Source organism: Cornus florida, unplaced genomic scaffold (assembly GCF_030987335.1).
Source record: "Cornus florida cultivar Cherokee Brave unplaced genomic scaffold, ASM3098733v1 CherokeeBrave_3.0.0_Hap2_Chr05, whole genome shotgun sequence".
NCBI classification, from domain to species: Eukaryota; Viridiplantae; Streptophyta; class Magnoliopsida; order Cornales; family Cornaceae; genus Cornus; species Cornus florida.
Genome location: NW_026775575.1, coordinates 108,818,180 through 108,962,358, shown reverse-complemented (window position 1 = coordinate 108,962,358; position 144,179 = coordinate 108,818,180). Strand labels below are relative to the sequence as shown.

General features: G+C 35.1%; 12 protein-coding genes, 1 long non-coding RNA gene and 1 pseudogene across 15 annotated transcripts; 7 read left to right on the top strand and 7 right to left on the bottom strand.

Moving 5' to 3' along the window:
* The first annotated feature begins 11,949 nt into the window (after nt 1–11,949).
* On the top strand, nt 11,950–13,765 carry LOC132308454 (polyubiquitin 11-like; annotated as a pseudogene).
* A 38,874-nt stretch (nt 13,766–52,639) lies between these two features.
* On the top strand, nt 52,640–53,464 carry LOC132309944 (putative CCR4-associated factor 1 homolog 8). The gene has a single exon (XM_059808195.1). The coding sequence runs from the start codon at nt 52,640–52,642 to the stop codon at nt 53,462–53,464; it is 825 nt and encodes a 274-aa protein (XP_059664178.1).
* Nucleotides 53,465–53,994: 530 nt separating this feature from the next.
* LOC132308453 (uncharacterized) lies at nt 53,995–58,261 on the bottom strand. The gene is made up of 3 exons (XR_009482435.1): nt 57,821–58,261; nt 55,810–55,931; nt 53,995–54,241 (listed from the first exon to the last, which is right to left on the bottom strand). It is a non-coding gene; the product is annotated as an uncharacterized LOC132308453 (long non-coding RNA).
* A 1,341-nt stretch (nt 58,262–59,602) lies between these two features.
* Nucleotides 59,603–60,040, bottom strand: LOC132309943 (2S seed storage albumin protein-like). The gene has a single exon (XM_059808194.1). The coding sequence runs from the start codon at nt 60,038–60,040 to the stop codon at nt 59,603–59,605; it is 438 nt and encodes a 145-aa protein (XP_059664177.1).
* Nucleotides 60,041–64,627: 4,587 nt separating this feature from the next.
* LOC132309942 (2S sulfur-rich seed storage protein 2-like) lies at nt 64,628–65,065 on the bottom strand. The gene has a single exon (XM_059808193.1). The coding sequence runs from the start codon at nt 65,063–65,065 to the stop codon at nt 64,628–64,630; it is 438 nt and encodes a 145-aa protein (XP_059664176.1).
* A 5,088-nt stretch (nt 65,066–70,153) lies between these two features.
* On the bottom strand, nt 70,154–70,609 carry LOC132309941 (2S seed storage albumin protein-like). The gene has a single exon (XM_059808191.1). It carries the CDS (start codon nt 70,607–70,609, stop codon nt 70,154–70,156), a length of 456 nt encoding a protein of 151 aa, XP_059664174.1.
* A 2,527-nt stretch (nt 70,610–73,136) lies between these two features.
* Nucleotides 73,137–73,592, bottom strand: LOC132309940 (2S sulfur-rich seed storage protein 2-like). The gene has a single exon (XM_059808190.1). It carries the CDS (start codon nt 73,590–73,592, stop codon nt 73,137–73,139), a length of 456 nt encoding a protein of 151 aa, XP_059664173.1.
* Nucleotides 73,593–74,557: 965 nt separating this feature from the next.
* On the top strand, nt 74,558–77,736 carry LOC132308452 (protein translation factor SUI1 homolog). Its single transcript, XM_059806539.1, has 5 exons — nt 74,558–74,725; nt 76,128–76,237; nt 76,579–76,784; nt 76,874–76,927; nt 77,525–77,736. Exons 2-5 carry the CDS (start codon nt 76,201–76,203, stop codon nt 77,567–77,569), a joined length of 342 nt encoding a protein of 113 aa, XP_059662522.1. The 5' UTR covers nt 74,558–74,725; nt 76,128–76,200; the 3' UTR covers nt 77,570–77,736.
* A 5,878-nt stretch (nt 77,737–83,614) lies between these two features.
* On the top strand, nt 83,615–86,404 carry LOC132308450 (thiamine thiazole synthase 1, chloroplastic). The gene is made up of 3 exons (XM_059806537.1): nt 83,615–84,047; nt 85,062–85,622; nt 85,989–86,404. The coding sequence occupies exons 1-3, from the start codon at nt 83,694–83,696 to the stop codon at nt 86,148–86,150; spliced, it is 1,077 nt and encodes a 358-aa protein (XP_059662520.1). The 5' UTR covers nt 83,615–83,693; the 3' UTR covers nt 86,151–86,404.
* A 5,008-nt stretch (nt 86,405–91,412) lies between these two features.
* Nucleotides 91,413–94,087, top strand: LOC132308451 (COBRA-like protein 10). Its single transcript, XM_059806538.1, has 2 exons — nt 91,413–92,164; nt 92,404–94,087. Exons 1-2 carry the CDS (start codon nt 91,579–91,581, stop codon nt 93,822–93,824), a joined length of 2,007 nt encoding a protein of 668 aa, XP_059662521.1. The 5' UTR covers nt 91,413–91,578; the 3' UTR covers nt 93,825–94,087.
* A 2,201-nt stretch (nt 94,088–96,288) lies between these two features.
* LOC132308449 (rab GTPase-activating protein 22-like) lies at nt 96,289–113,114 on the bottom strand. The gene is made up of 12 exons (XM_059806536.1): nt 112,661–113,114; nt 111,276–111,371; nt 109,502–109,605; nt 107,452–107,624; nt 107,293–107,379; nt 103,919–104,041; nt 103,095–103,183; nt 101,945–102,050; nt 100,771–100,868; nt 98,121–98,378; nt 97,470–97,553; nt 96,289–96,632 (listed from the first exon to the last, which is right to left on the bottom strand). Exons 1-12 carry the CDS (start codon nt 112,748–112,750, stop codon nt 96,621–96,623), a joined length of 1,320 nt encoding a protein of 439 aa, XP_059662519.1. The 5' UTR covers nt 112,751–113,114; the 3' UTR covers nt 96,289–96,620.
* Nucleotides 113,115–119,732: 6,618 nt separating this feature from the next.
* Nucleotides 119,733–120,980, top strand: LOC132308448 (early nodulin-like protein 9). Its single transcript, XM_059806535.1, has 2 exons — nt 119,733–120,048; nt 120,376–120,980. The coding sequence occupies exons 1-2, from the start codon at nt 119,838–119,840 to the stop codon at nt 120,762–120,764; spliced, it is 600 nt and encodes a 199-aa protein (XP_059662518.1). The 5' UTR covers nt 119,733–119,837; the 3' UTR covers nt 120,765–120,980.
* Nucleotides 120,981–124,180: 3,200 nt separating this feature from the next.
* LOC132308447 (electron transfer flavoprotein subunit alpha, mitochondrial) lies at nt 124,181–131,905 on the top strand. 2 transcript variants are annotated; one of them, XM_059806534.1, is made up of 8 exons: nt 124,181–124,309; nt 125,821–126,003; nt 126,590–126,801; nt 129,066–129,229; nt 129,471–129,629; nt 129,964–130,016; nt 130,564–130,704; nt 131,603–131,905. In XM_059806534.1, exons 1-8 carry the CDS (start codon nt 124,235–124,237, stop codon nt 131,678–131,680), a joined length of 1,065 nt encoding a protein of 354 aa, XP_059662517.1. In that variant the 5' UTR covers nt 124,181–124,234; the 3' UTR covers nt 131,681–131,905. The 2 variants fall into 2 exon arrangements, with proteins under 2 accessions (XP_059662517.1, XP_059662515.1); XM_059806532.1 differs by having other exon boundaries at nt 129,468–129,629.
* Nucleotides 131,906–134,583: 2,678 nt separating this feature from the next.
* LOC132310470 (vascular-related unknown protein 1-like) lies at nt 134,584–135,878 on the bottom strand. Of its 2 annotated transcripts, XM_059808642.1 has the most exons (3): nt 135,500–135,878; nt 135,033–135,095; nt 134,584–134,855 (listed from the first exon to the last, which is right to left on the bottom strand). In XM_059808642.1, the coding sequence occupies exons 1-3, from the start codon at nt 135,857–135,859 to the stop codon at nt 134,712–134,714; spliced, it is 567 nt and encodes a 188-aa protein (XP_059664625.1). In that variant the 5' UTR covers nt 135,860–135,878; the 3' UTR covers nt 134,584–134,711. The 2 variants fall into 2 exon arrangements, with proteins under 2 accessions (XP_059664625.1, XP_059664624.1); XM_059808641.1 differs by lacking the exon at nt 135,033–135,095.
* Between the last annotated feature and the right edge of the window lie 8,301 nt (nt 135,879–144,179).

The window sequence follows — 144,179 nt, the reverse complement described above, 5'->3', positions numbered from 1 at the left end:
TCTGTTACATCCAAATTCTCCATTTCTAATACAACTCGGGAATCTATCTGGTGGACCCCTAATAAAATCATCACTGAGAAATGAACCACCGAAAAAGAATCCAATGCTAAATCATACAGGAACCGCCTACGTCGTCGGAAGAATGAGAAGACGTCTCTGCTCAGCACGAACAAGCTCTAAGACCTGGAACCGTCCGTTACCTAAAAAATAATAGTGGGTCAGGCCCATGAACAAGTTCTATCCTAACTACAATCCGAACAGAGACCCGATACGCAGATACATCCTAGATGTCTCAACTATATCTATATAGTCCGTAAATAGATAAATATATATCCACACTACAGGACTCTCACTAACTATGCTGAGGGTCTCAACCTGAATAGAAGGTAACATGCAATACGCACCTGAGTGGGCATGACTACGTAAGCCTAACAGGGTATACCTCAACCAACATAGCTAGCTACGCATCCTACTGCATATACGCACCCTAACCGTCGACTATGAGACTCAAGCTCAAATCGCGGTACCATAATTTATATATATAAATTCCCATCCAAACCAATGTAGTGCCGCTCAACTGATTCGTTGCCATGACATGACATAAAATTAGGATTTAAGTGTTTTAATTAAATCCCTACTCCAATTATATATATAAGTTCCTTCCAAATACAATGTTGAGCCGGTCAACTATTCGTTGCCAAAACACAACATATAATTAGGATTTAAATATTTTAATTAAACCCCTATCCTTCCTATTAACAGAAAATATAAACAACCATCCAATATGTCGTTCAACTATTTTAGTTGACAGGACATGAAACCATGTAGGATTTAACTGTTTTAGTTAATCCATTCCGTATGTATGAATGGGTTGGAATTAGTGTTTTGATCTAATCCGTCCCTCCGTATGTCACCGTCCCATACCGGTACATACCATGCATATGATCCGTAAATGATGCAACATTTTATGCAGTACATCAAACACATCCATATAATCCAAATAGATAATAAACAGAATTTAAATAGTTCATCATCTATAATCCAGAATCCATCCATGTAACTAACAAAACAAGATTTAATAGTTCATCAAGTTAATTATCCAGCATCCATCCAAGTAATTGAAAAAAATATACATAATTAATTCTTCAATTAATTCCAGGCCAACCTCCAGTTAGGTTAACGAAACCTAAGTACTAATTCAGCAATTTAAGTCCAAACCCTAATCCCAATAATTGTTGTGTAGTGCTTAATATTACAGCAGTTACAACCCCAAGCTTAATTCCATGTATCGTAGTACAGAATTAATATTTCCAACAATTAACATCCAAGGTACGCATAGATCAAACATGATATATAAATGACCCCGCATGCAACCAAAATAAGATTTGTGATAATCCGTTAAATTGCTAAAATTAAATTAGGCCATTAAATCCCTTCCATCCGTTAACAGCCGGCACCGCTGTATACTTTCCTACGGTTAAATCCAAGAGTACCAAACCATTAATTTATTTAATGTGGCTCTAGTATAGCCTAATATCATGTTTAGAGTCCATGCTACAATTCGTTAATTTTTTTTTTAAAACAAGATTTAGCAATTTAGTCTTTCCTATCCGTTAGCAGCGTACTAATTTGCTTATTTTTACACGGTTTATTCCATTTGCCCTATGGACCAAATTATACAATTAGAAGGATTAAAATCCATTAAAAGTACTTTTAGAATCTTCATTCCAGTCCCTGAAACCATGTAAAATTCCAAACAACGCCCAAACAGTGTCCATACAGTGCCCCAAACACGTCCAAACACCACACAACCAAAGGAGCCTGCTCTAAAATCTTGGAGCAGGCTCAAAACACTTTAGAGCTGGCTCCTTTATCCCTTGGAGCTGCCTCTATGAAGGGGGGAGCCAACTCCAACCTCCTGGAGCCGGCTCTCTCCTCCTTTGAGCTTACTGCTCCGCTTCCTGCTTCGTTTTGAATCATCTGCTTCATCTCCGGCCTCCTCCTACCCTTCTGTTCTTCCTTAAGACTAATTTTAACAGTCTAATATTTATACAATGACGTCCCAGTACTTAGTTTACAACAGTAAGTACCACAACAATGATTAAAATAAAAACAGTTTCATGCTTTAAAACTAACAACGGAAAACAGAGGTGCGAGGAAAACTTCAGATATATTGTAAACATATACAGATGATTAATTTGGCATATAATAGGCATGCAAAAGCTCAATTAATATTTAATTAACATCCTAGAGACCATCTAAGAGTGCACAGAACACAGGCCAAGGGGAAAGAGACAGAATAGAACTTGCCTTAACTGTCTCTAAATTTTCCGATGAAATCTCCGACGACCGTTCCACCTCTGTTGCTCTTGGTTTTACCCACAAGCCAACCTCTGCTCCTCCTCCTCCTTGGTTCAGCCCTAGCCTAAGGCAAAACCCTAGACTTTTCTCCCTTTATCTCTCTCTGTAATTCTCCCGGTAACTCTCTGTTACTCTCTCTGTTTTTCTCTCTATCAACACTGTACGTATATAGGGTTCTCAACCATTTTTGAAGACATACTACAGTATATATATATAGGCACTAATCAAAACCCTAAGCCTAATCTTAATACACCATAGAAAACCTAATTGAGGCCCAGTTTAGTCGGCGTGAGATAGTAAGAGACTAAACCCTATTTTTCATTACAACTAGGAATATTCCATTAATCCAATTAATTCCATTCAAAAACCAATAAAACATTTACACAATTAAAAAACTATTTAATTTAATTAAAGAAAACAAAAATACAAAGAAATAATCAGACAAGTCAACTAAATAACAATTTATCAATTAAATCAATTAAAAATACAAGTAAAGAAAACAATCTATTTAAATCCACAAATCAATTCAAACAACCCATCATTCAAATTCTACACATAGCCACATAAGCACTTAAAAATAATAAAATAAATACTGAAAATAATAAAATAAATAATAAAATTCCGATTATATTCCTTTCAAAACTAGGGGTATTACAGTCAGATATGTTAAAGTATAGAAATTCTACGTTAGATTTATAGGTTTTCAAGTTCCAATTGCGAAATCATTTTTTTAATTGCTGATTTGCTTTTCATTTCTCTTATCGTTTCAGAAAATTTTGCAATTAATATAGTATGTGTTTTTGTAGATTGGTATATGATATAGTCCTAATATTTGAATATATTCTGATTATGGTTATTGTTCAAAATAGATATGACATATATCTTTCACTTTTTGTTTAGTTTGTTTCATTTTGGTCATGCGTATGAAGTGGTGTCACCTTATTTTTCTGGGTGAGATGTGATTTTAAGCAGCGGTGGTCCAAAATGTTCGATGAGTGGGTTGGTTTTTATACTAAAATTACTTTAGTTAGATTATGAAGCTATTCGAATATATAAAATTAAATATAGAAAAAAGTGCAAAAAAACTCCCTAGATTATTGACAAATTTGCAACTAACCCCTTAAACTATCAAATTTGCATAAAACCCCCTAAACTATACAAATTTACTGCAGATCACTCCATCCGGCTATCAGCCATCCAGAAATGAGCGCGTGATTCTCACGCAACAAACAAACTAAATTTTTTGGACAATAATGCCCTTTAATGTATGAAAATACCAAATTGTCCACTGCCGAACACCCTAATTAGACCACTATCAGCTTGGGCCAAACACGCCCTTATAAGAAATTTTAGCTCCAAACACGCACTTACACATACGCCACTCTCAATATCATTACTCCATCTTAGCAGTGACCACCTCTATTGTCCGTTCATAGCCATTATCGCCGTCACCACAGATTCTTCTTCACAAAACAAAAAAAAATGTTTTGGTTGCAAAGATCTAGAATTGGAGGGGGAATTGATTGAAGAATTAACACAACGGCTGTGAGCTTGGCTTTGGATGATGGCGGCCGGTGGAGAGGACGACGACGCCGATGATGGAGATTCCGTAACCCAAAAGACTTCTGATACGGAGAGTTCTGACTCAGATTGCGACTCCAAGCAATTGGCCGGTTTGGCGGCGAGTTTCAGAATCTTCTCCTAGTCTATGTTGAGAATGGAACTCAAATGATTAAAGGCCAGATAGGCTTTGCATTATGAAACAGAGAATCGGCGAGTCGAATCGGAAGCCGAAATAACTCGGATGTTGTTGCAGACTCAGTTGCAGATTGCGACATTTCATTTGGGGGTGATTGTTGACGGTGGTGGTGACTGATGGGTTAAAATTGGTTGTGGGGGTGGTTGTGGGTGTGATGGGGTGGGCAGTATTGGTGGTGACGGCGGCAGTGGAGGTGGCGGTGATACGGCCGGGTTCAATGGCAGAGATCCGAATTGGACTCGGTGGTGGCAAAGGTCCGAGTTGGACTCGGTGGTGTCCGGACTTCGAACCAGCCGTCTCCACTGGCCGAGCACATCGCCGTCCGTGTTCCGAGCACCGCGGCAAGCTCACCATTAAGCTTCGCCTTATGGAAGTGTCTTTCTTTAGTCTTAACATGGCTTTATCTGCTCAAAACGAACACCACCTCCCTAACCAGTACGGCACCATCACAGCTCCGCCAACGCCGTCGATCCAACCCAACCCTCTCTCCTCATCGGACGCCGCTGCTCTCCCGACTCCTTCATCATCTCCCATCCAATCTCTCCCTCCCTACTCGCCACTCACCACCACCACCCACCACCTCTCATCCCCTCATCTCTTTCTCCAACCCAAACCCAACTCTTTTAACCTATCTTCTCTCTGCTTATTCTCAACTCGGTTTCTTCCAACTCACCCACCACTCAATACCCTTCCAAGTCACAGCTGTTTGTCCCTAAAAATTGGCCCCTCGGCTATGACGGGGAAGATGGGTGATGGTGGAACGGGTGACTCGTTCTGTTTCGACTCTTCTTGTTCTACCGGTTCACTATTAGTTCCCCCAAATCAAGCCTCATTGGTGGTGTCTGCAATTTTAGTTTTGAGTGGGGAAAGAGAGAGAGAACAATGACGGTCAATTTTTGGTCAAAATTACTTTAAGGGTAAATTAGAATTTTTATTTTTTCGGTTAAAGTCAGTCACTGGAATGGACTGAAATGCAACAAATTCATAGTTCAGGGGGATTTTATGTAGTTCAGGGGGGTTAGTTGCAATTTGCCAATAATACAAGGGAGTTTTTTGCACTTTTCTCTTAAATATATATTATTGTATATATTTATGATATTACTTATTTATTTATTCATTACATAAAATATTTATCATGTCAATTTTTTTTTTAAAGAGAAAGAAGTTGAAGACTTTGATGTCTAATCATATAGTTGTTTATAATATTATTGTGGTTTCTATAAGACAAAGACTGGGCAATGTTTTGATAAAGTGTTTGAAATGTGTGTACCAAGCAACCTGTGTCAACCAACCAAGTGTATAAAGTTTCCGTAATAATTTATAACAATTATTTTTAATTGTGCGGACATATGCATAGATGAGTCGAGTCCATAAAGCGTCCGAGTTCAAAACAGTATTCGATAAGGACTAAGCACCTACAAAGAAGTTCCGGTGTAAGAGTGATTTCGATTGTATCTTATTTCTTAATCAATCCATCTATATTTTCTAGGTCTTCATTTTGCATAGATGGTGTTTTCAAGCCTATCGCTGTGAATGGGATATTGTATTAATTTGCATACAATTGTGAGATTGGTCCTTAGAGATCAATGAACATGGACAATCTATGTGAGCTTATAATATGGAGAGTGTTTATCCTCCTCAGGTGACTTTTGTACAATCAATGGAAATTCCTACCGAGGAAAAAAAAAAAAAAAAGTTTGCCATGTCGACTAAAAAAAGATTCTGATAAATTGCAACTTGTTTGAGATGAAGTGATAACTTTACTTGTGAAACCCGGCCGGCCATAGATATGAAATTAGAGTTATGGATGTTGGAGGATTTGGGTAATGAAAGTTGGGTTAAGAAACATAAAATACGTCTTCTTTCCATTGTAAGTCTAATAGTCTGTCAAGTTTCTTAGTGGGTGATTCATTTAATCCAACTCAAATGTCAACTGCATCTGCACTAAATGTGGTCTCTTAGAACACACATCTGCTTAATTTCTTCCATTATTGATTTATTATTTGTGGAATAACAACAATAACTTAGATACAGTGAAGCAAAATGGTAGACTACCCAATAATAATTCAATTCAATTAATACAAGTGCCGATGTATGGGAAGCCACTACTCAAAGCAGGAAAGAATGTCATCCATATGAAGAAGAAGTATCTATGTTATATATATTGATGCTTAAGAGAAAGACTAAGAATATTATGACAAAAGGAAAAGCCCAATCCTAGTTTATCAAAACTTCCATGGAAGAGATTCCCTGTGTTTACACCCTATTTTCCACTTTTCAGTGGAAGATTGCTCTGGTCAATTCCAATGGAAAAGTACTACGATGTTCCAGTGGAAAGTCTTGGGATACATGGCAGCCAATGAAGCAAGCAGTTACAATTGATTACATGCAAAGTCATAGGACACATGACAGCATAGGTGGTGAGCAGTTACATGCAAAGTCAAGGGACACATGGTAGCCTAGGAAGTGAGCAGTTATATGCAAAGTCAAGAGACACATGGCAGCCTAGAAAGTGAGCGGTTACATGCAAAGTCACGGGACACATGGCAGCCTAGAAAGCTAGTCGATCCGGTGGAAAGTCTTGGGACACATAGCAGCCAAGGAAGTAAGCGGTTACAAACGGTTACTTGCAAAGTTATGGGACACATGTTAGCCTAGGAAGCGAACGGTTACATGCAAAGTTATGGGACACATGGCAGTCTAGGAAGTGAGCGGTTACAAACAGTTACATACAAAGTCATGGGATACATAGCAGCCTAGGAAGCGAGTCGATTCCAATAGAAAGGTACTACGACATTCCAGTGAAAGTCTTGGGGACATATGACAGTCAAGGAAGTAAGCGGTTACATGCAAAGTTATTAGACACATGGTAGCCTAGGAAGCAAGAGGTTACATGCAAGCTACCATTACTAAATTCTATAAATAAATCATTATGTTGTAACTTTATAGCCTGCTCAACGCCAAAACAAACACGCATTTCAATACAATCTTTATTTTCATTGCAATGCATTTTTAATATGATTAGTCTTAGTCCTGCACTTTACTTTTCAATAGATAATCTTACTTTCCAGTCAATTAATTTCTCAAGTAATTCATTCCTTCCTAGCCAGTTAACTATCCCAAAGTCCTTTGTCAAAAGAAAAAAGAACCCTGAGGTGTTCATTCCAGACCTCATCACAATCGCCTAGTCTTGCAATCTTTCTTCTGGAATATTGTTTGGATCTCTTTTCGGAACTACTGTAGTTCCTGGTACGCCCATCCAGTTCCATCGAAACTAACCACTTTTATAGGCCAAATATAGTCGCATGCTCGGTGGGACATTATGAACGGAGTGTCCATAACGGGAGGAAAAAGACACGGTAAATCTCTTTAAGATCTTGCAGAAATTTTAAGGGAACAGGTTATTGAACTTTTTAATTAAAGTTCACGTGCCGTTCTAGAAATTCAACTAGTGCGTAATGCACTTTAGCAAGCATGGATGAATGGGATGACTTCTGTGAACAGTTGTGCCCTGAAAGAGAGTTACGAGAGCAATTATGGAAGCCTTACTTGGTAGAAGGAAGTGGCTCCAAATATCAAGTATAAACCCTTCCACAAGCTCAGAAACAACCACCTCCTATGTTGTCGATTCCACCAGCAATGAGGTCGATTCCACCTGCAGTGAAGTCGATTCCACCAGTAATGAAGTCGATTTCACTATCACTTCCATCGTAGATGCAGGTTCCACCTAAAGTGCAAAACCCTACAGTAACGGTGAAGTCGATTCCACCAGCAGTAGCTCAACCACTTCCATCACAGGTGTAGGTTCCAACTGAGGTGCAGAACTTTCCACCAGCAGTAGCACTACCACTTCCATCGTAGATGCAGGTTCCACCTAAGGTGCAAAACCCTTCAGCAACAGTGAAGTCGATTCCACCAGCAGTAACTCAACCATTTCCATCGTAGGTGCATATTCCACTTGAGGTGCAGAACCCTCAACCAGCAGCAGTCCAGAAAGTTCAATTTCAGGTCCAACAGAATGTTTTACTTTCGAACATTCAGCAGCTTACAAACACACCACCAAAGCTACTATTGGCCTTTCCAATGGCATTCGAAATTGAACGCCCTCCAAAGAAACCTCCTTATCAAGGAGTAAATCCAATCCGCCGGAGGAGTATTCCTTTGGTAGACCCAAACCCAATTCCAATGGTGTTTGGGGGGCATCCAATGGCCAGCCTACCCAACGGTTGGCCCGAAAATACAAGCCAACTCGTTAACTTTTCCCAGCAAGACTGTGGCTGGCCATAAGGAAGGTCGACAAACCTTTCCATAGGAAGCCGTTATCACTTCTTTTATTGGAAGAAGATTTTTCACAGCCAGATTTTCCTTCGGAAACGGCACAAGTTTCTCAATTGTTGTATATTCTTCCACATGAAGAATATAACGGTCAAAGTATTTTTCTTCCAATTTTGAAAAAAATGCTACTATTTTATTTGTCCCAAATTCACATCTTGTGATTTTTTGGGGGCAAAACTTGGCTAATCAACTATGTATTTGACCTAAAGATGTACAAATTCGTCCTCAGGGGCAACGAAATTGGACGTGAGGCTTCAAATCTTAGTCTTCGTTAAACAAGTAAGTTGTTTAAAAGTTTTTGGCCCAATGGTACATTCCGGCTGAAAAACTTAGTTGTTCAATTCCTTAAATAATAGGATCAGATGGCAAATTCTCACTCACATCTAAAATTTGATATGCCTTACAAAGAATATCGGGCACATCAAATTTGGGGGGTAATGTTTACACCCTATTTTTCCACTTTCCAGAAGATTGTTCCGGTCAATTCTAATAGAAAGGTACTACGAAAATCTTGGGACACATGGTAGCCAAGGAAGCAAGCGGTTATAAATGATTACATGCAAAGTCATGGGACACATGACATCTTAGGAAGTGAGCGGTTACAAGCGGTTACATGTAAAGTCATGAAACACATGGCAGCCTAAGAAGCGAACGGGTACATGCAAAGTCATGGAACACATGGCAGCCTAAGAAGCTGGTCGATTCCAATGGAAAGGTACTATGACGTTCTAGTGGAAAGTCTTGGGACACGTGGCAGCCAAAGAAGTACGTGGTTACAAGCGGTTACATGGAAAGTTATGGGACACATGGTAACCTAAGAAGCGAGCGGTTACAAGCAGTTACATACAAAGTCATGGGACACATAACAGCCTAGGAAGCGAGTCGATTCCAATGGAAAGGTACTACGACGTTCCAGTGGAAAGTCTTGGGACATATGGCAGCCAAGGAAGTAAGCGGTTACACATACAAAGTTATGGGACATATGGTAGCCTAGGAAGCAAGCGGTTACATGCAAGCTACCATTACTAAATTCTATAAATACATCATTATGTTGTAACGTAATAGGTCTGCTCAATGCCAAATTAAACACGCATTTCAATATAATCTTTATTTTCATTGCAATGCACTTTCAATATGATTAGTCTTAATCTTGCTGCTTACTTTTTAGTAGATAATCTTACTTTCCAGTCAGTTACTTTCTCAAGTAGTTCGTTCTTTCCTAACCAGTTAACTATCCCGAAGTCTTTTATCAAAGGCAAAAATAACCCTGAGCTGTTCATTCCAGACCTCATCACAATCGCCTGGTCCCGTAATCTTCCTTCTAGAATATTGTTTGGATCTCTCTACGGATCTATTGCAGTTCCTGGCACGCCCATCCGGTTCCATCGGAACCGACCACTTTTACAGGCCGAACACCCTATCTATCTATTACATTTATAATATGCAAGCCCACCCAAATTCACTTGGCAAAAAATTGGGAACTAAGGCTTGCTTGGTTTGTAACTCTGAAAACAGATCTCAAGAATAGTTTTCAGAGAATAATAAAAGACAGTTCTCTGAAAATTCAGTTATAAAAATGTCTGTTTTTAGAAAACTGAACCAAGCAGAGTTTTTTTGTATAATTTTCTATTTTCAATTTTATGAGAACATAAAACTGTTCTCAGAGTTACAAACCAAGTAAGACCCTAGTTATTGGCACATAATTAATCTCACCTCCTTTATCCAATTTTATCATGAAACTGCAATTTTTCTTTGGGGATGGATTTAGTAAATTACAATGAATTGGCCAAGAAGAACTAATAAAAAAGGTTTAAACCACACCAGCTTTTTGATTTGTTATATGTGTTTTTGGGGATCTTTTGAGATAAAATGTAGATAGGGGTGGCAAATTATGGCACAACCCGTCACGACTTGAACATAACACGAAATAAGTGAATTTGGATTGACCTTAAATGGGTTCGGGTCATAAACGGGTTGTCACGATTAATCCGTTTACTTAACCATGTCGGGTGAGGGTTGAGGAGTTTAACCCATATAACCCGTTTATATCCGTTTAACTCAACATGTCATAATCGTGAATATAAACTATGTAATATATTATCTGTTTAAACCGAATTACTTTGGTTAATTAAGTCATTTCAATATAAACCATGACTACACTGAATTTTCTTCTTCTTTTGAATATTTTGGTTAATTTTGACACATTTTTTCTAATGTTTATTATTTGATTGAATATTAAATGTCTCGTTTTGATAAACAGGTCATTAAACGGTTTAATACGTTAATTCGTTTAATAAACAAATCGGGCTAGTGTTGAGGGTTTTCGATACGATTATTAAATGGGTCGAGTTTGAATTTACCTATTTAGTAAAATACTCTTACATTGACACGATATGATTATTACTGACGAATACAAATTGTCACCCCTATATGTGGATGGATGTGAAATTAGCATGTCATGATGTTAGATATTAATTCTAGTCCGTGTATCTTGCAATTTAAATCTCACCACTTAAATCAAAAACAATTTGTCATTATACAAAACTTGGGTTACACGAAAAATGCAGTTTCTTGGCTTGGCTGCTAACTTAATCAATTAGCACCTGTAAAATTGCAAATCCAAGCAAACAAGGAATAGTGACAATTCCAACATTACTAAAGATTATTAATTAGTGGAACAATAATCCTTTGACTGGTTAAAGTATTTGACAAGTTGTTCAAAGTATCTAAAATGTATATGATACGTATTAAAATTTACGAGTATTTGAAGAATATAAATAGCCGATACCAACATGATATAATACGAATATATCTAGAGGTGCTCACCCTACAAACTTTTTTCATATCCTTACTGTTTATTATCTTAAAATGATACACCACAAACATACAAATAAAATCATATTCGTATTTTAATTCATTTTTCAATTTCAATTACAATTCTAAACCAAATTGATTCCAAAGTGTAAGGTGATATTTGATAAAATTAAAAATTAAATAATAAAAATTTAAAAGTTAAATTTTAAGAACTGAAATTTTTAAATGGTAATTAAAAAATAATTTAAATTTTTTTTTTTACTTAATTGTGATATTTTTATTATTTAAAATTTTATTTTATTTTAAATGAGACTTACCGTTTTTAATAATATTCGAAGTACCTTATTAAACAAGCATGATTAAATATCCGCCGAATACATTTAGAATATTAGATGTTATTGTAGTGCTTACAGGGGTTAGAATTCTTATTTATTTTTTTTTGGTTTTCCCTGCGTTAGATTAATCTCCACGGGAAAAGACAAAGTAGCTTTGCTTTGCGTGTAGGTTGGTGCGTTACACGTGGTTTGAACTGATTGGTCTTTTCCGTAACTCGTTTTCGCTCAGGAAAAAGACAAAGTAGCTTTGCTTTGCGTGTACGTTGGTGCGAAACACGTGGCTTGACCTGATTGGTCTTCTCATAAATTCGCTTCCGCTCCCAATTGGGTCATCTTGCCTATAAGTAGAGGCGTTTTTGAGGCAAATTCTTCATTGCGATTTCTGATTTTGTTTCATTGCGATATTTTTTAAGACCTTTAAATCTCTCTCGCTCTCGACCTCTACCTCTTCTCTCTCTCAAGGTATTAGGGTTTCTTCTTTTCTCTTTAGTTAATTGTTTTTTTTTTTTTTGGGTGTGAAAGTTCTTTTAATTAATCAGGCGTGTTTAGAATTGTTTTGATTTGTTTTCATCGGCTGGAATTCGTTAGAATTGACGAACAGTTATGATTTTAATAAGCGATTTGTTTTTATCGGATTTCTGGTTAGATCTGTTTGAAGTTTATTAAGGGTTCTTTGAATAGATTGAATTTGATCAAATCTGAGTAAATAAGAAGATTTGCGACATGTTTCTAGATTGATCTTGTATCTTTAAACTTCCATTCCAGAAGAGTTTAGGTTAAGATTTGCGATATGTTTCTAAATTTCCATTCCAAAATATTTTATCTTAAGATTTGATATATTTTTAATTTCTATTCCCAAGGATTTTTTGTTTTCAAGGTCCGTTTCCAAAATTAATTTTATCTCCGATCTGATTTTCTTGTTTTAGAACAAGTTTTTCTGGGGAAGAAATTTTTTTTTTTTTTTAAATTCATTAATCAATTAAATTTCTCCGTGTTTTCTTGATCGGTATATGCTATAGTCCCAATATTTGAATATCTTCTGATTTAATTATGTATTATGGTTGAATACAGATGCAGATCTTTGTCAAAACCCTCACGGGCAAGACGATCACCCTCGAGGTTGAAAGCTCAGACACCATAGACAATGTCAAAGCGAAAATCCAGGACAAAGAGGGCATCCCACCAGACCAGCAAAGGCTCATCTTTGCCGGAAAGCAACTCGAAGACGGCCGAACCCTAGCGGATTATAACATCCAGAAGGAGTCGACCCTTCACTTGGTCCTCCGCCTCAGAGGGGGTATGCAAATTTTCGTCAAGACCCTCACCGGAAAAACCATCACTTTGGAAGTGGAGAGCTCTGACACCATAGACAATGTCAAAGCCAAAATCCAAGACAAGGAGGGCATCCCACCCGACCAGCAAAGGCTTATATTTGCCGGAAAGCAACTCGAAGACGGCCGAACCCTGGCGGACTATAACATCCAAAAGGAGTCGACCCTTCACTTGGTGCTCCGCCTCAGAGGTGGTATGCAAATCTTCGTCAAGACCCTCACGGGCAAGACAATAACGCTGGAGGTTGAAAGCTCTGACACAATTGACAATGTCAAAGCTAAGATTCAAGACAAGGAGGGCATTCCTCCGGATCAGCAGAGGTTGATTTTTGCTGGGAAGCAATTGGAAGATGGGAGGACCTTGGCTGACTATAATATTCAGAAGGAGTCGACCCTTCACCTGGTGCTTCGTCTCCGGGGTGGGATGCAAATTTTTGTGAAGACATTGACCGGAAAAACCATCACTCTTGAGGTAGAGAGTTCGGATACTATAGATAATGTGAAGGCAAAAATTCAGGATAAGGAGGGTATTCCTCCTGACCAGCAAAGGTTGATTTTTGCTGGGAAACAGCTAGAGGATGGGAGGACACTGGCGGATTATAACATCCAGAAAGAATCCACTCTGCATCTGGTCCTCCGCCTCCGTGGTGGTGGTTTCTGAAAATGATGGTGGTCTTATTCATGGTTTTGGGTCATTTGTGGTTTATATGTGTTTTGATGTTTTCAAGTAGTTTAGTGTCTGGTTAAGCAGCTGCAAGTTTGTGTTTGTGTCACTATATAATATAATAATCCAGTTCTAATGCAATAGTTGTTTTTTGGTTCGGTTCTAACTTGTGGTGTTGGTTAATTTTAGTGAAATGTAAAAATGAAATATTAATGAGTAATATTTTCTGAAGAATTTTTTTGAGTAATGATAGGAACTGAAAAGGAATTTTCGAATTAACATTGAATTTGACATGATTGGCTATACTTTTAACTGAATTTGATATAGTTGACTATACTTTTAAAGTCAGATTCGAGACTTATTCGAAGAAATAATTAGGGAACTATCCTTTTCCTTCCACTAACTATCCAAAACATTCAACCAACTCTTTGGGCAGCAGGGGTAATATTCTCTAATTGGAAAGTTAAAATAATTAGGTAACCCTATCATTTTCCTTTCTTTTTATACTGACTTTCCAACACATTCACCCAACTCTTTGGGCATTATTGTGAAACTAAAATTTTTGATTGGAAGAGTAATATTCTCTATTTGGAAAGTTTTTTAGTATTATATTTTTAAATATGTATAATTTATATATATATATATATATATATATATACCGAAATTAATGGTTTCTCTTTGAACATTTAGGGCACGAATTTGGTTTCTCTTTGAACATTTAGGGCACGAATTTATTTTCTTAATTCGAACTTTATCACATAAAATAAATTCAAGTGCCCTAAATGTTCAAAGAGAAACCATTAATTTCAGGCTTTTACCCAGAGAGACAAGAGTTTCATCTCCCTTCATTTGTCTCTTCTCACCCTTTATCCACAATTCACTTGGAGAAGACTTCTCTCTCCTTGACAAAGTAAATTGTGAGATCGGAGCACAAAGCATAAGAGATAATTGTTTTTTTTAATTTAAATTAAGATTAAATGTTTTTCTAATTAGTATAATAATGGTGTGAGAGTAAATGTGAAAGTGTGTGTTATAATGTTCCTTGAATAAAATTTTCAATATTGGACCTATGTGTAGGTGCAAAATTTCGCTCAACCAATAATGATTGAGAAAAATAAAACAACTCACTCAACAAATAATGAAAATAAACAAGAACAGTATATCGAGAAGCGTAGAATTGCTTGATCCCTTTATTGGAGGTCTTACCCTCTATTTATATACAAAAGATTGCAAAATTATGGTAGGACTCGCGTTGCTTACCCTCCAATTCTTTCTATATAACATTCTTTTCTAATAGCTATTTATATACAAAAGATTGCAAAATTATGGTAGGACTCGCGTTACTTGCCCTCCAATTCTTTCTATATAACATTCTTTTCTAATAGAGTTCTTTCCATTGTCTAATTTTCCATACATAGAACTTGCCTTGTACAGAACTTCCTATCTCAGAGTTTTCCTTCTACAGTAAATCTTTCAACTGGTAGGACTTGTGCATTCTTGAATAACTGGGCTGAATATATTTTGATCCGGCTGGGCTTGAATAACAGGCCGGATGTTAAATATTCATAAGCTGGGCTGATGACTTCTTGATTCGGCCTTGATGGAAGTTGGAGGACAAATAACAATGGTCTTGGGCTGTAAATACCCTCAATTTGGGCTTGAGCATGATGGGCCTTATATGTCCTTGGAATGTAGATATGGGTAGTGGTGACGTGTGCGCTTTTTATTAGAGGGAGTTTTTTTCCCTCCACACTTTGCCCCAAATTTCGTTTTTAATTGAGCGACGGCTCCTATTAAAGAGGGAATTGAAACCGATTTTTTACTTTGCTTCAGAAACGGTTCGAGGTCTTTCATTATTACTCCGTCATACAAGATTTTGCAAGAGTTACATTTGCCCTTGCTGCACTTCTGCGTTCTTCATTCCATCGCTTTGTCAGGTTAGTCTCGCATCTTTCTCTTCAATCTTTCATTATGAGTACTTCATCTACTCCCGAACATATAGACCTTGGGGATTCTGAATCCACACCTTCATCTTCCCCCGTTCGCATTAGGGCTCCCCCTCCTAGGGTTTCTACAGATCGCCCTTTGTCGAATCCATTAGGTACTTCCCCTCTTCCAACCGAGACATCTACCTCAGGCTCTGATTATGTTCTTACTCATGAAGAGAAGAAAGCAATCATCTCTATTCGCCGCATCAAGTTCTCTATTGCTTCGGTAATGGAAGAATTTGATATTCCTGAGGGAGTAGAAATTGCAGAATATCCCGAGGGTGCCGATTTTACCTCCGGCGAGGGAATTGAGGAGGATGAGTTGCTTCTTTCGGTGGGGCATCTTAACGCCCTCCGATTCCCTCTTCATCCCTTCTATCATTTAGTGTTTAATAAGCTGGGTCTTGCCCCCCTTCAGGTAAACCCTAATTTCTTTCGCATCCTTTCGGCACTGTTGGTGCGCCGGAAATTAGAGGCTCTGGATTTGACCCTTGTCGACCTTCTGCTTACTTACAATATATCTAAGCATGGGACCGAGCCTGGTCGCTTCTTTTTTACCTCTCCCATTCATCAAAGGATATGCACGAACCTTCCTTCATCCGAAAAGAAGTGGAAAGAAAGGATGGTTATAGTTAAAGGAAAATGGTTCGTGTCCCAATCAATTACGCTCCCCATCCCGCGCAAGTTCAGAAAATTAGGTATAGAATACTTAACCTCCCTTCATACCAAGTGTTCTGGCTGTTTTCCTTGCCAAGTCTTAATGTTTCGTCGTACTTATGAGTTTCTTGGTGTTTTTTCAGCTACATTCCCATCCTCCGCGGCAAGGAACAGACATTCTTTTCTTGAGGAACGAGTCTGGAGTGACCCCTCGCCTATTGAGGACCTGCTAACTTCTTCAAACCTCAAGGATATTGCCTCCAGTGCTATTGCTGCAGACCTCATGGATCTGTCTCTACCATCCTTTGACAGTTTCCCCATGACTGAGGAAGAGATACGGAGGGCTGAGGCTTTAAAAAAGAAAGCCGAAGACGCCCAACCCTTGGTTGTTATTAGATCAACGGAGGATGAGGTAGAGGTTGAGGAACCACCAATGAAGAAATCTCGCCTTAACCCCTCATCTTCTGGCAAGGGCAAGGTCACTTCTAAGGGCAGAGGGGAAAAGGCTGGAGAAGCCGAACCTGAAGATGAAGTTCGGGCCTTTATTCTGGCTGAGACTGGGGCTCCTTAGACTCCTTCCTTCACCAGGGCTGACAGGTCAGTCCTGCACTTAGGGGACTCTGTGATTACAGACCCTTCAGCTGCACTGGCGGTGGCTCGAGGAATGTGGCTCCCAAAGGACGAGGAAGCCATCAGCCAAATGGGGTTGGAACAACTACTCCCCTCTGCCCCGGTCCGGGCCATAGAGGTTCGCATTGTTCCTTTCAGAATTATGTTACTCTTGCTCGCTTATGCTTTTACTTATGCTTATATTTGCTCCCCTGTTAAACAGAGTCTATACCACACCATGGCCCTCTGCGCCACTGCTGAAGCTCAATCCCTCTCCATCAAGAAGCTGGAAAAGGATCTTGACAATGCAGAGAAGAGAGCCACTACTGCCTCTACCAATCTGAAGATAGCTTCTGAAGCCAATGATGCGTATAAGAGGCAGTTGTCAGCCTCTGAGGCTAAGGTGGATTCTCTTCAGGCCGAAGTTCAACGTCTGACCGAGGCTCTTACTACTTGCTTCAAGGCGGGGAAGCAAATGCAGGGGCGCTACTCCTGTCTGGCACACCTGGCTAGTGCTAAAGCGTTCCGGTCTGGCTATAATCAGGGCTCAGGCCCTAAGACGATGGATCCGGACGCTTTTGACAAGCAGGTGGGGGTGCACTTCCCATACGATGAAGGGCCAGAGGCTTTGGAAGCTGAAATCCGCTTTGCCGAGATGGTGAAGGCACACCTGAAGGGTACTCCTAGCTCCCCTGCTCCTGCGGCTTCAACTCTTCCTATCTCAAGTCCTAATGTAGTGGATGCTTTCGAATCTACTCCCTTCGATCCGAAGAGGAAGTAGAACCATGTATTTTGTTTTTATGAACAGCCTGTTTTGGGATAATGAATATAACTTTTTGTTTTAGGCTTACCTGACTTGTTTTTGCTGTATGCTCTTGATACTGTTTATATTTCTCTGACTGGTAATATGTTTAAACAATAAACATTGTCTTTATGCTTCGGATTTATGCTATCCGCGAAAATGCAAGGATGGTGGGAAGAAGGAGATCCTTTTAACATTTTTAGTTGATATCACAGGATGATTCATATGGACAATGATTTAACTGTTAAATGAACCCTCCTTGCCTTTTACTTGCCTGCAGTGGACGTATACATACTCTTTCCTTCTCGTGTGTTCCTGATGTGGGGTGGATCATGATGAACTTATGATATATCCACATCCACAGGGTATTAAACACTTGGAGTCCGGAGGAAAGAGTTCTAATCCGGGTACCAAAGGTCTAAAGCGAATTATTCCTCGGCACTGAGTGTTGAGGAATATTGCTGAATAGGACACTTAGGGTCCAAATCTGTCTCGGACACTTAGGATCCGAGGCGAATTCTACATTCCCTGGCGTGGAGCCGGAGAGGAGGTTTTGCCGAATCGGACACTTAGGGTCCGAGGCGAGATTTTCGCCGAGCCGAACACCTAGGGTCCGAGGCGAGATTTTTGTCGAGCCAGACACCTAGGGTCCGAGGCGAATGAACTACTCCCCGGCGCTGAGCCTGAGGGGAGGTTTAAATGAATCACTCCCCGGCGCTGAGCCAGAGGGGAGGTTGTGCCGAGCCGGACACTCAAGGTCCGAGGCGAATGAACTACTCCCCGGCACTGAGCCTGAGGGGAGGTTAAATGAATTACTCCCCGGCGCTGAGCCAGAGGGGAGGTTTAAATGAATCACTCCCCGGCGCTGAGCCAGAGGGGAGGTTGTGCCTAGCCGGACACTCAAGGTCCGAGGCGAATGAACTACTCCCCGGCGCTGAGCCTGAGGGGAGGTTAAATGAATTACTCCCCGGCGCTGAGCCAGAGGGGAGGTTGTGCCGAGCCGGATACTCAAGGTCCAAGGCGAATGAACTACTCCCCGGCGCTGAGCCTGAGGAGAGGTTGAATGAATTACCCCCCGGCCCTGAGCCTGAGGGGAGGTTGTGCCGAGCCGGACACTCAAGGTCCGAGGCGAATGAACTACTCCCCGGCGCTGTTCTATATTTTTCCTCAAACCACTTATCATGAGGCCGAGGACTCAAAAATGATAAGAGGCCAAGAAAGCGAGTAACAGTGGCTGTGAAGTTTTCCATTTGTTGACTTTAGAGACCTGCCTCCTCCACTGATACTCCCTTCTTGGCAACCAAATGTTGTGATCCACGCATATATGAACCGCATTCTTTTTTATTTCTATCCGATGTGGGACATAGACTAAATTTTGTCAAAAAGGTCGGTGTAAGGAATGCCTCTGGTATTGAGCTTGACAGCCTTAAATACCAGTGGGCCCTCCTTACACCGTGATTAACTATTTGAATATTTCCATATATAACAAAATGTGGCACATACTTTTTTGTCGATATGGGATAGAATGGTTTTAAGCACAGGCCATAACTCATGTTTTGTTGCTTTTTTCCCTTTGTTTTTTTTTTTTTTTTGTTGTTGTGAAAAAATCATCAGACGAATGCCATGCATAGTACGGCCCCCCATTTTTATAAAAAGAAACAAAAATAGAGGAAAGTGGTACTGAATATAGAAGCAAAATAAAGAAAAGCTTGGCCGACTGTGGACATACGCAGCGTTATTTGTGAAGAAGTTGTAGCAAAATGGACAAATTTAACTAATGGAAATACCTTTTCAGGTGTATTGCGTTCCAAGGACGCGCAATGGGACGTCCGCCAGCTTCTGCCAAACGATATGCTCCCTTCCCCACTACTTCGGTAACCCTGTAGGGTCCGGTCCAATTAGGTTCCAGTTTCTTTACATGAGCTGTCTCCTGCTTCAAAACCCAATCGCCTACCACAAAGCTCCTGAATCTGACGCGTTTGTTATAACTGTTACACACCTGCTGTTGGTATGCCGCGAGACGAATTGCTGCTGCATCTCTCCTTTCGTCCACCAGATCAAGGCTATGTTCGAGTTGTTGCTCATTGTTCCCCTCCAGTACCAAGGATGTCCGAAGGGTTGGGATTATGGACTCGGTAGGAATGACAGCTTCGGATCCATATGCCATAGCAAATGGGCTTTCTCCCGTGGGTCGTCTTGGAGTGGTTCGATAGGCCTAGAGCACTTGAGGGAGATTCTCGTACCACTTTGTCTTCAATTTCTCCAATTTTTTCTTCAAGCACCCGAATATCTTGCGATTAGTTATTTCAGCTTACCCATTGCCCTGTGGATGACCAACTGCAGCCAATTTTTACAGGATTCCATGTTCGCTAAAGAACTTCCTTGTACTTCTGTTATCGAGGTTCTTACCATTGTCCATTACGATGACTTTTGGTACCCCAAACCGGCAAATAATGTTGCTCCAAATGAAATGCTTTACTTCTTCGTGGGTGACGCTAGAGAAGGCTTCAGCTTCCACCCACTTGGTGAAGTAATCCGTAGCCAGAAGCACATGCTCCTTTTTTTCCATGGTTTTGGGTAATGGTCCTACTATATCAATCCCCCATTGGGCGAACAGCCATGGATTAGCCATGGCGTGCAAACCTTCGGCAGGTTGGTGCTTTATTGGACCATGGCGCTGGCACTTGTCACATCTTCTTGAGTATTCCTCGGCATTCCGAGCCAAGTATAGCCAGAAATAACCTTGGGTTAGAATTTTGTGTGCAAAGGATCTTCCTCCGGAGTGGTTTCCACAATCTCCTTCATGAACTTGTTTTAGAATTGTGAGAGCCTCAGTAGGGGTTAAACACTTGAGATAGGGACCGGAGAATGACCTTCAGTACAACTGGTTATTGATAATTGCGTACTTAGCTGCGGTAAGCCTAAGCTTCCTTGCCTCAGCTTTCTGATTCGGGAGAACTCCTTCCTTGAGGTAGGCCTCGATTGGATCAATCCAGCAGGGCTCGCGTAGTACTTCCGGGATCACCATCACCTCTTGCCGGGGCTGGGTTCTTCGAGAATATCGATTGGAACAAGCCGAATCAACTCTTCATCTGAAGATGATGCGGCTGCGGCCAATCGATCTGCTTCGGCATTTTCATCTCGTGGTACCTGATGGAACTCGATTTGATCAAACTCCCAGATAGCACTCTCTACAGCATCTTTGTACGACTTTATACGTTCCTCCTTGGGAGAATAGTGCCCTGTCACTTGATTGATCACAAGCTGTGAGTCACTAAAAACTTTTAAACACCGTACCTGTAGTTGTTTAGCTAGCCGAAGTCCGGCGAGCAACGCCTCATACTCGGCCTCGTTATTAGTAGATAGGAAATCTAGCAAAATTGACTGCTGCAGCTTGGTACCCTTGGGTGTTGTGATGTCAATCCCGGCCCCTGCCCTTTTCCGATTGGAAGAGCCATCAACCCGTAACTCCCAGTATGGCTCTTGAAGTGTCGGTTCCTCAGGTTGATCATCGTACTCTAGTAGGAAATCCGCTACTGATTGCCCCTTGTGAGATACCTTCGGTGCATAGGTGATGTCAAAAGAGCTAAGTTCAATAGCCCATTTTGTAATTCGACCAGATAGGTCTGGTTTAGCTAGGATAGCTCGTATAGGGTGATTTGTGAGTACCACTATGCTGTGAGACTCGAAGTAATGTCGAAGTTTCCTCTTGGCATAAATTAACGCCAGGATTACCTTTTCCGTCTTGCTGTACTGTGTCTCGGCATCCGTCATCGTTTTGCTTGTGTAAAAGATTGGGTGCTGAAACTTGCCTTCTTCTTTGATCAACACTGCGCTCGTTGCTACAGCTGACACTGCTAAGTACAGGATGAGAGTGTCTCCGGGCGTTGGAGCAGAAAGGATCGGAGGTTTCGTCATGTAGCTTTTCAATTGATTGAGAGCTTCCTGCTACTGAGGTCCCCACATATCTTTGTTTTTGGATCGAATAGCATCAAAGAAAGGTTTATACTTATCAGATAATCGGGATATGAACCGGCTGAGAGCCGCAATTCGGCCGGTTAGAACTTGCACTTCCGTGCGGGTTTTCGGCTCCTGGTTCTGTATGAGTGCCTTTGCCTGAGCTGGGCTTACTTTTATTCCTCTTTTATTTACGACGTGCCCAAGGAACTGTCCTGATGAGACGGCGAAGGAGCACTTGGTGGGGTTTAGCTTCATACTGTACCTTTTGAGAGTATCAAAGACCTCCTGGAGGTGCTTCGGGTGGTCCTCTTTCTGTATACTCTTGACCACCATATCATCGATATAGGCTTCAACTGTGTTCCCCAGCAGATTATTGAAAATTTTATTGACAAGTCGCTGGTAAGTGGCTCCGGCATTCTTTAGGCCGAAGGGCATCACTCTGTAGCAGTAAGTGCCCGTCTCTGTAATGAAAGCGGTTTTCTCCTCATCTTCAGGATTCATGGGAATCTGATTGTAGCCGGAGTATGCATCGAGGAATGTGAGCCTCTCATAACCTGTCGTAGCATCCACCATTTGATCAATTTTGGGCAGAGGGAAGCTATCTTTTGGGCAAGCTTTGTTAAGGTTGGTATAATCTACGCATACCCTCCATTTCCCGTTCTTCTTTTAGACGACTACTACATTTGAGAGCCACTGTGGGTACTGCGCCTCTCGAATGAATCCTGCTTGTAATAGCTTATTTACTTCCTCGGCTATTATGCGATTCCGTTCAGGTACGAACCGTCGGTGCCTCTGCTTGACCGGCCTGAATTCTGGGTTAACCCTCAAACTATGGCATGAGACCATAGGATCGATCCCCACCATGTCCGAGTGATCCCAGGCGAAAACATCTGAATTGCCCCGAATAACCCTGATCACTGCTTCCTTCTCTTCGGCTGTGCAAGATGAGCCAATGTAGGTGACCTTCTGAGGGTCTCCGAGGACTACCTCTATAGCTTCGAGGGACTCCTTGGTAGGTGCTTCAGCCTCGGCTTCTTCCTCTGCCTTGAGATACTTGGGCAGAGGATATTGTAATTGCTATTTGATTGCGCCTTTGGGATTCGCCTCTAACTGAGGTGATTTCGACGCCTTTTTTACTTCATGTAGCGTTAGCATGTAACATTCTTTTGCAGCCACCTGGTCTCCCCAGAGGTCGATGACTTCCCTGCCATCTGGGGATAAACACCTCATTACTTGATGAAGGGTAGAGGGGACTCCGTTCATACGATGGATCCAACCTCTCCCCATAATGAGGTTATAAGATGGATGAATCTCCGTCACGACAAAGTTCTCCTTCAGAGTCCTCTTTGCTGCAGTAACGGATAGATCGATCACCCCAAGCGGATTCACCTTAGTACCATCAAATCCCATTAGGGGGCTGGAAGTTGGCCTGATGGACGATGGTGAAACCCCCAACTGATCAAAAGCTGTTTTTGTAATGATGTTGGCGCTACTTCCCGGATCTATCAGCACTCTCCTGATCATATAATTCGCTACCAGGAGGCTGATGACCAAGGGGTCCTCATGCGGGCGCTGGACTCTAGAAAGATCATTGTTACCGAATCCAATGTTGATGCTGCCTGGTGCAACCGTGTTTACAGAAGATAATCTTCGTAACTTATGAGCCTCTCTCAGCCTGGATCTGTATAACTCTTCAGACTCTTCATCATCCTCTGACCTTCCGTGTATAGCATGAATAACCTTTACCTGACCGCCCTCTACCCGTCGAGGGTTAACCTCCCGAGGTCTTACGTGCTCCTTCGTGGCGAGATACTCCACCAACTCTCCTCTCGCTATCATGCTTTCTACCTGTCGCTGTAGGGACCTGCAGTCATTGGTGGTATGCCCATAATCTCTATGGTAGGCACAATGTTTGCTTTTGTCCCTCTGCTCCAAGGGTTGTTTCATTGGCTGAGGAGTTACGAACCTCGTCTTATTCTCTTGGAATAGGCGCGCCAAGGTAGTACGGAGTGGGGTAAGCCTGTCCTCTGTCCTTCGCCTTTTCTCAGACGCTTGGGTGACTTGTGTGGCGGTATGAGGAACCTTCTGCATCCTTGTGCTCGCAGCTTTCTCTCGAGACTTGTTTTCCACTGTGACGAGGGTAGCGTGCTATGCACGGTGGGCTACGTTTTCCTCCAACCGAATGTAGATTTGTGCCCTAGCGTTCAAAGTCTGCATATCCGGGGGGGAATATTTGACCAAGGATGTGTGAAATTTGGTTCCCTGGATCATTGCCAACTTAAATGTTTCGATTGTCGTGGCAGAGCGGCAATCTGCTATCTCCGAGGCCTCCATGTTAAACCTGGATAAAAAATCTTGCAAAGTTTCTCCCTTCCTTTGCCTTACGGTGAAAAGGCTGGCGATACTTTTCTTCTGCTTCTTATTTCCGCAATACTGGGCTAAGAACATAGTGCACAAGGTCTCATAGTCAGGGATAGACTTGTGTGGCCTATTCCTGAACCATTCTAACGCTGCTCCGGTTAAACTGGTAGGAAAAATCTTACACATCCGCGGATCGTTATGATCATCCAGTGCCATCTTTTGCGCATAATGATCGAGATGCCGAGAGGGGTCTCCTGCCCCATCGAACTGGGTGAAGGATGGCATAGTGAACTTCTTCGGCCTCTCCACAAGGTACACCTCGTCAGTAAAGGGGGTCTTGACCAAGGAGTTCTTGTGCTCTCTAGCCATCTCGGCTGGTGTCTGAACTCTCAAAAGCTTCTTTTCGTCGAAGGCATCTTGTACGCGTGCGCCATCTGGAACGCTATTGGACCATACCGTAAGCCTATGGCTGGACTCGGCCTGTTCGTCCTGTGTGCGATGAGGGAGATTATCCGAAGCAATCGCCTCGGACCTCGTCCCTTGCTTTTGCTGAACCTCATTAGGTCGAGCCCCGTTGGGTGGTGTCTCGTTGGCTGGAGGCTCGTGAACTGGAAGTAAATTCCGGGTGGGGGGTGGTGCCGCAGCATCGCCTGGTAGTGGTTGTGGCGTTAGCCTGGCCATGGCCGTGTGCAGCGTATGAGTCTGCTGCTGAAGCGTAGCTATCTGGGCGACACTCGTATCGTTTGCTTGCCGGAGTGTCTCAAATTGGTGCAAGAACTCTTCTCGCATCTTTTGCATCAATTATATCTGTTGATTCATTACTGACTCTCCGTTTGACATTCCAGACACGACTAAAGGATTTAATTTGAAGAACAAGTAGGAATATATTTTTACACGTTTCCCACAGACGGCGCCAAAGTGTAGGTGCAAAATTTCGCTCAACCAATAATGATTGAGAAAAATAAAACAAGTCACTCAACAAATAATGAAAATAAACAAGAACAGTATATCGAGAAGCGTAGAATTGCTTGATCCCTTTATTGGAGGTCTTAGTCTCTATTTATATACAAAAGATTGCAAAATTTGGTAGGACTCGCGTTGCTTGCCCTCCAATTCTTTCTATATAACATTCTTTTCTAATAGAGTTCTTTCCATTGTCGAATTTTCCATACATAAAACTTGCCTTGTACAGAATTTCCTATCTCAGAGTTTTCCTTCTACGGTAAATCCTTCAACTGGTAGGATTTGTGCATTCTTGAATAACTGGGCTGAATATATTTTGATCCGGCTGGGCTTGAGTAACAGGCCGGATGTTAAATATTCATAAGCTGGGCTGATGACTTCTTGATTCGGCCTTGATGGAAGTTGGAGGACAAATAACAATGGTCTTGGGTTGTAAATACCCTCAATTTGGGCTTGAGCATGATGGGCCTTATATGTCCTTGGAATGTAGATATGGGTAGTGGTGACGTGTGCGCTTTTTATTGGAGGGAGTTTTTTTTCCCTCCACACTATGTTATATATAATCATCATTCGTCACTATTATTATTATTAATCCTAAGCGGTCAGTGGATCACTATCATTATTACTCGATCTCCGCTTATTTTGATTAGGTTGCATCAATTAACCATACCAATCTTTCTATTGTTTAGTTGTCCTTTAATTAATTCTTATGATTAAGCATTTTGACTCAGAAGGAGTGGATTTTGATCTTCTAATACTTTTTTAGAAAGAAAAAAAAAATATCAACTATAAATATAAGTGCTATAGTCCTCCTACTTGCAGCGGCAGCACTACCTCCTAAAAAACTACTTTGAGATTTCATTCTCAATTGCCTGGTTTCTGAATTATCTCTCGGTTCGTTGCCCCTTACTTAGCTTGCTGGTTTATATGATGAACATGCTATTATTAAAGTCTGGAAAAAGTTGTAGTTAGTTTTTATGACAAATGTCATACTTGTAGTTAATTTGTAGAAAATGCCATACTTATATCCATTGTATTGAGAATGTCATATTTATGTCATTATTGTTATATAGATGAATTTGAAGTTGAGTTGATGAAAATGAAGCATTTGCATGACGTGACGGGAAAGGGGAAGGAGAAAGAGTTTTTAATGAATTTTTTTAAAAAAATAACTGAATTTCGCGAGTTGGGTGCTAACTTTAACCTAGAGGGAGCGCGTGCTAGTTTAGGAAAATTTAAAGTTGATTACTAGGCCCCAAATGGTTGTCGGTTAGCGATTTTTGGTGTGAGTTGTGTTTAGTAGAGACCAAGTTTGGGAGTATTGTGAATTGTATTGCATTCTATGTATATTTGTACCGAAATGTATTAGAGCAACTCCAACGGGCTGCTATTTGGGCTGCTATTTTCAAAATATAGCATGTAGGTTTAAAATGGGCTATCCAAATACATGCCAAATGGGTGGCCAAAATATAACTTTGCCAAATGTTGTGCGGCCAAAATATAACTTTGCCAAATGTTGTGCCAAATATAGCACAACATATAGCTATTGTCAAATCTGCTATTACAATTTGGTGTTTGGCTGCCAATTTGGTGGTGTGCTTGTGTATATATATATATGTCAGTTGTACTTGTGTATATATATATGTGTGTGTATATATGTTTGTTGCGCTTGTATATATATATGTCAGTGTTTTTATTTATTTATCTTTAATAAGACAAATAAGCTAAATGAAATACAAACATTCACAAAAAAAAAAAAAAAAAAAAAATGGTTGTTGAACATTGTAGTTAGGAATGGTAGTTGAAAAATAATAGTTGTTGTGTCAAAAAATAACATTTTGGATGAAATGCACCATTGGAGTAGAATTGCTAAAATATAGCATTTTGACATTGTAATTTGTGATACCCCCGGATTTTCGGATGCGGGTTGGCCAGGCCCACGCCCGATTACCCGAGGATATCAAAACAATTAGCAATAATCGAACACAGAATAATTATATCAAAAGAGATAAATAAAATTTGCTGAAATGAAAACTAAAAGAGTAATCCAATATTTGAAAACCTCAGAAATAAAATTTCATTAATAAATAACCTTTATGCTACAATTGATCCTCTATATACAACTCGGGAATCCATCTAGTGGACCCCTATTCAAATCCCAACTATATTCAAAAGAACTGGAAATAAAACTCAAGTCTTAACATGAAATAGAATCCTATGCCATCGGTGCAGTGAATAACTGTATCTGCTCAGCACGATCAAGCTCTACAGCTTGGACTGACGAACACCTGAAAAAAATAATAGAAGAGTGGGTCAGGCCCACGAGCAAGTTCTAATCTAGCTGCAATCCATACAGTGACCCGATACGCAGATACACCGTAGATACCTCACAATATCTATCTAGTCCATACATATATATATCCACACTATGGGACATTCACTGAACTACAATAGGGGTCTCAACCTGAATAGAAGGCAACATGCGAAAACGCACCCAAAGGTGGGCATGAGTACCTAGACCTAACATGGTACACCTCAACCTACTATAGCTAGCTACGCATCCACTGCATATACGTGTCCTAACCAACGAGTCTGAGACTCAAGCCCATCTCGTGGTACCATAACCATATATTTAAAGTCCATTCAAATCCATCCATAGGAACTCCAATAAATCGTTCACCTTATTCAGCTGCACAGACTTATAAGAGATCCAGTAAGTCGTTCAGTTTATTCAACTGCACAGACTTAAATATAAGGAAAATTATGTTTTTATAATTCGTACCCTTCTTTCCAAAATAGGTAGGACTGAGTATTTTGAATCAGTTCGTCCCTAGTATGCCACCGTCCCATACCGGTGCATACAATCCACAAAATCCATATAATGATAGAACAGGTAAAACTGTTCACCAATTAAAATCCATAAGGTAGGAATTAGCATTTTGAGCTAAACCATACCTAGTATGCCACCATCCCATACTGGTGCATACAATCCTCCATATCCATGTAAATTACAACATTCAAATGATAAGCAAGTAATTTACAATCCAAAGCCAAACCCAGATAATTGACAGAATTTTAATGTGAGAATTCAGCAATTAAAATCCAATACATAATTCCAAATAATTGACCAAATTTAATATAAGAATTCAGCAATTATAATCCAATATATGATTCCAAGTAAATTACAAGGCATAAATAATAAGCACGTAATTTATAGTCCAAAACCAACCATCCACATCGTTGCAGAATAGTATTTAGTATTTCAACAACTTAAAACCAAAACCATGTAAATTACAGACTATGAATGATAGTACAGCAATTTAAAATCCAAAACCAATATCCAATTAATTACAGAAGATTTTTAAATGTTTTAGCAATTTAAATCCAAACAATTAACCATATAGTTGCAAGAGATGATTTAATAAATCAACAACTAACATCCAGAGCCTGCATAGATCACATCTAACACATCAATGACCCTATAATATATTTAAAACCATTTTATAAATATATTAAATCCCACTGGAATGCCTAAAAATAAGCTTAAGTATTTAAAACTTCATCTATCCACTAACCGTATACAATGTACATAAGTGTTATACAATTTGATCCGTTAATTTAGAATTAACCTTAAATCAATTTAGGGTCTTAATAACACCCAAAAATTAACTATTTAATCCCTCCGTGAAGTCTCATTAAATTTCTAAAATTTAATCAAGCCATTTAGTTCCTTTATTTTGTTAGTAGCATACACTGTTGTATATTTTTACACTGCTTCATCCTTTGTCTTAGAGACTTAAACCATACAACAATAAGTTTAATAACACTTAAAATTAACTACTTAGATCCTCTGTTAAGTCCCTACAGTTCATTAGCATCACTCAGAAGCTCAAACAGTGCTCAAAACACCAAACAGAGCCCTAGAAAACACTTTCTGGACGTAAAACAAATTGGAGCCGGCTCTTGGAATGGAAGAGCAGGCTCTTCCCCTATTGGAGCAGGCTCCAATTCCCTAGGAGCCAGCTCTTGCTGAAGGGGAGCCGGCTCTTGACTTCCTAGAGCCGGCTCTCTCCCTCTTGAGAGCCTCCAGTTCATCCCTGCTCCGTTTCCGTCAATCTGCTCCTTCTCCGATCAATTCCTACCCCTCTGCTTGTTTCTTAAACTGATCTAAAGGATCTAACACCCTCCTGATAGCATCCCCAAGGTTTGATTATAGCAATTTAAATCAATGAACAGAAGTAAACTTGTGCAAAAACTGAAACCTCATGCATGGATTACAACGAAGCAAAATGCAACAGAGATCTAAAACAGAAATAACAACCTTCCTATGAGATTTACATAACTCCCGTAGTCTTTCCATACTTAGTTTACAGTAGTTGCAATAAAAAAAACAGAGACAAAAACTACGACAAGAACCCTCATGCTTAAAGGACATAAAACTGAACCAACTTGCATGCACTGTAACAGATATTGCAGAAATCATCACAGAAATAATTCAAAGCATACATATGATTAATTTGATGTATAACATACATGAATGATTTAGTTGTTAATTTCCTTAAAACCCTAGAGCATAGCTAGGTGCACAGAACACGGCTCAAAGGGAAAGAGGAAGATAGAACTTGCCTGAATAGGTTTGCAAACAAACCCTTGTTGCCGTTGGTCTCAGTTTTTCCGACATCCACTAAAACTTGTCTAACCTCCTAGAACCTCTGCTCCTTCCTTCTCCTTGGTTAAACCTTGGAACCCCAGTCGAAATTCTCACAAATTGCTCTGTTCTCACCAAAACTCCCTCTGTAACTCTCTCTATTTGGCAGACTTTTCCGTGTAAAAGCTACGACAATATGTAACCCTAGGTTTAACATATACTGAGGTATTTATAATTGCAAAATTAAAACCCTAATCCACAGAGCCCTAACTTCGTCGGCCCACAAAGTAACCCAGTTTAGTTACATATCAGATGCTTATGAGACGGCTCCAAAAACCCTAACTAAAACGTATCTAAAACCCTAGTTAATGGGAATTACATAATTATCCTGTTCAAAAATTAAATACTTAATCATTTATTAGGGGGGAAGAATGTAATACCCCTAATTTCAAAAGGGATAAAAATAGAATTTAAATTTTATTTTTGTGCATATTAAATTGATTTTGTATCTATATGCTTATGTGTCCAATTGTTTGTTTATTTTAATTCATTGTGTTATTTTTTTTTTAATTGTTTGTTTATTTTAATTAAGGGTGTAATTCTTTATTTGTTGGTTTATTTTAATTAATTTTTTTATTTATTTTATGTGTTTTAAGTGATTCGTTGCTTGCTTATTTTATTTAATTAATGGGTTTTATTAAATTAATTATTTATTAAGTATTTAATTTTTGAACAGGGTAATTATGTAATTCCCATTAACTAGGGTTTTAGATACGTTCTAGTTAGGGTTTTTGGAGCCGTCTCGTAAGCATCTGATATGTATCTAAACTGGATTACTTTGTAGGCCGACGAAGTTAGGGCTCTGTGGATTAGGGTTTTAATTTTGCAATTATAAATACCTCAGTATATGTTAAACCTAGGGTTACATATTGTCGTAACTTTTACACGGAAAAGTCTACCAAATAGAAAGAGTTACAGAGGGAGTTTTGGTGAGAACAGAGTAGTTTGTGAGAATTTCGACTGGGGTTCCAAGGTTTAACCAAGGAGAAGGAAGGAGCAGAGGTTCTAGGAGGTTAGACAAGTTTCAGTGGATGTCGGAAAAACTGAGACCAACGGCAACAAGGGTTTGTTTGCAAACCTATTCAGGCAAGTTCTATCTTCCTCTTTCCCTTTGAGCCGTGTTCTGTGCACCTAGATATGCTCTAGGGTTTTAAGGAAATTGAAAACTAAATCATTCATGTATGTTATACATCAAATTAATCATATGTATGCTTTGAATTATTTCTGTGATGATTTCTGTAATATCTGTTACAGTGCATGCAAGTTGGTTCAGTTTTATGTCCTTTAAGCATGAGGGTTCTTGTCGTAGTTTTTGTCTCTGTTTTTATTGCAACTACTGTAAACTAAGTATGGAAAGACTACGGGAGTTATGTAAATCTCGTAGGATGGGTGCTATTTCTGTTTTAGATCTCTGTTGCATTTTGCTTCGTTGTAATCCATGCATGAGGTTTCAGTTTTTGCACAAGTTTACTTCTATTAATTGATTTAAATTGCTATAATCAAACCTTGGGGATGCTATCAGGAAGGTGTTAGATCCTTTAGATCAGTTTAAGAAACAAGCAGAGGGGTAGGAATTGATCGGAGAAGGAGCAGATTGACGGAAACGGAGCAGAGACAGAACTGGAAGCTCTCAAGAGGGAGAGAGCCAGCTCTAGAAAGTCAAGAGCCGGCTCCCCTTCAGCAAGAGCCGGCTCCTAGGGAATTGGAGCTGGCTCCAATAGGAGAAGAGCCGGCTCCTCCATTCCAAGAGCCGGCTCCAATTTGTTTTTACGTCCAGAAAGTGGTTTTAGGGCTCTGTTTGGTGTTTTGAGCACTGTCTGAGCTTTTGAGTGATTCTAATGAACTGTAGGGACTTAACAGAGGATCTAAGTAGTTAATTTTAAGTGTTATTAAACTTATTGTTGCATGGTTTAAGTCTCTAAGACAAAGGATGAAGCAGTGTAAAAATATACAACGGTGTATGTTACTAACAGAGAAAGGAACTAAATGGCTTGTTTAAATTTTAGAAATTTAATGAGACTTCACGGAGGGATTAAATAGTTAATTTTTGGGTGTTATTAAGACCCTAAATTGATTTAAGGTTAATTATAAATTAACGGATCAAACTGTATAACACTTATGTACATTGTATACGGTTAGTGGATAGAAGAAGTTTTAAATACTTAAGCTTATTTTTAGGCATTCCAGTGGGATTTAATATATTTATAAAATGGTTTTAAATATATTATAGGGTCATTGATGTGTTAGATGTGATCTATGCAGGCTCTGGATGTTAGTTGTTGATTTATTAAATCATCTCCTGCAACTATATGGTTAATTGTTTGGATTTAAATTGCTGAAACACTTAAAAATCTTCTGTAATTATTTGGATATTGGTTTTGGATTTTAAATTATTGTACTATTATTTATAGCCTGTAATTTACATGGTTTTGGATTTAAGTTATTGGAATACTAAATACTATTCTGCAATGATATGGATGGTTGGTTTTGGACTATAAGTTACGTGCTTATTATTTATGCCTTGTAATTTACCTGGAATTATGTATTGGAACATAATTGCTGAATTCTTATACTTAATTCGGTCAATTATTTGGAATCATATATTGGATTATAATTGCTGAATTCTTATATTAAATTTGACCAATTATTTGGAATTATGTATTGGATTTTAATTGCTGAATTCTCACATTAAAATTCTGTCAATTATCTGGGTTTGATTTTGCATTGTAAATTACTTGCTTATCATTTGAATGTTGTAATTTACATGGATATGGAGGATGGTATGCACCGGTATGGGACGGTGGCATACTAGGTATGGTTTAGCTCAAAATGCTAATTCCTACCTTATGGATTTTAATTGGTGAACAGTATGACTGGTTCTATCAATTATATGGACTTTGTGGATTGTATGCACCGGTATGGGACGGTGGCATACTAGGGACAGACTGATTTAAAATACTCAGTCCTACCTATTTTGGAATAATGGAACGGGTTGTTAAATAAATCCTCCTTATATATATATAAGTCGGTACGGTTGAATACGCCGAATGACTTATTAGATTTCTTGTGAATGGTTAGGAACGGAGTTTAGATATATATGTTTATGGTACCACGAGTTGAGCTTGAGTCTCAAACTTGTTGGTTAGGGTGCGTATATGTAGTGGATGTGTAGCTGGTTATAGTAGGTTGGGTGTACCCTGTTAGGTCTAGGTACTCATGCCCACCTTTGGGTGCGTATTCGCATGTTGCCTTCTATTCAGGTTGAGATCCCTACTGTAGTTCAGTGAATGTCCCATAGTGTGGATATATATATGTATGGACTAGATAGATATTGTGAGGTATCTATGGTGTATCTGCGTATCGGGTCACTGTATGGATTGCAGTTAGACTAGAACTTGCTCGTGGGCCTGACCCACTCTTCTATTATTCTTTACAGGTGTTCGTTAGTTCCAGGCTGCAGAGCTTGATCGTGCTGAGCAGATACAGTTATTCACTCTACCGATGGCGTAGGATTTTATTTCATGTTAAGACTTGGGTTGTTCCAGTCTTTTGAGTACCATTGGATATTTTAGGGGTCCACTAGATGGATTCCCGAGTTGTATAAATTGGAGAACGATTTCCATTCGTGGTGGATCAGTTGTATCAAAATAGTTTTAATTATCAATGGAATTATTTATTCTGAGGTTTTCAATTATTGGATTATCATTCTAGGTTCTTTTCAGCAAAATTTTATTCATTCTTGTTTTCTATATTGTATTCTGTGTTCGTTAAATTGCTAATTGTTTTGATATCCTCGGGTAATCGGGCGTGGGCCTGGCCAACCCGCATCCGGTGTGACACCCCAGGATTTCCGGATGTGGTTTGGCCAGGCCCACGCCCGATTACCCGAGGATATCAAAACAATTAGCAATTTAACGAACACAGAATACAATATAGAAAACAAGAATGAATAAAATTTTGCTGAAAAGAACCTAGAATGATAATCCAATAATTGAAAACCTCAGAATAAATAATTCCATTGATAATTAAAACTATTTTGATACAACTGATCCACCACGAATGGAAATCGTTCTCCAATTTATACAACTCGGGAATCCATCTAGTGGACCCCTAAAATATCCAATAGTACTCAAAAGACTGGAACAACCCAAGTCTTAACATGAAATAAAATCCTATGCCATCAGTAGAGTGAATAACTGTATCTGCTCAGCACGATCAAGCTCTACAGCCTGGAACTAACGAACACCTATAAAGAATAATAGAAGAGTGGGTCAGGCCCACGAGCAAGTTCTAGTCTAACTGCAATCCATACAGTGACCCGATACGCAGATACACCATAGATACCTCACAATATCTATATAGTCCATACATATATATATCCACACTATGGGACATTCACTGAACTACAGTAGGGATCTCAACCTGAATAGAAGGCAACATGCGAATACGCACCCAAAGGTGGGCATGAGTACCTAGACCTAACAGTGTACACCCAACTTACTATAACCAGCTACACATCCACTGCATATACGCACCCTAACCAACAAGTTTGAGACACAAGCTCAACTCGTGGTACCATAAACATATATATCTAAACTCCGTTCCTAACCATTCACAAGAAATCCAATAAGTCATTCGGCGTATTCAACCGTACCGACTTATATATATATAAGGAGGATTTATTTAACAACCCGTTCCCTTATTCCAAAATAGGTAGGACTGAGTATTTTAAATCAGTCTGTCCCTAGTATGCCACCGTCCCATACCGGTGCATACAATCCACAAAGTCCATATAATTGATAGAACCAGTCATACTGTTCACCAATTAAAATCCATAAGGTAGGAATTAGCATTTTGAGCTAAACCATACCTAGTATGCCACCGTCCCATACCGGTGCATACCATCCTCCATATCCATGTAAATTACAACATTCAAATGATAAGCAAGTAATTTACAATGCAAAACCAAACCCAGATAATTGACAGAATTTTAATGTGAGAATTCAGCAATTAAAATCCAATACATAATTCCAAATAATTGGTTAAATTTAATATAAGAATTCAGCAATTATAATCCAATATATGATTCCAAATAATTGACTGAATTAAGTATAAGAATTCAGCAATTATGTTCCAATACATAATTCCAGGTAAATTATAAGGCATAAATAATAAGCACGTAACTTATAGTCCAAAACCAACCATCCATATCATTGCAGAATAGTATTTAGTATTCCAATAACTTAAATCCAAAACCATGTAAATAACAGGCTATAAATAATAGTACAATAATTTAAAATCCAAAACCAATATCCAAATAATTACAGAAGATTTTTAAGTGTTTCAGCAATTTAAATCCAAACAATTAACCATATAGTTGCAAGAGATGATTTAATAAATCAACAACTAACATCCAGAGCCTGCATAGATCATATCTAACACATCAATGACCCTATAATATATTTAAAACCATTTTATAAATATATTAAATCCCACTGGAATGCCTAAAAATAAGCTTAAGTATTTAAAACTTCTTCTATCCACTAACCGTATACAATGTACATAAGTGTTATACAGTTTGATCCGTTAATTTATAATTAACCTTAAATCAATTTAGGGTCTTAATAACACCCAAAAATTAACTATTTAATCCCTCCGTGAAGTCTCATTAAATTTCTAAAATTTAATCAAGCCATTTAGTTCCTTTCTCTGTTAGTAGCATACACCGTTGTATATTTTTACACTGCTTCATCCTTTGTCTTAGAGACTTAAACCATGCAACAATAAGTTTAATAACACTTAAAATTAACTACTTAGATCCTCTGTTAAGTCCCTACAGTTCATTAGAATCACTCAAAAGCTCAGACAGTGCTCAAAACACCAAACAGAGCCCTAAAACCACTTTCTGGACGTAAAAACAAATTGGAGCCGGCTCTTGGAATGGAGGAGCTGGCTCTTCTCCTATTGGAGCCAGCTCCAATTCCCTAGGAGCCGGCTCTTGCTGAAGGGGAGCCGGCTCTTGACTTTCTAGAGCCGGCTCTCTCCCTCTTGAGAGCCTCCAGTTCTGTCTCTGCTCCGTTTCCGTCAATCTGCTCCTTCTCCGATCAATTCCTACCCCTCTGCTTGTTTCTTAAACTGATCTAAAGGATCTAACACCTTCCTGATAGCATCCCCAAGGTTTGATTATAGCAATTTAAATCAATTAATAGAAGTAAACTTGTGCAAAAACTGAAACCTCATGCATGGATTACAACGAAGCAAAATGCAACAGAGATCTAAAACAGAAATAGCACCCATCCTATGAGATTTACATAACTCCCGTAGTCTTTCCATACTTAGTTTACAGTAGTTGCAATAAAAACAGAGACAAAAACTACGACAAGAACCCTCATGCTTAAAGGACATAAAACTGAACCAACTTGCATGCACTGTAACAGATATTACAGAAATCATCACAGAAATAATTCAAAGCATACATATGATTAATTTGATGTATAACATACATGAATGATTTAGTTTTCAATTTCCTTAAAACCCTAGAGCATATCTAGGTGCATAGAACACGGCTCAAAGGGAAAGAGGAAGATAGAACTTGCCTGAATAGGTTTGCAAACAAACCCTTGTTGCCGTTGGTCTCAGTTTTTCCGATATCCACTGAAACTTGTCTAACCTCCTAGAACCTCTGCTCCTTCCTTCTCCTTGGTTAAACCTTGGAACCCCAGTCGAAATTCTCACAAACTGCTCTGTTCTCGCCAAAACTCCCTCTGTAACTCTCTCTATTTGGTAGACTTTTCCGTGTAAAAGTTACGACAATATGTAACCCTAGGTTTAACATATACTGAGGTATTTATAATTGCAAAATTAAAACCCTAATCCACAGAGCCCTAACTTCGTCGGCCCACAAAGTAACCCAGTTTAGATACATATCAGATGCTTACGAGACGGCTCCAAAAACCCTAACTAGAACGTATCTAAAACCCTAGTTAATGGGAATTACATAATTACCCTGTTCAAAAATTAAATACTTAATATATAATTAATTTAATAAAACCCATTAATTAAATGAAATAAGCAAGCAACGAATCACTTAAAACACATAAAATAAATAAAACAATTAATTAAAATAAACCAACAAATAAAGAATTACACCCTTAATTAAAATAAACAAACAATTAAAAAAAAAATAACACAATGAATTAAAATAAACAAACAATTGGACACATAAGCATATAGATACAAAATCAATTTAATATGCACAAAAATAAAATTTAAATTCCATTTTTATCCCTTTTGAAATTAGGGGTATTACATTCTTCCTCCCTAATAACTGGAATTCCGTCCTCGGGCACTCCAGGTTCTAGTGTCCTTAGGAGTGTTTTCATTATAGGACTTCCGCGTTGCATCTCTTAAAATTTAGAGCCATATTAGGATTGGTTGTACTCTACTTACGGTTCGTTAGGAGGAACGGATGTCAATTTTATTCCATAGTTATGGAATGGTTGACACTAGGAGGAGGATGGGGTCCACGACGAAAACGATACGGACCTAACGGAGTAAAGGAGTATGTTGTCGAGTTCTTTGCATGAAATAGAACTTAGAATTGAAGGTTTAGTTCCAAGATTAGCATTGCTTAGAAAGTATACGCCAAGGAAGGATTAAGGTGTAGGTGGTAGGTCACCGTTTATCGGGACCAACACAATTTCAGTTGTGTTCAAAGAGGAGAGAAGCGAAGAGTAGGATTCTGAAGAGGATCCTAAGGAAGGAGATTTCGGCGTATCCAAGAAAAGGGATACTGAAATTTGAGGATGACGAATCGCACAAGTGTGTTTTCATTCACCAGTAGTATAGTAAGTGATACTCTGGTAGAGTTGGTGTGAACCAACCTACATATGGATGAATTTGTGTATCATGTCTTAAGGAGTTAATTGAAAAGTACTCTTTGGGAGTTTGGGAATCGGATGGAGTTCTTGTCAGAACAAAGACGTGATTTATATCACATTCTGGAGCGTATAGGAATTAGGATGTAACGTGCTAAGTTGCTTTAATAAAGCCACGATAGACGGTTTGCGTATAGGTGGATGAGGGTTAATGTAATACCCCGTAATTAATCAAAGAGTTTAGTGTATTTAAATTCAATTATGTGTGGATTCCTGTACCTATTATTGTGCATGCTTCATTGTTATATTAAGTTCATTTAATGGTGCATGTAAATTAATTGTATATGTTAAAATAGTAAATTTATTCATTTAATTGTGCATGTATTATTATAATTAATTTTATTTGTTAATTATGTTTAATTAAGCAATATTAGTTAATTAGAATATTATATTTGTGTTATAAAGTATTATGATGATATAATATATTATTTTGTAAATAACAATAATAATAATTATATTAGTTTAATAATAATAATAATAATAATAATATAATAATAATAATAAAAGTTTATTAATAATAATATTAGTTATAATAATAATAATAGTTATAATAATAATAATAATAGTATTAAACCAATGTCATGATGAAATTAGAGATTAGGATAGGATTGCATCAATGTTTATGGGTGGAATTGAAGCCTTATGGTTGGGAGGATGGTTAGTTGATGAAAAAATTAGATATTTGTAATATTTATATTATATATTTTGTATATAAATTAACTAGCTTACCTTAGAAGAAAAGAAAGGGAGTTAGAAGCAAAGTATAAATTCTAGAGAGCTATTTTATAAGAGTGACAAGAAAAGAGAGAGAGAAAGAAGCTTGGACCGGTGTAGGCGATTTTACCCGACTACGCGCAGACCGGCGGATTTATTTTAAATCCAAAAAGGCAAGTTATTATCTACTTTTCCCCTTTGAATTAATAAATTAATTGTTTAGCTTATTTTTATGCATAGAGCCAAGGTTAGGAGGTTAATAAATTATTAATTTTATTTTATTAAATTAATGGAATTTTAATTATATAGGATGGTATATATTTATTTAATGTCCTATGAAATTAATAATGGCTAAAAATAATTAAAATAAGACTTTAGGGATTTTTCTATAATTTTCTAGATTTTTCCGGGCATTTTCTGCAATTTCCGGTGACCTTCCGGCGAGTTTTCCGGTCGCCGGCAATGGGGGAGATGATCGGGGTGATCCGGTGTGACGCGGCGCACCATAGGAGGGTGTACGCGCGCATCCTGGCCATTAGTAAAGCCGGATTGATCCGGTGCATCGCGGTCCATGTTACCGCGGTACACCCGGATCCATGAACGTTGGATGGAGGAGATGTAGGTGGATTGATCCGGTGTGGCGCGCATGTAGGAAAGCTGATGCAGCCAACCAACCGGAGGACGCCACGTCAGCAGGGAGCCATCAACGCGCGCGTGGGAGCGCGTGCGCGCGCGTGGAACGCTCCAGACGCGCGTGGGAGCGCGTGTGCGCGCGTGGCTGACGCCAGACGCGCGTGGAGGCGCATGGGAGAGTGGGAAAGCTTGGCGGCGTGTGTGGGGAGCTCTGGGAGGCGCGTGGGGGCGCGTGAAGGGCCTCTGCGGCTGCTGGAAAAGTCCAGAATACCCCTAGGGACTGTTTTGTCATTACCAGGACCTTCACTATACATTTTGGGGCCTCGGGTTGGCATTTTTGGAATTAACGGGACATTATATTATTATTTTATTTCTCGTTAATTATTATAATTGTCCGATTAATATTTCTAAATATTAATTGTATCAGTTAAAGTGCGAATCGCTAGTAAACATATGTAATTGATTTAACGACTATTAATGGTATTATTTTAGTAAACTGTAATAACCATTAATGTTAAATTAATTAGTGCTTGATTTTATTCATATAAATAACCCATTATATATTATGGAATATTTATACTGTTAATCGTATATAAACCATGATTATTATGCTGTGTGCATTTCAGGGAATAAATGGACTGTTTATTATGTCGCATTTATATTATATGGATGTGTTGCCATATAGAACCATGTGAGCTGACTAATAAGTTTAGACTCATTTATACCTTATGCATTCGTTGCGATAGACAGATGTGTGGCTGTCGGGGTATGTGGTTTAATATTATTGGCATGTGTTGCCTAATTGACATACTCGGTATATTTCTTAATATTGTTGGCATGTGTTGCCTAATTTATATGCTCAGTATATTCATCAGTACTTTGCGAGGTGTTATCACCGTGTAGTTCGTTATAGTCTGTGTTGTCAGTACCGTGCACCATGTATAATAGCTGATTTCCCGGGTAGGGAAAGGCGACACTTAACCACCTAGTGTGAGTCTAAGTGATCACCGTCTATTCTGGTTGAGGTCATGTTATACATCGGATAGTTCCCGTAGGATGTATACAGATATAGTACTCATCCGATTCATAATGATTAATTTATTTGATTCTCTGATTTGGGTCATAGTAGAGAGGACTTGCTCGTGGGGTTGACCCACCATTGTTGTTATTTCAGGATACGGTCAGTATCCGTTTCAAGGCTGAGGTTAGCAGTGTGGGACCATCATCCGAACTCATCTACTCCTACGATCCAGTGCAGGGTAGAAGTTTTATGTAATACTTCAGTTTCAGTTTTTATTTACTTTTGACGTTGAACTCTCAGGGTTATATTTAGGGATCCCTGACGTAGGATTTCCAAGTTGTAATGAAGTACTGTATTAAATAAAGGATGGATGGATGTTGTATTATTTAATGTTTCTTTCCTGTCTAAATTCTTTTATTTCCATCATTTTGTATTCCATGCTTGTATATTGCCAATTGTTTTGATATCCCTCGTTTTTCGTGTATAAGCCTGATCAACTTATGCGTGGAAAATGTAGGGGTGTTACAGTTAAGCCATTGGATATTTGCTTAAGCAAACGATCGTGCAGTTAAGCTACGGTTAATGGATCAGTTTCAGGGTTGGATAATTACCAACGAAACTATGGAACAGACTTTTGCGAACTTGAGTTCAAAGGAAGTTTCTTCTTTGGAATGGAGGATATCTTAAAAATGATTATATTTTGGTTGTTTTATGTGTTGTGTGTATCTACGTGTTTCATTTCTGTTATTATATGTGTCATTTTGATTGTTATGTGTTTCGCTTTTGATATTACGTGTTCATTTTTGTTAATTAATCCGGATTAGGAGTATGGATTGGTCGGGGACACAAGTATGTGTTCACTTTTGGATTTCGCATTAGTTCTACATGGCACTTACAATGGAGGAGATACTTGGGATAGGTTTCCTAGGTTTTTATGGGAAGTTATAAGTGTTCTTTTTTCACTTCTCATATTGTTGGCACAGGGAGGATAGTATGATAACGTAAAAGGTTTTGTATTTTATACGGTGCAGACTTCTTACCTGTTGGTTTGACATGGAAGCGGGGGGTTATACAATTAGACCCTAACTTCATTTAAGGATACGTTAGAGAGATATACTCTTCTTTGTAGTGGATTACGCGCAGTTTGGAGGCGGTAATAGGATATGGTAACTAATTCCATTCATACACTAACGATTTTCCTGTTAAGGAACAGTTGATTGGGTTGTCTTCCATATCGGAAGCAAGGAGCGTGATTACGGAAGGTCAGTTTTTATGTCTTAATTAGATTGATTTTTTTTTTTATGGATGGTGTTTCTCCGTTTAAGCAGTAACCTATCGATTTGTGTTTTCAAACATTAGGATGGGATGCATAGAAGTTTTACATATCTATGTTATGGAACTTGTAGGAATATGGACCTCTACCCTATATCAAAATTTGGGTACGGATGAGTAGTTGTTAAATACAACTTACATGTTGGATAGTTTTTGTGTGTCCTTTATATCGGACATATATATATATATATATATATATATATATATATATATATATATATTTTATTTTTGGAATGTGGTGGAACCTATACACAGAGGCAAAGTCCACAACGGAACGGAAATGAATTTTAAAATATAATTCAACATTTCGTGAATTCCGAGGACGGAATTTCATTTGTTAGGGGGGAAGAATGTAATACCCCTAATTTCAAAAGGGATAAAAATGGAATTTAAATTTTATTTTTGTGCATTTTAAATTGATTTTGTATCTATATGCTTATGTGTCCAATTGTTTGTTTATTTTAATTCATTGTGTTATTTTTTTTTAATTGTTTGTTTATTTTAATTAAGGGTGTAATTCTTTATTTGTTTGTTTATTTTAATTAATTGTTTTATTTATTTTATGTGTTTTAAGTGATTCGTTGCTTGCTTATTTGATTTAATTAATGGGTTTTATTAAATTAATTATTTATTAAGTATTTAATTTTTGAACAGGGTAATTATGTAATTCCCATTAACTAGGGTTTTAGATACGTTTTAGTTAGGGTTTTTGGAGCCGTCTCATAAGCATCTGATATATAACGACCCGCTCCACTACATGGTATGATATTGTCCGCTTTGGGCCTGAGCCCGCACGGTTTTGCTCTTGAGCTTCACCCCAATAGGCCTCATACCAATTGGAGGTGACACACTTACATATAAGCACTTCACCATTCCTCTACCCAGGTGATGTGGGACTGTGCACCCGTAGCTCGCCAGTGTGGTAGCCTGACAGTGTCTCTCGCACCCGCCCACGGCACACCCGCCCACAAGGTCATCACAATAATGTAATACCCCTAATTTCAAAAGGGATAAAAATGGAATTTAAATTTTATTTTTGTGCATTTTAAATTGATTTTGTATCTATATGCTTATGTGTCCAATTGTTTGTTTATTTTAATTCATTGTGTTATTTTTTTTTAATTGTTTGTTTATTTTAATTAAGGGTGTAATTCTTTATTTGTTTGTTTATTTTAATTAATTGTTTTATTTATTTTATGTGTTTTAAGTGATTCGTTGCTTGCTTATTTGATTTAATTAATGGGTTTTATTAAATTAATTATTTATTAAGTATTTAATTTTTGAACAGGGTAATTATGTAATTCCCATTAACTAGGGTTTTAGATACGTTTTAGTTAGGGTTTTTGGAGCCGTCTCATAAGCATCTGATATGTAACTAAACTGGGTTACTTTGTGGGCCGACGAAGTTAGGGCTCTGTGGATTAGGGTTTTAATTTTGCAATTATAAATACCTCAGTATATGTTAAACCTAGGGTTACATATTGTCGTAGCTTTTACACGGAAAAGTCTGCCAAATAGAGAGAGTTACAGAGGGAGTTTTGGTGAGAACAGAGCAGTTTGTGAGAATTTCGACTGGGGTTCCAAGGTTTAACCAAGGAGAAGGAAGGAGCAGAGGTTCTAGGAGGTTAGACAAGTTTCAGTGGATGTCGGAAAAACTGAGACCAACGGCAACAAGGGTTTGTTTGCAAACCTATTCAGGCAAGTTCTATCTTCCTCTTTCCCTTTGAGCCGTGTTCTGTGCACCTAGATATGCTCTAGGGTTTTAAGGAAATTAACAACTAAATCATTCATGTATGTTATACATCAAATTAATCATATGTATGCTTTGAATTATTTCTGTGATGATTTCTGCAATATCTGTTACAGTGCATGCAAGTTGGTTCAGTTTTATGTCCTTTAAGCATGAGGGTTCTTGTCGTAGTTTTTGTCTCTGTTTTTTTTATTGCAACTACTGTAAACTAAGTATGGAAAGACTACGGGAGTTATGTAAATCTCATAGGAAGGTTGTTATTTCTGTTTTAGATCTCTGTTGCATTTTGCTTCGTTGTAATCCATGCATGAGGTTTCAGTTTTTGCACAAGTTTACTTCTGTTCATTGATTTAAATTGCTATAATCAAACCTTGGGGATGCTATCAGGAGGGTGTTAGATCCTTTAGATCAGTTTAAGAAACAAGCAGAGGGGTAGGAATTGATCGGAGAAGGAGCAGATTGACGGAAACGGAGCAGGGATGAACTAGAGGCTCTCAAGAGGGAGAGAGCCGGCTCTAGGAAGTCAAGAGCCGGCTCCCCTTCAGCAAGAGCCGGCTCCTAAGGAATTGGAGCCGGCTCCAATAGGGGAAGAGACGGCTCTTCCATTCCAAGAGCCGGCTCCAATTTGTTTTACGTCCAGAAAGTGTTTTCTAGGGCTCTGTTTGGTGTTTTGAGCACTGTTTGAGCTTCTGAGTGATGCTAATGAACTGTAGGGACTTAACAGAGGATTTAAGTAGTTAATTTTAAGTGTTATTAAACTTATTGTTGTATGGTTTAAGTCTCTAAGACAAAGGATGAAGCAGTGTAAAAATATACAACGGTGTATGCTACTAACAGAAGAAAGGAACTAAATGGCTTGATTAAATTTTAGAAATTTAATGAGACTTCACGGAGAGATTAAATAGTTAATTTTTGGGTGTTATTAAGACCCTAAATTGATTTAAGGTTAATTCTAAATTAACGGATCAAACTGTATAACACTTATGTACATTGTATACGGTTAGTGGATAGATGAAGTTTTAAATACTTAAGCTTATTTTTAGGCATTCCAGTGGGATTTAATATATTTATAAAATGGTTTTAAATATATTATAGGGTCATTGATGTGTTAGATGTGATCTATGCAGGCTCTGGATGTTAGTTGTTGATTTATTAAATCATCTCCTGCAACTATATGGTTAATTGTTTGGATTTAAATTGCTAAAACATTTAAAAATCTTCTGTAATTAATTGGATATTGGTTTTGGATTTTAAATTGCTGTACTATCATTCATAGTCTGTAATTTACATGGTTTTGGTTTTAAGTTGTTGAAATACTAAATATTATTTTGCAACGATGTAGATGGTAGGTTTTGGACTATAAATTACGTGCTTATTATTTATGCCTTGTAATTTACTTGGAATCATATATTGGATTATAATTGCTAAATTCTTATATTAAATTTGGTCAATTATTTGGAATTATGTATTGGATTTTAATTGCTGAATTCTCACATTAAAATTCTGTCAATTATCTGGGTTTGGCTTTGGATTGTAAATTACTTGCTTATCATTTGAATGTTGTAATTTACATGGATATGGAGGATTGTATGCACCGGTATGGGACGGTGGCATACTAGGTATGGTTTAGCTCAAAATGCTAATTCCTACCTTATGGATTTTAATTGGTGAACAGTTTTACATGTTCTATCAATTATATGGATTTTGTGGATTGTATGCACCGGTATGGGACGGTGGCATACTAGGGACGGACTGATTCAAAATACTCAGTCCTACCTATTTTGGAAAGAAGGGTACGAATTATAAAAACATAATTCTCCTTATATTTAAGTCTGTGCAGTTGAATAAACTGAACGACTTACTGGATCTCTTATAAGTCTGTGCAGCTAAATAAGCTGAACGATTTATTGGAGTTCCTATGGATGGATTTGAATGGACTTTAAATATATGGTTATGGTACCACGAGATGGGCTTGAGTCTCATACTCGTTGGTTAGGACGCGTATATGCAGTGGATGCGTAGCTAGCTATAGTAGGTTGAGGTGTACTCTGTTAGGTCTAGGTACTCATGCCCACCTTTGGGTGCGTTTTCGCATGTTGCCTTCTATTCAGGTTGAGACCCCTATTGTAGTTCAGTGAATGTCCCATAGTGTGGATATATATATGTATGGACTAGATAGATATTGTGAGGTATCTACGGTGTATCTGCGTATCGGGTCACTGTATGGATTGCAGCTAGATTAGAACTTGCTCGTGGGCCTGACCCACTCTTCTATTATTTTTTTCAGGTGTTCGTCAGTCCAAGCTGTAGAGCTTGATCGTGCTGAGCAGATACAGTTATTCACTGCACCGATGGCATAGGATTCTATTTCATGTTAAGACTTGAGTTTTATTTCCAGTTCTTTTGAATACAGTTGGGATTTGAATAGGGGTCCACTAGATGGATTCCCGAGTTGTATATGGAGGATCAGTTGTAGCACGAAGGTTATTTATTAATGAAATTTTATTTCTGAGGTTTTCAAATATTGGATTACTCTTTTAGTTTTCATTTCAGCAAATTTTATTTATCTCTTTTGATATAATTATTCTGTGTTCGATTATTGCTAATTGTTTTGATATCCTCAGGTAATCGGGCGTGGGCCTGGCCAACCCGCATCCGAAAATCCGGGGGTATCATAGTTGGTATCAGAGCCTGACCCAGCCGGAAGTGTGTCGACGGGGACGTCGGGCCTCCAAGGGGGGTGGATTGTGATGACCTTGTGGGCGGGTGTGCCGTGGGCGGGTGCGAGAGACACTGTCAGGCTACCACATTGGCGAGCTACGGGTGCACAATCCCACATCGCCTGGGTAGAGGAATGGTGAAGTGCTTATATGTAAGTGTGTCACCTCCAATTGGTATGAGGCCTTTTGTGGTGAAGCTCAAGAGCAAAACCGTGCGGGCTCAGGCCCAAAGCGGACAATATCATACCATGTAGTGGAGTGGGTCGTTACATAACTCCTCTCAAAATATAGATTTGGCATGCAAAAATGGCATTTTGCATTGGGAATAGTCTTAATATTGTTGATGGAAATGTTATTTATGATATAAATGTGATAAAAATCCTAATGTATGATCCCGGTTCTCTCTTATCTCCATTAAGTGTTATGCAGCTCAAAAGAGTCTAAAGTTGACGCCTTAAACAACTTCTACTGAGCCTCCGTGCTCACCCATTCCTTTAATATTTTTAGGTCATGGCAAGGATGCAGTGGACAACGAACCTCCACAAATGTAGGCGTAGGCAAAGTACTCATCTTTTGTAGTTTTGTGTAAATGCTTAGTTTATGACTACTATTTTGTATAGAGACTACTATTCGTAACAAATGCCTTGATCGTGTAATCATATTCTTTTGGACTACCTTTATATATGTTTTGGGATATGTAAATGACAATATTGACGTACATTAGTATATTGGCAATGATGGATGCATTTGAAATGATCTTATGTGGATCATTGCATTATATTGTTAATTTTTATGTATATTAATACATGGTGATGTTTTAGCACATTATTTTCATGAGTTGGGATTGGTGTTAAATGGTCAAAATGACTAAATTATAGCTCGGGAATATGAACCATTTAAAAAGGGGCAAAAATGGGTCCAACCCCACATTTTAAAAAAAAAAAAAAATCAGTGGGCCTCATTTTTTATTTTTCAGAAATTAGGGATGGCAACGGGGCCGCAACTCCGCCCCGTTAGAAAATCTATTACTCCAACTCCACCCTTACTCCAGAATGGGTTTGTAATTGTTATACCATCTCCGTCCCTACTCTGATAGACAAAGTGCCGACTCTGCCTCATGTACTTCGTTTAATTGCAGAGCGCGGCGGGGCAGGTCAGGTTATGCCAAACTAGTCCAATATCCTCAAATTGGACTGATAAATAAGTTAGCCCAACTTTTAAATTACTAAGTAGTGAATATTATTATATTAACGGACACTTCTAGAAAAATAACAAGAGTCTTAAAAGTATAAAATATTTTATATATATATATATATATATATATATATATATAATCGGGGTGTGGATAGGACGGGTTCATCACTAAATCTGCCCCTGCCCCAAACCCGCTTCAGGTTTTCAAGTATTTTACCATATTCATTCCAAATCCATTTAGGGGCCACTAAATCTATCTCATTAGGAATGGAAGTGGGGCTCGGGTTGGAGAAAATTGCTATCCCCAGAAGTTGCCTATGAAGTTTGAATACTCGTAACTTCTTTGTTTTAATTTACAGCTCCTCTTGTCACCAGCTCTTGTTGGTGAGCTGTATTGAGTTTGACTCGGGATGTCTTTTTGATTCTGCAAGTAGTTGGCTTGGTCACTTACTAGGATTTTAGATCATTAGTTACATGTATACCATATATGGATTGATTTCAAGTGAACCCTGAAAGGCATTTTTTTTTTCTTGACAGTGGGACTATTACTGGCCTAAAAAGATAGGGTTGAAGTCATCGAGATCGACTAGCTAGTGTGTACATATAAAGATATGTGGGTTGGAAAGAAAAATGGCTTTGAGGCCAGCCGAATAAGTCCAAACATTGTGGGGCTATATATGATGCAAGCATTTGAGGAGTAACTACGGAAAAAAATTTACCAAAAAAAATGATAATTACAAGAGTAGGAAAAAATGAGAGAAACTATTAAGAACAAACGAAATTTAATAAAATTGACACATTTTCTTGTGTTTTAAGTTCATGACTGGTCAGGAGTATCAGGCCACATGATCCCCATATAATAAGTTTTGAAGAAAATAAACACTCTCAATTAACAAGAACGGACCCTTATGTTCCGTTTGGTAAGAAAGAAAAAAATTGAATGGAAGGAAGAGAAGAAAAGATGATTGCGACATCAATTTATAGGAAAGAGATTAAATGTTTTTCTTTTTTATTCGGTTGGATGGAAGAGAATGAAAAAAATTGGCAATTTAATTTGATTTGTAGGATAAAAGAAAAGACAAAATTTTAAATTATTTTGACCATTAAACTCATCTCTTACTTTATTTATGTAATTTATTAAATATTTATGAAGGGTGAATCTTCTATAATAGGCTCACTTGTCTTCTTTATTATCATTTGTTTTCTTATATCATTTTTACCAAACGAAGAAAATTTGTTCTTTTCTTCATGAGTAATGATATTTGCACCTATTTGTTGCACCGAATATTTTTGATTGGTTATTTATACATAGTACATGTAAGTGGAGGACCCCATTTCTTTATTTATGCATTAAAATAAACAAGTCTGACAATTAATTACAACAAATCGCATAAATAAAGAAGTAGGGCCCTCCACTCACATGTACTATGCATAAATAACCAATTAGAAACATTCGGTGTAATAAATCAGTGCAAGTATCATTACTCTTTCTTCATATGTTACTCCCCCCCCCCCCCCCCCCCGGGGGTCTTTTTTTCTCCTACCAACATAGCATTAGTAACAACTCTTTTTTAGACTAGATGATCTTTTGAAAAATCTTTATAATCCATGGCATCAGATTTTATATCATGAATTGCATGGATAGAAGTATATACGATGTACTACGTGAGAGTCTAACCAATTTTGATGTAATTTTAAATTTTATGATTTATTTTTGAGTACTGTTATTTAGCTCGGCAAATAAAAACCTACTATTTCACCTAGTCTATGTGGTTACTTATGTGTCAAATATAGTGACACTCATTTTAAAATATAAGTTAATTAATTATTTGAAAAGTTGTAGTTCATTTTTTAGGTTTCATCTTAATATAGTATTTTTGTTGGCTATTTAGTTTATTAAAGTTTCAATCACATGTATATCAAATTTTATATGTGTTATATATATATATATATATATATATATATATATATATATATATATATTACATTGCATCTCGATCTCTAACACAGATTTTTAAGATTGCATCTCCTATATATAATTAGATAAACATTTATTCATTGATATAATAATCAAAACTAATGATCTATGTGATTCCAGAAACAAATATTGCAGTTTTTGTTTTGGATTTTGTACCCTTCAAATTCTTCTTTTTGAGTACCAAGAAAAATACTGTAAAAACGACTTCAAATTCTTCTTTTTGAGTACCAAGAAAAATACTGTAAAAACGAAAAAAAGAAGATGATACGGTTACGAAAAACAGAAAAGATAAGGAAATGAGTTATGAAAAACTGAGTAGATAAAGAAAGGAAAATTAAACAAAACGAGTAGTAATAATTCTTATTTAAGTTGAAATTTTATAATAGCACGTCATATTTTTATCTCGGTCGATTTTAAGTCGAAATATTAAAGTCGTCAAAAATATCATTTCCCTTTATTTTTATAGTCTAAAGTCTTGATTGAAACGGAACCTCGTAAATAAGAACTTACCGAACCTTATCCAAATTTGTAAATGTAATATTCACTTTCACAGGTAGATTTCAATTCAAACCGTTTGATTTGCCTATTAAAACTCAAGTGCATAAATAAAGTGATGAAACACCTCTTTTTTTTTCCTTCATAAAACTCAGAACACTCATCTTCCACTTCAAAAAGCTGAAGAGAATCATTATAAGTGAATCAAATGCAGTGATATACAACTCAAGCAAGTTGGACAGATTATGGGGTCAGTACAAGCTTAACCGGAGATATATCTCAATCTTAAATGGGGAAGCAAATTGAACCCTAAAACTGAACTATAACATGTGTGTGTGTGTATATATATATATATATATCTCGATCTCATTATAATTTCACAGTATTATATACTCCGTATTTATTATCATGACAAACATTTTTCCTTTTTCCGCTTTTTCTTTTTCTTTTAAAAATCTTGATTTATTGTATATATATAAATTATGTGGATAACCTTACAAAAGAAAATTAAGAAAACATTTGAAATATATATATATATTACTCGATTTTGATTATTTATATATATATATATTTTACTCGATTTTGATTAATTTTTTTTATATATATTTTACTCGTCAAATTTTAAAATATAAATAAAAATAGCGTATTAATTTTGAACATATGAGTGGCGAGCATGGGACAAGGAGCTTTTGTTTGAAGGTGAGGTTGGATTAAGTTTTCTACAATAAGTTGAGTCTAAATTGATCTCTCAATTGGCTTGAGTTGTAATGCTATTTGATAAAATTGAAAATTAAGTATTAAGAATTTTAAGGTATGAATTTCAAGTGCTGAAATTTTTAAATGGCAATTAAAAAATAAATATTTTTATAATATTTTTTGAATTTTTAATGTTCAACCTTTGGTGATAAGTGATGTTCATGTCATTTAAATTTTATTTGATTTTAAATGGCATTTACCGTTTTTCAATAATATTTAAATTGCATTATCAAACATATTTAATTAAATAAATACTTAATTCATTCAAAACTAAGCCAACTTGAGCCGAACCCGACCTCAACCATGGTTTGGCCGGTTATGTCAGGTTTGGATTAAAGTTGGTTAATAATATGCTAATAGCACTAACTAATACTCCATGTCAAGTTTGATTTGCTCGAGTTGCTCAATTTTTATTTTTTTAATCCAGGTTGACTTAAAATATTTCAACTAAAACCTAACTCAAAATAAAATTCAATACCACCTTCGACTTCATACCTCTCTCCAAAAAGGACAATAGGTGATGTGAGGACTTACACAATACAATATTGTTATGAAACATCATCTTTGATTAATTGATTGTCACAAAAAATAAAAAATAAATTAAAAATTAAAAATGAAAATTAAAAGGAATGGAGGTTCTGTGGGCCCACTTCATCTTTGATTTTTAGTTGATCATGATGTGTCATAACAATAATGTAACACATGTGTGATGAGAATGGCTCAAGTCTTCACCAGAACTTAAGTATTTTTTATTTAAAAAATAAGAGGAGTGAATATGATTTCTATAAAATATATTATTTACATGTATATTTGCGAATGCCTTTGTAACTCATTAGTTGGGTTGAGTCTTTACCGGAACTCAAGTATTTTTTATTTAAAAAATAAGAGGAGTTAATATGATTTCTATAAAATATATTATTTAGATGTATATTTGTGAACGCGTTTGTAATTCACTGGTTGGGTTGTTCCTTATTGTCTTTGGAAATCTAGCTTCGAGTCTTCATACCTCGCTTTAACTTCTGTTATAACATTTTTGATTTAAAGAATAATGAGTTATGATAAATGATAGTGGGTATGACATGATGCTCATGATGTATTAAATTTCAGGATCGATTCTTGTTAAGTGCAAATAATTTTTTTAAATGGTATGGGAGTACTGACTAAAAATAAATAAATAAAAATTAATTAATTAATTAAATGCCTAATTCGGTCCCTAAATCAGTACGCTCCATGTGTTGAAGCCCACTACCACACTAATATAATTTTAAGTCCCTAGCCCATATAAATCACTGCTCGTATTTAAATACAATATTATCCGTGGTCCTTGATTTACTTGCTAATGGACTCGCAATCTCGGTATGCCTACTCTGAATTGGGTTTCAAATTTATTGGGCTTAGCTTATCGGAGTGACTTCAGCCCTCTTATTCGCCGCCAAACTACAATATAACGGATTTAAATAATAATAATAATAATAGTGCTAGAACTCATAAATACAAGATTGTTTATCGATTCATTTAATCTGGCAATTTTATATAAATTATGTAAATCAGGATATATCAGAATATATCAGGATATATAATTATCCTGATCAGGATATATAATTACATATGTAATTATTTTATATATTTTAAAAATATTAAAAATTTTGTTACACTTTTAGAATAGATATAGATATAGATATAGATATAGATAGAAGCAACTTATATTTAGAATAGATATAGACATATATTTCTGATATAAATTGAAACAACTTACCTATCATATGCTATGCGGCGGCAGGTTTATTATCATTTTGTAATCTTGCAAGATAAGTAAAGACTTACATATATATCATATGCGGCGGCAGGCGTATTATCATATTGTAAGGTAAGGAAAGACAAGCAGCCTTCGCACTAGTGCTTCTTTTTTCTTTTGTTCCTTGTTTGGTGAAGTTGTCCGAACCCTCTGAGGCGACCTATCTGCCTTCTGCGAATTCATCTTTGAAAACAGAATATCGATCCAAGGTGAGTGATTGGGCAACACCGGTGTCTCAGAAATCCTTGAAAAAAGGCATCTTCAGTACCGGCGACCTTAGTAGCAGCATTCTTGCCAAGAAACGCGACAAGAAACACAACGATTTCACTTTTGTTTCGGCGCCAAGAAATTTACCGACGAGCGGAACGCAGCCCTTTTCCATCCCATCTTAGTCATCGATCTGCATCGATATCCCGGTTTGATACATGTGTGTTCCTTCGCACCAAGAAACGCACCAAGAAGGCAAGAAACACAGCAAACGTACACAGCCTTCTCCATTTCCTTTCTCCACTTCAATTAGAACTGTTGCTTCTTTCTTCTTTTGTTCCTGGATTCGGTGACTGCCTTGGCGGAACACAGCCCTGTCCATCAAATCTCTGTCACCTGCATCGATACCCAGTTTGCTTTCTTCACTTTTCTTTCATAGCTTAGGTTCAAGATTGCAAACATGTCCATTAAAGAGGTTTGGAGGAAGAACTTTTCGTGGGAAATACAAAGATTTGATAGTGTAATGTACAACTACCCGTATGTGGCCTTTGATACCGAATTTACCGGTTTCTGGCATGTCACGCCACGGAATTCTTCGGAGCATCAACTATACGAAGATCTGAAATACAATATTGATAGGATGTCATTGACCCAAATAGCTTTTACGTTATTGGACGGAAATGGGAATACCGGGGGTACATGGCAGTTTAACTTCCGAAAAAGTCCGGGTATTAGTTTCAAAAAGAATCAGCATGGAGGAGAAGGGGTTGACATGAACATTTTCGCAACGAAGTTGAAGAGTATAGTCAGGTCTCATGATGGCATACAATGGATCACGTTCCATGGATTATATGATATGGCCTATATGGTAAAGCTCGTAACTAATGGTCCATTGCCGAATTCATCTTTGGAGTTCAGCAAAAGCATCGCTAATGTTCTAGGTCGCGTATATGACCTCAAGTGTATGGCACGGTATTGTGAAGGATTGCAAGGGGGTGAGATTGGACTACAGAAAATGGTCAACAATTTGGGAGTACGACGTTTGGGGTTGGCACATCAGGCTGGCTCGGATAGTTTTTTGACGGCCAGGCTATTCGTGAAGTTGAAGGAGGTATATGCATTGGATGAGGAATGGTATGTAGGTTATCTGTATGGGATCTGTGCTAAGATTGAGAGGACAAAACTAGTTACTGTTCATCCCTCACTACACTATTTTCAACCATTTAGTCGTTGCTCGTCATCAGCATATTCGATTTGTGGAGCATTTAATCAATTGTGTATTTAGCAAATACTAAGATGTAGCAATGTAGCATATTATTTCTTTTCATGAAACTGTACAGATAAAGAAATCTACAGAATTGCTGCCTTATAACATTCGGCAAATGTACATGTTCATTATATTCAATCATGTATTCTATTTTGAAACTTGATATTTGTATTTGTAATCTGTTCTGTAATAAAAGTTTACTTGAATTTTAATTTCCTAGTTTTTTCTATTTTTTGGGTTTTGTTTTTTCCTAATTTGACTTCATTTTCACTGTTAGTTCAATCTTATTCAGCATTATGAACCTCATTAATGATGGTTATCACCGAATCAAGTCCTCATAAATTTTAAACATGCCACTGGATTGGAGCAAATGAAATGACAATAGGTACTTCTGGTTAGTAATCCGTAAATATATCACTGCTAAGCTTAACTACTAGTGCTATACACAGTTTCAATTTACACTATAGAATGCTAACAATTTTCAATTTAAAAGCACCATCAAATGCTACCAAATCATTTACACAGTTTCAATTGAACACTATAGAATGCTAACAATTTTCACTTAATGAAAATAACCATCCATTGTATTCCATTGAAATATACAATTAAACATATCAAAGACATTTTCACAATTCATCAATGTTCAATGTGCCAAAATAGAAAAGGAAATCTAATTGTCAAAAGCAATTCTACCAATTTCCGGGTGCCTCAATAATTAATTCACAATCAGTGACTTCATTGAGGGAACAACAACATCCAGCATCCATTGTGATAGTGCTTGTTCTACCTTAGTTTCTACAAAACACAATAAAAGAAGACTATGAAATTATGGTAATTGCATTTAGACTTGAAAGAAAAGATATTGTAAAAGCAAAATTTAAAAACCAAATTTTCCAAATGCCAAAAGGAAGGTAAATATGAACTGAAAATGCCAAACATAGCCTAGAAATCGATGCAAACTAGAACAATAACGTAAGCATCAGACTATGACAAAAATTAGTATAGAGAGAATTTATAAAAGACAGAATATAAAAAGTAAAAAATAAAAATGTTCTTCTCATTGCATTAGAAAAGGGTAAAAAATGATTTTTTTTTATCTCTTAAAGATCGTAGGACAAGTGAATAAATCACTAATAAATACACCAATTTATGAACATCTGAATAAAGCAGCCACCAGTAAGAAATAACAGACATGCAAATATAGGAGAAGCCAATATTTAACTTCAACTCACTTATGACAACTATGGGTTCTTATTGAAACCACTGTTTTCAACTTAATATTACTTTATCAAGGTGAAGAAAATTAGATAAAGCAACCACCTTATGATTCATTACTTAGTTTAGTTCGATGCATAGCTCAACAAAGACTTTTTTTGCCAACTATTTGATATTGACTACAGAATTCTGATTTGCCATTCCCTTCTATATAAGGCCATAAACTCAATCAGAACCATATACTATGATATCTTTCCATTCTTCAATCGACCTACATTAATTTTGGCCTTCCATTACCCTAATATTAATGTTAATGTGTTAACTGCACATTACCCGACCATTTTAATTCATTTTCACTCCTTCACCAAGTGGTGCTACTGCAACTGTCTAAAGAATGTGTTGATTCCATACATTAATCTCAATATTTTCATTTCAGCCATGTTTTTTATTTTTAATTTTTTATGAATGTGTTGTTTCTTAGCCACTCAATATTTTGATCACAACTAATAGTCATACTTATCAATTAGAGCAAAATGGCAATGTACAAGAGATGTACATATATAGTAGATATAGTTGATGAGGTCCCCCCAAATTAAAAGTAACCATCCTTTTTTTTTTTTCATATCCTCCTTCCAAGGCCTGCATGGTGTCGGTGAAAACATAGGGTTCACTGATATAACTCTTCTTAGTCTCTCTTATGCATTTCTTCTTTATAATTTTCCTAAACTTGGTAACCTAAATTGATGTTTAATATCACCCTCCAAATTTACATTCTATTTGAATTTTCAGACTTGACTTATATTTTTCAGACTTTAATTTTCCTAGACTTGATAGCTTGAATTGATATTCTTATAATTGATATTTCATTTTCCTAGACTTTCATTTTATTTGGTGAATTCTGAATGAAAAAGTGTGGCATGATATTGCAAAGTCAGCAGCAAACAGTGTCAAGCCAATCAACCTTGTATGTTAAGATTAAAGGGGCAGTCAATCTTATATAATTCTTTTTTGTTGTTCAATATACTTTGTGAGTTGTTTCATGGATAAAGCAGTATTCATTTCTAAAAGGTGAGTTGACAATAAAGACTTAAAAAAAAAAAAAAAATTCATTTAATGTCATCTACTTGCAACACTAATTCGATACTGACCTCAGAGCTTCGATTGATTGACGAGTCTTCTTAGCGAATGATCTTCCAATTAAATAGCAGAATTTGATATATACTACTTTCTCTTTCAAAAACAAGATATGATATAAGATAATGACAACACACTGCATCGACAAAGGAGGAGAAAGAAAATTAGAAACGATGGAAATAAAACAAAGGAAATTATGATGATCATATATGTATAAAGGCATTCAGAGTCCAATCTGATCTTTAAAACTGATTACCCGAATTATATAGAGCTCAGGAAAAGTTGATTCCTTTTCAATTTTTATTTTTTTAGGACATGTTAAGGATAATCTTGGTTTGGACCAAACAAGACATCTCACGAGGGGCAATCTGAAATTGGACCAAATAGGAAATCCCTGCTACACAAGATAGTGAATTTTTCCATTGAAGTATCATCCTATTGTTAGAGCCCCTTAACACTAGATATTGAAGTTCAAAGAGAGATTCTATTCCGAGCAATGAAATGTCCAGAGAGAGATTGAAGTGGAAAATCAAAACATTGCAAACTCAGTTTTTTCAACAAAGAGATTCAGCTATAGAAGTTCCCAAAGCCTCTTTCATCATATATAGGAAAGTAAGTCTTATGAGGCAAGAAATGTCTTACACATTATTTACCAGTTTATAGGAGTATGTTATTCCCTATGAAACACCAAGGTCTAAAATATTCTTTTTCCACATAGCATCTTTTGGTGTGTTTATCCTTCCATTATTTCAACTAATATTATATCAAAATAATTATATTTGCAGGGCCTTTTAACAACAGATATAGACAAATACAATATGAATTCCTATCTTTTGTTTGTTTTAGGGAATATTCAGCACATTATTTTCATTATCTTTCTACAATTATCATCTACAAGAAAATAATTTTATCAAAGTGGTTTAGAGATATCACATTAGTTTGAGGGCAATAATGTGTATTCAAAAATTTCAAACCATCCAAGAGTCTAAATGGCTAGTGAGTGGGTTGATTGTTCATTAATATATATATATAAATCACATTAAGCAAAACATTTAACTTAAAAAGTTTAATGATAAAGTCTGGTGGTCAATCATTTTCATGCATCAGAATCAATATCTGCAAACAAAAAAGAAAATAAAAGCGCAATAACTACTGATCATGATGGCCACTAAGTAGAAAGTATAAGAATTCTTAACGTGTTGAACAGAGTAAGAGTCAAGAATCCTTGGCAGAATGGATCCCACATAAAAGAGTTATCTATAAATTATAACTTAGTACTTGAAAACACAAATCACAAAATTTAAAATTAATCATCATGCATGTGCCAGACAATAGGCAGAAGAAAAGATTTGGATTTTCTGTACTTGAAGTGTTCAATTTTATATTACTAAGAATCAAATAATTATTCTTCAATGAAAAATCCATACATAGCATACACAAATGAATTATATTGAAGTTCCTTCATTGAATAAAGTTTTAATTGAATTGTCACTCAAAACTCACCCCTCAGGAAAAGACTTTTACAAGAACCCAAATCTCTCAATCAATTTTAAGAACCCAATAAACGGCTAAGCATCTTCACTATAGCTCCCTTCATATTTATTATATCGAAAAAAAAAAGAAAAAAAAGAAAAATGCATTTCAATACACAAATTTAAAATAGGGCCGGTCTCAATAATTCCATCTGTCAAGGGCTGGTAATGTGTCCAGAAGCTAGTAAGAAATCAAAGCGATGTGGGCAGAGAACTTACAACAAGGCCGCAGACTACATCAGTGAAAAGAATGAGAATGATGATCCGGGCATACCTTATTATTCTCTCTAAATCTTTCCGTGGCGACTCAAAATCACCTCGTGTGTGAAAGAGAACCGTATAATATTCAAACGCAAATAAATGGCACAAAATGAAGAAACATCGAAGAAGTATAAAATCTAACTTGAAATTAATTTTCTTCATAAGCCTAACCAATTAAAATTGAACGATGCGTTATATAATGAATTCAAAATATAGGAATTAAAGCCCTTACGTGTTCTTCGAATATGATGATAAATCGAACCTAACTGATCCTTATGTGCTGTGATTAGAAACTCCTTTACGTCCGATTATTGAGTAGCTGAGAAATTGACCTTCGATCGAAGACCACCAAGAGAGAAACTGATTCCGATTGGGTTGTTTAGTGGGTTTTCCTGAAGATAGAAGATATCAGTACATGGGCATTGGGGCTTTTGTGGAGAGAGAAATAGTTAGCCGTCACGGCAATTTGATTAGGGTTTTGTGGGGTAGAAATTGTAAATGAACAAATTGATTAGGGCTTTTGTGGAGAGAGAAGGTTTTGGGAAGGCTTTTGTGGAGAGAGAAGGTTTTGGGAAGGCTTTTGTGTAGACTGTAGAGTAAAGAAATTAGTAAATGAACATGAAAGGGCTTTGGCGAATGTGTCATCACCACACGCGGGAGTGTAAAATTTAGAAAGGAAATTTGGGAGGGAAATTTTATTTTTCATTCACAAGCGACTGAAATCTGGTTAGTGTGTAATGTTTAGCACTTATTAACGAGAACATTTTACTCCACGTTAAAATTTGGAAAATACAATGTTAAACATTATTTTCGAGGAAACATCATTCCTAATTGTTGGTTTGACTTGGTTCAATGATGCTCAAACCATTGGAACTCACCAAACTTTTTGACTTACAAGCTTCTACTGTCTGCTGCAATTTATTTCTTATGGCAGTGGAGGAATGCAAGGGTTTTCAGAAATATTTTTTTTTTTAAAAAAAAAAAAAAAAAAAGGTTGCATCTCCTCCACAGCACATAATTTCACAGATTAAGACTTGCACCAGAGTAAGGCTAGCTTCTGTCAATTTAAGAAGGTCCTCGGATTTGAGACTTATTTCCACTGAACCAGACCTCTACAGCCTCTTTATGAGCAGGCCTGTTCTAGCTCCAGTGCTCATAACTGGTTGCTAATATGAGGTGCTCAGCTTAATAGCAGTGGAGTCATTCACAAGGATGGATATAGAGTCCAATGGTGGTAGTTTGTCTGTCTGTGTTTTGTATATATATATGTTGCTTCTGTTAGAACTTGAGTTCAATGTCCTCTGTGAAGGCATTGTTGGGTACTCTACTTTCCCTTTTGTTTCATATTTTAATGTTGTCCCTCCCCTCATAGGGGCATCAAGTACATTCTCTTCAATATATACACAAGCTTACCTTTTAACCAAAAATAAATAAATAAATAAAAAAACACACACACACACACACCCACTATATAATGTAGACTTGGTATATATTGCGACCAAACTAAACTTGGATGCATATCTTCGGAGCCTTTCATATTTTATTTTTTGGTACGTGCATTACAGTTTATATATAATCCAATGATTAATTTATTTATTAAATAAGAATCATAATAAAATTAATTAAAATTTTACCAATATTAATTAATACCACTGGAGTTAAATGTCATGATAAATTTTTAATTGAAGTTCCTTCTGATTTATTTCTGGTGATCAAGCTGTAATATTAACTGGGCTTCACCGTAAAGGATCATCGCCTTGCCAGATATAGACTGTGAGCTATAAGCCCCATCACACATATTAATTAACCCAAAAATAAGAGAAATCACAAAAAAGGATAATAATGAAGAAAGAAGAAAAATTAATAAGAAACAACATTTTATTTATAGAGACTCATAGTAGTAGCAAGACACACATAAGAACCTTACATAGTTTAGCTTAACACACGATGGTGTGCTTTTATTATCATTCAGATTTAGATAGCTAGCTAGTAGATATATATATATTGGGATCATTTAGAACCAGCTGCGTTGCATTTGGCATCGGCGAGGTCGCATATTGCACCTGTCAGGCAGCTGTTGAGCCTCCTCCATCATCTCTCTCATCTCCTCACCCCGCATCTGTCCCTCCTGCTGCTGCCTCCTCATCATCATCCTTAATCCCTCGCACCGGCACTGCTCGTCCATGTTCTCCAGCTGCTGGCAGCACTGTCGGAGGTGTTGCTGCTGCTGATTCATCACTTCCAACTCGTACTGGCTACTGGACGATAAGTACATTTCACAGTGGCTGAGCTGCTGCTGCCTTTGGAACTGGTCGCGGCACCTTCTTTGGGACTGCTGATTCGCGTCCTCTTCATCGACGGTGGTAGTCGTGATGGTGGTGCGATGGGCGGAGACCTGAGCGAGGGCTACCAGGGCTACAAGGACAGCTGCAAGGATTGTTAGCTTCGCCATTGTGAGTTATCTTGTGGGCTGCTATGGCTACTTGAGTTTGGTGTGAAGGGGGTGGTGGTGGAGGTTGGTTTTTATAGGAGATTTTAGGGTTTGCATGAGGAATACGTGGAGGATGCTAGGTTAGGTCAGATGGGTGGGTATTGGAGGTGTATGGATTCAAACTTACACGTAGATTGACATGCAAATACTGTCATGCATGCAACAGATTATTTGGAATTATTAGGCATTGTTTTGTGACCGGGGTTGTTTTTTCTTGGACTGTTTGGTGGACACATGCAATCAGGTCGCCACAAATTTATAATTATAATGTCTAATTAAAGTTGAGGAAAAAGTATTAATTAGTCAGTTAAAATGTAGTTAATTAAAGAGGAAAAGAATGAAAGTATATCTAATTTTTGTCCCTCTTTATTTTAATTTTTTTTTATTTTTAATCTTTTTTGGGATTATTATTGAAAATAAACTTGATTTTAGAATTTTAGTAGTAATTTGTATTTTCAAGTATTTGGTATACATGATGCATGTGTGCATTTCATGTTAATGGGGTAGTAAATGATCTTGATGGAGAAGGTTATGTAAGACTAAGAGGTATGGGAATTAAGTCTCCTAAATACTATGTTAGTGGGAGTTATGCTACTAATGGTTACTTTAGTGGGAATAATGGGTGTAATTAATTAGGCCTTTAAATGTAATAGTTATGCATATATATGTGAGGCGTATATAATCATGTACTTTAGTCATTTTAGAATAAGTAGAAATGGAATAAAATAATTTTTCAACTAAGTCATTTTAGTATTTCTCTCTTCTCTTCCTAAATATTATAGTATTGTGTGTGCGTGTCTAGGCCACTATTTCCAACTAAGTGGTATCATAGCAAAAGACAACAAAGTGGTATCAGAGTTAGGTTTTAACATATCAGAGCCAGATTTCATGTTCAGAGCCTAGACAATCCTGAAGGCCTGACGAAGTTGATCCTAAAAGGTTCAACATTTGAGAAAAACATGTTTCTCCTTGATGATGATGAAGGGGAGAAAATGTATTTTCTTAGTGAGAAGATGATATTCTCTAATTATAAGAGAATGAGAATCATCATGACTTCATACCTCAAAGAAGATGATTTATGGGATGTTGTTAGATTAGAGCCAAAGAATGGTATGTCCAACAAACTTCGAGAAAAGAAAGAAGAAAAGGCATTGGTAGTGTTGCAGAAAGCAATACATCAAGAAATTTGGGGGTATTTTAGAGAGTCCAAAACTCCAAGTTGTGTTTGGAAGATGATCGAGACCATCGTTTCCAGTCATAGAAGTGAATCACTACCCATAGAGTATTGGCCTGGTACAGTGCTTTGAGGATGATGAGTTTACGAAGGCTGATTATGAAAGTCTTGAGGAGAAATTTGTGAAGAATGAAGAGGCGTACAACACAAATTAAGTTGAAGAAATTGAAGATTCAAAAGTTGAAGGCCAAAATGAAATAGAGAATAAGGAAGAGATAAAGAAAGGTATTGAAGAAGAGATTGAAAAAGTTGATGAGATTGAAGTGGAAAGAGAAATTAAAAAAGAAGAAAGTGATTTATTTTTTGAAAAATGGTTTAGAGAGTTTTGTAATTGACACAGGTTGGGTGAATATAGAGTTATTTTTTAACTTTAAAAAAAAAAACATATGTGAAGTTGAAGAGTCATAAAAAATTCAAGAACAAAAAAGATCGATGGTGCGTTTGTATAAAGACGATGATATATGATTATGTGAAGACATCAAATAAGCATTTGAAAATTTTTCACATGCCATATACATCAATAGAAATAGCGAAGAAGATTGTTGCAAATGAAGGAGGTGGAACTCAAGACAAAGTAACAAAATTTTGATCGACTTTGAAATTACAAAATCAAGTTTAAAGAGAGGTGTTGAAAATAAACTTGATTTTAGAATTTTAGTTGTAATTTGTACTTTTAAGTATTTGGTATACATGATGCATGTGTGCATTTCATGTTAGTGGGGTAGTAAATGGTCTTGATGGAGAAGGTTATGTAAGACTAAAAGGTATGTGAATTAAGTCTCCTAAATACTATGTTAGTGGGAATAATGGGTGTAATTAGGCCTTTAAATGTAATGGTTATACATACATATGTGAGACCTATATAATCATGTACTTTAGTCATTTTAGAATAAGTAGAAATGGAATAAAATAATTTTTCAAGTTTTTTTCCATATCCTCTTCTCTTCCTAAATATTATAGTATTGTATGTGCGTATCTAGGTCACTATTTTCAACAAAGTGGTATCAGAACAAAAGCCAACAATTATTGCTCTTGTATGGACTCATATTGTTTTTTTAATTGTTTTTGAACTCAAATTTTACCAAGCATAACTAAACTTAATGTCATTGAAAATTCAACTCAAAGAACGTTTTTTTTTTTTTTTTTTTAGGTAAAAACTCAAAGAACGTTTTCCTTCTGCCTAATTTGCCAGTTGGGGGATGCTCTCGTTGTTGTGAATAGATCTTCATCTTATTAGTAGAAAATTGAATACCATGATAATGTGTTAGCACTATTTGGTTGGCCAGCGGTCTGGGGGCGGGCCAGAGTCCTCCTCCACTCGAATCCGAAGTGTGCTTAAAAAAAAAAAAAATCATATTTCCTTGGGTTGACCGTTGCAATGAAAAGTGGCCTAAATATGTTATAATGATTTGGTTCAGGTGATTGTACTAACTGTACAAATTCATCTAAAGAGAAAGTAAGGGGGAAAAATTATTAGATACTTCTGAACTATTAATATTTCGTGAATTAGTTAAATACAAATTTTTGAATTGAGAAAATAGACTTACAAGAGTGTATTAATAAATAAATTACAAAATTTTGTGATCGGAGGGTTTTCATTAAATTAGTCCACTAAATGTCAAATAAATCAAGACTATCTAATAATTTCTCACCCATAAGGTGTACTTGGCCATAAATTAATTTGGCCATCATTGTCATATTTATCATTATCAATGAATTTGGAGATACAACTATGGAGAAATATATTTTAAAATTTGGAATGCAAGTTACACCAGGAATTAAAGGTGCAATAATTCCATTAATTAAGCCCTAAGAGATAGAAGCAAATGAACGCAAGATGCCATGCCCAAAATGAACATCAAAGTTGCGATTACGCGAGAAGAAAATCGCACTTGTGATATTTACGCTAGATGAAAATTAAATATGCCAGGAAAAAAAATCAAATATGTGATTTTATACAGACCAAGGCATGAAACGAATATGATACATTAGTTAATTTCATAACAATAATAGAGCTACTACCTAACCTGTTTAATTGTTAATTGCTTTGTAGTGATACTATTAAAAATAGTGGCTTAGATGCTCATACGACTCTCAATAATTTTTTTGGAGAGAACTGGATGAAAGAACACTTAGAAAAATATTTTATTCCACTTATACTAGCTATTTCATCTTATTCCCTCATAATATTTGCTAGATTACATGATTATATAGGCCTCACAAATGTGTGTAACAATTACATATAAATGATCAAATACTCCCACTAACATATTCTTTAGTAATTCTTATTACTCCCATTAACATAGTATTTAGTAGGTATAATTTCCATGTCTTTTGATTCTATGTAACTTTCACCATCACACTAATTCTAATCATGTACTAATTCTCATTAAAACCATTTATTAACGTACCACTATGCATGCCAAATACTTGAAAGACTAATTACTAAAATTAAGTTTATTTTCCAACACAAGCTTCAAGACATGAAATGGCAATGATATGTCAAATTAAGTTGTTATAAAGCAAGATTAATATTGAAAAAAAAAAAAAAAAATCTGAAGAAAAAAAAATGGAATTTTATGCATATGGAGGCATGAAAGTATGTAAAACTACATAGATGTATCGTGGAAGCCATAGACTTAAAATTTAAGAAAGCTGCATAAAAAAAAACAAAAACTAGAAGCGTGGAGCTTCTCTGATGTTGTGTGGATTGATGGGATGAAAATTTTCTTCATCGTAGTTAATACTCACACATTTCGGTCAAAAAATTATTTAAATTTAATACTTTTTGTATCAGGCGATTTTTACCCACTTGAACCAACTTCGAGATCCTGTTAGAGAAAATTCGTACAGAAGACTTGGGCTATCAAGTTGCTCATGGGATTGGACTCCTTTTAAGTTTGGTCCATGAAAAAATTGACATGCTGCTATTCTTTCCCTAGTCAGGTCGGTTTCCTCTGGCTCCTACAAGTGGCACTCATGCTCCAAAAAGCATATATGGAGTATAACTCCTTGATGGGACAAATACTTTATCCCTTGTTACACACCACAATTATTTATTTAATGTATGAAAGACATACATAGATAATTTATACTGTTAATTTAAAGCCTCATAGTAGATCTGTAGAACGAAATTTTAATAAGATACAACCTTTTATTTAAATGTACTTGGGTACAATTAAAGCCTCATAGTAGCAAGATCACATAAGAACCTTACATAGTTTTTAGTTTTAACACACGATGATGTGCTTTTATTATCATGCAGATGTAGCTAGTAGATAGGCATCATATATATATATATATATTGGGCTCATTTAGAACCAGCTGCGTTGCATTTGGCATCGGCGAGGTCGCATATTGCACCTGTCAGGTAGCTGTTGAGCCTCCTCCATCATCTCTCTCATCTCCTCACCCTGCATCTGTCCCTCCTGCTGCTGCCTCCTCATCATCATCCTTAATCCCTCGCACCTGCACTGCTCGTCCATGTTCTCCAGCTGCTGGCAGCACTGTCGGAGTTGTTGCTGCTGCTGATTCATCACTTCCAACTCGTGCGGGCTCCTGGACGATAAGTACATTTCACAGTGGCTTAGCTGCTGCTGCCTTTGGAACTGCTCGCGGCACCTTCTTTGGGACTGCTGATTCGTGTCCTGTTCATCGACGGTGGTGGTGGTGATGGTGGTGCGATGGGCGGAGACCTGAGCGAGGGCTACCAGGGCTACAAGGACAGCTGCAAGGATTGTTAGCTTCGCCATTGTGATTAGTGAGCTAATTTTCTTGTGGGCTGCTGCTAGCTATAGTTGAGTTTGGTGTGAAGGAGGTAGTGGTGGGAGGTTGGTATTTATAGTAGATTTTAGGGTTGGATGAGGAATACGTGGAGGAAGGTATGTTAGGTTAGATGGGTGTGTTTTGGAAAGTTAATGAGGTGGATGGATTCAAACATACACGTAGATTAACATGCAGAGACTGCCATGCATTAAAGATTGTCTAGATATGCATGCATGCAACACATCATTTGGAATTATTAGCCAGTGTTTTATAACTTGGATATTGTTTTTTGGGAAAATTACATATAAATGGAGTCAAAGTTCCATATTTACTTAGAGGCTGAGTCAAAGTTCCATATTTCTCTAAAATGGATTGCTGAGGTAGCACATGGTTTTTTACTGTTTAGAAATTGTGGTGCCTAAAATACCCTTCCACGAAGGTACTACTTTTTCTTCGAAGGTACTACTTTTTTGAACTGAAGGTACTACTTTTTGGCGTCCAGGTACCATGTTTTTTAAACACCCGCGAAGGTACTACTTTTTCTCCGAAGGTACTACTTTTTTGAACTGAAGGTACTACTTTTTTACACTGAAGGTACTACTTTTTTGTTAGGGAAGGGCATTTTAGGCACCACAATTTTCTAAACAGTAAAAAACCATGTGCCACCTCAGCAATCCATTTTAGAGAAATATGAAACTTTGACTCAGTCTCTAAGTAAATATGGAACTTTGACTCCATGTATATGTAATTTTCCCTTGTTTTTTCATGGACTGTGCATGCATACGCATGTGAAGTGTTAGGTGGATCCTATCCGGTCGCCACGAATATAATTATGAACAATACTTGTCTATTTATCGGTGAGTAAAAAATTTATATTTAACCCGTATATGGCGCAATGTTAAACTGACAAATATTTTTATATTTAAAATAATAAAAAAATTAAATAATTTGATACCCATCTAGGTTAAACCCAAATGAATCTAAATTAAATTCTCATTTGCTCTCCTCTCTCTCTTTCTCACGCTTTTATCATGTTAAAAAAAAACTTGAAACAAAGAAAAGCATCTCGTGATTGTATGTTATTCGAGATCAAAATCACTAAATGCCAAAACCCCATAGAGAATTTAAGTGTATGGTTAAAAAAAAAAAAAAAAAAAAAAACCACAAATCATCATCACCAATTTTCAATTCCTTTCTGGCGTTGTGAATTTTTTAAAAGGTTACTTAAAGGTGCCATAGATTCATGCCATTAATAAAACACCAGTTTCTCTCTGTAAACATACGAGCGAGAGAGAGAAGGGGAGAGGGACAGAACAGATGAAATTAAGGCTTTCATAGAATAGAAGCGTGAAAAAGAGGGAGAGGAGAGAACATTAGAATATAATTCGGATCCATTTGGGTTTAACCCGAATAGCTATCAAATTATAATTTTTTTTTAAATGTAAGAACACTTGTCAGTTTAGCATTGCGACACATACATGGTGAATTTAAGTTTCTTACTCATCGGTGAGTAGGCAAGCATTGTCCTATAATTATTATGTTTAATTAAATGTGAGGAAATAGTGCCAAGAAAAAGAAAAAAAAAAATGAAGAAAATTAGAAATTAAAAAAAAAAAAATTAACTGTAACCATTTAGTAAGAGTACACTAATAAATTTTAACTATGGTTATAATAGTAATTTCTCTTGCAAACTATCTTTAATAATCATAAATATGTAACTATAAATAAGATTTTTTTAAAAAATTGGGGCGCATTCCCACCCCTCCTTCCGCCTCTAGCCTCTTCCTAGATATTCGTCTTATTAATTAGTAATACCTCCGTCCCAAAAAAAAGTATCGCTTTTGGGGAACCGGGATAGTTCAATTTGTGAAAGTCATGATTTCTGAAAAGTGACACTTTTATGAGACGGAGGAGTTGATAATTATGATCTTGTGATTTAATTAGTAACTTGTGTCATTAGAAATAAACCACGATCAAGTATTTAATTATTCAGCTCAAGGTGGGTTATGTATATGTCTATATATTTTAGTTAAAGGTGGGTTATGTATATTGCAGCTTAATTAGAGCTCCTTCCCCATGTCATGCAACAATTCATTGTGTGAGAATTGGGCTAGGAAGGTTGCTCTATGACTCTTCATACTGGTCTCTCGAAAGGTATGCATGACAAATTTATATGATTAGTTTTTTTTAAAAAAAAATTTAAGCAAATTGTATATATGTATAAAGATTTACAAGGCCATAAGACCCAGCAGCCCAACAACCAGGCAGCCAAACAAAACAACCCAACCCAAGGCCAAAACATCAACCCAACCCAATGTACAACTGCTTTGAACTGCTTCTTCTCCACCACCATCGTTAGTGCAAGCAAAAGATAGCCGTTGAAACTGCGCTTTTGCAGTTAGCAATGACTGTCTCTACAATCCGGTTAGTGAATTACGGGGTTAATCCTTGCTGCGAAGGACACCCCAATCATGTATTTGATTAGTTAAAAGAAAATAAAGTCTGTGATGCGAGACGTTATGAACGTTTTGATTACACCTTTTACTTTTGTCTCTTCGTTGGAACTTGCAAACTAACGCTCACAACGGCCCAATGGGCCCGACCAGCTTTGGTGAAATCCAAAGTGATTTGTCCGTTCGTTTGGTCCCACTTCAGAATAAATTTTTGTATGAAAATGATACTAGCTCCCATACTTTATTTATTTGTTTTATTTTTGTGTGGACTTGAATTCATAAGGTGAAAAAATAGTATTAAACTATATTACATTTAATTAATTTGTATGTATTTAACTACTCATCAATTCTAAGTATGACCAATCAAATTAGTAATAATTGTAATACACGTCAATCTAGAGAATCATGAAATTTGTAATAATAAGCCATATATGGAGTATCAAATTCAAGTACGAAGAGTTTACCTAACCAACAAATAAACTAAGTGTAGCACAACTCATCAAGCCTAAGTATAATCCATCAAATTAATTAACAAATCCATTCAATGAAAACCATACATAACCATCACTAGATCCTTAATTAATCACATATAGACATGCAACCAATATAGAGAAGTTAGTGCAGAGATCAATTTCTAAATAATCACACATAAAATAATATGTGATCATATAGAGAATCAATATGAAAAATTAATCAATAAATATCAAAGGAGAACCCAAAATTCATTTTATATACAAGACTATAACACTAATCATAAAATAAATTTCCCAAAAAGTTAAAGAGAAAGAGTTTAGATTACAAACTTGAGGCTCATCCAAGTCCCAAGAAAAAGTCTAGCTAATCAAGGAGAAGGTGGATGTGACTTTGGGACGCAATCCCCAAACATGGCTAAAACTCTTCGTATCCATACAATTCACTCATAATCCATTCTATGGATAGTATTGGAGGAGTTTACCAAAATACAGTCTGAAAATAGCATTGAATAATAATTCTCAGATGTAACCGAAGGATCTAATCAAGGAAATTCTATTTCTTGAATGAATTGAATAAGGCTAATCCGCAATAAAAATTCCTAACGTTACACTGCTCCCTGCGAACAATATTGTCCATGGCATTGTCCATTTCCTTGTCACATTGGTGTACTTAAAAAGCTGCTATTTATAATATTCATGAAAGAGAATTCTACTTCAATCATTCCTTGGCCTTTGGTATCTGTTAATGTCGAATGTTATTCGACTGCTCTCTTTATTCATGAAAGAGAATTATACTTTAACCATTAATTCCTTGTTTGGTTGGTCTCTGTTAATGTCTAATGTTGTTGGAGTTCTAGTTATTGAATGTGGTGATATAATTCACTTGATGAATAATTCAATATTGAGAGAAACTGGTATGGTACCTTGGTATTGTAGTACGGACCGGGTAATGTAGAATTTCTAAAGCGTGCAGGCTCTTTTATCTTTGTCCCTTTTGTTGTAGTTTTTTTTTTTTAATTCATTGCTACTCCGTATTATTGTACACATATAATTTTTTTTTTTAAAGTTAAATTTTCAATTTATAAACATATATCAACAGGCCCTGTGAGTAGTTTTTGAATTTTACTTAATTTTGTGTTTTTGCAAGTAAGAGAACATAGCTGCTATTGTACTAATGAAACTTAAAAAGTGAAAAAGAAATAAAAATAATAATAATAATAATAAATAGCAGTTTATAGACCCTTATGGTATCTTTGTAATGGTTTTGGGATCGGAAGGAATTTTTGTGTTTCTAAGTCGTCAGTGAAGACTGGTTGATGAATGGTTGTGTACCTATGTTAATTGGTATTTAGTCGCTCGGTATGGTATGCTTCTTCGTATAGTCTCCATATTGAGTTCGATCTATTTTCACTAAAAATTTCCAATGTTCAACATGAATCGGGAAATTCAAGGTGTCACTGTTCTGCTTTAATTGAACAAATTTAGTATTCAATTAATAAAAAAATGTTTAAATTTACTGAATTTATCCATGTATATATCTGAGATTCTGGGGTAGTCACCTAGCTTGCATTATTAGCACAACGTACTCCATTAGAATTAGACTTGCTTTTCAGCAGAAAATGTTTTGAGGTCAAATTGTAAAGCTGTAAAGCTTGTATATAGCTCATAGATGCATATGAGTGATCCAAATTACAAGCTATAAAATAAGCTAGTTATCTAAAAAAAAGTGTGTTTGAGAGCAGCAATTATTAATAACTAGATTTTAACACACACACACACACATATATATATACACATATATATATTTTATATAGATACTCTTGGTAGATAGTACAAATTAACCCAATTGCCCATAGCCAAGAAAAACCATACAGTAGTACTCCGTACTAGTTAAGTACTGGACACACGATCATGTGCTTATTATTACACCACATATATATATATATATATATATATATATATATATATATAGCACAAACTACTAGAGATGGAGATCGAAGTGATCTTTATATATATCCATATCTAGCACAAACTACTAGAGATCGAAGTGATCTTTATTCTACTCCTCTTGCACGTGACTAACTAGCTAGCTAGTTCTATACAGTACCTACCTACATACTCCACATAGCTCATAGATTCCTTCACTTCTTCAGAAAAAGAGGGCTCGGATTTGGCATTGGTGGGGCCTCAAATTGCACCTGGAAGGAAGGTCCCTAGCCCTCTGAGCCACCTGCTGCATCTCCTCCCCTCTAAATTCTCCCCTCTCTTGCTGCTGCCTCAACACCTGCCTTATCGCCTCGCATCGGCACTGCTCGTCCATGTTCTCCAGCTGGTTGCAGCATTCCCTCAGTTGCTGCTGCTGTTGCTGCTGCTGGTTTGTCACCATTCTCAGTGACTCCTCGTCGTACGGGCGCCTCTGCGACGACAAGTATTTCGCGCAGTGGCGGAGCTGCTGCCGCTGTCTCTGGATCTGCTCATGGCAGCTCTGCTGACCCCTCGGGTTCTCTTCCTCGTCTATGGTGGTGGTGGTGACGGTGATGGTGGAGGCCTTAGAGAGGGCTAGGAGTGCCAGGAGGGTGAATGCTAGGATCGCCAGCTTTGCCATTTTTTGAGACTCTTGGTGTGGGTACTGCTGGTGGGGGTGGTGGTGGTGGTGGTGGTGGTGGGTATTTATAGTTGAGTTGAGGGTTTGCATGGGGAATACGTGTAGGTGTTTGGCCTGGGCAGATCAGATGGGTGGGGTTTGACAGGTGGGCTGGATTGGTGTTTCCACGTGTATTGACATGCAAGTAATGCCACTAAGATATTGTTTTCTTGTAATCCATTAAGTTTGAAGGCTCCAACTCCAATCTTTGTTTGCTAGCTAGATGGGTTGGCTTCACATGTCCCATATCCATATGTGGCGCCTCGTCGTGGCGGTGCTGTTTGGTTAAATCCTTTCTGTGTGATTTTGTCGATGGGTTGGTTTCGCCTCACATGCAATTATTTTATATCATGAATGTAATTTTAAATGACATTATCATTATTTAAATGTGTTTATCTTCGACTAATGTTGTTGTAATCCGCCGATATAATATATTACGTGAAAAAGAATCGGCCGGTGTAAGACAAGGAGAGAGTGTGTGAAAAAATTGATAATTGATTAAGTTGTTTGTTAATTTGATACCGTCAAGATCTTTAAGTATATATATGATCAGAATCTGATTCAAAATTATGATATAATAAAAAAAAAATGGTTATTTACTAATTTTATGATATATAATATTTCTAAATTATTAAAATATTTTTTATCTTTAATTTATTTATTTTTATCTTCTTTCATCTCTACTTTGTCTCCCTTTATTTTCTCTAATAAAAAAGCTGCAATTTTTTGTAGATGGATGTCATTGGTCTAAATAGATAAGAAAATTCATCTAAATTTGCTACAACTAGTATAAATTCATTCTTAAATAATTTCCTTTTATCTTACCTGCCTTATCTTGGACACCATTTCTTTAACTTATATTCATAGTAATTAACACTTTTTATTTCAGCTTTGGTATATGTGAAACTTTTGGTTGTAATTAACACCTGCTAAATTTAGCACCTTAATATAAGCTATTAGTAATTGAGCAAGGTTATAGTTTCTTTTTTTTTTTTTTTTTTTTTTTTATCTTTTTTTAGTATTTTGGAAATATATGATTATAAGCTATTAGTAATTGAGCAAGGTTATAGTTTCTTCTTTTTTTTTTTTTTTTTAGTATTTTGGAAATATATGATTATAAGAAGGTTATTTTGGTATTTTACAATAAAGGCTTGGAGGATATTTTGGATTTTAATAATAATTCTTAATGCATTTGTAATTATTTTATTTGATTCAATCAAATTAAAAAATAAAATTTTAAAATAGATTATTTTATTATTTAGGACTTTAACTCTATTTATACGTAATTTTCCCTTTAAATTTCAATCTGTGGACATGAATTAGACTGATCCCGTCGGAATTGGATATGGTAGATTCACTTATATCTCAAAGTTGTTGACGCACATTAATCGAGTTCGATCTATTCTCTAACGCTATTTTTCGGTCTAATACTTATTTCTTTTCTTTTCGAACCCTTACCTTGTACATATTTCCATTACTCTACATGAATTGGAAATTCATAGTGTCTGCTTTAATTTGTACAGTAATTCACAACATTGTCTTGCTTGTAAGGACATTATCATCTGAAGCAGCAAACTCTGATAAGGACACCGCTTGTTGCTGCTCTTAAAGATGTACGTACGAGTCTGACTTTCTTGTCCAAATTTAAGGTTTCGTCTCGGAGTTTGAACTGATTTAGTCTTCAATCAAAATATAAAAAATTGTTTAAATTTAATGCATTCATCCATATATCTGAAATATTGGGAGTAATCACTTGCATTATTAGCATAACGCTTTTCAAGAGAACGAACTGAATGGAAATTATTGAAGCAGCCAGTCCCTATCTTAATTGTTCTGTCAATTTTTTTTCCGTGTGCCAATTAATTTTACATTGCATTCTAAATCGTAAGTATAGCAACAATTAATTTTACAGTTTTAAATCATAAGTACAACAACATTAAATTCACAATACAACTAGGTAAATATGTTATATAACCTTTTTTTTTTTAATTGTTGCATAAATTTAGTATTTTGTGATAGATACTCTATTGCACCACTGCACAGAATGAGTATGAGTGCACATTTTATACACAGATGGGGATCCGGATTCCAAATTGGAAAGCTGGAATATATGATTATATATGGAGTACTTGTTTGAGGTCTAATTGCGAGCTTGCTAGTCTAAAAGAGTGTGTGCTTTAGTGGAGCAGCAACAGTTATTATTTAACTAGATTTTGATATAATTTTTTATTTTTTATTTTATATATAGATAGATACTCTTGGTAGATACAAAATAAGCCTAGCCCATAGCCAAGAAAAACCAAACAGTAGTGAAGTGGACACACGATCATGTGCTAGTTATTATACCATAGTGATCACCTATATATATCTCTATCTAGCACAAACTACTAGCTAGAGAAGTGATCGTTATTCTACCCTTGCACATGACTAACTAGTTAGCCTCTCTATAGTAGCTACGTAGATTTCCATATTATATTGGCCTCGCTATTCAGAACAACACAACTCGGATTTGGCATTGCTGAGGACGCAAATTGCACCTGGAAGGAAGGCTCCTAGCCCTCTGAGCCACCTGTTGCATCTCCTCACCCTCCAACTCTCCTCTCTCTTGCTGGCGCCTCAACACCTGCCTTATCGCCTCGCATCGGCACTGCTCGTCCATGTTCTCCAACTGATTGCAGCATTGCCTCAGTTCCTGCTGCTGTTGTTGCTGCTGGTTTGTCACCATCCTCAGTGGCTCCTCGTCGTACGGGCGCCTTTGCGACGACAAGTATTGCGCGCAGTGGCGGAGCTGCTCCCGCTGCCTCTGGATCTGCTCACGGCAGCTCTGCTGACCCCTCGGGTTCTCTTCCTCGTCGAGGGTGACGGTGGTGGTGGTGATGGTGGACGCCTTGGAGAGGGATAGGAGTGCCAGGAGGGTGAATGCTAGGATTGTGAGCTTTGCCATTTTGGGGCTGGACTGTGTGGTATCGTGGAGTACTACTTGTTACTGGTGGTGGTGGTGATGGTGGTGTAGGTGGTTATTTATAGGGGAGTTGAGGGTTTGCATGGAGAGTACGTGGAGTTGTTTGGGTTGGGCAGATGGTTGGGGTTGGGCAGGTGGCTGAATTGGTGTTTCCACGTATATTGACATGCAAGTAATGCCACACTGGGATTTTGTTTGCTAGCTACAGTCATACTTTTTACGATTAAAAATTCTTTATTTTTCGAGTATTCACATAAAGTGATAGTTTGATAATTGTCCATTGGTTTGGGACGTCACGTCTAAGTACTTCAAAGAGTTTCTCCGAAGAGAGGTGATATATACCATTTAAGTTAATTTCCATTGTCCTAATAAGAGATTGCTTGTTTGTCGCTTAAAAAAAATTTAATTTTAAATAATTTAGAAGATATAAATTATTTTTAAAAATTTATGAAAAGAAATTGTTAAAACTAACAATTTTAATTTTAATAGAGTTTAAAAAATAGTTTTCCGAAATTGGTTTTCATATAATTTTATAATTTTCTATTCTCAAAAAATTGCACACTAAATTTAACTTGGAGGTTGGGTATTTAAATCTCTTTAAAATCACTCTTAGAAAAGTTTTTTTTGTACACGTGAGATGGGACAATATGTGTCTAAGAAGGAAAAAAAACCCTAACAGGCCCAAATCTCTATTTTATACTCGTATACAATAATAATCCATTTATGCCACTTGCTAATCACGGTTTTTTTTTTTTAAGAATAGCCATGAGAAGGTGGTTGTATTCAGTGTCACCATTTATGACGTGGTTTAGGTCCCGAGACAGATATTAGGTCAGGCTCAGCCCAGCCCACATCATATGGTTTTTAAGTTATTAATTGCAGAAGTAATATGTAGGCCCAGCCCATCATAAGTTTTCCTTAAACCTTGTCCAATTGCAACCGACCTAATCCCAACCACCGAACAAGTCCTTTTCTATCAACACTCAACAGACCTTTAGCCCCATCCCGGTTTCAATCTCTTTCTCTCTCTCTCTTCAAATCCTTTCTGATCGGACTTGGGTTTCTTCCACAACCGTCTACAACTCAGAAAAACAAAACCCTAATCTTCAGTTCAGGTACTTTCTCTTCAGTATCTATGTACTTGTGTTCCGATTTTTGCTGCTTGAATTTTTTTTTTTTTTTTCACCATATGGATCTTTAGATGCGTTGATTCTCGAAATTGAGAGAAGAAAAACGCAATACGATTCTAAAGTTTTTTTAATTTTTTTGTTGTTGATATGTTCCTCTGTTTCTTGATATCCATACATCCCTTCGCGTAGATTTGATTTTCTGTGGTTATAATATATGATAATTAATACTAATTGCTAGGCTTTTGCTTTAATATTTTTTATCTTTTGTTCTAGTGATGGTTTGATTAGGTAATATGATTAATCGCATGACCTATACTTAATCTGTGAATTTTGGGTTTTCAAGTGCTATGGGATCACTTTTTCTTCGTGAATGTGCTGTGCTTCATGTGGTTTTTGTGATTTTTCTGATTAAGCGTACGCTGTAGTTCATTGTTTTTACTCAATTGTTTTTACTCAACGTTTCACTCTCTTTTTTTTTTCATTTTCCTTTTAAAAAAAAATTATTCGATGTTTGTTACTTAGTTACCATTAGGCCAAGAAAGTGAATTTTTTTTCCTGTTTTAATGTGGAATTTCATTTTTTTCTGGAAACAAATTTGGGAAAACCCCGGTGAATGGAATGGTCCGTCCACATGAATTCTCTTTAATTTAAATCCATCATCATCCTTCCCTTTATCACACTAATGGAATGGTCCGTCCACATGAATTCTCTTTAATTTCATCATCATTTATTACTTTTAAGTTCCTTTATTTTGTGAAATTCAAATGTTTATCAGCTTTCTCTAAACAGTTGGCAAATTTCCCTGATTTATATGCAAATTTCGTAGAGAATTGGAGCACATGATGCACTTTATTTTTGTACAAGTGCAAGGGATGTGAAATAACTTTTCCGGATGCTAATAGCTTTATTGTTGCTTCATTTGATCTGTGTTCGCCATATGGTTAATTGATAACCCTTGGGCTTGTCGTATTGTAATAAATAACCATTCTGCTAATTTTGTAGTCGTTTCATTAATCCTTTTGGTTTACAAGTTCTGTTACATTGTTGCTTAGTTAAAAATATAGAATTGGAAACTATTGTTGTTGGATTCTCATTTGTGAACATGTTTTTCACCACATTTATTTTTAAATCTGTTTTTACCTGTATGATCATGAGCTGCATTTTTCCATCTTTATGTAAATACTAGTTTTAAATTGGAGTTACGAAGAGTGACTTTTTTCTTTATGAACGGGGACCATTTTTGTGGTAATTGACATGTCTCTCTACGTCACACCCGATAGATGAATATTTAACCTGCTAATGTTTAGATTGTCGTTTTGTTCCTTTATCTTGTATACCTTTAGAATGTTTTTAGTTATCATTCTGACGTACACCACCTTGATTCCAGGTCTCTGACAATTCAAGCATAGTACAGGATATTTGCGGCTGTTATTTTTCTTCAAATTCATCAGCCAAGTTTCATGTCTGAACTCGACATCCAGATTCCTACTGCTTTTGGTATGTTCTTTATGCTTTGCAACTAATATTTCCATGTACTTTACATTGCCTTGGCATGCAACTAATATTTCTTCTGCTTTAGATTATCTTTGCATGGTTAACTACTTTCTGCCTCCAATGAATTTCTCTTCTCTGCCCCTTACTCCCGAAAAAAAATATATATAAATAAATAAATAAAAAGAGGAAAAAGTAGACGAGAAAAAAATGGACCTTCACCTTGTGGGTAGAAAAAGGAAGAGAGACAATGGCACACACTGGAACATGGGAAAAATAAGTTTTTCCTCCCCAGTGTCCTCTTGTTGCAATATGACATATTCCCTTGTTTGCATTTGGTTGGCTAGATCCGTTTGCTGAAGCAAATGCTGATGACTCTAGTGCTGGGTCAAAAGAGTATGTGCACATCCGTACACAGCAAAGGAACGGTAGGAAAAGTCTGACAACTGTTCAAGGCTTGAAGAAAGAATTCAGCTACAACAAGATACTCAAGGATCTGAAGAAGGAGTTTTGCTGCAATGGTACTGTTGTCCAGGACCCAGAACTAGGCCAGGTTTGTTTTAACCTTATTCTTATTAAGCCGTTTCAGTTCTATGTTCTTAATGTGTTGTGTCTCACCTATTTGATGTTGTTACTGTAAAGGTTATTCAGCTTCAAGGTGACCAGCGGAAGAATGTGTCTACCTTCCTTGTTCAGGTGATTATCATCAACATTCCTTGAAGTGGCTTGATAGATGATCTCCCTACCACATTAATCACAAATTAATAATGTTGATGATGATGATAATAGTAAAATACCATTCAAATACCCCCCCTTCCCCCCCAACACACACGCACACACACACAAAACAATCGTTGAAGTACCGTGGCAAACTGAGCTATCATATGTCCCATACTTGGATGGAGTTTGGATAGTGTTGAACATTAACTGGGTGTTGTTGATTTTTATATTGTGATTCAACTCTTTGGACTTGCCAAAAGTTAACTGGTTTGGCTATATGATTATCTGAATGCTGACACAACACTTCAGACTCCTATTCCAGTTAAACCATTTGCTTTTTGTATTTTGCTGCCACTTTTATAAGATGAACTTCAACTGCAATTTTGTGTTATAAAGGACAACTTAATTGTGTTCTCAAACTCGTCAGGAACATGAAGAACATACTTTACTCCAATTTATTTTGCATGAGTCTATTAAGTTTTAACTCGAGAATATAGTTGTGCATGTCCATTGATGAACAGATATTATGGCGTGTTCTTGACTTCTTTTCCTTTCTTTCTGGCTGTTGAACAGGCTGGCATTGTGAAGAAGGATCACATCAAAATTCATGGTTTCTGAGCTGCAGGAATTTAATAACAGTTCAATGACTACTCCCTCTCGTGTATAAATATTGGAGCTTGGATTAGTATAATACTATTTCTATGTTAGTATGATAATATCACTCTTTGGAGTACTTTGGAGTTCTGTGTTTGCAATGTGGTATAATGATGGATGCTTCTTAGTTTTATGGTTGTGCAAATAATCTTTTATTGGATATATATATATATATATATATATATATATATATATATATGTATGGATGGATGGATGGATGTATGTACAAGTTATTTTTCTTGTATACATTGATATTCCTAGGCCTGGACTTGAACCAGAGACCTTGCCCATGAAGTAAATCATCGCACCTATGGTCCAACCAATTGGGAGAGAATCAATAGATTCCCTAGCGACTGATGACAGGTGTTAAGAAATTGTAAATGGGTTCAAGAATTGAAAATGCAATTGAAGAGTGATGTGATTATCCATAGAAGTGTTGGGGGTTTAAAGTATGCCAGCTCTAATGTGATGTTTTGGTAGGAGACACTCTTTAAAGGTAGCAAACACTAGTAATTTCTGGGCAAATTTTAGCTAGTAGTCCGTACACTTTAACCTTCTTCCTTCGCATGTTTGTTTTTATTTTTTGCTGAAAAGTTGTCACTAGTAATTCCTACCAAATTTTCGTCAAATTTTTAAAAAGTAGGACACGATTACATAATAATATAAATTTTTATTATTATACATCTATTCAATAATGGTATTTTAAAATTTTAATTTATTTATAATTTTTATACTAAAAGTTGCTCAGAAGTGATTACAAAATAAAATTATGTTATTATTGTAATCATTGTTATTGGGTAGACTTGTGTTAGAAATGTCCGAAAAGTGTTTACGAAGTAACCGGAAAGTGTCGGACACGTATTCGAGGAGTGTCGGGTACAGCTCATTCGTAGAAGTGTCCGTACTTTCTAACTTATTATTATTATTATTATTATTTTGTTTCCCCTTTGCGCCCTTTTGATTCTCAAAAGTCTCTTTTGCTATTCTTTTAATCCTTTCATTAATTTTATTTCATATTAAATTAATTTCATATCATTTGTTTGAGTAGAAGTTGTTTGTTATTTTTTTTCTAACAAAATTATTTAGTGTCAAATTATTTGTTAAAGTTATGTCTAAAATAGTACCACCAGTACCATAGCACTAAGTAAAATGCAAAGACAGAATTGAGTAAAAAATACATTAGGAGTTGATGGTTGTCACGTGGTTACCAAATACTCCGTAAAATGGGTCCGATTCAAGGGAGGGAGGGCCTTTTCCCAACCAACTGCCCCATCCCTAGTGGCATTTAAGCATGCCTTTGGCAAAATGCACAAGTGGAGCGAGTAAGTCTCTTCTTAAAGACACTGAAAAATGGTGTGAGAATTAAGAGAGACAATAGCCTCTCATCTCGGGCCTCTTTTGAAAAAATGTTCCAAAATACAAATGTTAATGTTGATCATGGCCCAGTATCGACTAAATAAAGTTTGAGGTATTTACAAATAGTTAAATTAGACCTTCTCATGTTTAATAAGTATATAAATATATATTATGTTTAATTTGCAAATCAGTTTAAGAAATTTTAAAAATATTTTTGTATGTTTTAACTTGAGATATAACGCTTCAATTGTGCAGTATGGATATCTAAGAGATATACCAGTACATGCGTGAATAACGTTTTTTAGACCCTCCTCCGTAGAAAAATACAAAACATAAAGACGACCACTCCCACTGGCGGCCTCATGTACCAGCCTACCACATTAATTGCCTAGAAGATTGGGCTGCCATTTGACAATTAAGAGTAGGAGTTGCCCTTGGCTACCAACCTTAAATTGACATCCAACAATCACATTTATTATGAAGAGGAAAGAAAAAATTGAATTGAAAGAAGGGAAGGAACATAAACCTAAATTACACACAGCAAGGGCACGAAAGTGTCAAAATTTAAAAAAAAATTTAAGAGTAAAAGCTTCTGTATATTAAATTTAAATAAAATTATATCAAGTCATACTATATATATTTTAGATATTTTATTTATTTAAATTCATATATATATATATATTAATGACTATTTATTTCATTAATGATATATGTAATAAATAAACTAACTTTTCTCATTAATAGATGCTTGATTTATTCTGAAAAGTTTTTTAGTAATATATTTTCAAACATGTATAATTAATATATATATATATATATATATATATATATATGGTAGTATAGCAACACCATACAGCTGGGCACACTAAAATTTAAGTAATTAATGTATATATTGAGTAATAATATAAGTAATAAATGTATATATGGTAGTATAGATGTTCTATATTATTGGGACTCTAACAAATGTAGTTATATAAAGTAAATTATACGAAAATTGTGAATTAGGAAAATAAATTCGCAAATTGCAAAAATTGAACTCGCGAATTTTCTGCGAATTTGCTCTCAAATCACAAATTTGCATCTTGAGCTTGAGAGCGGGGCCTCTTTGTGTGACTAAGGGATAAACGAGTCAAATTTTAAATTATTATCATTCTTCGTAAATATTTAATGAATTTTATAAATAAAATAAGTGATAGTTTAATGGTAAATTTTTTAATCTTAAAAATAAAGTAAGTGATGGTTTAATGATAAAAACAATTTAAAAATCTTTCATTCCTTTTATTCTACTAATCAAAGTAAATTATCAGTTTCTTTTATTTTCTTCAATCAACTGAACAAAAGAATGGAAGAATATAATCTTTTCTCTAGAGATTCATTCATCATTTCTTCTTTCCATTTTATCTAATTTTCTTCATTCCTATCTAACTAAGTATTAAACAGATAAAAATTTGTAAAGAAAGGATAACTCATCAATTCTATTATTCTTTCTCTCTTATTTGTTTCTTCCTTCTTATTTTTCTTTTCACTCTTCTTCATTTCTTCTTACCGATCAAAGCATTGGGAACATAATAATAATGCAAATAAAGGTAACTTGTGCTATGCGCAACCACATCTATGCGTGCACAACCTTTAAATTTTGTGTGGAGACCACAAATTGAAAGACTATTTTTATGCAATCACGACTTAACATTCCTTAACTAACAACCAAAAAAAAAAAAAAAACTATAAATCGACAACAACCTCCCCAAAACTTCTTTTGAAGTATTTTAGCTAAGTGAACAAGTTGATTAGAATAGTTTCATGATTTTCATCCGGAGTGACCAAGTGACGGGGAGTTCACATTTGAGACAAATTTTTACATGGTCTCAAAATGCATGCTAGAACATTAATATCAAAGTGTGTTTTTTCAATCTTAAACATCATAAATTTGTTGGTCATGTTTTCACATAAATTTGTGCATCGTATTCATATTTATATTCAAGGATAAATTACACACATTTTCTAAAGTCTTTCATAATGAGAGTTATATACAAGGTAGGTCTTTTTTTAACTAAGTCACTCCTTCATATGGGATCAAATTGACAAAAATATTTTCACTAGTCCTGATTTGACATGTTCAATTATAATACTATTCTTTTTTAAGTTACCAAAATATCTTTAATGTTGAGACTCAACTCACTAATACTAATAAACCAAGCAGCACGATCACTTCACCCCATCACACTAACCACCACCCCCACTTCACAGCCCCATCATTGCTAGCGCCACCTATATTACTGAATTTTAGACATTTAGCATTCTATTTCTATGTAAAGCCCTCTCTTTTTTTGACCCAAAAAATAAAAGATCTTAAAAACGGAGTAATGTATGTGTATCGATTGTATAGGTTATATTATGAGGATTAATATTTGAAACTTCTATTCTCTCTTTTTTTAAAAAAGATTTGATTATATCATCTATATATATATCTATATATATATATATATATATATATACATATTGTGCGTTTTGTTATCTTTTTTTATCAGACTTTACACAAGGTCGCCTATTCTGTCATTCTGATACTATTTTCGCATGAGCACGCTTAATTGCAAAGTTGAAATAAAATGGTGGTAGTTCGCGGGTATCTCGTATCTGTCCGCTTATATCGACATAATCATCCCACGGAAAACGTCAAGATTAAAGCGGTAGCAATGATTAGATTCAGAGGGACGTCTTATTGTTTCCTCCGCCGAATGAGTTTGGATGCTAATAAGATGGATCATGGGATACTTTATTGTTCTGATTCTAAGTGGACAAAAAACACATGGTGGAAATTTTTTTTCATTAGCTGATAAATAAGTCCATTAAAATGACACAAATTTAATTTAATCTGATGCTGTGTTCAGAATCAAATGATTTAATCTTTTAAAAAGTCCGAATCTTTTTCCAGTACACGTCGTTGTCAGTCACTGGACTCCCTTTCCAGAGGTGTTAAAATATGGACAAAAAAGTTAAGCTTTAGACATCAACTTGCAGGATTCTTCAATGCCACTTGCAAACACCCACTGCATCATCATACCCTTTTAGGCAGAGATGGAGCCACGTTAGTTTCAAGCGGGCTAACTTTTTCGTATTTACATTTAAGAATATAAGTTTGTAAACAACGATAGAGCCCGTGAAGGACCGTTGGCCCCCACCCGATAATATATATGGTATTTTTTTAATTTTATATATATATATATATAAAAATAATTATACAGTGTCTCTTCTAAATTTTGTAATTTTTAAAATTATCTCTTTATTTCTTTTTCTCTTTTATTCTTCAATTCTTTAAATTTTCTAAATAAAAAAGCCAAAATTTTTCCTCCTAAATTTTATGATTTCTAAAATTATTTCTTTATTTTATTTTATTTTAAAAAGTCAAAATTTCCTTTCTTAATTAAAAACTTTTTCCATTTAAAGTTCACTAATTTTTCTTTTCTTTTTCTTTTTTTACTTTTACTCTTAAAATTCTTCTTTTTAATATTAAATAATTTTCTTCTTCTTTGTCTTTTGAATTTTATAGTTATTATATATATATATACACACACACACACTCCGTATTATTATTATTTATTTGACAACGTGACCCCCTCACTTGAAATTCTAACTCCGTCACTGTTTGTAAATATTACAAAATATCCCTCCTCAAAATTCTCAATTTCTAATTTTACTTTCCTTTTCTCTTCTACGCTTATTCTTAAAAAAATATATAAATAAAAAAATTAACCCTAACACATGTTGCATTCCCCTTCTCTAATTAAATTCTAATTTTAAAATTTTTTTTGCTAATGTTCTCTTATTTTTTGTTTTCTTCTCTAATTAAAAAGTTTTTGGTGGGGGCAGAGGAAGTATTACTTTAAAAATTTATATTAATTATTTTTAATGTATTTCTAAAATATTACTCCCTCTATCCTAAAATAATTGTCTATCTTCCTATTTTGTGATGTCCCAAAAACATGTCCCATTTCAAATTTGAATGTATTATTTTTTATAAAGGAATACTAAGTGACTATTCATTCATTATAGGTTGAAAAATCAATTATAAAAGATGTAATTAATACGTTTTTTTTCTATTTATTAGAACTATGAAATTTCAACTTATAGGACCAAATTACCCATTTATATTAATTCTTTATTTTTTATTCTACTTGTACGTGTACACCTATATATCTTGATTATTTTTCTTCTTACATACCTTATTCTTAAATCAATTATAGAAGATGGAAAAAAAAAAATATTTTTTTAGAAAAACAATTGAAAAAAAAAAAAGAAAAAGAAGAGAGAGAAGAAAGAATAAGGTATCACTTAGGTCCGTAAGAAAATAAATAATCAAGGTTATATAAGTGTACACGTACAAGTAGGATAAAAAAATAAAGAATAAATATAAAACGAAAATTTAGTTCTAAAAGTTGAAATTTCATAGTGCTAATAAAATAAGAAAAAACCCATTAATTATATCTTCTATAATTAATTTTGCCACTATTATAAAAAGTTGAAATTTTTCGAAGTATAAGTTGTAAATTCTTAACAAATTCTACACCCTTCAAATCCTATCCTGCTCACGCGTGTCCACTGTGCTCCTCAGTATTTTTCCGTCTCCAGATACGGAGTATTATATATACACGCATCAGTGTGTACATTGACACTCACACAACCTCCTCCTTGCTTCTCTCTCTCAAATTTGCAGAAAATCAGAAGCTAAACACAAATGGCAACCATGGCCACAACCTTCACTTCTTCTCTCTCTTCAAAGCCCAAGACTAGTTTCTTGGAAACCCATCAATCCTCTTTTCATGGGGTTCCCATTTCTTCCCCAAATCGTCTACAACCCATCAAATCAACCCCGCAAAACACGACCATCTCCATCTCTGCTTCAACTCCACCCTACGATCTCAACTCATTCAAATTTGATCCCATCAAAGAATCGATTGTTTCGCGTGAAATGACTCGCCGGTACATGATGGACATGATCACCTACGCCGATACCGACGTCGTCGTCGTCGGTGCTGGATCTGCCGGTCTTTCCTGTGCTTATGAGCTGAGCAAGAATCCATTTGTACAGGTAAAAGAATTTTTACAGTATACACTATTATTTTTATATTGTTTAATAATTATTTTTTGACACGCATAGAAAGTATATGCTGGTTTAAGTAAATATAAGTCTTAACATTTGAGGATAAAGTAAACAAGAAAGTTTAGAATCTGTGTTGATTTAATTATTGAAATTCAAGATGTTTCATACCATTGATTTGTTGGATTTTGTCGGTGTATGATTTGCTTTTGGATCTATTGTTGGACTACTTCTAATAGAGGGCTTTTGGCTTATGATTACCTCTGTTAGCCTTTTTGGTACTTGTACATGCTTATGGAATCCAGAGGTTTCAAGCATTTAACATCCTTCCAAATATCTTTATGCTCAACTTTCTTTAATACCTTGGATGTCTGCTCTTTTTTTTTTTAAAAAAAAAACTTTTATATGCCAAACATGGACTCTTCAAGAACATCAGACAATAAATCAATTGCAGAAAAAAAATAAAAATAAAAAGAAAATGGACAATAGAAAATCTGACAGATTTAAGTTTAAAACCTATCTGCACGTCAGAAGAAACCAAATTTTCAGCTGTTTCTTTTCTTCCCATTGTTTATTCTAATTTGTTATGATTCCTGCTAACTAGAATTTTGAAGATTTTCTGGAATCTCTTCCTTCTTAAAACTGATTTATTTATTTGAAAGTTCAAGCAAAAATAACCCACCCCCGGGTATAATTTGCACCCACTAGGGCTTGAACACCCGACCTCTCCAAAGGGAAGGTAAGCTAGAGCCATCGGTAATCTTATTTCTAATTGCTCTTTCACAAGCACAAAAACCAGTTTTTTTTTGTTGTTATTCCTAAATGTGTGACCTGGATGTTTACATTGCAACACAATTGATTTTTGTGATGCTACCTTCTTTGGGTTTTTTTGAGGAGATCATTTAAAATGTGAAGTTGAATTTTTGTTATTAAGAGAGGATGGAAGTACAATATTTTGAGTGTTCTCTTGATGTTCATTTTTTCTTGACATGTTCTTTCGCACAGGTGGCAATCATTGAGCAATCAGTGAGCCCTGGTGGTGGTGCGTGGCTTGGTGGACAGCTCTTTTCAGCTATGGTTGTTCGGAAGCCAGCTCATCTCTTCCTTAATGAGCTTGGTATCGACTATGATGAGGCAGACGACTATGTTGTCATCAAACACGCCGCATTGTTTACTTCAACTATCATGAGCAAGCTGTTGGCTAGGCCAAATGTGAAGCTCTTTAATGCTGTTGCAGCTGAGGACCTGATAGTGAAGGGAGGAAGAGTCGGTGGTGTGGTGACGAATTGGGCTTTGGTGTCCATGAATCATGACACACAGTCATGCATGGACCCAAATGTGATGGAGGCAAAAGTGGTTGTCAGCTCTTGCGGACATGACGGGCCATTTGGGGCCACTGGAGTAAAGAGGCTGAAGAGTATTGGGATGATTGATAGCGTGCCAGGCATGAAAGCGCTTGACATGAATGCAGCGGAAGATGCGATTGTGAGGCTGACAAGGGAGATTGTTCCAGGGATGATTGTAACTGGAATGGAAGTCGCAGAAATAGATGGATCTCCCAGGATGGTAAATTCTTTTTCTTGTATTGATTTGTCTACGCTTCAATCTTTTAGGAAATTTTAAACATGCTTCTCATTTTAATATATCACCTGTCTTTCGTTCCTTGGTTAGCGTCATATCACTGTTATACAGAAGTTCAGCTGGCTTTTGTCATTTCCGCCTTTCCAATGGACATAATGATGAGAATTGTATTTGAAAATTCTATTTGATAATTCTGTCACATTCAAGTGAAATTAGATTTTATTGCGTCCATCGGATCCCATTGTTCCAAAATGAGCCATTTATTTTATGATTGCGAAGTCAAGAGCAAAACAAACAATATTTTGTGATGAAATTGATTGAAGCGTAACACACTGTGTTTTTTCTGTTCAGGGACCTACATTTGGAGCTATGATGATATCAGGACAGAAGGCAGCTCACTTGGCACTGAAGGCACTAGGGCAGCCTAATGCTCTAGATGGAACATATGTTGGGGGTATTCACCCAGAGCTGATCCTAGCAGCTGTTGATGCGGCTGAGATTGCAGATGCTTAGGTGAGGTAATATGTAGTCAGAAATAAAATTTAGAAAAAAAGTAAAAGAAAAAAGAAAGATGAGTGCAAAAGTAGTCCTGACGCTGCTGGTGATGGGTGCGGGTGGTGATTGAATGCAGAAATAAATTTAGTGGGGTATGGCAAGTCTTTGTGAATGGTAGTGGCATGTACCTTTTTTTTTTTTTTTAATCTGTTTCCTCTTTGTTGAAACTTTGATGTGGAAATGGCAGTGTTTAGTTCCTTTTGTTTTTGTTACTTCTCGCTTTCCTTTTCTTTTGTTTCCTTCACTCAAGTTTTCTGAATTTCTTGGTGGTATTGGTTTCTTCAAGGAGCTGTTTTCCTTGAAGATAGAAGTTAACTAACTCCAAAAGTAGTGATTGAATCTTTGGCATTGCCTCCATAGATGGTATTTGCTATGCATAGATTCTTCCAAGATGAAGCTCATAACACAAAGTGTGCATTTCAATTTTGTTGTAGATATATAAATGCTCTTCCTTTCAAGAATGAATATGGATATTGTTGTTCGGTAGTATAGCTTGACCTTGTTTTGGTTTTATGGGCAAAAATGTTAGGCTAGTTCTCGACTTAAAAAAAAGGTTGGTGTCCCTGAGTATATGGGATTGGCGTTTTGGGGAATCATTTGGAAAGTAAAAGGTAGATGAAGCACTCGGAGAGAAATTTGGAAATGATACCCATTGTCCTTCTGTTCTCTTTCAACTGTTGAATTTCTGGTGGATCTGAGAACTCTGTTAGATTTATGCTTCCAAAACTACGAGCTTCAGCTTCATATGATACTGTGATAGGTCTCTTTGTAGTTGCTAGGTCAGAGGTTCAATACATCTGTACCACTTGAAATCAGAATGAATAGGATGTTATGTTATTTAGGGGTGGTACTTTTAGAAGAAAATTTGTATGCATTAGATATGGTTAATGTTTCTTGGGCGCACACTGTTGGAGATGATTTAAAGTTTTATAGAAGAAAATTTTGGTTAAAGGCATGGTTTATGTAGAGTGAATGCGTGAAGAAAATTTGCAATGGTGGGCAGAGAAATTCCACTATGGGGATTTTCTAAGGGAAGCATTTTAAGCTGGCTTTCTTTCTGACCTCTATGGTTCATGAAGATAATGTTTTGCTTCAGAAATGTGATTTTTCTTTCAGCATGCTTTGAACTCCAATAAAATATATGTTGTTCCTTTGTGCGTAGAGGGATAGCAATTTATGCAGGCCCTCCAAATTTTATGTTTTACACAGTGCTGTGACTTGGTTGATAACTTAATTTTGAGAATCTAACACATTATTTTGAGACTGGTTTGGGAAGCATTGAAACTTGGATTTGTGATTAGAAAAAATTTAGTTAAAATTTTGAATTAAAAATTTTCCAATTCAAAAATCAAGTCGTGGATTAGGTGTTCCTAAACATGGCATCAAGATAATGCCATTGACTCTCAAATAAGTTAATAAGCATCAACACATTATTTGAATTGCAACATTAGTCAGAGTTATAGCCTAATCGGCAAACTCAGTTGGCTCGTTAATCAATGTGTTTTGTGACAATTCAAAGTACATGATGATCACCTTAGTTAGGGCTATTGAAGCAGATTTGTTGTGATCCCCATAACTGGTGTTCGGTGGCCACGTCAAGAATTTCATGAAACCCTTTTTTTTTTGTTTTTTTTCCTGAAAATTTACCCATATGCCAGTGGTGTACAAACTTCAAAGTTCATAGTTACACCATGATTATCAAGATGGAAAAAACTTATATTACGTAAGTCACGAGACAATGACTAGGAGATGGGTGTGAAGTGATGGATTTCATCATTTCACACTCCTCTCTTTGTCGTCCTCTCACGCTCCTTTTTTCTATCGCGGTGGTAATGTCAGCAATTGTAGCATTATTCTATCAAATATCACCCACTTAGAACTCCAATTACCTAGGAACAGAGACTAATATATAATAGGTAGTAAATGTTGAGACAAGATAAGGGGTGTGATCTATCGCAATAGTCAATAGTTGGATTGTTGGTGTGGTGGAAGGGATAGGAATGAAATGAGAATGGAGGTGGAAATAAAATGAGAAGAGAATGGAATTAGAATATTGATTCTTATTCTACCGTTTGGTTGCAAAAATGGAATGCTCATTCTTATTCATGTTTTTGGTAAGAAAATTGGAATAAAATAAATTTATATTATTTCTTTAAATTATATTTTATTATTAGTAAAAAAATTTATATCTGCAAAAATAAAAGGGAGAATAGATAATAGAGAGAGAAAATAGACGAGATAGAGAGAGAAAATAGATGAGAAAAAATAAACAGACGGGCAAGAAGAGGCGATGGAGAGAAGTAGGTGATTGAACAAAGGAGAGGCGTCGCCGCCGGAGCATTTGTATCCGGCGGTGGTGTTTCTATGTATCTGGCGGTAGTGTTTCTAATTGAGACCACAAATCATATAGCAGCAAATCACAGACGAAGGTCCAATGTGCCAAGACGAACACAACAATGGTGCAAAGAACAAACCCATATGACGCTACACGTGCTAACACGCCTCATCTGAAGTTTTACGCGTAGATGTCACTTGCCCGACGAATTTTCCGATCATCTTCTCTAGCAACTGCAACGTTCTCCGACTGACTTTCAGCAAACTTGTCCAAATCATTCATAGTCGCCGCTGTTTCAGTCCACTTCATCACTAGATCAAACCCTCTTCTTGCTCGTCGGGGCCGGCTTTGCTTCTTTCTTCCTTGTTCATCACCGATGTGTTTACAGGATTGATATAGGTTTGTAATTTGTTGGGGACTCAGCTTTATTTTTTAATTTTGTTTAGTCCATAGTTTTTTAAAGTGAGAATGAAATAGTCATTCCTTTTGTTTGAAAATGGAATGATTTTGATGGAATGGTCATTCTCCAATAATAGTGGGGAATGATATTCCAACTTGAAAATTACGCACCAAATACGAGAATGGAAAAAAAAATTATTCCATTCCACTTTCTTTTATTCCATTCCACCACACCAAACTAGCCCTGAGTGTATACAACAAAGTGAAAATTACTTTTTTTTTTAAGTACACTGATATATGATTTTAAAAATTACATTAACCTTCATTGTAAGACCTCATTGCTTAACACGTTAATAGGAGTTGTAGGTTTATTGCTTGCTAACATAAACAAAAATTGACCTAACCAACATTGACCATTAAGGGGGAGAAATTTTTGTTACCTAAACTTAAATTTGGAAGGCCTGTGTGTAATTTTAAAAAATATAGGAGAGTCATTGTATTTTGGCTTAATTGATGGGGTTTGATTTTTTTTTTTGTGCCTAGAAGCTTGAGGGAAAATGAAATTATAAAATGGGAATAGACTTAGAAAGAGTGGGTGAATTTTTAGAATTTTCTTATTTTGTTTGGTATGAGATTAAAAAAGAAGAAAGAAGAAGAGAAATTTGTAATATATATATATATATATATATATAAAGGAAAAAAAAAAAAAAGGAGGTAAATTATAAAAATAAATAAATAAATACCCTCAACTTTTACGATTTCGTACAAAGTTCACATAAACTTTTATTTTTGCACAAAACCCCCACTTATACTATTACAAAAATATGCAATACCCACCTTCCATTTGATACTTTTGTACCTGAAATCACTATAATATCTTTCATTATTGATCAAAATAACTTCGGATCATTTTTAGATCAATGGTCATGTAAGTGGGTTATTCATATTTCCTATTATATATAGGGCAAAGTGAGAAAAACACTCTTAATATTTTAATTTTGGACAAATAACACTTCTATCATTTATTTTTTTGTATATAACTCCATCATGTTTGAAAAAATGAACAAAAAAGTGTTTATATAGTGTATATAAGTCCATCAAGTTTGAAAAATGAGCGAAAAAAAAGCTTGAAGTCACTATTAAAATATGAAATTTTGAAAATACCCTTATCTCTTCCTATAATGCCCTTTTACGACAAAGTGAGAAAAACACCCCTACTATTTACATTTTGGACAAATAACGCTCATATCCTTTATTTTAAGTATATATGTTCATTAAGTATGAAAAACGTAACAAAGAAAGGCTTGAGGTCATTATTTTGTTAAAAATTTATTCATATGCATTACAGATGAAATTTGTAAGATATAAAATTTTAAAAATACCTTTATCTCTTCCACACACACACACTTGTCACATTTAATTAGTTTTTTTTACCTATTTTTTATTCAGTTATAGAGGGATAATTTAGTCTTTTTAGCATTCAAGTCATTGTTTGCACCAAAATTGAATGCTAAGGAGATTTATAACGATCTTGGGGGGGGGGGGAGGGGGGGGGGGGGGGGTTATATACTCTATATATGCATATCATAAGAGTGGTTTTTACTCGCAACCCAATTATATATATATATATATATATAAAGAGGGACGGTTTAGTTATTTCACATTTAATTAATCTTTTTACTTATTTTTTATTTAGTTATAGAGGGACACTTTAGTCTTTTTAACATTTAGGTCCTTATTTGCTCTAAAATTAAATGTTAGAGACTTTTTAAAACTTATAGGGAATTAGGGGGTTATACACCCTATATACATACTATAGGGGTGTTTTTCGTTCACAACGCTTATATATATGTAATTGTATCCTAATTTACTAATGGACATTAACTTGAATGGCATGGAGAGTTAACTTGGATGGTATAGTCTCCCCTGTCTAAAGAGGAGTTTGAGTGAGTGAGCCAGTTAAGAATAATATTGTAGGTGTATGTGTTTGCTTCAACTATATTGTATTATATGTATGTTTTTTTTTTGTCTGAAGGGCTTTTGTCATTTTACAATTAATGTTTTTCTAATTTTGTATTTCTTGAGGCGTAAAATGGCAATGTGTTGGTTGTGAAAGTTGAGGTTCACGAGAGAGAGTAGAGGAATGAAGAATTTGTTATTTTTAGAATCGAGACCAAAGTGAAAATGGTTAGAAAATTCAGACAGGGAGTACACGAATGAAAAATTGTTATAATTAGAAATGAGAGATCAAAGTGAAAAAAGTTAGAAAATTCAGTGTTTTGTTTTCTAAATTAACCAAACAGTACAGCTTTCCTCCGAATATGTCTCAAAAACTAGAGTTGGAGAATAGAGGTGACATGGCTTTACTATTTTTCGTTTCTTTCATAAGTATTTCATGACCTGCTTTCTTCCTTCAGTCTCCCCATTTTCTCCATCTATCACCTCCTTCGCCGTGTGCTCTCTCGCAGCGGCATTGGCTGGTGACTTTAGTCCATCAGATTCAACACATACCTATATATCATCAACTCTCTCCGTCTCTCTCTCTCTCTCTCTCTCTTTCTTCTTGTCCTTGTCCATCGTTAACAATTCAACACATATATCTCAATCTTTCTTGGTAACAAATTAAAGTTCAAACACATACAAATTAATAATATGTCAAGAAGTGCTAGTAATATGAAAATACCGTGGAAAGTGGTATCTTGTATTGTTATTGTCTTGTTCTCTTCAAGCTTTCAGATATGTAAGGCTCAGGATTACGACCCCGACTCACCGCCTGCGGTGTCCGCTCCTCCACCAGAGCAACAAGACTGCAATGGCATCTTCTTGTCATATGCATTTGAGTCACGAGAGAAGGAGTACCCGCTCTTGACCAACGCCACCGCGCAAGCGTGGAAGTTCAAGGCCACGGCCACCATTGTCAACACAGGCGCAGACGAGGTCAAGGCGTGGAAGATATTTATTGGGTTTCAGCATAAAGAGATTTTGGTGTCGGCCACCGGGGTGTCTGTCGTTGACGGAGAGGGTTTTCCGGCACAAGTCGGGAATGGGACGTACCTTGTAGGGTACCCGAATCCGGATTTGAAAACGGCCATTGATACTGCCGGGGACTTTAGTCAGATTCAGGTGGTCTCGGAGATAACAGGGACGCAGTTCGGGGTGAAGCCACCGGGCATCCCGATGCCTAAGACGATAAAGCTGGTCAATGAGGGGTACAAATGTCCGGCAGCTACGCGTCAAGGTAAGAAGCTCTCTGTGTCTCTCTTCCATGTAATTTACTATATATGCATGATATATCTATATGGTTGATGAACAATGCATGATGCCATGAACATGCAATAACTTTATATCGTGATTGTAATATGTTGCATATAACACAGGTTATATATCTGAAATAATAGATCAGAAAAATAGAAATGTCAATTAGCCCTTTTACTAATTAGATCTCTCTCACTCGTTTCTTACTTAATAATTTGACAGAAAACCAGATGATGATTTGTTGTAAGAAGGATCCAAAATTCAAGGCCAAAATTACCAAAACAAAATTCATGCCTCGCCAGTATGGTGATCTCTCCTTCACCTACGATATACTCCAAGCCTTCGAAGGCAATTATCAAGCTCAAGTAACCATCGACAACAACAACCCGATTGGCCGTCTCGATCATTGGAACTTGACTTGGGAATGGATGAGAGGAGAGTTCATTCAACAAATGAGAGGAGCCTACACTCACAAGAAGGACGCTACTGAATGCATCTACGGTGCTGCTGGAAAGTACTACAAAGACTTGGATTTTTCTTCCATCATGAACTGTCAAAAAAAACCCACCATCTCTGACCTCCCTGCTGAGAGAAAAGAGGACGAAAAGGTTGGAAAGTTACCATATTGCTGCAGAAATGGGAGTCTTCTACCAACAACCATGAATGCAACCAAGGCAAGGTCAATTTTCCAATTATCAGTGTTCAAAATGCCGCCTGACTTGAATAGGACCGCCTTTAATCCGCCCCAGAATTGGAAGATCTCCGGTATCCTTAATCCGGACTACAAATGTAGCGCACCGCTCAGGGTAGACCCGACAGAATTCCCAGACACAAGTGGGCTTCCAGCTACAAGTTCAGCTATTGCAAGTTGGCAAGTCACTTGCAACATTACCAAACCTAAGGCTAAACAAAACAAGTGTTGTGTGTCCTACTCAGCATATTATGCAGATGCTGTCATCCCTTGCAACACCTGCGCTTGTGGCTGCGAAAATACAAAGCGTTGCAACCCCAATGCGCGTCCAATGCCTCTCCCTGCAGATGCTCTTCTTGTGCCTTTCGACAACCGGACAATCAAAGCCAAAGCTTTTGCAGCAATTAAGCACCTTCCCGTCCCTAAAAAATTGCCCTGTCCTGACAACTGTGGGGTTAGCATTAACTGGCATCTTGACACTGATTTCACAAGTGGATGGACGGCTAAAATCACACTCTTCAACTGGGATTCATTCCCATTTGAGGACTGGTTCTTGGCGATCCAAATGAAAAAGACTTATGCTGGTTTTGAAAATGTCTACTCCTTCAGAGGTAAAAAGTTGCCTGAAGTCAACAACACCATCTTCATGGAAGGCTTGCCAGGGTTGAACTATCTAGTGGGGATTACAAATGGGACTAATCCAAGGGACCCGAAAGTCCCTGGAAAGCAGCAATCAGTGATTTCATTCCTGAAAAAGAATACACCAGGCATCAATGTACAAGCAGGAGATGGTTTTCCTACAAAATTGTTCTTCAATGGGGAAGAATGTTCACTTCCTACACAGTTTCCCAAGTTTCCCAATTGGGGTCATCGCCCTCGTGTTAATCTCCTGCTAGCCATTTTCGTCACAAGCATCACCACCTTTCTGCTAACAATGGATCGCTCTCATTAACATACAATGTATTCGAGGTTTTCAAATCAATTCCTTTTCTCCTCCATCTTAATTGTAGGGTATTAGTTTTTCTGAAATTTTATCTTGTATTTTGGTTGGTTAGGTTATGTTTCTGTCTCATCAATTTGAGGCAATGTTCTGTCTCAAACTCAGTTGGCACAGCAAATTATATCAGTGGTTATCGCATTGGAGTGCATAATCAGCACGTTGAAATGCTAATTTTAAAAATGAAAAAGTGATGTAGATATGTAATTCTTTCAATTTCTGTGCTCTTTTGGAGATGAGTATGAGTACTTTAAAAACTATAAAAGAAAAGAATCCTTGTATTCAACATGATCAGTACCTAAATTGATATTGTTAGAGTGAAGTTTTCAGAAACTATACAAGGAAAGAAAATCAGAAGAAAAGAAAACATCTACAGAATACACAGGATCACATTGCACAAGTCATGCCCCTAAATCAAGACCAGTAGCATAATATTAGTAACAATGGTGTCACAATAGTCATTTCAAATAACAGAATGAGTAGATAGCCATAATATTCCTTAAAAGGAGGATCAACTTTCAATATAAATAAAGTTGTGTTATTTATCACATGTATTTCCATGACTTCTAAGTACCTATAATGCTATAGTTCAGGGCGTCAGCGTCGGATACCTCCTGTCCAAAAAATATATATATATATATATACTTTTTATGAATGTCAATTGAGTATTGTAAGTAAATTGATTCCGGTCAATCTTCCCAAAAAAAAATTTGTTTAAGGATAGAGTATAGAGTTGGAAAAGTATAGAGTTGTAGTTTGTTTAAGGATCATGCTTATGGCATGTTCCAAGTTCAAACTCTGCTTGAGCAGAAAGCATTTTTAATAATCCATATAATAATATTTTTTGCAAGAATGCAATTGTGTATTTATAGATAAATAAAAGCAAGTTTTGTTGCATGTTTTTCTTCTTCTTTTTTTTCACCTCAACTACTGGAAATAGAATCAATTTATCATAGTCCCATGTTTCCATGTTCTGTCACTGCCGGTATATTCTTCTTATTAATACTATATGATTTTTTCAGGTTAAAAAAAAAAAAACCGAAAAAAAAAAAAAAATTACTCTCGAGTCACGTAGAGCATGCTGATCAAAATAAGGAAATATAGAACATTGAATAACGTAAATAAAAAAACAATTACGCATGAAAAAAAAAAAAAAAAAAATCAATTTACACTGAGGAATAATCAGGGAACCCTAGGTTAACTAGTTAAATTGATCAACTATTAAGAAAGGTGTACAATCATAAATCGATCATAAATAAGCAATCGATTGAGATCTATCCGAAATTAGGTTGATCCAATGATAATCATATTTTTCGTATTTTAAAATTATTTTATGAAACCGTAATGCATTAAAAATAGGTAAACATATCAAATATATATAATATCAAAAAACCATAATATATATATATGCATTAGTTCTAAGGGGTATCAACTTTTTTATATGGGCTTTTAATAAAAAAACAAACTTATTATACTGAGTGAATTTTTAAATTTATCCGGATTAAAAATACAAGGACAATAATTGCCTCATATTCTGTAAGAAGAAATTTTTTTTTTAAAGCTCAATGAAAGAGGTTGACATGTACCTTAAAAACAAAAAAACAAAAAAACAAAAAAAGAAAATTAATAATAATAGTAATGATTCTTGCACCAAATAATTGGATTAACTAATTAAAACCTATTAAAAAAATCTTCTCTAAAGCTCCATTTCAAAAAACCCTAATGTCCCTCCCTAGTTCGGAATGTTATGAAAAATAGTACAACTATTTTTAGAATGACACATTTTTTTTAGAAACATTTCAAAATAAAAAGATAAATAAGAATTTTGAACCCAGAAAGTTTATTTTTGGATAAACTTCAACTAAAAAAAAAAAAAACTGAGCCTGCCACCATTATAGGTCTAGGAAGTGTTAGATGTAGGCAATTTTCAATATATATTTATTATTTATGTTATATATATTAACTTTTCTTTATTACTATTAAAAAACAAATTGGGAATTATATTGAATGGATGAATATATATATATATACACTTCTTTTTCGAAAAAAAATTTAAACTCTCGTTAACAATTATACCATAATATTATTGTTGAAAAGGTTACAATTTACCATTTAAAAACTTGTTAAATATGTGTTAAGTATTCAAGTGATTGAAGTATCTTATAAGTATTTGCTATAAATAAAAGAATATTATTACCAAACTGATTAGCGTATTCATGCAGATCTTCGCGTAGATTAATACCGGTTTTATGGTTACTTGAATCATTGAATGGTTAACCTTTGGTTCAATAATACTGCTTATCCTATTTCTCAAGCTAACGTCCGCAAAACACATTGGCCTATGTTTTGTTCATTAAGAATATATATAAATCAAGTGTGAATGATTTTCGTACAGAATAAGAATGTTTTAACTGTAACATTACAAGAAGAACAATAACTCTATTATTGATAAAAGTTAATTAAACCTTGAACAAACAAAAATTATCTTTACATTTCACCAAGATCGACAAACAACAGGTGGTAATACAATACAACCTCGTGTAATGTCTTGCAATGTCTTGGATATACAATCAATAAGAACAGTTTCACATACAACAATTGCAGCATTTACAGCATGAGCTCTGAGCCTACACTTGCGTGGAAGAATATTCTTTTTTTATCTTGCCACATCCATTTACAGCACGCGAAAATGTTTCGCTGTTCCTTGACCAAGTTTATTTACTTCATCCGGAACCGATCTTCAGTTACAAGTCATTTCTTGGCCTGCAGTAACATAGTTTTAACAATGCTTGGAATTTATATTGAAAAAATCTCTTCACAAAAAAAAAAAAAAAACCAGCAGCAAAAGGAAATGAGGATTGGAAACAAAAGCCATAATGTACAACCGCTGTAACAAACTTACAATTTAGCAATTTTTTGAGTTGCCTCCTAATGGCATTCATTAATCTACTCAAGGATATAGATAACCAGTTGAACTACAGATCTTATTTACTTCTTCTATTGTTAACTAGCACATACTAAACTGAAAAGGATGTGCAGCATTAATTGTTTGTACTAAATTAAAAATAAAATAAAAAATCATATGCGCTGGTAAACTGATTATAAGACACAACTTAATATGTGAAAATAGTTAAAAATGGTTCAATTGGTAATCCATAGGCCTGTAGCCCAGATGGCATCTGGTTGACTGCCATACAGTTTTATCTCAACTCGAAAACGGGAAATTTCCATTCCCAAGTGAGGTTTATCTTAAATGGTTTGTGGGAAATAAATCTGGCATATGGTGTTCACACCTAATAAGAGTAAAATGATCAGTGGAAAAATAATGCGGTTCACCTTGTAATCTGAAACTAAAGGACATTAGGTCGCACCTGATCAGATGCAGCTATTGAAAACAAGGTGTCAGTATCAACTACAACAATTGGGGCTAAAATATCATATTCCAACATGTTTTGTATTCATCAATTCTAGATTTTGAAATTATCTGGAGCTTCATGCTTAGTCACTAATTCGCCACCACATAATACCACGTTTTCCTTTTCAAAGTCACCTGTAGAGTGTTGAACACAAAATGTGCAAAAGTGAAGGAAACAATTGTACCTTTTTTAAATATTTCTTGTGAAGTTTCATGGCCCCAGTGCAAGCTTTTTTGGCATCTAGATTTCCAGTTATGTCATTTAATATCTGAAAAGATGAAGAGAAAAGAATCATGAATGAGATGAATGACGGGAAAATAAAAAATAAAAAATTAAGAGCTGCAGCATAAGTTGGAAATGTTGCAGCAGCATAGACCCATCAGTGATATGAACAAAGACCAACTGTTGGCTGGAGTGATATTTCTTGCAATCCCCAAAGCGGAAAGTGCAGGTCTGAGCACAGGTATGGAGATGGTGCGTGCATTACTTACTAATAAATAAATAAATGAATAAAGGATGCTTTATCAGTATCCGGTTACTGATAAGATAGCTGTGGTTTATCGTTTCTCAGGGCTTCAGAAAGTTTAATCATTAATCAGGTAAACTACGATCCATGTTTTCATGAAATTGTGGTAAAAAGGGAAACCCCTGTATCATTTTTTTAAAGCAAAATGATCTCAGCTCAGTAGGTGATATTTGCAGTTGCATATCTCTACACCTTTTCTTTGCTATTCTATCCATGAGTTCTCTACCTAATTGGTAAATCAATGTCGACAACAGTAACTCCGATTGGAGGCTTCTGCAGCAGTAAAAAAAATTAACTCGTCAAGCTGACCTTAACAACATCATCCAGGCCCCGAGCTTCTGTCTGTAACTTGGAGCTTCTATCTTTCAAGACACTGGCAACAAGGAAAATCGAAATGGGTAGTGGCGATTCAGCATTTTTTGCTCCATTTTTCATATTTTCTCTCTCAAACTTCCCACATTGGCGTATTGATTTTGCTTTTTTTGATCCTTCAGATTTTTCACCAGCTGAGTCAGCTTCCTCGTACATAGAGAACAAGTCTGGGTCGTATTCCAGAGCCCACATCATCTGTTAACAGGTTCAATAACCAGATAAACTTATGTTACAAAGAACAGCTTCTTGTTTAGAACCAAACTAAATAAATTAAATAAGAAAATGAAAAGGGAAAAGGATGGAAAGAAATACTGTTACCAAGTACATATTTCATCAACAAACTACCAGAAGAGATTACAAACATGCGAATGAGCAAGTCCTGAAAGAGAGATATCCATTTTCATTTTAAAACATAGAGCCGGCACACATGCAACAAAAGTAATGAAATATCCAAAAGATGCTCGCTCGTCTGCCAAGTATAGTCTTGAAGCTGAGCTCCAAAAATCAGCTCAAGTTTTCCTAAGAGTTTGAGCAACTGTACACACCTTCAAACGACTAGAAAGCTTACTACTGCTAATCTACGAAAGGGGTGGAGAAACATCAGCTTATGCGGGATAACGAATGGAATCTACTTCTACAGCTTAGATGACTTATAGATTCCATATGTGAATGAATTTCCAAGTTGAAGTGGGTAATAATATACAAAGCAGCGGTCCGGATCCTTCTCACAGATAAAAAAGTAATTCTGCTTTCACTTGTACCTACTCCTCCAACTCGCAGACACGGAGAAACAAAAGGAGAAAGAAAGAAACTGTGCCCCCAATGAAACCAAACTGCTTACCCACACACACATGAATGCACACAAACAAAGGATAAGTTATGTAGTTAAGCCACACATAATACAACAACAACAACCAACCCTTTTTCACATCTACTTGGGATCGGCTACATGAATCCTATGTTAAGCCACACAAAATATAGCTCTGACTTGGATGGGCTTGGTGGGTAGACTGAACTTTAGTGTGCAGTGCACCTTGATTGTCTTATAAAGGGTCATATATGCACATGAACGAGTGAAATCCATGGCTTGGAGCTAAGCCCATCAACCACCATAAAAAGGCAATTAAACAGTGTTGGTCACATCAGTGAATTGGGTAACCTCTGGCATTATTTACACTGGGTGGCTGCCCTACTCCAACCTGTCTTTTCCTTCTAGACAGCCAAAACCTTTGCCATTGAAACAAGCAATAGTCCTCAACCGGTTAAAAATATTATGCAGGACATCTTGATCATAAATGCAACCCCTCTTAAATAATCATATTCCTCGGATTCAACAAAAATTTGGAAAAAAAATGTCTTAACATTACTCCCTCCATCCCACATTAAATACCTTCATTTTTAATGTTCCAGAATAAATGTCCATTTTTTGAAAATTAATTTTATAACAATAACAAATTACCCTGAGAAGTTATTACACACACAGCATGGTAAACAAAAAAATTTTACAGGGGCAACTTTAGAAATTCAATCTTTCACAACATGATGTAAATACAAAAAGTGATGCTTTCCCAGAAAGTTGGAATCTACAAATGTGCATATTTTGGCAGAGAATACTTTTTCAAAACCGTAGCACTGACTTCAGGCATTTGATCATGTAATAATTAGACAGGCCACTCTAGTGTCCATCAAATGCTGAACACCCAAAAACACTGTTACAGTGATTGTCACATGCACCACTTGTAATTATCAAAATGGCTATTTAAATCCTTAAATTCAATATCATCATCATTATCACCCTCACCTTTATCCCATATGTTCAATATGTAATGTAGAATCTTGAACCAATTATTAGTCTAGGTAAAAATAAAATAAAAAATTCGTACAATTCAAGAAGTATAAAGAGCATCTTGAAGCTCATTTTGACAAGTAAATGGATGCTGTACATCTAGTCATATCATGAACAGTCTTCCTTGAGGAAAATCTTGTACATGTTGGAAGATTTTTTTTTTTTTTTTGGTAACTAAAAATCAACCTGCTAGCCACTTTGGACCCTCGGGTGGTTTGCAAACTCTAAATACACACAATCACCAGCAAACCACATGTATCATTTAAGTCCAGGCCTCAACTTTGTGAGTCTCAAACTAGAGACCTAAGGCTAGCCCATGCGGGCTATTGAAGATTTGACTTAAAACAATGGACAGTCACACCCAGTTAAAAGCAGGCGAGTAAGGTAAAGCAATAGACTTCAATTAGTAGATGTCTAAAATAATTTCTTTTAATTAACCAGCAAAATTTCCATCCACTCAAAAGTCAACTAGATTTCTAAATTTTCAGAGTTGGCAGGACCAAGACCATCAACAGCAGGCAAATCTCCAAAAAAGGAAGAACAAATGACAAACAGAAAAACAGTTAAGAAAGAAGGAGAGAGAGGTGAGGGGGAGAAATAAGACTGAATCCTGAGCCACACAGAGTTTCATTTAGTTTTTCCAGGAATATTTTCAAGTAATAAAAAATAACTTGAACATGGTTCTACTTTCAATTATTTTATTTTGAAAATTTGAAAAGGAATAAATGAAATTGATCATACCTCCCAAAGGTACAATGAGTCACCAAAAGAAAATTCTCGACGAAACAAAACCATAAGCATACGGAAAGCAAATAGGTAGTCACCTCCACCTAGCGTCTCTGTGGTCCAAGATCAGAAGACATTTTATTGTTACTTTCTTATTTTGGCAAAGCAAACAAGTAAAGGAACACACAATGCAATATTTTAAGAACATATAGAACGACTATAAAAAAAAAGTAACAATAAAACAGAAAGATCTAAAAACTTTTCAACCACAATTGTAGGTGGGGAATGCATCTTTGCTATTCCTAGAATGCATCTTAGTGATCTAAATATGCTTATGCATTAAACTGAAAGAAGTCATTAAGTCATTAGTTTGTTAGTGATCTATTATATAGAGAAATCAGGAAGAAATATGATGAGGATTTGTGCATGTATAATAATTAAACAAGAAAAAGTTTAATGTAAATTTGTTTAAGCGTATGACAGTATTCCTAAAATATAAACCAATTCATGATCACCTACGGAAAAATTAGGACAACGAAAAAAATTAATAAGTTCAACATGAAATAAGGAATATTCTTATAAAAAGCTTGAACAGATATAAAAGATATTTACTACTGTTAACTTGTGGCATTCTATAATTATTTAATCGGAAATCACAACCACGGAATTTTGGGGCCACACAGCATTAGATTGTCTATGCCCCACCCACAATTCTAGGCAAGACACATTCCACACTAGGATACTACCTACAGTGCTAGAGGAAAATTCTTAAAATGAACCATACCAGGGGTTACCCAAGAGAGAATCTATAAACTGTATAGTATATGTTTTCTTAAGTGGCCTGTTTTATTTTATTCTTTTCTCTTTTTCTTTTTTCTTTTACTATATATTTATTAAATTACCCTTACATACTATGATATATTACTAAAATAGGTTAAGTGTATATATATACACACAGGAGAAAACCCTAGCCCTCATTTCGTTTCATGTCTTAAGTCTTGTGAAAAAAAGAGAGCCGCAACCTGGAGGCCTTTATGTACCATGAGGAATTTTCTTCCATACATGAACAACAAAACAATGAGGAAAGGTGTTCGCTTAAAGTGATAGTAACAGAATATTCCTGAAAAGAAATATACATAAATGATGCCCTAGATATAAGGGAAGCACAAATATTAAATAGAGACAATACCTAAATGTTGATGAAGCTTTGGATCAATAACTTGGGTAATTGAAGCTAAATTACTAAGTTGTGCCTCCACCCCGACAGAGCGTTCGGTGCATCTGAAGTTAACTCGCTAAAAAATTTCAAACAACAACACATCATACTAAATTGGAAGTTAGATTTTTCTTAAACCAATAACAAAAATCAAATACAAATTACAGTAGCTCCAAGCCTCCAACCATAGATGATATAACTGGTGATGTAAAGAGAAATAGTGAGGCTACATCTTGAAAGATCTCAAGATATAATAAATATAGGAACTTTTCAAGAACCTCATCAGTTAAAGGACAAACAATCGCGTAGGCCATAAAAAATGAACACTGCTTTTTATGTTCAACTGCATTGGATGAAAAGACTGCATCTTTATGTTTTAGATTCTAGCTGTCAAAAGTTTCCTTTCAATTTGAAAATGTTAACAAGTTTTCCCTTTGCCTCTTAGTCGCTTCTACTCCAGAAAGTAAAGCTTCACAAGGAAAATCTCTGCCATTTCATAATGAAGTGGCAAAATCTTAAGACCACAGACAATTCTTACTACAATCTTCTAACAGAGGATCATGATAACATCACATGATATTTATGGTTGTAATCAGATGTTATTACAAAGTGAAAGGAAAGTTCCAAGTAACATATTATTAGCTTTAGTATTTAAACTTATCTGGCAAAAAATCTGAAATATGAGCATTGTACAGCCCAAGAAAATAGATTAAATGGAAAAGTAAAGCAAAAGGGAGGGTAGCAAAAAGAAAGGTTTTAATTCCTGAAAGTACATCAAGATAATAAATCCATCTGAAAAAAAAGAATTCATCATAAAAGACAATTTAGTTGGGAACAAAGTTAAGAAGGAAGCAAGTCTAAAAAGGTTGGCAATAGGTGATGTCCTATCATAATACAACAATCCTCCAAAAACCTCTTTGAAGACAAGAGGAGAAACCCAGCCAAACAATATGAATCTGAGTTGTTTTCAGATTTGTGATCCATTGGGGTAAATGATGAAGCATACTACGTTATTGAAACATGGTTCTTCAATCGAATTAAATTAATGAAGCAGAAACCAGGTAACTATATAAAATTAAATGCCATGCCATATGAGAAGTTCTGTTGAATAAAAAAGATGTACCAATCTCCGCATCAAGCGTTCGAAGCACCAAAATGCGTCTGCTTCATCTTCAAGAAGAATAATCATGGGGGAGCAAAGATCGCTCATTCCTGCTCAGCATTCATAAAGTTCATTCTTCAGAGTTCAGAACCAGAAATTTGATGCAAATAATAGATATTAAACTATGTTGGAGCCTTCTGGTGCAGAGATACAGTATATTAAGTGTTTTAAGAATGATAAACCCAGCCATCAAAGTTTTTGCAACATTTGGGAGACAAGACCAAACAGATTAAGATGAAAACGGTATCATATTGTATTCCCAATGGGTGGAAATTTAATGACAAGGGTGAAACTTATAGTTAAATGAATTTGCATGGGGAGAAAGAAATATTCACATGGTTTCAATTGATGGATTCTACATTTCAATCAAATTGATAATGATATAAATTGTGTATACTGCATAAATAACAAAAATTACATAGGATTGTTTTCCTGAACAAATGTTTTATGACTTGATCACATGTTTTTTTATGAAGTTTCCTAAATGAGATGTTCCTTTTTCTTTCTGAATTCCGATGGTTCACAGATACTAAATCAGGAATGGAATTTGAAAAACTAATGTACTTGTCACCGTACTAATTGAAGAAGTTGAAAAGATAAGTAGCAAAGCCAATTAAATTGGAGAAAATATATTGACATATATACATATATGTAACTACTATATATATGTGTGTGTGTGAGTATAAAAAGAGATTGCCTGGATTGAAGCAATTTTTACCATAATTAATTTGTTCTTCATTTCATTGAAGCCTTGGTAAGAAAGGAAATATAATTTGATTACACACCTTGACAGTAGCCAACATCTTTATCTACCCAGGCATAGACGGCTAGAATATCCCACAGTTTTGACAAATTTTCTTGCTTCTCATAAAACACTAATGTCCTGTCAGTGCGATTCACATCGAGCCCTACCATAAATATTAGTCCAAGCATGAAACGTTACAACAACATAAAATAATGACTACCAAAAATCTTGAAATATTAGAAAGTTGTTATAAATAAGCTAATGCAAAAGGTTTTCGAATCATTAGGATATATGTCACAGTTTCCAAGTACCACTAATGGATTTGATGCTCTAAAACTCGAAACAAAAGCTAGAATTAAAACATACAAGAACAAATCAATTTGAATTACGCTCATATCACATATGTAATGCTTTGCTTAACATCTTCTATTCATTAGACCACCAACAAAGTAAGAAATCAACATCATCTTCATGGCCAATTGGCCATTATTATGTTATCAGATAAAAATAAATAAATACATAGCGATAAACAAGCTACAACAATAGATGATCATCCAAGCTGCAAAATAGGAAATGGAGAGGCTGCAACATCAGGGTAAGCAACTTTCATGATCAAGTAAGCAACATTTTTCTTAGAGAATGGAAGAAAGTTCCCTTAGATATCGACAGAGCATGGATAACTGGATAAGGTTAAGCAATTTAGAGAGAAGGGTACCTGCCATGGTGCTCTTTTTAGGTACCACTCCACAAGTGATTTAGTGGAAGCTTTCTAGCAAATGGAGTGAAGAATTACAGAAGTGAGAAGAAAGATAGCGCACGTGGACATGGAAACAAAAAGTTGTAATTGAATCTCATCAGTCATCACTGCATTTCCAATGTCAATGGACAATTTCCATCTAAAGCAAGGGTGATTAACAGGGAGGAGTTTCATACTGAAACCAATCCACTAAGCCAGTAATAGTTTACTACAAAGCCTACTTGAGATCCTTTTTCCAGGCCAAGTACTCTGACCCATGAGACCCATTAAGGAAAGGGAACTCATTTCAGATATTAATTAACTTCTTGCCAGCCTATCCCTACACCAACAATTCAACCAGTTCACCAGGCAGGAATATCAATACTAATTCCCACGTACAAGCGTAGTCTGAAGCCCTTGGTTCTGAGGCTCAAAATTTTAAATGGCACCATCAAGATTTTTAGGGTCACACTCTAGACTAACAGCACATGTGCTCAAGAGTCAGTATTTGGCCCTTAAATTGCCTAATTAATGTCAGTCCTAAACCCAGGACAAAAAATTTGTTGGTCCTAAGCGGAAATTAAATTCTATTTTTTCATTTTGTTTTTGTTTTTGAAAGTATGATGTTGTGGCAAGTCAGCGTACTGTAACTATGTATTACTAAATTAGTTGAGTGGCACTACTTTAGCGACTCACCATTCATGCTGATGAACCGAGAGAAAGTATAGGATTATTATTCAGAGCTATTTCACTTTTAATCCCCAATAGAAGGAGTACTTTTAGGTTAAAGAGAAGAAAGGAAGAGAGGCGTGACAGTGGGCCCTCAAAGTGGCCATTTGGGCTAGCTACACAAATGGGAATCTCAAAATTTAATACAAAGGGGTATAAAAACCTAAATCTCTTGACAGAAAAGAACAACTCAAAGTGACACCTTCAAGGCGACACCAAAAGTCAGCAATGATTGTCCTCGAACCAGATGTGTCTGGATAATGTCCCTTTTCTCAGACATGCATGTTCAAAGCTGACTCCAAGCATGGTTATCCCCAAATATTTTTACAAGATGAATTGGAAGCTTAATTAGTTGCTAACAGATTGTGATAAAAGTAGTAGAGCACACTCCCTTGTATGCCAGACAGTCCCAAAACCCTAAAATGCAGATACATAGAGAAAGAACTGAAAAATAAAATAATCATGATGCATGACTGGGTCCAAAGCACCCTTATCAAGTACATAAATGACAAAAATATAAATATCTAAGAAATTATTCAAATTCATCTATTAACAATATAAATATCAAGTTCATTCAGGAAAAAAAAAAAATACATATATAAAGTTCCATAGATAGTTCTGTGATGGTTGTTAACTAAGAATAAAGACAAACAGAGAATTATGTACCAATGAGTATTGTATTACTATATTTAAAGTACCTAGTAAGCTGGTATACCAATCATCTTCAATTTAAGTACAATATACCAATAATGAATGAATTTCGTGTCGTGAAAAATTAATATTCAAATGCAGCAAATTAAAAGGAGGGAAGGAGCCATTACAATTCTATTCCCAGGACAGCAGAAACAAAAACTGGGAAGAGAAGCACATAGAATATGACCATGAAACCACAAGATGAAGAATAAAGGAGAAGAAGTTAGTATGAGTAAAAAATATTCTTTCAACAAGACAATAAAATCAAGCCAGTTATAATAAATTATCAACAATTTAACAATACCTAAATGCTAATAGTTTTTCAGAAACCAACTTTGTTCATAATTTTAATATTTCTACTACTAAATAATTAATCTACAAAGACCTATTTGTATTTTTAGTCATTGGAGAAAATGATATATGCTTGCATATGGTTACTAATACAAATTTCATCTATATATACATAAAGACATTAGTCATATAAATTGTGTTTTCTGGTAATTAAATGTTAGAGAGTCAATTTTACCAGTGCATCAGTAGCACAAAGTAACTTTTATATATGAAATTTTTGATCTTTTAACTGCATATCCTTCCATAACTAGAATGAATACGCAATTTTTTCAATTCAAGAGTGTGATTCACATTTTAAGGAATATTTGCATTTAAATGGACAAAGAGAAATCAACGAATAATAATTTATTATCAGCAACTCTATATACATAATTAAGCTCTTATTCAAATTGTAAATTTCTTTATGCACACCGCAGCTACTTTATTATGTAATTCATAGAAAGTTAAATGACAAATGGGCTAGGGTTAGCCTAGTGCACGAGGCTCCCGCCATTGCGAGGTCTGGGGAGGGTCAAAAGTACGCAACCTTACATCCACATACAGAGAGGCTATTTCCTATTTCGAACCCATGACCTCACACTCTTGAACCCGTGGCCACAGTAGAACAACCTTACCATTACTCCAACGCCCACCCTTTGAACATCAAATTCATTGTTCAAATCTTATGCCATTTAGATTTTTATATAGATGGAAATCCACATAAAGCTGGAATGTTGAGTTTAGACCACCATCTGAATATCAAATGCATGCATTGAAGCTAAATCAAGTAGCATCAACATTGCCTTATTCAGGAGCTGAAATAATTTATTATGTAAACATTCGAAGAAGATTGATCGAGAAGTAGGGGTGAGAACCTGAACAAAGAAAAGGGTAATGAATATTTAATGAAAACATATACCACTAACCTATTTGATGCAGAGTAAGCTTCCATTGGATTACTTTCTTGTCCTTGTCCTGACCATCTTTAGCAGTTTCCAAATTGTTGGAAGTGCCTGAGTTTGTACAACTCAAGGGATCAGCATATACATATAGTCAATTAAAAGCTCCAAGTTTTTCAGCATTACCATTTTCTTGAGGAACTGTTGTCTGTCCCATGTTGGGATTTGCTTCCAGACGTACTAAAGGATCTTGAATGGGTTCACCTTCCTCTGTGACAACAGGTGCAGTGATGAACCTACCACTTCCAATGACGGGAAACATTTGGCGGCACTCTTCTTTCCACCAAGCATACTGTGCCCTGAAGGCGTACTCAAAAGAATGACATTTACCATATTATCTCCATTGGAATTACATTCTGAACTTAGATCAGAAAAAGGGTACAGGTTGTTTTGACATTCAGCATTTTTGAAGTTCACAAATAATTTAGGGAAAGAAGAGGACTAGGATAAATAATTCATTTCAAATTAGCAACCATACCAATGAGATGAAGGTAAATTACCATCCGATGTCCTAAGTCAAAGTGAATCAACTCCTTTGCAATCTCATGATTTAATCTAGATTTAGCAACTAGGTGGAATTTATTCATGCAGCCAAAATAGGAGAAAGAAAAAGGTCACTTACACACAATTATAAGTATAAATAAGTGTATAAAACAGTACTGGAGAGGTGGTGGAGAGGTGGTCAATTGCAGTTATCAAAAACAAAATTCAAAAGGAAGGGAGGGTGGGAGATGGGAGAAGAGATTCAACCAACTGAACTAGTCAGTTACCAGATCGCCAAAAACCAGTTAAATTGATTGATATGTTAAAAAGGTTATACTTTAAATAGGGGTGTTAGTTTGATCCATGAATCCAATCCGTGCGGTTCAGATTTGTTTTTTAGTCCATCGGTTCGGTCGCGGTTTCATAAATAATTAATCCATAAGGATCACTTCGATTCACGGATTTGGGTCTCAAAAAACCAATCCAATCCGTGAAACTGATGCGATCCAATCTGTGACTTAAATAATATATACAAATATAGTATATATAATACTTTTTTTAACCTTAAACCTAACCCAGCCCCTTATAATATATATATATAGTCCGTGAATCAAAGTTCACTCAGGAATTTTGTGTTGTAGCTTGTTTTTAAGCTGGTTTTCTATTTCTCTAACTATGGGAGACCACTGAAATCATTTGTAGATGATGTTAAGATATATCAGTAGTATAATCCACATGGTCTTATCATGTAGTTATAACTTGCAGTTGCCACAATGTCTGGTTTATTTCATCTCAATCTCACACATTGGGCTAAAAAAATTAAAACTATCTGGCTATTTAGAAAAGCCCAATCCATAAAACCAATCTTTCACGGATTGGATCAGATCAGTTCGGTTTAAGGCTCTCATTGGTTTGGATTGATTTCAATTATGCATAGAACTGTTGGGATCGGACTGGTTTTCGTTTTATATCTAAATCGAACCAATCTGATCCATGTACACCCTGCCTTTAAATAAAAATATAAAAAAAAAAAAAAAAAAAAAAAAAAAAAAGAAGTTAAATGCATGAATGTTATTGTTTATTTTCATGCCTTGTAGTGACGGTGACACGTTTTGGGACATCTTCAACACACCAATGGACTGATTGAATTATTGAAAATGTACCTTAACCCTCTACTTGAGCAACTTTTTTTCATTACTTTATATAATTTTCTTTATCTGGTTACAATGTTTAACATAAATTTTAGTTTGTCAACTTGACTGATCAAACAAGTAGTTGTAAAAAAAGATAAACACATATACCAGTCTGGTTTCCATAAAATTTGTAGATTATATAATAATTCTAAAAAAAATTATTAAGAAACTACAAGCCCTAAAAGATGAGAATTTCAATTATACGAAACAAGCTAAGTTTATACATGTTCTATGCCAATAAAAATAAAAGATGGCATCATGGAATAAAGTAGCCAAGATCAGAGCAAGAAATATTCCCTTTTTTTTTACTTCTTTTATTTATTTATTTGGGGGGGGGAGGGGGTATGGGACTATTATTGATATGAATACAGGGAACTAGATAACTGAGACTACAGAAATTTCAAAGGTAATATAGGGAACAGAGGAATGTTAATACATATTTTAAAATGCTACTTGGTGTAAGTTTATCATTCAGTAGTGAAGAAGGGAGAATTAACTACCTCCGACGTTGCCGTATCCTCTCTCGTTCATCAAACGTGCTCTTAGGATCATAACAGCCAAGAAGAAATTCCCAAACTTCTCCTCTAATTGACGGATGGATCCCCTAAATTTACCATAAATCGATGACAACTGTTAAGCCTCAAAACCAATGTTATTATTTCTTAGTATGAGGGCATCTACCAGAAGTAAAAGGATATGATGAATTTTACAGAAAACAGTAGTTACAAACATATTTAAAATTTTAAATTGAGTTGAAATCATCAGCAAACGAAATAAAAAGGAACCACAGCCTAGGCAACCATAAATTGTTTTACCAACATGCCCAAAAGCATATCAAACAATGAATTCCTAGGCTGTTCCTTATATAATTGAAAAACAATTATCATATACTTTACAGAGCAACAAACTTTTGTTATCACTTAATTAAATCTCAAAAATTGTGCATTATATGTAAAAGAAATGGTGAGGAATTGAAATAGATTCATAATAAATAAAATAATAAAGCATTTTCAGTACTACAGTGACAACTTAATATAGAGGTCTTCGAAGAAGAACCACATAGAATCTTGTGGTAATGTGGCAATGTGACAATGTTTTAATGGAGATGTTGTATGAGAATGATATTTTGATCGGATAAAGGAAAATGAACATATCAAACAACAATAAGACTGGCAATGATAAATACAGTAAAATATGGGTAAACAAAAAAGTGACATGTTTATAAGGTAAAGATAAAAGTAGAGAAGGATGCTTAGATAATCAAGTTGAATGATCAGGAAAGAGCTGATATGGTTCATTTACAGATGTATTTAATATCATACCTTGGCAAGCAGCACTACATGCCAAGCACTTTTAGAAAGTAGGAGATTAGTGTTTCAGACAGTATCATGTGATAGCCTCTCTGCATTTTGCTGTGGACAAGTTCACTTTTTACTTCAGGGTTTGTTCCAATGATGTTTCTGGTCATTAATGAATGTTATAAATAAAGCCTTGTGATAGTTAGTAGAACGAGATGTTTTCTTTAAGAGAAAAAATTCTAAAACCAAATTGTTTGTTCTTGTAAGATTGTGATGATGTAATTGTGAGGTATGAGAAAGCTCGACGGAATTTTAATATTCATTCTTTATTGAAAGATTGGCGCCAATGCTCTTCTTCTGCTTATTGTTTTGTTTATACTGTCGATAAAGAACATCTATCAAAAGTTTTTTTCCTTTTTATACAGTTTGCTTCAAAATATATATTACACAACCTATATATCTTAATGCAGTAAAATGAGTGACTGATTAGAGAAGATCATGCAACACAGGGTGTGAATAAATTTGTTTCGGAGATCACCAAGGAAACCTACAAGGCAATCAATGTTTTGACAACTATGCCTATAATTCAGGAAGGGAAAGGAGGAAATCTCAGAGAAGATGTGAGTTGGTGTGAGTAAAGTGATACTCCAAGAACAACAAGAGTTCTATGAGAGAGAGACAGAGAGAGAGAGATAATGTTATGCAGTCATTGGATATATGGATCACTTTAGAATGGTATGGCAAGGGGTAAGATTCATGTGATGGCTGCTGTGAATTCTATAGTCTATATAATAGGCCCATGAATGCATATTGTAGATTATGCATTATAACAATGATTGTGGTGGCGGCAATGATGATAATTTATGTAAACATTGTGGAAAGAAATATTTTTGTCAAATATGAATGCAAAGTTGACATAATTAACTTTTTTAGGAACTCAAATGTGATAATTTTTTAACCACGAATATGAACTTACCCCACGATAGATTCGACTAAGTGTCTTTCCTATATCAAGATAGCCTTCCGGAGTAAATGCAGCCTGCCATTTCCGTGCACTTAGAGTTTTGCCAGCCTGAATATGCAGATTAAAAAGGTAAACTTGGTGAAGGTATTAGGAAATGCACCGCAGAACTGGGAAGATAATGTAGGAATCCAAATAAAAATAAATTATTAGAAGTGCATGCACGTGATTCTGAAACTCTATGCAAGAATTATGTCATAAATACAAAATGTAGCCAAGTTACGAGGACTAAATTTTTTAGCGAATAATTTTTCTTTTCCTTCTTTATTTTGATAAATTTGAGGACTGATATTTTTGTGGACACCTGCCCCATGATTTATCCTACCAGCTAGAATTCTGTTTATCACAAAATAAAATAAACTACAACAACTTACTTTTGCAAGATCCAATCAGTCATGGTATAAAACGAAATTAACACCAAAAAGAACAAAAGACATTCTTAACATTTTAAGGAACTAATTCGCTAGATTTTTGTTATCGCTAAAGGTATAAAAACTATGTTTGTGTGCGTGTGGGGGGTTATCAGCAGCCAGCTATGCTGGTATATGCTGCATGTTCTAATGAGAAATGTAATAGTTGGTTTAAATATTTTCCTCACCTAATTCTATATTTTCAATCTGTACTAACATGTGTGTACGCGCACACAGAAAGAGAGGTGTTAGGTCAATGGGATTATGTTGGCATTCGTGATCAAAACTAGAGTCTGCATTTTTATTTTTATTGCTAGCTTAGATTTTTAAAAGTTAGTGTCAAGTTTTGCCTCTTGGACATGGTCAAAGTGGGATTCAAGCTTCAACGAAGGGCAAAAACATAATCTTCGAAGCCAAATTAGGGTTCACAATTCATACATTAGAATTTGATTATTACATGTTTTCATTATTATAAGTTTGAGCAATGACAACTTTTCCTTGGAGAACCTAACACAGCTGGAATCAATTAGTTGGAGTCACTGTGAATCAACAATCTTATAATTTCCCAAACATAAGCTCAAAAACTATATATATATGTATATATGTATATATTGATGATCAACGGGCCGCAGCCACAACCTCGAAAGCCCAAAGCACCCAATGATCCGAATTAACACTAATGCAGGTTCTCTAATCACAAAACTAGCACGGAACAATTTTAGGCGGACACCCATATTAGACAGACACGGGTACATGCAAATATTACTCAATGATTCAATCTTTTTTCTCTATTAATTCCTACATAAACAAGTATCAAGTGGATTCATTCCTAACATATCTTTTCAAATACCGTACAAATCACATTTTGATTCAGATTCACAAAATGGGTAGATGAAAAGAAGGTAATGGGTACTTAAAGAATTCACGAACCTTGATTTTGAACTTGGTTTTCGGCACATCTGCACATTCAGGCCGGACCTCATAGAAAGAATCTGCAGGTGCTCCAGTGTCCCTCCACATTCCGAAATACAAAGAAAATGATTCCAAAATATAATCAACAAAATCAAAATACAAACCCTAAACCAGCACGCTGGAGAGCTGAGTCCCCTTACAAAGATCAAAACCCAGATCAGATTTCGTTGAAAGAATCGAAGGGGACCCAGAGCAGGTGCTGGTTAGAAGATGTTTGTGAGAGGACGATTTCAAAGCAAGAAAAAAAACATTTTCATAAAAAATGAGAAAGTGTTTTAATGTTTAGTTGGTTTGTGGATTTGGTGATGCGATTATGGTTATGGTTCGTTGGTTCCCATCCCACACGACATAAACCACGACCGGCTAGCGCGTTTTAGGTCCGTCTTTCTCTCTCTAGTTTTCCTTCCTTCCTTCTCTGTAGATTATGTTAAATAAAAATAGTATATATTCTGTAAATTGGTGTATGAATAGCGACAAAGACGCGAGATCGCGGGACTTGGATGTCTACTCGCCTTGTTTCGCGGGAGTTTCATGCACTCAAATGAAGAGTCATTTCCACGCTCTATAGGCCGCGTGTGAAGGAATTTAACAAAGATAATTATGGATATACAGATAAATTGATAATACGACAAACCAATTCACACTTTCCTTTTAGAGACAGTTTTCTAAAAATTAATTTTCAGAATATTTATAAAAAACATATTATAGAACTGCTCTTTGATTTTAAAATCTTTAAACTTAAGCTCCTTTTAATGAACCAAGTAAGTGGTATTATTCATGGCATTTAAGAGAAATTCGTATAAAAAAATATATATTTAAGTGAAATTTGCATTAGAGGACAGGGCACGAGTCCCTTGAGTTTTTCTTTTCCTTATTTTGTATATATAATTTTTTATAACACGTATACAATTTTTGAAAAAGTGTAAAAATGCCCTTCTAAAATTTCTCCTTCCCTTATATGCAATATATGTTTCCTTAAATTCTTTTTTCTTAAATTGTTTCATTATATTCTATATATGTAATTTATCAATTTACTTTATTCCAAAAATATGAATCTCTCTATATATATCCACTTATGTCTCTCTATACCCATGTACTTCATAAATACTAATTTATATGTGTATATATTGAGGGGCGGAGCCAATATATGAAATTTAAGTATATAATGCCCCCTAAAACTATTTTAATTTTAAAAATTTTCCTTATTTTCCTCTTTCTCTCAATCACACTCTAATTCTATATATATATATATATATATATATATATATATATCTATATATCTATATATTTAAGTTATGTCATATTCTTTCATTTTTCTTCTTTTATTATCTAAAATTATTATTCTTCTTTTTTTATAATTTTTTTTTTGCACCATACCCTTAATTAAAATTCTGACTCGGCTTGGGCCCGTATATATTATTATATAAGTATGTATTTAGTGTACAGTGTGTCTCTCTGAAAAAAAATTATATTGTAATGTTATAATAGGCATTCTAGCTGTTACAATATTATTTTCTTAAATTGTACTCGTGTTTTAATTATTCTTTAAATGAAGCCATACAAATTTTAGGGTTGTATCAAGTTAATATTGAATTTATGTTCAAAGAGTCTAATTATTGAACTGGTATCCTATTCCTCATAGAAGGGGGAGTTGTGATACAAAATTAATGATGGTGATTATTACTATTAATTAAAATCTATAATTATTAGGTGAGATCAATCACGTGAAAGTACTAATTATTACCATTGATTAGTAATCATGGGGCAGTAACCATGTCATGAATGGGCATGTTTCTTTGCCTTACATGCCATGCTAAAATTATGCATGAATCGTATGCATCACCATCATTTCAGGGTGAAACTCATTTATTTGACCTCATAATTTTCACTTTCAAGCCACATGCATAAAGTTAATTTGAGTACTCAAGTAGATTGAGGCCAGAACCTGATTTTTTTTATTTTCTTTGGAGGTTGGTAAGGGTTCTTTCAAAGAATAAACAAGCCCCATGTGCACTTATAATAGCTCCCTAGAAACTATATAATTATTTGACATAATTTTTGTAGTATTGCCAATCAAGGACGGTGGTAGGATTTTAAGTTAGGAAATACGGTACAAAATATATATATATATATATATATATATATATATATAACATAATAAATATAAAATACAAAAGAAAAAGAAAAAAATTATTCAAATATGCACATTAAAAAGAATAATTTTAAGAATTAGAATTTTAGAAGTAGAAATAGAAAAGAAAAATAAAAAAAAAAAAGGAAAAAAAATAATAATAAGCGTAGCTCCTCCCCTTATTAGAAGTAGAAATAGAAAAATAATAATAATAATAATAATAATTAAGAGTTTCAATAATAAAATTTTAATTTTTTCTTTTAAAAAAATTAAGGAATTTCAAGAGTAAAACAGAAAATAAAAAGATAATTTTATAAATCACAAAATTTAGGAGCATTGTATAATTTTTTTCATATATATAAAAAAATAAAAAAAAAAATTTATCACATATGATATAAAGGGTGGGGCCAGGCCAGGCTCCATCCCTCTGTCAACGTAGCTACTCATGATTGTTGAGATTTAGAGTAAGACGGCAGTGCATGATTTTATAACACAAGGTTAGAGGGGTTGGTAAAAACTTGTAATAAATTTGACATGGAAGTAAATTTTTAATTAAAAGTCATATTATGATATTAATCATATTATTCATTTGCGGCAAAACATATATGTCACTGTGGTTGTTGTTGTCATTCTAAACGTTATTTTTTTCCATGTCACGAACCTCCCATTATATTTGCTGTTTAGCTAGTCAAGTAGTATTTGGTAACCTCAATTTTTATAATTTTTAGAAAATTTTATTGAGACCATCTAATTTCACAATATATATATATATATATATAACTTTTACATTTAGTATAATGAAAAACACATTCTGCATTTTTTTATTTTTACATTTTGAAAGTCTAAACAATTTCTGCAATTGTATTTTGATGCGCTCATATTCCCCCCTCAAAACTAAAAACTATTAGAAACTGACTTTAGTCTTTCTGCTTCCTTTTTGTATATAACATTATCTATAAATTATAAATAATATTATATAATTATATAATTATAAATAACATTAAGCAACATTATGTGATGACAAATAATATTATTATATATTTGTGATTTCATCATTATCTTACTAAAAAAATGTTGTCCCCCATAATTAATTTGCACTATCACACCAAGAAATCGTTGGCTACAAAATGAAATTCCTTCCCTTTATATAGATATCATCCCCAATGGATGGTTATGTAAATTTCAATCAATAGCTAACATTTTGTACATAACAGAGTCCTTTAAAATGTCCTAGACATTTACAAATTATACATCATTTCTACACTTCTAAAATCATCTTTTGATTATATGTCAAGAATTACAATTAAAATTATGAAAATAGCTAATTCAACAACCAACATTTAATAGTTAAGTCCCAAAAATTCTAGAATACAGTATTAAACCTCTCTTTTGGAGCCGAGAATATAATATGCACCGATCTTTTATCGCAAAGCCAATTTACAAGAATGCAAAATTTATAAAAATTTCAACACATTCAAACGAAAAGAATTTTAAAAAATTAATGCATTTTGTATTGCAATATTTTTTTTTTTTTTTTAATCGAACCAAATCAAAAATCCCCTTTGGATAGATAATCAATTGTTATAATACAAAAAATGCAATTTTGATCCAAATAATCTTTAAACATGTTGATATCAAAGATCTCATTAAGGACAATAGGCTAACCATGTTAGGCATTGTTGAACCAAGGTTAATACATCCATTATTAAAATTGTTCATAGAAATATTACAAGTGACAATTGGTGAACAATAATGAGTTTTCACAGCTGGGAAGAATTTGGGTAATATGGTACCCTAGTCATCCATTATGTTATCTCCCTTATTGATGAAAGCATTAAATTTCTAGTCTCCTTTATACATGGTGATAAAAGATTCCTATGGTCTGATATCTTCAATTTTCAGTGTTTCCCAGTGGATGTTATTAGGGGACTTCTATGTTATCTTCCATCCTAGTGAAAATTTTGGGGTTAGTGGGAAGTGGACTCCACCCCTCAACTTCTAATCACAATCTAATACTGATTAAACTGTGAGAATCCAAGTCTCCAAGGAAAATACTTTTCAGATTCTTCAACTCATGGGGCTCCTATCCAGCTTTCCTTTTAACAGTGGACAATATATGGAGAACCTTCGTGAGAGGCACAACCATGTTTCAAACTGTTCAAAAGCTAAAAACTTCTAAAAAAAGCTTCAAGACCGAGTGTATAGTCAACCTCCCTAAATTATCCATATAAATCACAAACCTCAAAGTTGAGCTCTCATTATGCCAGACCTCTCTTGACAGCTCATCACTTGACAGATTACTCTGGCGGTGTGAAAAGGTTCCTTCCTGCAAAATAAAGGACGAAGAAGTAATGATAAGGGAAAAATCCAGAGTCATGTGGCTACATGAAGTGACTATAATAGAAAGAACCATTCAAGGAGCTCTGGCCATAAAAAATGAAATCTTATCCCATTTTCAATCCCTCATTGGCAACCACCCCCATAATTACACCGATTGAGACTCACTAAGACCCTTCATCAACAAACAAGTACCTGTTCACCTCTTACAGCCTCTAACCTCAATATCATCTCATCGTAAGATTAGACATTACATCTTTTCAATGAACATGGACAAATCACTGGGCCCAAATGGATTTAACTCATTTTTTTTCTTCAAAAAGCCTGGCAATTATTGGCAGGATCATTAATTACCGAGGCCATTAAGGAATTATTTGCCAATGGTAAGCTTCTCAAACAGGCCATTAAGGAATTATTTGTCTTGGTGTCCCAACCCATGCTCTGTGAATGACTTTAGGCCTATCTCCTGTTGTAATGTGATTTATAAGTGTATTTCCGAGCTTATCTCCACCTCTTTCTCTGTTTCAATTAATGGTGAGCTCCAAGGTTTCTTTAGAGGACATGAAAATGTTATTTCTCCCTTCTTATTTGTACTTTACATGGAAGTATTCTCTTCAATCATTAGCTCCTTAGTCTCATCCTCTCCCTCCTTCAAATACCATTGGAGAAAGAAGAAGATCAATCTTACTCATCTAAGCTTTATTGACGATCTTCTTCTACTCTCATATAGAAACCTACATTCAATGAAGGTACTTAACCAGGTTCTTATCTAATCCCAAGACCTTTCAGGGATGACCATCAACCTCTCACTAAAAACTCAGTATTCTTATCAGGAACCAACACATCACGGGAGACATTAATTACCTCATACCTTAATCACTACCTATTAAGCATCTAGAAGTCCCACGTACATCCACAAGATTTGGTCCTACATACAAGGAAAATGTAGATTCCACATCAACCTCTCGAATTGGAGAAGCCTAATCTCATGGTTATCGTTTCATTGGCGCCCCAAAACATTTCCCAACCCTCTCTCTAAGATGGCTCTTGCGCCAAGCGTATACCAAGTACATTTGGTAAGACGAAATTCACGTATCTTCAGCAATAAACCCTCATCAGAATACTGTACTCCACAAAACAATCAAAGGTACACTCCAATCTATGGACTTTGCGTACTAGAATGGAAGATTTAGTGTCGCTTGCAGACTGTGAAGATGGCATCTATGATCCCCGCCCTCCTCCTCATTCACCAGACTGATTGGAAAGGACTAGGTGCGGGTTGCCTTGTGTGGTGGGTAGTTGGTTACCTAAAGGAAACTCCATGATTGAATTGAACTCTCTAGTTTTGCTTGTCCAACAATTGTATGCATATGCTATGTTGTCTGTTAGGTCTTGGGCCAAGTTTTTTCTTTCCTATGTAAGTAGACGAGGCCCAATGAGTCTATCTCCGGCTGAAGCTCAGTTGTAATTATTACTTTCATATATAAATTGCTTAGTCTTCCAAAAAAAGAAAAAAACTATTTCGGGATACCACCCCAAGTTCAATCAAGCAAAATTTTCTCATAACGGGACCGAATTTTAAATCACATATTAATACTGTAATTTTATTATAAACAAAAATAGTGTACTGTCATCATACTTCAATAAAACATGGACAGAAATCACATTATCACAAGATATACAAGTGTAGCAATAAGCAAATTTATGATTTTAAGCATTGATCCAAAGGGGCCAAATTGAAGCATGTAATTGACATGGGAATGTTAAATATTCATCTACTTCGTTATAGTTTTCAGTAACAACAGCTTTATCAAAATTCCATGCAATATCATTCTTCGGGCCCGAATGGTCCACGATCGAGCATTGAATAGCAGTTTTAGGAAACAAATTGAAACTATTTGATTGCCTAACCAAAGTGCAAGCTCTGCAATTTAGAATTTAATCATCCACAAATTTGTTAGTAGAATACACGTTACATGTATATATCAATCCACCCTCCATCAGTGAAAGATGTACAATGTTAAGTATCTTTATGGTTAGCTTATTTCTTTCGCCTATCCATCTTATAAAGTAGAAACATAGAGAAGTTGCCATCAATTTCTTATTGCCAAGTGAGTACTCCCATCAAACTTTATTATTAAAGAAAGATGTTTTTAGTTACATTATTGTGGTCTTTTGGACTCTGTTTTCAGAAAAAAAGGATTGAAGTAGATATACTAACTTTGTGAGTTTTTATTCTTCAAACAAATTTGTAGTAGAAGTCATATGAGTACAGTTTTCTTGGAATGAATGTCTATTAGTCATCGATAATCTAACCCGAAAGCAAAAGACATGAATATTCTTGATATTGGTCAAGCAAAGTATTGAACTGCAGAATAAGTCATTTAAAAGGGATTTCAAAGAGCCTAGGAATATAATCTAGCTCTTATTAAAAGTGAACATATGCTTTATTTGCACTCGAAGCTAAGAAATCCAAAGGAAGAAAGAAGAATAATATAGAGCAAATGCTTCATTACCACAGCTTGTAAATTCCATGCAACTTAGCCTACAAAAAGCCTCAATGGTAACTCCATTCTTCTCACGCCATTAGCTTCATCAATTCGAGCTTTCAAATCTTTTAGCGGGAAGACTCGTGCTTCAATTTAACTCCCCTTTTGTTCTTTCTCAATGGCCAACATTATAATAAGACCAAATCATCTTCACAGAGCATTTCATGCTCTGGCTCTATTTATAAGTTTTTTGCTGTTGATCCACAAAGGTGGTGCATATGAGTTCAGGGTTGGGGGCTCGATTGGTTGGACAGTTCCACCTGATTCTAATGCACTCTACTACAACCAGTGGGCAGAATCGAACCGATTTCAAATTGGAGACACCATACGTAAGTTAATCATCTTTAATCGTATCATCTGTTAAAACTTAGTGTGCTCACACTTTTTTGCTCACAACATCCCTAATGGGGCTCGAACTCTCAACCATATATACTTGTCGCTCACAACTTGTCCCTAATGGGGCTGAAATTCTCAACCTACCCCTTTAAGGATCACAGGATGGTGAACAATGAATTTGTTACAACTCACAAAGATAAACTAAAAAATAAAATAAAATAAAATAATGGCATAATTACCAGCAATAAGAAGAAAATGGGCTTTGGTTTTAATTCCACCTAATTTTATTGACTTTATATTAATTGCTGTATTAATTGCAGGGTTTGTCTACCCTGCTGGCAAGGACTCGGTGCTTTATGTTACCAACGATGATTACACCAACTGCAACACAGCAACTTACCTTAAAAAAGCTTCGGATGGTAACACTTTGTTCCAGTTCAATGAGTCCGGGCCATTCTACTTCATAAGTGGAGACAGAGACAATTGTAATAAGAATGAAAAGATGGTGGTGGTTGTAATGGCAGATCGATCAACCAATACTAACCAAACAACCATTGCTTCTCCTCCTCCACCTCCGGTCGGATCATCAGAGTTCGTCCCAACTCCTCCTCCATCACCTTATTCTCCTAGTGCTGCTTCTTCAATGCTTCTGAGTTTTATTGGCTCCATTGGAGCTTTTGTGGCTACAATATCATTTCTTTTGAATTAAGAGTTGGGTTTACGTTTTTTTTTTACCATTTTTTTTTGTCAACGAGTTTTTTCACGTTGATGGTCTTGGCGTTTGTTTGTTCATGCAGTTGAAAAATAAAATGGAACTATGTATTATATATCTTGAGTGGATCGCTACTGATCCACTATGTACTTTAGAGTTTAGAATGTACATATATATATATAATGGGAAATAAATTGGTTTGGTTTGGTTTTATTGATGTGTGGATAAATGTTTCCTTTTTTTTTTTTTTAAATGTTTTTCTTCTTTCCCATCTTTTATATTTATGGTATAAACGGAAGGGGATCACCTTACTATTTGAAGGGACTAATCTAATGCACCATCTAAAATTCTGAATCTTCCCAAACATAATCATATCAGCATAAGTACATATTTAATGGGTTGATAAAATTGTTTTCAAAATTAAAGCAACAGCGACTCAAGTAAAGTTACCTAAAATTAATATTCAACCTTCAAAGCTCTAAAATGGTTCTATCTTTTATACTGCAAAAAGAAAAGGATTGGATTAAATTATAATTTATAAGACACTCTTTTTAAACCTATCCCGATTCCAGTTATGAACTTAAAGCCATCCGGTATAAAAGGGCATTAAGCTACCCAAAAAATATAGTGTATATATTTTTTACTATGCTAATTTTAGCCCAGACTTAAAAATAAAAAAATTGTTCCTCAAAATTAGCCCATTCAATCAAGCCCAAGTCAACTCAGCCACCATATTAAAATAAAGGTCCAAGCCAAATAAGCCCTGACCCAAGGCGACAAAAGCGGAAGCCTAGGCCCTCAAAATTTATAGGGCCCTCTAAATTTATAAGCCCATGGATGATGGGCCACCAGACAAAAAAAAAATTTTTAGGGCAAATCATTTCAGCCTCCCCAATCGCCTCCATCTCTGTTATCGTTCTCAACTCTGAACTTGCCCTCTCTCTCTCTCTCTCTCTGCAACTGCAAACTACAAAATCTACATGAATCAGAAGTTCAAAACCCATATATTTTAGTTTATCTATCTGTCTGCAAGAATCAAAGGTTCAAAACCTATTACCTATATCAAAACCCATATCGGCACATTTCAGATTGTTCCAAAAATCAAAACCCATATCTTTCAGTTTCCATCGGCCGCTGTTCCAGTTCGGGTTCGCCGTTCGCAAGCTTCAGCCGCTGTCTCTCAACTCTCAAGCTTGCCCCCCTCTCTCTGCAACTGCTAACTTGTATGTATGGGTTTTGTTTTAAATTTTTTTTCTAAATCATTGATCAGGGTCTGTAATTCTTGTTTTGCAAACTAAATCCTATTTGGTGAAATTTTTTATGATCTTCTTTATATAATTTTTTTTTTCAATATAAAGTAACAAATTTTGCATTGCATTTTGAGGTAATCACCGTAATCTACATTTAATTTCAGCAAAACAATTTTTTTTGGTTGTCAATTTGAATTATGTCTACAAGAAAATTTGAATCTGGGCATGAAAAAAGAAAAAAGAAAAAAAAAATCTGAATTGGATTAGAAATCTGCAGAGATTGAATCTGAAACAATTTTTTTCAGCATACCAAGCTTTCTGAAGATGAAAATCTTTTCAGAACTTAAAAAAAAAAAAAAAAACAAGAACTTTGACAAGAAAAAGTAGTTAATATAGGGCAAAGCTCTAAAGTTACTTCTTAAAAATTAAAATACTTACAAATAGGATTTTCTGTGCCTTAATCAGTCAATCGTCTAAAGAAACATTGCTATGAAATGCAATGTTTTTTTTATTTTATTTTTTTTCTTTTGGTTTCTTTCCTTTTATATTTAATTTTTTTTCTTGTAAAAAATTTATGTATGAATTTGATTCTTTTATTTTATTTTTTTTCTAAAAATTTTGAAATTTTTTTGAACAAATTAATGTTAATTTAAATTTGTTAAAAAAATTGTTCCAATCAAATATAAAAAAAAATTTCGATTTCAAGTGGTTGAAAAAATAGTTGTTGAAGAAAACACAAACAAGCAAAATAAAAATAAAAATATTTTTAATTTTTTTTACTCAAAATGTTAAATATATAAAAAAAAAATTAATAAAATAATAAATAGTGGTCAGCTCGTATCATGGAATGGACGCTAACAAAACACCGTAGCTTGCCGTGCGTGGCTGGCAATTTACATACACTTTGTTAATCGGTTGCCTAATAACCATGCACTTTTTATGAAATAACTCCGAGTCTTAAAACAAATTTTAAAAAATGATGTTTTTTATAAAATAAAAAAAATTGAAAGAAAAAAAAGTTGAAGTAAATGTCAACTATTATATGCATAAATTAAGAAATATAATACTAAATAAAATAAAGTTTATAAAAAATATGAAATATAGAAAAGAACAAATTGAAATTTTTACTACACTGATTTTTCCGAACTCTAATCAATTCAATTAGGATAATAACTAAATTCTATAAAGACAAGAAGAAGTTGAAATCATGCAACCCTTATGTACACATAGAGTATCTGTGTCGTACCAAGATATATAAGCAGAATATTACTTGAAATTTCTCCCTTAAAAGGTGTGTTGCTCATAATATTATTAAAACTATGTGTATTCAGAAAGTCGAAGCCATCAAGGCTGGCCGGAAGTGAGATCCAAAGATACTCATCTCATTTCATCAAAGATCAAAGCCTTTATTTTTTGAGTTTAATGCATAGATTAGAGTAATCATTTTTAGGGATGGCAACAGGCGGGGATTTCATTCCCCATCTCCGGTGCATTTTTCATTCCCTATTCCCGCCCCTATCCCAACTTAAATTTTTTTTCAGAATCACCATACCCGTTCTCGCCCTCAACACCTTATCCGCTTCCCTGGCCCGGGCCCGGCCTCATAATTTTTTTTATTAAAAAAAACACATTTTTCCTTATTTTCATATATATAATAAATATAATTTAGTAATAAAATTATTATATATAAATGTATATTAGTAATTTTATACTTAATGGGGACAGGGCGGGCCTGGTTTATCCCATCCCCGCCTCCAATCCGGGCGGAGATTCATAATTTGTCCCCATTCCTATCCCCGTTTAGCTAAGAGGATCCTCATTCCCCTTATAAATAGGTGGGGCGGGGCTCGACGGGGTTGGAAAATTTGTCATCCCTAATCATTTTTTTAAAAAATAAATAAATAAAAATTACATACTTCACTGACTATTATAGTATTATGATTATAGTATTATTATTATTATTATTCCCGCTATCTCTTTTTAGTATAATTCACAATTACGAGATGGACAATGGACAATTAAAAAGGAAGTATTATTATTATTATTATTATTATATTTTTTATCCTGACAAAATTGCCCATACTTATCCAACCCTTCAATTGGCTGGCCCATGGCATTCAATGCTTTCGTTCTCCTCCAATACGACGTCGTGGCACTCCTCCACTGCATTTAAAGAAAGGTTGGCATCATCTCCAAGCTCAGAAGAGCTAAAGGGAAATGGCTAGTCGTGCGATTTTCAGAGGCTTCGGAAAGCGTCGAATCACTTCCCACACAGCCTTCGTTTATAGATCTGTAAGTTCTTTTTCCTGAGTTCCTATTTCCTCTCTATCTCTTATGGGACTCCAAATCAAGATTTTTGATATATATATGGTACTCCAAATCAATATTACATTTATACACACAATCTATTACGTAGTGAAAAATTTCCTTTATTTTTAATGGGTTTCAATTATTTTGATTAATTGCTTTACTGATCCGTTGTAGCTTGATTTAGTTTTTTTTTTTTTTTTTTTATTTCTTTTTTGGAGAATACTTGTGGGTTATGAAACTATAAAATGAATTCAGCATGAGAAATTGATGTGGTGAATCAAAGCACACGATCATCTTTGTAATTACTGCTTTAAGATAAACGATAACTCATTCTTGTTTTGCTGCTTATTGAACCTTAATATGTTCGATACACAGTCGTAAGAAGCATATTTGATTGACTCGTGATTATTTTAGAGTGCTTTGATATTTTGAATAAATCAAATGATTATCTAATTAAGTACTTAGTTCTGTTTGATAACTCAATTCAGTGAACAATTTTACTGATATTCAATTAAGTGCATGCACTTGATAACACAATTTCTGAACCACTAAAAACACTCAAAGTGAGTTAAAGTTTTAAGTGAAGGACACTTATCAATAACACTTGAATTTCAAAGAAATATCAAATAATTTCCTCAGTTAAGTATTAGCTCTAAAACTAGGGGAAGAAGAAGACTAAAGTTTACGTGAGTAGAGTTTGTAAAGAGATATATGATAGCATGAGGACTGACATAGAACGGAATGGAAACATGGGATTCATGTAGCCGACCCCAAGTAATTGAGAAAAGGCTTGGCGGTTGTTGTTGTAGTTAAGTATTTAGCTCTAAAAACTTCAGCACTTACAATTTAGCTGTTCAATCTTTTGTATTTAATTTTCAGTTTTATCAAACAACATACTGTTCTTGCATTTGGAAGCAAACATGCACTGGAGAAGAAGAAAGGGCTTCTGCACGGAATCCTAAGAAAAAAAAATGGAAACAAACTGCTCCTTTTCTCTACACTACCATCATTACCAGTTTGATCACAATCATCATTCATCAAAGTGCCACCAACTCATCCTGCCACAAACCATCAATTTCACCACTTGGTCCACTTAATCCAATTAGTACTGCCACTAAGACTATCACAGCTAACGCTGCACCCACAGACTTTGCACTGTAAATGTAGTCATGGGCACCTTTACATTGGTATTGCCACCATATTCACGCACCATTGCCACATAATTATCACTGGCATCTCCATCACCTCTGCCACCAACACTACTGTAACGGTTGATGTCAACATCAGCCTGCACATGCTTTCTTGTTTCAGTAGAATATTATTCTTGCTTTGCAGTAGACAAAACTTGCCTTTACTCCTGTTTTGCATCCAAAGTTGAAAGCAAAAAGGTAAATGTGTTTAAAAAAGAAACGACCATTTAGTGCCTTAGTTATTAATTGTATGATCCATTTATCCATCATATGTATTTTGATTTTATTTTTTGTTCTAAATAGCTTAGCACATTGGTTTTGGCCGAACATGAAGGTGGTTCTATCAAGGCTTCATCAGTGAGTGCAGTGGAGGCTGCAAAGTCTTTAAGTGAGGACAATGCTGTTTCTCTGCTACTTGCTGGGTCAGGTCCTTCCCTTCAAAAGGTTGCTGAGCATGCCGCCTCGTGCCATCCATCCATTTCTCAGGTAGTTCATATATGTTGTGCAACTGACATTGTTCTAATACTTACCTATAAAACTGTTGCTCTTTGCTTTCATTCATTGTTCTAATACTTACCTATAAAACTGTTGCTCTATGCTACCATTCACTCTTTCCATTCCATTTATCAATGGTTTGTGCTGTTGATGACTAGACATAATTGAGTCTGTTACTCAAGCAGTTATATGGATTTTTTATATGGTTATAAAATGACACATCAAATATGTTCAACATGTTTTTGAATTAAATAAAGAAATTGGTGTAGAAAAAGTAATGCATGAAATGGCTTTAATATGTTTTATGAGTTAAACAGAGAATGGGGTATAGAGAACGTCATTTGTTTAAATAAACCTGTGAACATCATTTTTTTTTTTTCCAACAGTTGAATACTGTGATATGTGAGTATTGAAATTAAACGAATTGACAACCTTTAGAAATGATTGTCCTCAATTATTTTCTAAGACAGAGCGCTCTAACAAAACTCTACTTTCAGATTTAAAAAATGGAAAGAACATTTATTTGGATCCGAAACATAAATTGTTTGTCTGATTTCGTTGCATGTTTCTTTTCTAGGTGCTTGTGGCTGATTCAGATAAATTTACATATCCTCTCGCAGAACCATGGGCTAAATTAGTCCACCTGATTCAGCAGAAAAGTAGCTACTCGCACATAATTGCTGCTTCAGGATCATTTGGGAAAAACATACTACCGCGTGCGGCTGCCCTTCTGGATGTTTCTCCAATTACTGATGTCACTAAAATTTCTGGTTCTAATCTCTTTGTGAGGTAATTTTATTAATGTGCCCCTTGTGAAAGAGTCTCTTCTGCATCATGGATTAATGAACTTACTTTCTATCTGAAGAGTTGTTTATTTTGTATCTGAAAGCAAGTTAGCGCACTAGCCTTTTGCATGTTAGAAAATTCACTTAGAATTTTTTTTGGAGTTTAGTTAATAGCAATCTGAAGGTGATCGCAGAACCTTTAAGAAAATCCACTGAAGGACATGAAGAAAAGCAGGTGCATGAGGCGCATTCCAAGAATACTTGAAGAGTAAATAAATAAACGTCTTCATATCTACAAGAAGGTGCAACCATCATTGTAACTCTGCAAATAAATAAAAAGAAAAGTAAACGGCTCCACTAGCCATGAAAGCATAGTACTCAATCTCCCTTGAACTTATTAATGTGGAGCTCCTTACCCTCAAAAGAATACGTGCTCTCTCACCTGAAATATACCACAACACAAGGACCAACATCCCATGTCTGAAGTGCTGTCTGATAAAACTAAACATTGAGTTTTGAAAATTTTAAGAGCTATTTTCTAAGTGATTGTGTTTAAATATTGAATTCGTAAATTTGAAAATTTGTTTTTCACTGTCATAATTGAGATGCTGAATTTATGATTACCGTTTGAGAAGCATAAAAAACTTGAAATATGAAAACAGTTTAGTTTGCAGAAATATGAAAACAGTTTAGTTTGCAGAAATATGAAAACAGTTTAGTTAGTAATTATTGAGCATTAACAATAACCTATAAACTATCATTCTTAAAATGAATAAATATATATGTATAAAATCATGGTACACATAAGTATATATGTATAAAATCATGGTACACCATTCAAAATGCATTATTTTGTATCATACTTATAACATGTGGAACCTCTCACTGCTAGCAGGTAAACAAAAGAGAATAAAGAACTCAGATTAAGCTTTAATCCTTAAAATTTGTCTTTGAACTAACTATAACCCATTGTAAGATATCGATCTCTGGGTCCTTCTGATGCAGCTATAGATTCTTGTAGTCTCCAAATACCATGACAACAATCCAGATAACGATCATAGACAATTGACATTACAAGAACAGTTCATCAGTGGTTAGGTAACCATTTCTGGTTTCTTCTTCACTTCTCTGTCACTTCATGACTTCTTTCATTATGTCCTTATATATACGTTCTTTGTTGTGAATTCCGCAGATTTGTCCCTTCGTGGACAAAAACACGAAAGAAAGCCTGTAAAATTAATGGGACACTCTCTTCATTTGCAAAATTCAGTCTATACTAAAAATAGTCATATCTTGTATATAATATATATGGTTTATGGAAATTTCACCACAAAACCCATAACTCCTTTTTCTTGTCTTGCTATTATTTCTCTCATTATTTAAAAATAACTATTATTTGACCATCAAAACAAGCTAAATTCTCTCAATCAAGTTTGATTTAGTACCATTAGCTTCTGTGTGTGTAACTGGGTCATCTGTACATTATTGGTAGATACTCCCTGTGTATCATAAATAGATCATATTCCATACATTATACTCAGGGCCCTTCTTGAGATTCAGTAATGCCTCTGGATGGTGCATCATAGCGAGTGTCGCAGCACCTTTGGTTGATAATCTTTGTTCATCGTAACCTCCTGGTGGTCCTCTTCTGCCTCGTGTAGTTCCATCTGTGTATCATTTCTGGCTGGTCACTGTACATTACACCCATACTCTCTCTGCTCAGAGAATGAAAAACACAACTTTTGGGAAACACCCATTCAAGTAATTGATGGAACCTAAAAATCTGGCTGGAAATTTATATTTTATTTTAATTGACAGTAAAAGATAATATGAAAAAAAAAACCCTAAAAAATAATATTGAGATTGAGGTTGAACTTTGCAAATAAAGAATCAAACAATTCTTAGCTCCTATCTTTTGTATGATCTCAATCTTTCTATCAATCTACTTGTCTCTCTACCCCGTGGAATTTACAACTTTACAATCCACTTCCAACTTTCTTTCTTTTTTTTTTTCATAATTGGGAACTTCCAACCTTCGTCATGGGTGAATAAAATTTTCATGCCTCCAGAATTGCCACCACCCACCACCACCTCTGCAACACACCCAGCCTCCACCCATTATCGAACCCACCATGGATGCATTGAAAGTTTGAAACATCAAGCCTCTGTGGCCATTTGTGCCAGCCACCAGCCCAGTATCGTTATTCCTTAATCACAGTAAATATTGGTTTTGTGTCTAAGCTAAGTGGAGATTTTTGTATATGGCAGGCCAATCTATGCTGGAAATGCTCTTTGTACAGTTCAATACACTGCTTCTGAGCCTTGTATGTTGACCATTAGATCAACGTCTTTTCCAGTGGATTTGGTGTTGGCTGATTCAAAATCTAATGTGGCACCAATTTCCCAGGTGGATCTCTCAACCTTTAATGAAGGTCTGTTTATTATTTTTTAATGCAGTGACACTATTGTGATCTAGACTTTACCCTGTATGTGAGTTAATTAGAAGAATTGATGAGTGAATATTATTTGCAACTATCTAAGTAATGGTTCTTGCTTCTTACTGGATATTTTGGGTGGTTTATGTTTCTTGCATCTCAGATTTATTTGATGGGTTATTGGCTACTAAAAACCTACCCGTGCAATAACGAGAACCTTCTTGTCTTTTCTTAGCAGATGCAATTGGTAAATCTAGATATATAAAACAGACCTCTCAAGACGCAGAGCGTCCAGATCTTGGAAATGCACGTATTGTAATTACTGGAGGGCGTGGACTGAAAAATGCTGAGAACTTCAAAATGATAGAGAAGCTTGCTGAGAAACTTGGGGCAGCAGGTTCTTCTCTAAAATACACGTGATAGATTCTTTAGCGTTCTCTCTCTCTCTCTCTAAAAAGAAACTTTGCTGACCTGCTCGTTGATTTAGCATTTTTTTTTCTTTAAAAATCCACTTGTTCTCCAATTTTCTTCATACAAAAAGATTGAAGGATTTCTAATTTGTTGGCCTTCTATCCTGAAACAACAGGCATATGCCATTATTGTCAATAGACCGTTTTCTTTTCAAATGTGTATTACGTTATTAGATTTCTTTTGACGGTAAAGTCTGTATTTTATAGTATTCGACTTTTGGTGTTGTGTCAATTTTTAATTTATTCTTCTCTTTTGTGTAGTTGGTGCCACTCGTGCTGCCGTTGATGCGGGATTTGTTCCAAATGATCTCCAGGTAAAACCTACAGTAGTATTTTCGAACTTTAAAGGCTATCATCGAAAAAACGCTTTCATACCATTTGTTCTCTACTAATCTCACGTTGTTGCCTCTTTTCAAGGCAAATGCCTTTTCCTACTTAATTGTCACATCTGCAAGCCAGAAAACAAAAGTGCCACGACTTTTCATCCATTCAGAAAGTTGTGGCAAGTTTGAACTCAATAGTATCATATATAAAAAATATTCAAAGCTTAATGCCTTTGTACAGCCATTGATATTTTTTGGCAGTAAGTTTTTTGGTTTACACGTGTAGAAAAGCTGGTTAAAAATGTGTTCTTAAAAATTGAACTGTTTTCTAATTTTAAGTTCAAGTGAGTTTGTCATGCTAGTAATGCAAGTCAATGACGAATATATTCAAGTGCAGGTAAAAACTCTGAAAGGGATTCAAATAATTGTGAAGCATCACTTGCATTATATTGTTTGTTTAAATTCGTCCACTGAGCTGCTGCAGGTCTCATGAATCCTTTATTATCCTTGTTGTAATTAAGGTTCATTTTCTTGTCAGGTTGGCCAAACAGGAAAAATTGTTGCCCCAGAATTGTACATGGCTTTTGGTGTTTCTGGAGCCATTCAACACTTAGCAGGCATGAGAGATTCTAAAGTCATTGTTGCTATAAACAAAGATGGAGATGCACCCATATTCCAGGTTATTTTTGAACCATATGCTCTCTCTCTGTCTCTCTCTCTCTCTGTCTCTCTCTCTCAAACGCATGCACACACTAGAGTTAACCATGATTACCTAAAACTCCAGTCCCCTATATTCGAACAGTACCTGGCAGTCCTATGCATTGCTGTTTCAAATGCTAAATTTAGCCATCCAAAATTTTTGGCGGTAAAGAAATGAATTGGCCTTGGTAGATGAAGAGCTGATTGTGAGATGGAAACGCATGAAAATAGTGTATTGATGCGATTTGTACATCCTCACTTCTTAGTTCTGATCGTGATCCCCGTGCACCTGGATGATAGAGCTATTTAACCAAGTTACCCAATTGAGTGTACTGATTTTATGCTCCGTTTGGTAGGAGGGATGGGAAAATGGATTGAAATGAGAGGGGTGATGGAAGAGGCTTCCTAGGAAAGGGGAGGGTATCCTCCCAACCTCCCCATCTTCCTCGTGTCTCTACAGAATGGTGTACACTTGTTCCATACCTCCTCTCCCTTTATCCCCTATTTATTCCCTTCTACTAAACATAGGCTTAACGTGTCGCATTGTAAGTGACTTTATGCTTTCCTTCGTTGTTTGCACACCATTGTATGCACATTATGAGCACAAGTGAATTTAAAAATTATGCTATGGTCTTATGATCAGTTGCTCCCACAAACATATGAAATATGAACTGTACTCGATGAGCCCCACTTGATAAATCAATGCATCCTCCAACACTCAGCCAAGGAAATCATTTATATCAACCTGCCAAATGCTTGCTATGTACTTGCTTTGCTTTGAACTTTCTTAAAGAGAAGCTGATGTTGGTTTTATGTGTCCGAATGAATTCGGTTGCATTGATTTTGATGACCCATTTTAATGGACTCTTGAATTGCAGGTTGCCGATTATGGACTTGTAGGCGATCTATTTGAGGTGATACCAGAGTTATTAGACAAGCTTCCCGATCAAAAATAGAGTCGTTCATAACAACAGAGCTAAATACCAAAAGAAAGCTGAATTTCTTGATAACTGAAAGGTTCAAGCTGAATAATAAATTAATGATGATGATAATTGTGACTATGGTGATGATAGGGTATTTCGAAAGTTAACCCAATGTGCCAAGGCATAAATTTTGTGAAACTCCTGTGATGTTGTCGTCATCATAACTGATTGAAATAAGAATGAGTTAGTTCCATTTTATTCGTTTCTCAATGATTTTGCAAAATTATGGCCGCTTATATTAGTTGATGGTCTCATGTATACATTTCAAATTTTGTGCAAAGTTATGGGTCACTTGTATAGGTTGATGCCTTGGCTTTTATTTATTTGTTGATTCATTGTTTCGGGTGGATTCATGTTGAATCAAATTAATTAAAAAATGAGTGATTCGATGAAGAAGTCGAATGCATCCAAATTCATTTAAAGTCTCACGAAGAATTGGTGTGCATGCAAATCTTATGTTGACCTGTCAAGTTAAATCGTGTCCTCGACTGTGTCGAGTTGTTGACCCAAAACTATATGGGAGTCAATATTTAGATTTCGCATTTGATGGTTGGTATTTCAATCTGGATTAGATTTGGGTACGGGTTTGGGTTCCCAATTATTATAAGCCGGATTGATTTTGATGTTTAATTTCAACATATTTTGGATTGGAGGTCCAAGTTGAAGAGGATGCTTTATTTATTTATATTATTTTTTTTAGCACAAAAGGATGTGTTAACTTGATAATAAGCAGTGATGGATATTTGAATAGTTGGATTGCTCTTTGTGTTTTGTACGATTTTTTTTTTTGTCTCAAGATAGGACATATTACTGTTTAAAATGAATTAGAGTTTTATATTATTTGTTAAAACAATTATATCGTTGTTCCACGTCTTTTTTCTTTTTAATGACGCGGACTCTAAAGTTTATATATATAATTGTTTGTTTAGAATTATTTTTACATGGCAATTCATCTACAATGTTAAAACAAACAGAAAACTATGTATTAGTTATAATTCATAAATACAATTAAAAAAAATAACATAATTAATGTTGATTTGAATTAGGATAATACTTACCTACTTGTGTCCAATCATAAATACACACGTATTATTTAATTATAAAATTAGATAAATAATAAATAAGAAAAATAAATTCAGATTCACCTGATTTTCATTTCTATTTTCTTTTCAACTTTTTTTAATTTAACCTAAATGTGATGTGTTTGTATTAAATATTACTCTGATAAGTATTTGGCTTTAAAAAATGAAAGAGACATTACATTGAACTTTAGGTGGTAAGTGCCATCCACCAAAACATAAGCATTTAATTGACAGTGACAACAATTGCGCCCGAAAAAACAACTGATGAGCCAAGAAATTAAGATAGTGCTGGTTATTATCTTCAAGAAATCCCAACAAAGAATTATGATTTGTTTCAGAAAACAAATTTAATTGCGGTCTTAGGAACTGCATGCAACATTAGATAAACAGAGGAGAGGCAACAGTAGTACCCACGTTTTTTGCAAATTCAGCGTGGAAGCTAGGTAACATGTATATATATATAGCTCAGGTCCGAAGGCATCACCCACAAATACAATATATATATGTGTGTGTGTGTGTGTAGGGTTGTAAAGCCTGCATGTGAGGAAACGATATGGTATTCAGGGTATTTTTGGCTACTAAAGTTTAGGATACCTCATTAAGCTCTTTCATAAGGTGGGTATTACCCATTCAAATTAGAATTGTATAAAACTTTATTTTTATTTTTTATTTTTATAATAGTTTTCTTTTATCAATATGTATGGTTGCAGCAGAATGTCAACCTTAGTCCTTAAGCTCTATCCATCCCACTTAGTTTTATTCTGCTATAATGGTCCTCGAGTACTATTTCTGTGAGGAGGATGAGTTTTGTTTAGCATATCATTTCATATTCCATATTTGATGCAATGAACAGAACTCTAGCTACCTTCTCTTTCTTTTTTTTTTTTCTTTTTTTTTTTCTCCAGAAAATATTAATACTTAGACAGAAATATAGTTGCTCTTGATTTGAAAAAATATACCGTGTCTCATGTAATCATGTCTTCATCTTCACCTACACCCAGGGGCGGAGCCAGGATTTTAATTCAGAGGGGGCATAGTGTAAAAAAAAAACAAAAAAAATTATAATTTAAATAAGAAGAACAAAAAAAAGTACATATTATATACATCATTTTTAAGTGCAAAAAGAAGAATATTAAGAAGTAGGGGGTCAAAAAAAAAATAATAAGAAGAAGAATAAAAAAAAAAGGGAAGAAAAATGAGAAATTTGAAAGGAAAAAAAAGAAATTTAAAGTTTGAGTAAAGAAGGAAAATTTGACTTTTTTTTAAAGGAAATCAAAGGAATATTAAGTGCAAAAGAAAAAGGAAAGAAAATTTTAAAAGACAATTTTAGAAATTTAAAATTTTAGGGAGGGTATTATATAGAAATTTCCTTATAAATATACAAATTAAAATAAAAATTACTATATTTTATAATAGGCAGGTGGCCAAGAGGGGCATGTGCCCCCTCTGGACACACACTGACTCTACCCCTGCTTACACCTTTCATCTTTTTGTATAGTACAGACTTTTAATCGGTACGTCAATATATGTTTCTTATGTTACCATGAAATGTAAATCACTAGCTAGTACTTCTCTTTTTTTCTTTTTCTCTTCATTTTTTTTTTTTTTTTCCTTCTTGTATTTAAGATTTCTCTTTTCCTTCGTTATACTACAATTCAGCTTTTGCTTTCACATTGGTAACTAAAGGATTTGGCAGGAAATTGGAAGGCCTCTTTTAAATGTTAACAATAGATATATATATATATATATATTGCACATATATCATATGTGATTCATTTATTGCAGATTTGCACGTGAAGAAAATTAATAAAGTGTACTCTTAATATCACAAGATCTTTTGTCAATTTAGTATGACTTTATTAGTGCAATTTTACAGGTTGAGAGAGAGAAAGAGAGAGTTGTTAATGGATGATGAATGAATATTAAACGAGATAGTTGTCAAACATAGACACGGGTACTAAGCGAAGACCCTTCTTCTTCAAATTTGTATAGTCACTATCTCTTCCTGCACCAAAACCCATTTCACTTCTCTCCTCATCTGTCTTCCCAGAATTGCTGCATTTTTCCTATAAATTAAATCCAGTATTCAAAGTCAACTTTGTTAGGCAAAATCTATTCATCTATCCATATCTATAATATATAAAACCATACAACATGCATCAAATTAAATTAATTTACTTGGGCAATATATATCAAATAACCACATATCGATAATTGTTTCCTTTCTTTAATTTTATTTTTACCCTGGAAATGTTTGTATCACCTCTCTCTTTCCGGTTCACTTCAAGTTGATTCAAACCACAAACCTGTCATATAGATTGATAAAAAAAAAAAATAAGATAAAAACATCTACATCAAAGTATTATAATTAGGCTTTTTTTTAATGCTTACATAAAAAAGAAAAAAAATTAAAACCCCACTAATTAAGAGTATACAAGTAAATATATAGATTGATAAAAATCAAAAAACCAGGGTTCGAATCTTAGTGGAGGCAGTGTGTGTGAGTCCCAGTTAGGAAAAAAAAAAAAAAAAAAATAGATTGATAAAATGAAACTAAAAAACTTATTGAAAAAATAAAAATAAAAAATATCCTCCAAAGCACTATTTAGAAAAATATAAATTTTGTTACCATATCATTATTTGTATGTTAAACAAATATATATATATATATATATATAGAGAGAGAGAGAGAAAGAGAGAGAGATCTTACCTTAGGACTATTTAGAGGAGAACTAGCAGTATCCTCCAAAGCAGCATCAAACAAAGCTCCTTTAGCTTTCCTCTTGTTGAAGCTCAATTTTTTACTTTTAGAAAAGCCCACAACCTGATCGTTGTTGGGGAAGTACTTCTTTGATAGTAGTAAATTAGAAGCAGCATCAGAAACAAGAGAAGGGTTTTGATCGGCAGATCGAGAAGAAAAGGAAGCAGTATTGTTGTCTTCATTAATATTGTGGTTGTTGCCCAAGAAATCTTGGAAGTAATAAGTCCAACTACTCTCCTCCTCCTCATGGGAGTCTACAGCTGCTTCTGAAACAAGTGCTTTGTTCATAGAAGTCATAGAGTTTTCCATCTGAAAAAGCAAGAGGTAGGTGAGGAGTATGGAGAAGCCCTTCTAAGGTGATGATGATATATATAGTCCATAAATCACCATAAATATTGAAAAAGACGGAACTGAGTTTGGAATCTGGGTTGTGGGCCATAGGGAGTTGAGGTAGTTAAATTCATCAGCATCTGATATATACATATATATATAGAGAGAGAGGGATTGACCTTTGTGGTTTAAGATTAGATTATCACCAAACAGAGATTTGTCAAATCTTATTTTCCACTAATAATTTGAATGAGTCACCAACTCACAAAAATTATTTGAACAGTTCTTTGGTATGTTGTCACCTCAAGAGCATTTGTTAAACTTTTTTTTTAGATATATATTCTTTAATTAATTTCAGAACTAAAACCAGAAGCGTCTAACAATTTCATTTTGTTTTTAATCAATGGTTTCTGACAAATAAAGCAATCACAAATTTGATAAAAATAAATCAAAAAATAAAATAAATGAATGTGGAAGTATAAGGAATAAATATATATATATAAAATTAAGTTAATTAGTTGGAAAATTGATTTCCATCTATCCAAACAACATTAATATGTTTAAGCTACAATGCTCTTTGTTGAAGTCTCGTGATATTCAAGTACAGTGACTCTCTCTCTCTCTCATCTCTTTCTCAATTTAAATCAGAATTTTGGACACCACGTTAATTTGATGATCAGCTATACTTAATGTCAATGCATCCGTTGAAAACAAAACCAATTAAGTAGGCCATCATTGGAAGGAATGAAGTGTTGACTTGAGCCACAAAATGCAAAAAATAGTTGTTGAAAAAATAATTCTCAAAAAACAAAGGCAGCCTGCTGTGACTTTAAAGAATTTATTCTAAGCACTTGTTTGGCATTTGCTGACGCTAGTTTGTTTAATGGACTTTAGTTTGCTGATTAATTAAAACATATCTTACAAACGTGCAATTATATTGGTTCAATTCTTCTTCTTTTTTTAGTTACTTTACCTAATGCACTTTTTAAAAAAGTGTTCAAAAAATTACAATTAAAAGGTTAGGTCATTGTACGAGATTCATGTGCCAAGAAACTGTTTGCGCCCTCAAACTTTTTAGTACCAGTCTTAATCTCGATCTACATGCCAAGAAACTGTACACGCTCTCAAAGTTCCATGGGAATATGCCAGGAAGAAAAAGAATGTAATAGTTCAAACTTTTTTTTTTTTCCTAAATGTAATAGTTCAAACTTTCAATGTAATTAATGTTCTTAAGAAACAATATATGTCTAGTTTATTGAGCTCTATTTTATTTTGATTTTTTGGGATGAGTAATGAATAATTGTGTAGCTAATACATTAATTTGTTTTGTTGAAAAAACAAAAATTTAAACTGGGGAGAGGTGTTCCCTCACATCTCTATTATGGGGGGCCTTTGTTTGCTTGCTTGTTGATTGATTTGGGTTGGAAGTATTTGTTTGGGGATTCCTTCGATAAAAGTTGTTTATAAGTTTCTGAATTTTTACCTTTTTTTTTTTTTTTTAATTTTTGAACTTAATTATTTCTCTTGTGCATTATCTCAATTTGCTGATTTTTCTATTATCATCTTAGTTTTGGCATCTTTCTGAAAGAATCGACAAGATCGAGTAAATCTGGCACTGGAATTTAGGTGGTCCTAGGTATAGAGAGAGATTATTTATTTTTCTTTTCTTCTTTTTTTCAGGAGAGATATGACTTAAAAAAAAAAAAAAAAAAATAGAAGAATATGAAAATATATATATATCAAGAACCAATAAGGGGAGAGCGCAAGTGACTGGTAAAGTGATAAAAAATAATAATAATAAAAATTAAAAATAAAAAAAAAAACCTTTGATTACGAGTGATCCATTCAGAGTATACCTTCGTAATATAAGGTATGTGGTGTCTTGTACTCTGTAAGACGATTAAGGTTTGAGGTGGAATCAGCGAGACACCGAAATCGTAAAAATAGAGATGGTGAAAACTAGGACTTAAAATCTTCTTAATTTTGCATAGTAAATCATTTCAAAAGCTTATGTGGAATCACGTCAAACTCTATATTATTTATGTGTGACACGTTTATTTTTCTATCATGATTCATGATTTATTCTTGGTTGCAGCCCGAATCGACAGCATGACCTGACGACAAGAAATGCAAATACTCATCCAAAGTTGGATTTTTTTGGTTGAAGGCAAACCAGATATGCCACGAGTTTCCCTAATTGTAGAGTACTACAGTACTTATGCTATTCGCCATGAGAAAATGATGCGTAATTTAATCCAACGCCAACAGTACCTTCTTATTACAATCATGTGATTTGACATCTGCATGGCAGGAAAGTCCATTTTGTTTTCAATGGTGATCCGGTGTAAATCTTGATGACAGAAATGGGTGACATGCAGTGTTACAAAGGTCACAGTTTTTCATTAAGCATCCATCAGATGTCCTTTTAGCCAGTACTGTTGCCTTGGCATGGCCTTTACTTGTGATATGTAACTTCATACTGTACCTTATGAATCAACACCAAGTTAAAAGCAAATCTTTGCAGGAAATGCCAAAATTTCTATCTTGATATGAAATGAAATAGTAAGGTTACCTAAAATGAATTAATTAATGTCCCATTCATTGATCGTTTTCAGCTTTAAGCATATCCTTTGCTACTTAAAAGACTCTGGTTTCCGAACTTTAACTGCAACAACTACAAAGGTGTCTGCTGAGTTCCGTACAAATAATGTCAAAAGTTAATGTCAAAAGTTAGGTTTGTACTTGGTTCACTATTTTCAAATCTCATAAGCACGCCTTGATAACCAGGCGAGGTACCCTTGGCATGGTCTTTACTTGTGATATGTAACTTCATACCGTACCTTATGAATCAACACCAAGTTAAAAGCAAATCTTTGCAGGAAATGCCAAAATTTCTATCTTGATATGAAATGAAATAGTAAGGTTACCTAAAATGAATTAATTGATGTCCCATTCATTGACCGTTTTCAGCTTTAAGCACATCTTTTGCTACTTAAAAGACTCTGGTTTCTGAACTTCAACTGCAACAGATACAGAGGAGTCCGCTGAGTTCCGTACAAATAATGTCAAAAGTTAGGTTTGTACTTGGTTCACTATTTTCAAATCTCATAAGCACGCCTTGATAACCAGGCGAGGAACCATTCTCGTGTTAAAAGACTCTGGTTACCGAGCTTCAACCGCAACAACCACATGCTCAGAGGAGTTTGCTGAGTTCCATACAAATAATGTCAAAAGTTAGGTTTGTATTCGGTTCACTATTTCCAAATCTCATAAGCCTTGATAGTCAAGCGAGGAACCATTCTCTTGTTAAAAGACTCTGGTTACTGAGCTTCAATCGTAACAACTACATGCTCAAAGGAGTCTGCTGAGTTCCGTACAAATAATTTCAAAAGTTAGGTTTGTATTCGGTTCCCCATTTCCAAATCTCGTAAGCCTTGTGTGTGTGAGAGAGGTTTTTTTTATTTTTTTTATTTTTTTATGAAATAGTGAAAATGAAAATGTCAAATATTCTTAAAATAGAGATTTAAAAAACTCAATTAGAAACATCAAGTAGGCATGTATAGATACTCCGGGAAGGATAGTTTCCATGTGAAGCACCAAGGAAATGTTGCTGTCTCCAATGTGGGAGTCCCTTGCAAAGGACAATTAGTGAGGGGTATCTATATATCTGTGTGTACCTCCATCATCTGACCTTTGCCTTGTAATATGCAGACATCTTCACTGTCATTTTTGTAATCTTCCAATCCTCCCTCCCACGTCCACTACCTATTTTCATCCAATCCTTGCATAAACCAAGCATCAATCTCTCGAGTCCCTTTATATACAAAGCCCTTTATATGCTAAGCTAGCACATATATATACCAGGTTTCATTCCTTATCAATTATTGAATCTCCTTTATGACATTACTTAATTCTTATATGGAATAATAATCTTATATATATACATTGTAAATTATAAAATTGATTCTTTTATATATTAATCAAGATCATTAATGCCTCTCATGAATTATGGAGTACCAGGTTTTGACTCTCTTCATCTATTAATCTAACATTTAACAAGTTTTGACTTGCAAAAAAAATCACGATCATTAATATATATATATCTCTCTCTCTCTCTCTCTCTCTCTATATATATATATATATATATATCATATATATTAATCTATCTAGACACCTATTAACTTAATTTGTGTTTGAGGGGTTAAATATGAAGTGCAACATCGACTATGGAAAATTGTTGGCACTTATGTGTATGGATATTTTCACAGACATGCTTTAAAAATCGTGAATACAGAAAGTGTGCAAAGTAGACAATATCTACACTGGTCATGACAGATAGCATCATAACCAAACCACAGCCGAAAAGAGGAAAGCTTGTACAAACACATGAGAGTTATGTCTGTTGACGCTTACAGTATCTACAAAACAGGAGGACTATCCTGCAACACACTACCAATTTTCATTTCTATTTCTTCTGCTAAAATTAAATATTAAAAGACAAAAGTAGGCAATAAATACCAACTACATGTTACAAAGATTGTACAAAGTGAACTGGTGATCAAGTAATTTATTTTTGTGCCAAATAACCGATCGACTATTCATTTTCATTTCTTCTGCTAAAATTAAATATTGAAGGACAAAATAAGGTGTTAATACCAACTATATATTACAACCAAAAAGTGGGTGATATAAATTAGCCCTCGTGTGATAAGGCAATAGTTTTCCTTGTTTACTTAATGAACTTTAAAAAGAAGAATATTTAAGGATAATATAACTCTCATTTTCAATGGCATCAGGAAGTGAATTAAGGCCTACTTGGTGGGGTCCAATCAAAAATTAGGTCAAATACCTTGAATTTTGGGTTTCAGATGAGTAATCTATTCACAACTATGGTGATGGTCGGAAAAATGGCACTTTCAAGGTTCAATCATTCCACTAAGTGGACTCATATATTTGGAATGACACATGGGTACTCATGCACGTGCAATAAATTGCTTTGCACATGCCCGCACATGTGAAGTTGCAAACGCAGACAAATGAGTCACCTCCTATTAAGCAATTGATTCTTAAAAAAAAAACAAAAAGGTTAATTATAAGAAAAGTTGTAATCGGCCATGTCACGGAGGGGAAAAAATACTGTGTTAATTATATTTTAATGCTGGGAATGTGTATAGTGGGAGAAGAATTTGTCGACTTAAGGCCATATGAGACACTGTTTAATTGTGTGAGTGTTCTTTTATATATATATATATACACACACACAATATTTTTTGCAAAGTTTGGTCCCATTCTTGTGCATTTCTCCAAGAAAAATCTGAATGGATCCAACCACATAATGACTTACAAAATTATCATACTTCTAGAAAGCCACCAAAACCAACCACTTGGTTAATGGTACAATGACAATACATATAAATGTAGGAAATGCTACAAAAAAAACAGTAAGGCTATGTAGGGCCCGGTCACATGCACACTGTACACTTTCCTCCTAGCTAGAACAGACATATACATATATGAACAGACATATATATATATATATGCCATCACCATTGCAAGGATCATATTCATGTCCAACACATTGTATGGAGTCTTTATAAACCAGACGCATACGGCAATCACAGTACAACTGCATGCCAGTTATATATATATATATACACACACACACACACACACACACAAACACACACAATGACAGACTTACAAAACTATGCGTGGGACAAACTTATACGTGGGGTTTTTATGTAATTTTAGTAAGGATAGCTTCAAAATTTTATAGGTATATAATATAAAAATTACTAAAAATTTAAGAGTAAATAATACAAAAAAAAATTCAGTATTGGGCGGACATCCAGCTGAGCCTACAGTAGATCTGTGCTTGCACGTGATTTGGTTATACATATACTAAGTCATTCACAACAAAATATTAAAATAAATTCACTAGACTTAGGGATGGCAAAAATTGACACAACCTACTAATACGATTCGAACACGACATGAATTAAACGGGTTTTAATTAACCTTAAACGAGTTCGGGTCATAAACGGGTCGACGCGATTAACCCGTTTAACTAATCGTGTCGTGTTTGGGTTGAGAAGTTCAACCCGTTTATACACGTTTAACTATATATATCGTAAATAAATTTTTATTTAAGTTATTAAATTACTATATAAACTTGTGTCTTATAATTTAATCTTTTGTAAACTAAAAACTATATAGTAATTTAATTGATTAAAACTTATATTTTTTTAGTATTTATTATTTTATTGAGTATTATTAATAATTTAAATTATATATATATATATATATATATATATATATAGATATATATATAAATAGGTCATTAAACGTGCAACCTGTTTAATAAACAAATAGGGTTACTGTTGAGAGTTCCTGACGCGATTATTAAATAAGTCGTGTTCGGATTGAGCTGTTTAGTATAATACCTTAAGTTGACATTACACAATTACGACCCGTGAATACGAATTATCACCCTAACTCGATTACAACCTTTAAATATGTGTTAAGATTTAAATTTGTTTTTTATAAATATGATTGTATTCGATCTTTTTGAAGGCACTCCATAATTCACCACCGGATACCAATAACCTCCCTATCAAAAAAATTCTCTTGAGATTCTATATAATAGTTGAATCGTGGGTGAATGGGCTTTTAGAAAAAGCCCTGGCACGTAATTACACCGGCTTTCAATGGCCCCCTAAAGACACTAAACCATGTGTTTGTATCATGGGATACGAAGATCGAGCCCGTACGAATGGGTTGGATCGGCCGATTGATAATTCGTTCCCAAAGCACATAACTTCGGCTTATAATAGGATAATCAAATACTTTACCAAAGTAATTAGGCATATTACGGTATATAAGTTCAATAGTAGATTATTAGAATCACAAACCAATCATTAACTTCCACGCCACTCTTAATCAACCATTCAAAAATTGAGCTTCTGACCATATTTTGTTGGGCCCTAAGGGTATACATATACTTCTTGTGACATTGTAAAGTTTTTTTTTTCTTCTTTATTTATTCCTGAATAACATGGAAAAAATATATATAAATGAACCATACTTAGGTCCTTACTAGTAAGGATTTACACCATCCTCACTAGTGATGTGGACTAATAATAAATAGACATACTATTTTTAATTACTAAATTTAATAAGTTGGTAAATACTCACTTACCAAATTACAAAAATACTAATTTATTATTGGTCCACATCACTAGTGAGGATGGTGTAGATCCTTACCAGTGAGGACCTAACTATTGCTCTATACAAATATACTTCATTTGTTTCAATGTAAAATATTTTTTAAAATAATTTATGGATAAAATGTTAGAATAGAAATAGTTAGACTAATGGATAGGTAAGAGAGATTTAGTAATTAATGAGTCAAATAAGTTCTTGGATTTTCATTTAAAAATATTTTCAGAAGCCAAACACCCAAATAAATAAATAAAAATAAATAAATAAATAAAAAATTAAGTCCTTTACCAAACTACCAATATATATATATATATATATATATATATATATATATATATATATTTTACGTAAAAAAATATTACTTAAAAAACATTTTAAGCCCGAACAAACAAACGAAAGTGTCATGTTAATAAAACTTACCTAATCTATTAGGATAAATAAATAAATTCAGACAAATTGGGAACTGAATGTAATATTACAAGTGGTGCTATATGAACCAAAAGAGATGACCGAACAACGAATCCGAGGGTTTTAAGTCCTTAGATGCATTCAAAGGGTGACCGGGTGATGCTTAATGAGCCTGGATCCCCCTATTCCGCCTTTTTTTTTTGGCTTCAAAATTTATTTTTCATTAGTAATTTGCCTTTTTTTTTTTTGTTTCAAAATTTATTTTTCATTAGTAATTTGTGTGTGTGTGTGTGTGTGATAATAGTTCGTTAAATCACAATGGTTCGTGGTCTTGTCGAATAGTTTCACCATTAATATTGGTAATGTATCAATCACATACCGTCGCTAAATTCTCTATATAACATGATAATGAATGGCTCACTCGCACTTTGATGCCAACAAACGAGTAAATTCGTGAAACGTGGACCAATCATGGAGAGAGAATCTGACACGTCATGTCGGTTTAAAGTACAAAACCAATATCTCAATTCACCTGGTTTTGCTCCAGGTGGCTCTGCACCGTAACGCTCGCTCGTTCTCTCTCTCTCTCTCTCTCTCTAGAGAGAGAGAGAGAGAGTTATACACATCTTTTACGAAGATTACTCGCTTGTATCGATCTACAGATCTCGAA

Coding starts and splice junctions, on each gene's coding strand:
- LOC132309942 (XM_059808193.1), bottom strand. CDS start 65,065: ATGGCGAAGCTAACAATCCTTGCAGCTGTCCTTGTAGCCCTGGTAGCC.
- LOC132308447 (XM_059806532.1), top strand. CDS start 124,235: ATGGCTAGTCGTGCGATTTTCAGAGGCTTCGGAAAGCGTCGAATCACT. Junction 130,017..130,563: donor TTGTTCCAAATGATCTCCAG/GTAAAACCTACA, acceptor TTTTCTTGTCAG/GTTGGCCAAACAGGAAAAAT. Junction 130,705..131,602: donor GAGATGCACCCATATTCCAG/GTTATTTTTGAA, acceptor CTTGAATTGCAG/GTTGCCGATTATGGACTTGT.
- LOC132309941 (XM_059808191.1), bottom strand. CDS start 70,609: ATGGCAAAGCTGGCGATCCTAGCATTCACCCTCCTGGCACTCCTAGCC.
- LOC132308449 (XM_059806536.1), bottom strand. CDS start 112,750: ATGTGGAGGGACACTGGAGCACCTGCAGATTCTTTCTATGAGGTCCGG. Junction 100,869..101,944: donor AAAGCTTCATCAACATTTAG/GTATTGTCTCTA, acceptor CTTGGACCACAG/AGACGCTAGGTGGAGGTGAC. Junction 98,379..100,770: donor ACTCATTGTACCTTTGGGAG/GTATGATCAATT, acceptor ACCTGTTAACAG/ATGATGTGGGCTCTGGAATA.
- LOC132308448 (XM_059806535.1), top strand. CDS start 119,838: ATGGCCAACATTATAATAAGACCAAATCATCTTCACAGAGCATTTCAT. Junction 120,049..120,375: donor TCAAATTGGAGACACCATAC/GTAAGTTAATCA, acceptor TATTAATTGCAG/GGTTTGTCTACCCTGCTGGC.
- LOC132308451 (XM_059806538.1), top strand. CDS start 91,579: ATGTCAAGAAGTGCTAGTAATATGAAAATACCGTGGAAAGTGGTATCT. Junction 92,165..92,403: donor TCCGGCAGCTACGCGTCAAG/GTAAGAAGCTCT, acceptor ATAATTTGACAG/AAAACCAGATGATGATTTGT.
- LOC132309940 (XM_059808190.1), bottom strand. CDS start 73,592: ATGGCAAAGCTCACAATCCTAGCATTCACCCTCCTGGCACTCCTATCC.
- LOC132310470 (XM_059808642.1), bottom strand. CDS start 135,859: ATGGAAAACTCTATGACTTCTATGAACAAAGCACTTGTTTCAGAAGCA. Junction 135,096..135,499: donor CTCCTCTAAATAGTCCTAAG/GTAAGATCTCTC, acceptor TCTATATGACAG/GTTTGTGGTTTGAATCAACT. Junction 134,856..135,032: donor GTGATACAAACATTTCCAGG/GTAAAAATAAAA, acceptor TTTAATTTATAG/GAAAAATGCAGCAATTCTGG.
- LOC132308450 (XM_059806537.1), top strand. CDS start 83,694: ATGGCAACCATGGCCACAACCTTCACTTCTTCTCTCTCTTCAAAGCCC. Junction 84,048..85,061: donor GCAAGAATCCATTTGTACAG/GTAAAAGAATTT, acceptor TCTTTCGCACAG/GTGGCAATCATTGAGCAATC. Junction 85,623..85,988: donor TAGATGGATCTCCCAGGATG/GTAAATTCTTTT, acceptor TTTTCTGTTCAG/GGACCTACATTTGGAGCTAT.
- LOC132309944 (XM_059808195.1), top strand. CDS start 52,640: ATGTCCATTAAAGAGGTTTGGAGGAAGAACTTTTCGTGGGAAATACAA.
- LOC132309943 (XM_059808194.1), bottom strand. CDS start 60,040: ATGGCGAAGCTAACAATCCTTGCAGCTGTCCTTGTAGCCCTGGTAGCC.
- LOC132308452 (XM_059806539.1), top strand. CDS start 76,201: ATGTCTGAACTCGACATCCAGATTCCTACTGCTTTTG. Junction 76,238..76,578: donor CCAGATTCCTACTGCTTTTG/GTATGTTCTTTA, acceptor TTGGTTGGCTAG/ATCCGTTTGCTGAAGCAAAT. Junction 76,785..76,873: donor AGGACCCAGAACTAGGCCAG/GTTTGTTTTAAC, acceptor GTTACTGTAAAG/GTTATTCAGCTTCAAGGTGA.